Source organism: Scomber japonicus, chromosome 15 (assembly GCF_027409825.1).
Source record: "Scomber japonicus isolate fScoJap1 chromosome 15, fScoJap1.pri, whole genome shotgun sequence".
Taxonomy (NCBI): domain Eukaryota; kingdom Metazoa; phylum Chordata; class Actinopteri; order Scombriformes; family Scombridae; genus Scomber; species Scomber japonicus.
Genome location: NC_070592.1, coordinates 19,538,894 through 19,680,985, shown reverse-complemented (window position 1 = coordinate 19,680,985; position 142,092 = coordinate 19,538,894). Strand labels below are relative to the sequence as shown.

The window sequence follows — 142,092 nt, the reverse complement described above, 5'->3', positions numbered from 1 at the left end:
ACAGATTGATCTTTTTTTTTAACACTTGTTAGCCACATATTTCAGGTGGAAATTAAATGATGCATGTTCAATAACAGCACAATATGGGCTGCTTTAAAATACCTTATGTGTTACATAACTATAGACTTAAAGGCTTCACTTTAAACTCTTTTTAAACAAGTGCTTGTGTCACCAGGAACTTTGAAAATCAGACATTCAAAGTCGTTTTTGTCTCTGACCTTAATTGCTGCTGCAAGCTGAGTTTTTGTCACATTTTAATGCACTTAATCTTTGCTCAGTGTCAGCCCCAGCTCTCGAGGCTCATCCACATAGCCTAATTGCACAACAAGTGCATTACGAATCACTAGAAACAACAGTGTCTGTGTAAAGAAGACCCAAGGCTCTTTGTGGCACACGCAGTAAGTACAGCTAGCTCCGTCCTGGATGAAATAGCCCCATAGATCTTCATAAAGAGGCCACAGCTTCCTGCAACACAGCAGCTGACATCCATCTGAGTCACCCGGGTACCTTGGAAGATGTGTGTGTGTGTGTGTGTGTGTGTGTGTATATTGGTGTGTGTGTGTGTATTGTGGGTGGTGTGGAGAAAAAAAAAGACCAGGAACTAAGAGGCTGTTGGCTGGTAAGAATGTGACATGCCCAGCAGCCATCAGTGTTTGATATGGGTGTTCACCATATTCATCGCACTCACCTCAGCATGGAGAAGAGATGGAAGATGCTAGCGATGGAAGACATAGGGGAGGGGAGGAAAGGCAAAAGGTCACATACAGCAACAGAGAAGGAGGACAGTTTCAGGACAGGAGGGAGTACAGAAGAGGAAACGTCTCATGAGGACAATTTGATAGTAGACAAAATGAGATACAGAAAACTGAACACTTGAACAGAGTGTCACAAATTTTCTAATTTGAACACAAACATTGTTATTCATATAGAAACCAACAAAACACAATATCCTCTTTAATGAAATTACAAAATCGAATCTGAGTTTTAAATAAGTGCCAACCCTAACCCTAACCCTCCAAAGAAATATAATGGCACCTTAATAGATAGGTTCATAATTATGCAAGTCAGCCTGTCTGTGGTGGTTAATTTTCACTTTCACTTAACATGTTCCTGCAACTGACCAGCACCTAATCGAAAGCTATGCACAGGGAGTACTCTGCACTGATACATTTTTTAATACACTTTGCATGGAAGGAACACTGTAGATTTTGTCTCCCATCACTTGCATTAAATAAGATTACAGCAATAAATAAATAAAATGTGTCAGTGTTTGGGCACTTGACTGTTGTTTTAGGACAGACTTTAAAAAATGGGAACGTATCCTTAAAGTTGTCATATACAATAACCATGAAACACATTGTTTACCACCAACAAGCTTGCAAGGGTGTTGTTTCACCAATATGCTTGACACGACTGGTTTCTGCTGAGAGACACAGATTATGATTATTTAATGTGGATTATCATATCTTCTACTGGTAATTTTTTTCACACATCTTATCATGCTCTGCAATAAAAAGTGGCATCAGATGTCCCTGTGGGCTGTAGGATTTAAGTCATAAAATAGGCATTAACAGGGGTACAAACTCAGTTTCATATCAAGACATAAATACTGGAGTTGGTGCACTAAAGCATTGAAAAATAAAGCTTTATTATGGGTTGTAGTTGGGTAAATCATAAATAGTCTCACCTTGGGAGGTAATGGTAAAAACATGGGTGAATATTTATGCAAATGTGCCTTTATTTGACATGTGTATATGTGATGGAGAGGGTCATGAAATATGGAAAGGGCGGACATGCAGTAAATCTCCTTACCCGCATTCAATATTTAGATTACGCTCCTTTGGCAGACATTTTGGCAAAAGCAATTTACAATGATATTCAAGTCAGTGGTGTCATAGTCCTGTATTACAGTACAACATGAAGTGGCCAAGAAGACACCCCACTGCATTTGGCTTTGGATCAGTGTGCACATGTATGCTAGAATTTTAGAAGTTGTGGTACTTGATAAGTGTAAAGACTAAAGATAGAGTTTTATGTATTAGCGGTGCTGTCCATCAGACCTGTCATTGGCTTTATATTGTCTGTTATCAGGCTTTATAGTTACACTATGTCCTGCAATCTTTGACCTTTATTTTTATCCAACAAGACAGTCATCACTGTCAAATCTATAAATAAATCTGGCTGATCATGGATTGCATTTCACAGTGAAATCAGCCACCTAAACTGTCTGTGACCTCTGTTCTGAGGACCCACAGCAGAGATACAGTATGTTGACTGTCTTTAGCCCGTAGTTATGCAACTGGGGAAAGCCACGCTATACACTGTTAATCACCAACATGTTGTTTGTCCAATTTCTTTGACCTATGCCTCCAAGCTGCAGACATGCCATATGACTGGGTTTTATTGAAAAGGTGCTGTGTGCTTGGGCTAAGTACTAAGTGCTCCATGGGTCAAGAGGAGCATTATTGTGTGGTTACTAGCACTCAAAGCCTGGAGGCAAGCAGATACTTCCCCAACCTAACCCTGGGCTTAAATAACAACTTCACATATTATTTATTTAACTGTGAGTTAGATACTTAGATGTGTAAATATGTATTCAAATCATGGACAGAACACACTGTTTTTCTGTATGCTAATCACATTATCGACAGCACACACTCCTCTCAATCAGGAATCCTTTTTCCATTTATAACAATAACAAAATGAACAGGCTGGGATGTAAACTAGATTATAAAGGTAGATGGCTCCCTCTGCTGTTGACAATATGTGACAAAATACAGTTTATTTAGTTATATATACACATTGTACTAAAATATGAGAATGCAATAACACTTAACATGTTCTTAAAAAAGTATAAAATATTTAAGATTACAACATTAAGTGAGAAGTAAATGTAAAACTAATCAGTGCTTAATTCATTCTGTAACACCTTGCACACCTGTGGTTTACTCAAACAGGTGTTTTCACTTATTTTGCCTGATTGGGTCACTTCTCAGGAGCTTTATTCTAGCTGTTAAGGTGGAAGACATTTACATTATTTATAATTCTTAAAAGCTTTTCTCACAGAAACATGTGACAGTAAGAAAAGCAAGGATGTAAATAATAAAATGTACCTACTCCTGTTTCAGGGTACTGACATTGTGCATGCTGCTATCATGTCTTACTGGGACACTTTAATAGAATAGAGAAATCGCTAATTTCATTAATAACACCTGAGTTGTTCTTGCACAGCTCTAACTTCAACTTTAAAAGGCATTTAGTCAGCCAGGTAAGAGAAAACAACTGTGTTTGATATCATGTCCACTCAAGTCCAACAACAAGACGCGTCGCCCTTTTTATTGAAGAACAGAAGCAAATGTTAAGTAACAGCTAACCCTAACCCTACTAATTGTTCTTATTAAACATTTTTTAATAATGATAATTTGTTTGCAGACTTTTTGTCATCTTTTACTACTGAGCTTTCCACAGCCATCTTGTATACATTTTTAATTGATGAAAAAGGATTTTTGAATATACTCAACTAATGGGCAGTGAAGTTGAAGTAATCCCTGGCCCCCTGGTCGCCTGTCCCCCGTGTGCAACCCGTGGCAAACGTGAATTTCTGCATCTGATTACTTTCCCAAAACTAATCTGATTTCTTGTAATCTGATTACTCTCCCAAAAGTAAAGCTGTTATTTTGACTTGCCTAGCTGAATTGTTTTATATTGTTTTGGTTGATTTTGAGAACTATCTGAACCACCATCTGTTTTTGCACCCTGTTATCATCATCACCACATACTTTTAACACCTTCAACGTTGTGAAAAAAACCCAACAGACCGGGGTCACCATGTCAGGAATGAGTTGGTTTATTTGCCTGAAACAGTACTGATAACAGAGCTCCTCTGTCTGCTATGTTTGTGTGCGGTGGTGTCTGTCAGATAGCTTCTTGTAAACGTCAGTTGATTTACTTGAATAAACAATACAAATACTAACTGCCATAAATTGGTTGTTGCCAGTAGATGCCAGTGCATCATGTCCACCTTGCCAAAAGTATTGTAGTCTAATACAACAGTCCTGTAGTAAATTCTCACTTCATGAAGGTAAGAGGCATTAAATCCACTGTATGATCATTTTGGAGGCTGTTTGGGGCTGTGTTGTTCCCCTCACTGACATTGCTCATGGGTTCAAATTGGAAAGGCTGAACAGAGACAGTTTATCTCACTGTAAGGGAAACAGACTGGGACCAAAAACTGCTGAGACCATTTGACATCACTACCCAGAATGCATTGCAACAATGGCGACCTACAAGTGAAATGATTTTTTTCTAATTGTATGAGAAATTAAGACACAGCAAGTGTTGTCATACCACATTTGTAATGATTAGTTGATGACAACTAAAGCGTACAAATCTCAATAGTTGGGGTTCCTCTGGACAGTTTTTAATATTTGCAGTCATGTGATATCTCCAGTGTAGACAGTATTAGGGAGCAGCATCAAGGTTACAAGTGAGTGTGGTGCCTACATCACATGCGTTTTTTAACACCTCTTCTTCAAAATGACTGGTCACATTAAAAATTCCAAGACCAAATTGGTCATGTGTTTTTAGGATTGATGTACAGTGCATTAAGGAAGAATTTAGCCCCTTGAAATTGTATTGTTAGAGAATGGGAGGAAAACATTGAAAACCTTATTGAATACTTAATATAGTCTCTTTACTTATCATACTTTCTATATGCTTGTGTTGTGTAGGATACAGAGCAGGGGGAAATGTGCATCAAGGGACTTGAACTTGGAATACTTGAACTTGGAATTGTTGAAGATGACAGAGCAGTCCAATACAAGATACATATAACAGCCTCTGCTCCTCCTGGAAGTATCCAGTGGCAGGGATTATTCACCTTCAGCCACAGGAGGCCAGTGCAGGTCAGTCAAGTTCTTGCATACCAAACTGGGGAAACTGGGTTTTTATAGACTCAGTTCTGTGCATAGAAATTGTCATGCTGAAACAGGAAGGGGACTTCCCCAAACTTCATTGATTGTAGTATTAAGTAATTGTGGGCTCTTTTATAATAACTAGTCTGTTTTTTATTCTCAAATCAATGACCCTAAACCTGTAAGCAGTTCCTTTTTTATAGCAAATTTGAGTACGTTTTAACTGATCTCTAATGTCTATTGATAAATGAGGAACCATTCAGAAAGTATTTCCTATTTTCTCCATATCCTGTGTGTAAAATATGTTTTTAATTACCTTGTTTTTAATTGTTAAAACTTTTACTTTAAATGAAGGGGAGATGAAGGATGAAGTGACTTGTGGTGTAGGGTGATTGTTGTCAAGATGCCTTTTAAGATTTTGCAATGATTTCCGCCATGACCCAGCACTCAAATCATAAAGATATAGTGATTCTGTTTGCTGAATATTTAAATATTTTAGAAATGTACTCAAAAACATTTACACATGACTTATTGAAATGAATTTACTGAAGTAAAAGAGAACTACAATTTCTTCATACTATACAAATAGGCTACAATACAATAATATATATTCAATTTATAATCCCTTTATATATTCTGCTATTTTATTATTTAACACAACCAATGTTATTTGCAATCCTTAAAACAGGAACAAAAAAGCTGAGTGGTTTTACTACAGGCATAATGCATGCCACTATGTATAATACATATGATAATATGTGCCCAAGATTCACATCTTTAAAATCCACTAGTCCATGTGTGCTTTCTCTCAGGTGCCTTTAGGAGCCACTAGTTGCTCAAAGTGCCACTGCTGTCTGGGCTGATGGGTGCAGGGGCGCATGAAGAGACCACCCACGCTGGAATGGGTGCTGACTTGTTTTGGTTGAACACTGTTGCTGTGTGGGGGGCCTCCGTCCTTTACAGCCTCCAGACATAACTGGGACTGTTGGTGAACAAGCTGGCCGCTCAGCTGAAGGGCAGAAAACAGACATATAGAGTTAGCCAAACACCTTTTTATAACCATACCAACAGTTTAGTGCACTGTCTTGCCTTTATGAACTTCCACTGGAGTCTGCTGGCTGTAGGTCGGGGATTGAGGCATGGAGAAAGGATCACTTGCTCGCCTTTGGTGTCTAAACACAAAGATCCCAATGGACCCCATCGCACTTCACCCTCAGAATTTAGATCACAGTGCTGCAACGACAACAGAGATAATTTTTGTCCCTGTGTGTCACCCGTCTCTTTCTGATTTACACTGCTGAAAAAAAGTGTTGTCATGGTTACCTGGCTCCCCGTCCCGCTGCATGGTGCTATATTCATGGACCCACCCTTCAGTCCGTGCTCTCTGGGGTAGTCTGCACAGCTACTGGTGCCAACATTGTAAAGCTTCAAACAGGCACCAAATGTCACACATCACAGTCTGTCATGTCCACCATAGTGTGTTGTGTGTTTGTTTGTGTTGTGCATGGGTGCACTACCTCTCCTGATAGTCCAGTCCTGTCCTGGGGGATGTAAAGTTGTGGATACACTGTAGTCAGGTACCACTGGAAGTTCCTACAGCCCAGAGTCTTCTTTAGTTGCAGACGCTCTGTGATGTCAGGGCTCTCAGACTGCACAAAAAAACAAAAAAACATTTTTGTGTTTATATTTTCAGTATTCAGGACACTCAGTTGATGTCTTGATGAAATCCCCCCAACACACACATACCTGCCTGATGAAGTGAGCCAGTGTGTCTCTCCTGTAGAAAATCTTCCTGTATGTGTCCATCCATGTGTCTGCAATGCGGATCTTGTTTTTCTGAAGCTGCTCATCTGGGAAGCGGTAAGGTAGGTGGTGGTGGTCTAGGTGGGCCACACGGGAGCAAGGAACCACCTCCATCGAGCCCCCGCATGACCACACCTAGGATAGCATAAAAGATAAAAACATGTTTATAACCCTGATATACTGTAAAAAGAAAAAAAGCTTCAGGAAAGAGATGTTGAAGCAGTATTGTTTCTGTTAAGTAGAACAAGAATTACTGTATTTTAATGTTGGTCCATGAATCATCTTTTCTTATACAAGTTTCAGACGGATTTTTATTTCTCCACACTGCACCATTTTACTATTTAACCTTCCACAGTACCGGCTACAATTCCACAGTATGACTTTTAATTGTCATCATAGGAAACCAAGTGGTCATGTAACATTTCCTTCTCATACTTGTGCAGTGAACAGGCAAAGACATTCCCAGACCACGATCCAACCTGAGATTTCCATTTGTGAAAGGCATCCCAGCTCAACATTCCTAAGGCCCTGACAGAAGGCAACTGAATCATTCAGGCAGAGCATCGCTTTAAAAAGATTATACGACTTAGTATGAAAAGCAAAGGCAATCTGTCATCTGCCTGTCCTGTGTGAGCGTGCAAATGGGAGGATTTAGTCGGAAAGTTTATACTAAATAATATCCCCCTTACCCTGATTGACAGCTCAATTTGTTCGCCCCCCCACAGCAGCATCCCCGGATCGTAGGCTCCCACACTCTGGAAGAAATGTCTGTCGATGGCCAGAACTCCACCTCCTAAAGCTGGGCTCCTGTCACAGTCATAATCAGCATCACTTTACTGGCCAAGAAAAAAACACAGGAATTTGTCTTGGTGTCACTGGAGCAAAAACACAGTACAAACGTCAGAGGATTACAGGCTCACTTTACAGGTTTCCAGTTCATAAATCTCTCTCATTTTTTGCACTTTTCATAGTAAAAGGTCAATTGTGCACCCATTAGCATTAACATACAAATGTATATGTGATGAATGCATCCTCTTGAGGTTCACTCAGTATTACATTAAGTAAAACTCATCTCTTTCAGGTATGTGAGAAGCAGTTGTAAACTCACCGCACAGGTTCAATATCCAAGCCAGGGTCCTTTTCTTGCAGCTGTGATTTTAACTCCCAGTAGAAGTCCAGTCTCCAGTCAAACATTCCCTTGACTGGCCACTGGGTGGCATTGTACTGAAACGTCTGCCAGTCTATCACATCCATGATGGGGGACACCACTCTGGTCCTGCAGAGACACCACATTCATCTGAACTGTGGTTTTAATATTGAAGTGAGTGTGTTTGTTGATATCTGTCAAGTATGGATTCAAAATGAGGGTGATGTTATGAATGGAAAGTGTGTTCCTGTCAGTAAATAAGAGTGACTATTTTTAAAATTCTGTTTTCCTTACCTGGATGTAATAATTGACAGCCTGTGTGCATCAAGGTGACATGGATGAAAATGGATGACATGGATTAAAAGGGAAATGGTTCCTCATCAGTGTGTGTTTATAATGCACATGTTATTGTTTATTGTCACAGAAGCCAAGTTTAGAAACAGGCATTGTCCTGCTGGGGCCTGTTCTGGTCCACATATGTTATTTGAAATACTTTTACCAAGAGGTCATGTGTGATATGATGTTCAGAGTACTGAAGAGATTAATGGGGGGGCGGGCAAGAAATGGGAGAAGGGTCAAACATGTGGCTGAGAGAGCTGAGTGGTTGCAGATTCCAAGCTGGAGAGTACAGCCTAATTACCTAGTCTAATTAGAGCTACGCTGCATGCAGTCTGAGACACAAGACCTGAGCCAAATCATGAGAGCTGAGGTTTGGGCACAGCAGCACATATACCCCCTGCCTTCCTAATGGGTGAGGACAACTGATCACTCCGAACACTACCATCTTCCCACTTTTCTCAAGTGCTTCTGTCAAACAGAACGCAACACAGACAAGCAAGCAGACAGTTTTAGCACATGCTGCAGGGTTGTAGTTTTCCCCAGCCAGCTGTTTATCTACGTCTTAATTATTCTTCAAACCATCACAACACATATTTGTCTATATTGTTGGCATTTAACCAGCAGAGCGATTTACAATGAGTGTGTGTTATCATACAACTGAATAACAAGGCACTGCTGTCCATTACTGTCCTACAGGATTAGAGTGAATACCTGTCCTGGGCCACTCTCTCCAGCAGCGGTTCCAGCCAGCCCTTCTGGCATTCACAGTGGGAGTCCATAAACACCAGCACCTCCCCAGCAGCCCTGGCAGCACCCAGACTACGGCATCCTCCAACACCCAGGCGCTTTGTGCTGCGAATCAAATGTACCCCATCCAGATGTGACACATACTCGCTCAGCACACTCTTCAGGTGACCTGAATTGTAGCGAAGACAAGAAAGAGTGATCAGCAAAGAAATCAGTCAGATGATGAATGGATCAATGTGGAGAGGCGCAGAAACGTGCCGTGTTGGCTCAGGTCGTCCAAAAGCAGGACCTCCCGCAGGTGCTGTTTGGGTGCAGTATCCAGCACGCTATGCACTGTGCGCAGGAGCGTGGACCAAGCCTCGTCATGGAAACAGATAACAACACTGACCGACGGCAGCGACTCACTGTACTGCTCCCCCAGACACCTGTTAGATGGGAAACAATTACACGCAATCAAGGCAACAACTTGGACGCTCTTTGATATCAAAGTGGGCTCATTTCATTGCAAAAACTTTGGTTTGTATTTTGTGAGCTTTGGCAAGATGTTCCATGCACTTACTTAGGATGGCGCGTCTCTGGCAGCCTGCGGTGCAGTGAAATCTTCTCGCTGACCATTTCGTTGAAACCGTACTTCTGCCCTGCAGACAGCTCCTTATCCTTTTCCACACCCTCCAGGTGCAGCCGCACTGCCTTCCCCATTTCACCGTGCGTAGGGGTCGCCGGAGTGATATGTTTATTTGTTACCGGCAGAAGCACCTTGTAAGTCCCCTTCCTCTGCGGAGGGCTCTTGGTGCCCTGCATCGATCGCACGAATAAAAGCTGGTCTTCTTGCAGAGAGTTGAGCGGGCTGAGGTCGACAACGAACTCTAAGGCATCATCCTGGTAGTCAACGACCTCCAAGTCCGGTGGATTGGGGACCCGCTGCAGGGGACGGCGGGGAGGGCCAGGTTTCTGATAACTGTTGTCCCTGTCCCGGTTAAACAGGTCCGAGAGTGCCAGCGTGACCAAGGCGAACCCGAGGAGCAGCAACCAGAGACAGAGCATCCTCCTCCGGAAAACTTTAGCTCTGCCCCACAGCTTCATGCTGGGGAGAGGGAAGAAGAGAGGGGTGCTTAGAAGTTAGCCCAGTGCTATCTTGTTTTCCTCATGTTGCCTTAACATTATTGCACTGAGTGTGTGCAGAGATTACCCAAGAAAGAGGAAAACAAATAAATCGTCCATAATCTCCTGACAAGTAGAGCTGTATCCATGGGGCATCAGACCTGGGATACGAGTGACAGACAGTGCAGGTTGAAGACAAACCCTCAACTTCTAACTGGTGGAGGTGCGCAGACTTCACTCTCATGATCCAGCTCATCCCGTGGTCCTAAAGCCTGCGTAAATCTGAGCCCTCAAATAACAACTTGAAGATGCACCTGATACATCCACCTGCTACATTTACACCTGCTGAGGGAGCTGAATGTCAATGTAATCTTAATATTTTCAGATGGTAGCAGAGATTACAATATTCTTTTTGGCAGCCTGTTCTCCGTGGCGCACATACTGTCAGATTCCTTTGAGTTGAGTTTTTTATGGGTTATTTTTATCTTATTGCTTTGCTAGGATGCATGCATTCACTGATGTTGATGTCTGTGGGACTCACTAGTTAGTTTTACTGTCATATGGTATCATTCTAATATTACTGTAACTTCAAGAATCCCAAAACTTCTGTTCTGTTATGAAACATTTTCTGTTATGGCTCAGTTTACCAAAGAAATATGTTTACTAGCAGCAGCAACAGTAAATTATAAATAAGCCCACACTGCAGTGGAATGAGACTGTTTTTATATTTCCTCCGGTCTGTGCGTGAGAGTCGGTTTGGTGCAGGCGTCTCCCCGGTGCGTCACACATCAAAAGACGCTCTCTCCGGCCAGCTGGCGGTGGGCCTCGCAGTCCCATGACCGTCTGTCGGTGCCGGGAAGAGGGGCGGCTCGCAGCTTCGATCTCCCCGGTTCTCCAGGGACATCTTGGCAGCCGTTGCTGCAGTTTTCATGTGAATGGAGACAAAGACCTCGATCCATCCCAGTTTGAGTGCAGGACGAGTGGAAAGATTTGGTCAGAAAGTTGTTTTCTATTGTATCGAAATGAATTTGGCACAAAGATTGGCACCAAATGAGATTATGGGGAAAAAAACTGTTTATAAGGGAAAGTGTTCATAAGTCATGTATTGAGTATCTCGGTGGAAAAAGTCAAATTTAACCTAATTATTTCCTAACACATTTTCCAAGTGACCTCAGAATACCTTAACAGGAGGTCAGATTGCCCAAGTTTTCTTCACCACATCACTAAATGAAGACCTTTCTGCGTCAACTCACTTCACAAGCTCTGTATTGTGGCTGACTTGAGCTGTGAAAGGCCACTGCATGTAACTTGGCAGTACAACCTGTGGAGATTTGAAGCCAGTTTGGCTGCAGTCAGACACCAGTTCCCTGTCCTGGTGGTGGTGGTGGTGACTGTCTGGCGGCCCTTGCCTCTGTGATTAGCTGTCCTGAGTGAGCTGGTGGGATTAGCAGCCTCCTGCCTTCTTTCCATTATCCACAAATACACTCACCCTCCCCTGTGCTCAGGATGACAGGGCAGAATGGCTTCTGATGATTATGATTACAGTATACAGAGGAGGGAGGGGGACACCTGGAGGGAGAGGATTGAGAAGTTGAAAGAGCAAAGGAGGGCGAGAAAGAGAGCAAGAAGGCCAGGGTGTTACAAAGAAGGTGGACATGAAAGAGAGGCATGAAAGACCTGAAAGAGGGAAAGAGAGAAACGGCAGGCTCCTGACTCCTGTGTTCTTGTGGGAATAATGTTTATAAGGCACGAGATTGAAAAGGAAAGGTCTTCATGTATTTCCAGTGCTGCACAGTGAACACTCCCATATGTTCCATCCTGCAGCCAAAACACACACACACACACTGAACTGAAGTTTCCACTGCCAGCACATTTTCAGAAACACACATAAACACAGAAAGAGCACAGATACACATATGCACACACACACACATAGTGAAAGAGGAGGTCCAGTCCCACACACACACATCCTCAGGAATGTGCCTGCATTCCTCCATCTGACGAGAAGCCAGAGCTGTAAATGAGAAAGCACGACAAGTAGGCCTTTTGCATGCATCCTCCTCCCCTCAAACACACACAAACAAAGTCCCGACCCCCCCCCCCCCCCCCCCCCCCACACACACACACACACATACACACATACACACAACCACACAACCACACACACAAACAGAGGGGGGGGGGGGGAGTAAAAATGAATGACAATTGGCTGCATGATGCATTTCTGGGCTGTTCATTCAAATTTCTGTTTTACAACCACTGAAGTCTTCTGGCCTGAAAAAGAGACAAAAAGAGAGCAACACACACACACACACACACACACACACACAAACACACACGCACATACAACATTGTAGCAGTAAGGTACTGGGCCATCATGTGCCATCTAGACAGTCTGAATTCTACTGGTGGGATGAACACCATTCTTCCAAAAGACATTTGCTCATTTGGTGTTTTGATGATGATGGTGGAGAGAGCCTGTCTAACACATTGTTTCAATATCTCCCATAGGTGTTTAATTAGGTTGACATCTGGTGACTGTGAAGGCCATAGCATATGACTCACATCATCTTCATAATCAAAACATTCAGAGCCCTGTGGATGGGGCCATTGTCGTCCTGGAGGATACCACTCCCATCGGGATAGAAATGTTTCATCACTCAGAACAACTTTGTATTGATTTGTAGTGAGTCTTAACCCTAACCCTAAGTGTGGACTCAAACCATGCCAGAATATCTATCTATCCATCTATCTATCTATCTATCTATCTATCTATCTATCTATCTAAAGAGTGAGAGAGGGAGACAGAGAGAGAGAGAGAGAGAGAGAGAGAGAGAGAGAGAGAGAGAGAGAGAGAGAGAGAGAGCGAGAGAGAGGGGGGGGAGAGAGAGAGAGAGAGAGAGAGAGAGAGAGAGAGAGAGAGAGAGAGAGAGAGAGAGAGAGAGAGACTGACTTTCATTTGTTTTAATGAGCTTCTGCGGAGTGGTGCTGCCCTCTACTGGTAAATGAACCGTATTGCTGTTCATTAAATGTATTTTTTCTAAATTCCAGGATTTTGACACACACATAAATAAAGAATAATATCAATAAAAAATCTTAAGTCAATATCAACCTGGTGAATTTCTTGAGGAATTTCATCACCGGATGTTCAGGTGTTATTAAGGTGGAATGAATGAAAAACATTAATTTTTTTGTTTGTTTCATTCATAAATGTCCAGCAGTCTATGTGGTTAGTGGGCTAAATGTGATCATATGATATCATTAATAATTTTTGTGTTTTATCTGCTCTTGATGGAACACAAACGCCACTGAAATACCAACAATAACACCGATTAGGCTGCATAGTATCATTACAGATGTTTAATAACTGTGATTTCAATGCACAAATAGCCGATTACAGAGTGGTGGTGTGACTTTAAGAAATAATTTAATTGGGTTATCATTATGTAGTCATGCACTGTATAGACACGCCAAATCATCACCCCCTTGGCAAGAAAACTTTATCAATGTCTGGGCTAATGATACTATACTGGATGCACGGTAGTTTATGTTGGTTTAATTCCTGACATCATTTGACCAATCAACCAGGGGATTTGAATCGATACGGCTCTAAATATTAAGCTGTTGCAGTTTCAAAGTTGACAGATTCTTCTCTCGTTGTGTTCTTCTTTGGTTTTAATGCGAAAAAAAATACATACATATATCATAGATACATTTTATCTGAATTCTTCTCCGCATGAAAAATGATCATCCATAATCTAGTTTAGGTGTTCTCATCGTTTTATGTTATAGAGTAAAGAATTTCCATATAGTAAAGAAGAAAGATTGATGAAAGCACATTTAGCTTGACTTTTAAACAGACATTTCAATTCGAGTGAGATGTCGTGTTTGCAGTTTGGGAGTCCTTGTTGTCGCTGTTTCCAAACTCTCCTTGTGACAGGGTAAATGCCCGTTAAAAAAATAATGAAGTTAATCACATGCTGGATGCTGTAGTGCCGTGGTGCTGTATATCAGACGCTGTCCTTCTGCTTTTGCGAGCGCAGCTGTGGCGCAACGTGAGTGCGTCTCATCATGACATAGCTCGAATTCGTCAACCTGAACGATTCTTCTTATTATAATTATTATTACTCTTTGAAAACTGACTGTCATGTGGTTAGCTACGGTTAGGACATTTGATGTTATCAAGCGTCCAGTCTTAAATTTAACGAAAACCCGCACAATCAAAAGATAACTTTATAATAGAGTTTTATAATTATATCAAATGTAATATGATTCGACTTGTTCAGGAAAGGAGATACTGATCAATCTGTGTCAAATTTTATGGGAATTATGACAATAAGTTACAAATGTCTTTAATACAATTCTCTTCATTTGGATAAATAATAAAACCGGAGCAATTTATAGTAAATCAAGTTTCAGAATCATACTAAAACTTGCTTGCTGATAACTAAGATGAGGGCCTGAATTCGCAAATAAATAAAAGAAAGTTGTCGCATATCGCACTGCAGCAACAACTAACAGTTTATAACATATTTTTTCCACGTTTATCACATTTTAAAAAGCGGATGATACCAAAACAGACAGGAGGTGATCATAAAGCCTCGATGCTTGAAGTTGCACATAGTTTATAGACCCTCCTTAGAATAAAAAAAAACCTTTATAATTTCTTGTCAAACAGAGTTGGGGAAGTAAAAACACGAGGGAGGGAGGGTGGGGGGGGCACGCGCATATACCATTTCTCTCGTGAGTTTCCTGCGTCCAGGACACTAATAAGGGATGAGATGCGTCTTGTTAGAACACATCACATGTTTGTGTGCTCAGCGGCCCCAGATTAAATTATCGAACATCAGGACAAGCAGGGGGAAGAACTGGCAGAGCTGGACGAGCAGAGTGTCGGACAACATCTGTCGGTGCGGAGAAAGTTTCGGGTGGTGGACAGGCTGCGTTTTTAAAACTTATTTTAATATTTTTTCCTACTGAGTTGTGGAAATGGGAGCCTTTAAATATCTTTTTCTTTTGGCTTGTGCTTGCTTTTTGTACCAAGCGGATGGACGCAAAAGTAAGTGTTGCTGCTTTAAACTTTAGTAGTCAGTGGGCTAATTTAAGTCAAAGTTATACAGTATTTTGTACAGTAAGTCTAAAGAGGTCTGATGTGGAAATATTAACCGCAAAAGCACCGTGTAAATGTCTTTGCTTCAATTTAAAGATTCAAACTGATATCACAGAGCTGCTGTAAACTTAACTGTTCTGACTGACAGATATCGTGTCATTAAGTATGAAATACACTATATTCGATATTTTTTGCGCAGTTTCTGTAATAACTGTCCAATAGTCAGCTGTCTGCAGTCAGAGTCCCATGAGTTTAATTAAGGCGTGTGCCCTGGCTGACGCTCTCCAGTCAGACTGTGGGTGAATAACAGACATTCAGTTAGAAAAATAGGAAATTATCTTTGCAAAGTAAAGGATTTTACATCCATAAAAGGAGTATACACCTCAACTTTTAAACTTTAACCTATTTCATTTACTAAGTGTAGCTCTGGAGAAAAGAACACCCTCAAAATGTAAAAAACACTTTTCATTTCAAACATCATTACAGTTTTTTAATCATTACAAATAGACTGCACATTATTTTAAAATGTCTATGTTTGCCATGCCATCAGCTGATCGTCTGCACATATGTCTGCCTTCACTGAGATCTGGATTCTTTTTCTTTTAATCAAATTACAGAGATGGAATTTGTTGTTTTCGTCTGCCATCCATACTTGGCAATTAAGATATGTCACTCAGGCTGAAGTCAAGATTAAAGGCATAGAACAAGTTTACTGGTCGACTAAAGACATTTTAACACGATAAGATACATTTATATTTAAGATAATAATCAATTAGTCACACATTTCATCTGTGTGAGTTTATCGTGATAGAACAGATATGCAAATTTTGTGGGGGGTTTTCCGTTTCTTTTGTGTCATGAACAATTTTAATTATATTGTGTGCTGGACCATAGCCCTCCTTATACTTACTTAATTCAATTAAAAGACTAATACTAATATTTAATTTTTTAAAAATTGGTTTACCTTTGAGGTGAACACACATTCAGATCATTATTATCATCATCATTATGATTATGATTATTATTATTATTATTATTATTATTATTATTATAGATTGGATTCGTGCTAGATTTTTAAAATTCTATAATTTTTCACACTGTCATGATCTGGCCATGATAACCTTATTGAACTTTATAATAGATAAGATATGAAATCAGCTGTGGTACCATATTTATAGACAGTGTGACAAAAGGACACATGGAGGAAAATAATCACCTTTTAAAATGTAGCAAGATGGAATTCTTGTCAATTTTTTTGCCAAATCAAATGAAATAAACAATTCACTGGCCTTCAAATGCACACCAATAACTAAGTAAATGTTTTCATATAGCTGTTCTGCTTTCTCTCTCCAGCGTACGCTGACATGTTTCCCCACAAGCACGCAGTAGCAGGAAAGTTTCCATTTCCAATCCCACCACTTCCACCAATCCCTGGCTGGGATCCTGACACCAACCCATGGGATGATTACCTCTACCCACCACTAACCCCAAAGCCAAAGGAACTCATGCACCGAAAAGGTGAGTTGAGTCATACTTTTTCTTCCGACTGCTTACTATTACATGCTGAATTGTTAACCTTGATGTCCACCTCTCCTAGCAGGTAAACCCAAAGTTCGTCTGACCAGCGACAGCCCGGCTCTCAATGGCTCTTCCATCTCCTTCACTGCCAAGCTGGAGCATCCTCCATGCCAGAAGGAAGATGCCAACGGGGACCTGATCTGGGATGAGCACTGTGAAGATGGTACGGAGCTGGAGGCCTCAGGTGCTGCCAGAAAGCCAGACCAGGCCGTGTCCTTTAACACATGACATCACACTCCACCACAAAACACCATGATGCCATCAAACCAATAGACTTAAAATAACACATGCTTTTGCTTTCCTTTCTTCTCCTGTGAGCAGCTAATGGTCAAGTGCGCTCTGGCTATGTGTATAACTGGACTTCCTGGTTGGATGACTACGGCTTTGGAAAGTGTATAGACAAGATAAAATGCAACGTATTCCCTGATGGAAAGCCTTTCCCTCAAAGCAATGACTGGAGACGCAAGAATTATGTCTACGTATGGCACACAATGGGTGAGATGCTTAAGTTTACAACTGCACACATGCACAAAGATCAAATCCATCTCAAACTGACTTCTTTCTTCTTTTGACTTTGACTTTGAATTTGTTCTAGGCCAATACTTTGAGACATGTGATGGCTCCTCTTCCAGCTTGACCCTCAACACCACAACCTTCCCCATGGGGGCAGAGGTCATGGAGGTCATGGTCTACAGGAAACGTGAGCGTAGGAAGTACAGCCCCCTTACCACTGACAACGGCATTTTCTACGTCACAGGTGGAGACAAAAATCATGTTGTCAAATAACTGTTTTTATGTTTCAGCAACTAGACAGCTCTCTGCACAAGTAGAAACCAAATTAATTATTTATCACTCCCTTACACACACTCTCTTTAGATAAGATCCCAGTGGCGGTCAACATCTCCCAGAAGGCTGCGGTCAACCAGTCAGAGAATGTTTTCTTCCGTGGTGATGATGTAGTCTTTCAAGTCAAGCTCCACGACCCCAGCGGCTACCTCAAAACCGCCACTGCCATTGACTACATCTGGGACTTTAGAGATGGCAACCAGCTGGTAACACACCGTGATGTGACCACACACACCTACAGCACGCTGGGGAAAATCAGTGTGAAGCTGGTGGTGGAGGCTGCATTTCCGATTGAATGTCCACCTGCTGTTGCCACCCCAACTCCAAGGAGTACAACACCAAAACCTCCTACAAGTAACAGACTGAAACATTTGACATATTTAGACATGTACATTCAAAGAGAAAAGCATTTTTGTGAGCTACTGTGTGTCCCTCACTCCTTATGGCATAATCTTGTTTTCACCATGTCTATCTCAGTGTCCACTGGGGGGCGCCAAAGTCAGGCATTTTCTAATTCTATAGTAGTGGCTTTAAAGTTACAGGAATGTTTTGACATTTGGGGAAATATGCTCTTGTAGATAGTCAAATGAATGCTCTAACATCTGTATGTTAAATCTGAGGCTACAAGCAGGAGATGGTTAGCTTAGCTTAGTGTAAAGGCTCTGTCCAAATATTTACAGTCCTCTCATCTAGCTCTCAGCAAGAGTGAATAAGCATATTATCCAAAATTTGGAACAATTCCTTGATATTGCACAAAAAAACATTAGATCTGTTCAAACTAGTCCAGGCACCTGTTACATTGGATAGGCCCTTTAATCACAAGTCAGGTTTGAAGACATGGACAACAACAAGGTAGACTAATAATGAAAGATGTTGTCCCTCAAGTCTCGATTCACCGTAATATATTCTAACATTATGTGCTCAAATGTAATATTATAGGTTTAAAAATATTAATTTCTGAAGGTTGAGCATGTTTCTGAAAATAGTTTTAATTGAGATTCATCAAAAATGGCAGATATTTGTATTTTCAAAACTGGACAAAGATACCACTACCACTAATTGGTAAGATGTGACCTTTCTGTCAGCAAGCACCCACCCTGTTAACACGGAGACGAACAATGGATTGATGACCTTACAAAACAGCAAAAAATGCAACATTAAAAAGGGACTTTCCCCAAGTAGAATATGAAGAATTACATAACAATGCACAGGTGTTTGTTGATCCTATCTGTTTTCTCATTTCTCTTCCTCCAGAGGCTCCCACACCTCCACCTGCTACTCATGCTGTTACTATCAAGATGGAGACCACACAGGGTGAGTTGTCACAGCTGTTTGTGTTTGCTGCGTGTATCTGAACACAAGCTCATTGATATTTAATCTAGGAATCTATAAATTGACTTTATGTTACCTGCATGTATCCATGCACACACATGCTTGTTCAGTCAGTTCACATCTTGCCAATTCTTTCATGTCCCAGTGCCATCCAGCACCACTCGTGCCTCCTCCACCCCCATTTCCACGACAACAGGGCTGCCCACCACAGAGTCCCTCCCCCCTATTGTTGCCACTCTTACCCCTGAGTCCAACCCCTCCACCGCCCTGGCCTGGCTCCGCAGCAGGCGTCCGGTCAACAGTAATGGGTGTTTTCGCTACGCCTATGGGACCTTCATGGGTAACATCAGCATAATTGGTAGGTGGGAGGACACACTTTCCTTTTCATGTCATCAGTGAGTTTAATTTTGTTCTATCAATTTTCAAATGTTATGATACATTTCCCAATTAGAACAAAGTTAAACATGACATTTCATATGGCCTTCCGAATTGCTTCATCATTTTATTTAGCAGGGTTATGTCATAAAGGAACAACAAATAAACAATACTGTCTATTACAACTGAACATAATTAAAAGACAATCCTTTGTGTCTGAAGTTGAATTATACAGAGATGTCTGCACGAATCAAATACAAAAATAAATTCAATTTCTTGCATGCAATTTTATGTGAAATATGGCAGGATTAGAATTTAATTTCAATAACGCTGATCCTTCATTTTTTTGGTCCATTTTTCCCTCACACAATCCTGTCTTTGTGGGCTTGCGTCATCATTTTAATGTTATGAAAAGATGATCTCACATCACAAACCAACTGTTTTAATCTGTTCTCCACAGAGCCCAAGCACCCAGTCAGCAGCCAGGCAAACAGCCGCATTGTGGACGTGTCGGCTGCCAGAGTGACCAACACTGACATCAACTTCCTGGTTAAATGTATGGGCAAGTGAGTATATCATTATTTAATCATTTATTTCAGAAATATGTCAAAAAGTGTTTTTATCTCCAAAAACAAAGTTTTAAGATGTCAATGACTTACTTGTAAAGCAGAAAATTTAATTCATCATTCATCTTCAGCATCCCCACTTCAGCCTGCACCATTGTGTCAGACCCCAGCTGTACTAAAGTGCACAACATCATGTGCGATGATGTGCCACCATCATCAGAGTGTGAGGTGCGTCTCAGGCGAACATTTCGGGAACCGGGTATCTACTGTGTCAACATCACTCTGGAGGACGCCAGCAGCTTGGCCCTGGCCAGCACCACCATCACCATCAACAAGTCCCAAGATACACCAGGTCAGTTACATCAGTTACATAAGCCCATACACAGCTGTTTGTTCTCAAATCCTACACATGTTCACAGTAAATACTTTTTTATAATGTGCTCTCATTATAAAAACACTCTTTTTTTAAATATCAGCTTTGTTAAAAGGTGATGAACCCAATCCCTCTTATTGCTATTCTCTGTAGTGTCCAAGACTCATCACACTGCAGAGGTGGTCCTCTCTGCGAGTGCTGTGCTGGTGGCCGTCTTTGCATTCATTGCATACCTGGTCTACAAGTAAGCAGTCTTCACCTTTAGATGTGAAGTTTAGATGTTTTTGTAAGGTTTAAGGTTTAGAGTACATTCTAATACATGTATACATAATGATCCTATATACGTAGCTCAGTACTCTTCAGTTTTATGATCCCATATGGAAGGAGAAGACACTCACAAAAAGGTGCAAGCATTATTAATACCAATGACAAACAGGTTTGCTAGAGGCAATGCTTTCACCCATTCAACGATTATCATCTTTCCCATTACTCATCTGCTTGTTTTATTCTTTTTCAACCCTTCCTTTACACATTTTTCATCGTTTTGACTCCACCTTGCTCATTTTCCTCCCAAATTCTTTTTCCTTCTCTCCTAGGCGCTATAAGGTGTACCGGCCCATACGTAGGTCACTAGTGGAAGATGCCTGTGTCCACGCTGGAGTCGGAGGTCGCATGATGCGCCTGAGGGAGACATTGTTCCCTTCCAGTGAGGAGAGTCATCACCTTCTTACTGAGAGACGCCCCCTGTAGGCTTTCTGTGGCACCTAAAGCCAAACTTAAGTTTCTCTTTTCTACCTTTAATGGCAAAAAATACTGAAGCCTATGCAAGATAAATCATGCAAATTTAAGCAAATGTTGAATCCTTGAAGAATCAAAATAACAGAAATACATTAATCTGTGTATGAAAATATTAGGAAATAATACTAATGCCTTGTGTTGTAATTTACTTGTTTAAGAGTGTTGGCTCCAGCAAATGGATAATGCTACAGCAGTAGATGACGAGTGAGATGATTTACTCAAGAAGTTGTTAAATGTCTGAATGAGGCACTGCTCTTTTTGATCTCCTTGATCTGGCTCCTCTGTGAATGAAGGCGTTGCCAGGAGATTAATTAGGTTCAAGTGACCGTTTTGGGGGCTTTTTTTTCATACAGAATAGTTGTGTCAAGAACTGCTTTACAATATTGTGAATTATCCTGTAACAATAATCCATAATTAATTATATCCTTGAGATTCTTTTCTGTTTTATAAAATATGTGCTTCAACTGATGATACTAGTATCAGTGGTCTCTTCTTTAATTAAAGGAATTCACTGGGAACTTGACATGAGGCCCCTAATAAAGGCTGTGAACTAACCACTCATCTTTTGAAGGCATTCAGTTCTCTTGCCATTTCTCTGTGGATTTTTAGGGTAACCTTGCTTCTGCACACAATCACAATTGACCTGCATATTATTCAATGCTTGAAAGGCTGGTGGAAATCAATGTTTAGCATTCACATCCATTTTAAACCAAGGTTATTATTTAAATAAAAGCAAAATATCAAATATTCACCATGGCAAGATTCGGCTAGTCTTACCCATCAGACTAAATAATGTTACACCCTCACTCACAGTACATATTTAGATTTATCACCTTCGTTTGCCAGCAATCAGCATTGCAAATCATTGACTATACACATAACATAGTGCCACTTAACAGCACTTTTCAGAATATCTTCAAGTTGCTATTTTTACCATATTTTTATCAAGACCCATTGACTTGTACTGTACAGAGAAAGGGATGTTTCTACTCATCCTTTCCCACTCAAAAAAAGTCTCCATCACATGTGCATATGAAATATGACCCTGCAGCCCACAACGTAAGGGACAGCAATTATCACAACTGTCATTTCTACAAAGTGTAGTGAAATGATGCTCAATTAAGAATTTAGGGTGCCCAGTTATATTATTTGCTTTAAAGAGGTTTTTTTTTCAAATAAAATCCTGTTATGAGACTCATAAGTCATATAGATTTGGTTGTCTGTATGAACACACACAACAATTAGCACAAAAAAAAATCCTCAATGCATCTGTGGAAAAGGTGGGTAGGGGGGGGAAGGACAGACAAAACAATTTTATTTATTTTTTTTTAATTCAGAGGCATTTGACAAGTGGAGCTGTGTGAGGGGGGAGGTGAAGGGGCACAAGCATGGTTGCAGAGAGGGGGAGGAGGGAATATCATGCTGAAGTTAGATCACTTTTCCAAAAAAAGTCAGAGACCCAGTCCCTCAAATCTGTCCCATACCAAGAGGATGTTCCACGTTACACAGCCAAGAAATGCTAACAGAAGAAAATAGCTACCAAATCAGCAAGTGTGTAGCATTTGTGAAAGACAAAAGGTAAAAAAAGACAGGACTTGTATCTATTTTGTAGTCTTACAAATCAAACAAAAAAGGCAGGCCCTTTTTTTAAGAAAAAAAAAACTGTATTTTCTCATTTTAAACTATTGAATGCTAAATCAAACACGTGATTTGACCTTTTTCACAAAAACCCAAGCAAGAGTTCAAATACATGTAAGCCACACCACCAAAAATAGAAAGCAGAAAGAAATAACCATCGTTTGAGGATTTCAATTAAGCCAAAAAGAGTATATATAAACACTGGCAAAAGAAAATATTTTGATCACTTTCGATTATTCTCTCAATTCTAAAGAGTAAATGATTTTATTTTAAGTTTTCATTCATATCTGGGGAAGCATGGGGAGGCGTAAGGAGGGGGGGGGGCGCTAAATCCTAACAAATAGAAGAATGCCTCTACTTCAAATACATGTCTAAAGAGGTAGATCAAAACAAACTGCAGAGGAGGGGAAGGGATGGGGAGGGTGGTTTGGCAGGAAGAAAGCAGGGAATTGGGAGGTGTCAGGGATAATTTTAAGTATCACTTGTGCCCCTCAGTTAAAGCGCGGTGTTAGGATGGCGCGCCCATGTAGAAAGAAGTGTTCGTGGGACTGAGGTATCAGTGCGCGCTGGCGCTCAGTGGGGGCAGGGTGGGGTGCCTAGTGCCACAACAACCCCCCACCCCCTCAGCTGAGGTAGACGGCGTTCTACTGTGGAAGCATGGATACACTCAAGCACTTTTACCACAATCAACATATTTACATTCGGCATGATGAGACAAATGAAATAAATTGTATATTTAAGTTTTGGATTTCTTTCCTCTTTTCTTACCCACAGTCAGGGTTCATTCAGTATTTTGTGTGCCTTTCGAGCTTATTTTCCCTGTATGAACAACAAATTGAAACATCAAGTTACATTTGTGAGTTACAGAGAATGTCTTTTAGTTTAAATCATTTTGCTATAGCAAAAAAAAAAAAAAAAAAAGCATCTATCAGTGCGACTCCCCCTACCCTCACCATGCAGTGAACAACGTTAACATTGACTTGATGGCCTGGCTACAAGGGCCACTCCGAACTGACAAAGCTTGCTCTATGAAAATAAACCTAGTCGGGCTTGGACCTTGCTAAGACACTATTGTCAAGGTGGTGGCAGATGGCCTGGGAACAGAACAGACAACAAACAGACGCTCTGCTAACTCTAGAGCAGCTACACAGAGGACCATTACAGTCCACCTTGCACTGCCCCGACCACAGCCCTCCTAGGAAGGCGAAAAAGGAAATTTTTTTGACAAATTAAAGTACCATTACCAATAACAATGTCAATCCCAAAACTAAATGGCATTGCTGCAATTATGTACGGTTGGCATCATTTGCATGTCTTAGTTGTTTTGTACTTTTTTTCAGAAGATGGTGGACCCTCAGGGGAAAAACTGAGGCGATTTTCTCTGGATACTCCTGTCAGCCGCCAGCTGAGGGGGCGCCAACTCTTGCTCCGGGCCACTATGTACAAATAGACTTTATGTACAGGGTCATCTTAAGTCACACATACACATGTACAATGCCACCTAAAGCACCAGAGTTGAAGGAAGGTCAGTTGGCAGCTGACCAAATTTTAAATTTTCTTAAAAAAATAAAAATGTTCAAAGACTATCAGCTTTATAAAGTATACAAAATACCACAAAAGCAAAATAAAAAAGAAAGGAACATTTTTTCATATATATATATAATCATTTTCTTTTCTCTTCTGAGGTACTAGATCCTGAGGTAGTTAAGTAAAATGCATATTAAATTGGTTTTCCTGGGCAGCAGCAGTTCGGCACCATTTCCCTAAGTGTCAGTCGTGGCGCTGCCCTCACCTCTAAATATATATTCATCTATGTATATAGGTCTATCTATAAAATGCATCCGAATTTATAAAATGCCACTATCATTACAAGGGCAGGACGCCCAATATAATCCACCCTTTCAGGGGTCCTGTCCTGAAACAAGAATCTTTCCCCTAAACATGGCCCAACCAACCTGAGCCAACCCTCCCCCCAAATAAACCTCTCTGTTGGTCTGACCAGGACCTTGATAGCAATGCCTTTTCCTTTCCACAGAAAACTCATGAGAAAGCTTCAACCAATTGAACACTGAAAAAAAAAAGAAAAAGAAAAAAAAAAGTGTCAACTAAATCTGAAGTCAACTGAAAACATCTTGTCAGGTTTGAAGTACCACACCAAAGAGGTGATAGGAGGGGGATCCTTATTTCTTCTTTGTGTTTCTAGTGTAAAAAGAGGAAAAAAAAATTTTTTGAACACACCCGTGGGGGGAGGAGGAGAGCGGTCGAGGGGTGCGCACATGTGAGGGCAGGTGATGTCGGGAGCCCTCCAAAGTACATTCTCACACAGACGCAGAGAGGTGAGGTGGGTGGGGGTTTAGAGGCGCAGAGTCTCTTGGCCACACTTGAAAGCTCAAGTAAGACAAGGAGGGGTGGATGTTTGGTTGGGTTCTGATAACCTTTGACCCCTGAGATGAGCATTACAACCCCTTGTCTTCTTCTCCCCCTGGACTCTGCTGCATCTGTCCAACTGTCTAGTCTTCTGGCAGATTCAGTCACCATTCCTCCAGGTCCGCTGGGTCTCTTACTTCCTGCGGGGCAGTGGAGGTTGGGCTCCAGATGTGGGCTTAGGCTGTTGTTGCCTCCTCACCTGGGCCAGGATCTCCTGAATCTTCCTCTGGGCCAGCTGGACAACATGGGGAGAAAAGGGGCATTTTAAAATCAGATCATGACATAAAGTTACAAGTCTTAAGAAGGGATTCAGTGTCATCCCTGTGATTCCAAGTGATTCCTCATCCTCAGCCCATGCTTTTGTCAGCATGTACTGCAGCTGCAAGACTTTCTTGAATTAAATTAAAATGGCCAATATTTAAATAGTTGGATTTTCATAAGATCATTTGGGATATGACTCAATCTGCATAGACTGCACCCAGGTAAACCTTACTTGGTCCTGATTAAAAATGACTTAGAGATTGTACGGCTGTGATTAAAGGCAGACACTCAGAGCTGTGTTTGCCCACAAGTATCTTAATGCAAAAACATTCATTTGACGTATTAATCATGTGCCTTTTGGGAAATAAGATCCCGCTTTTGACTTCCTGAGATACTGCACATGCCGGTTTTCTTCACAACACCCACCTGGCATGCAAAGAAGTGTCCGCTGATCTTTACTATGACCTGATCGTTCTCGTCAGGCGTCTGGTCCCTGGGCACCACCACTTCTGCGCAGGTCAGGTTCTGCAGCTCGTTTACCTGCAGCCGCAATTGAGATAAAGATGAAAAAGAATAAGAAATTGGATGAGATAAAACAGCTTCATTTTGTATTTGTTGGAACACACTTAATGATCGTACCAACATAGCTTTCCAAATTTCAAGCACTGATCAATCAATCTCCTTATTTACCGTTTTTCCACCCTTCCCGATGACCCGTCCAGCAGCAAAGGAGGGAACCTTGATGTGAGCCTCCAGCTTCACCTCCTCTTTGGGTCCAAAGAAATTCTCTTCCTTCAGCTTGCCAAAAATGCGACACTGAGCCTGCAGCCGAACACGTTAGAATACCAATTACTTTTTTTTTTTTTTTCCTAGGGAAAAATGTTTTAAAAGTGCAGCTTAAGAAAAACGTTTTACTTCTGGTTGTAAAGAGCCAACAAGATGCCAACAGTTAAAACAGTTAAGGAAATGAGAACACGCCGACTGCAAAATAAACATGCAGCTAACAGTTGTCGCCATATGGCTCCATTCTTTTATTTCTATCAAACAGTGTTTCGTGTGAAGGTACAACACCTTAAACTGAGCCTCTGGTGGTCCAACAATAATGACCATCCTCTGTTTGGCATCCATCCCTTCCGCTGGGGCAATCTGAAGAAGGGCAGGCAGCCAGCATTAACAAACAGCAACCTGACACTGACACATTATCACTGAGATTCAGAACTTTACTGTCCGTCACTCACCTTGATTGAGGCTCCAGCAAAGTGTGACAGCTGTTTGATGTGCTGACCCTGTTTTCCAATGATGGCTCCCACTGCGAGCGCAGGGATGAACAGGTGAACCGTTTCCGACTCTGGGTGTCCCTGCTGGGTATAAGCACATTAGTACTACTGTGACGAGGAGGCAGATCACAGAAACCGTAACTGAAGACTGCTTGCTCAACTCCAGCCACCAATGCGCAAATGCAGACCATTAAATCTAGCAAAGCTGTTAAATTCTCTAAGCTACATTGGAGCTCATGCCCTCCATTTGAAATCATCAGATGACCAGAAGTGGCATATCTGTAATGCAATGATACAATCGCAGATGTCCAGGGGGAACTGTGTTACGTCACTCGGTCTATGTCTTGCCAACGCCAATACATTTTTAGTTTATTTTACACTGCTCAAATACCAGTGTGAAAAATTGATATCAAAAATATTTTTTCTAAAAAAAAGCCACAATCTCAGTTTGCCACATGCAACAGTTTAGTACTTAAATCTTATTATAAATCTTATATTTATATATTAAAAAGAGACTTTTTTTTACATTATGCAAAAGAGTTGTGCTAGTCATGTTAGAGCACATCACTTGTGTTTGAGTGAGTGATTGACACAAGCTCTGAAAAAGGTGGTTGCATCGTCAAAGAGGAACAACAAGTACCGCTGTTGATTTAGGATTGAGCCCAATATTCCAGTCAATGTGTCAGCTGAGGGCACACCAACAACTTGCTTTGGCAGCCTCAAAATCTGGAGAAAGGATTTTAGTTCTGAGAATGTTTTCCTCTGTTTGGAAAACATTCAACTTCCTAAACAAGTGGAAATGCCTCATATTTGTTAGAAATAACACCGTGAAACGTGGCGCAACTCAACTAAAATACAACTGGTAGCCAAGCTGCTGTTGCCCTCCAGGATTTATGTCTCCACTATCCCCCTGATTAAAAATTGCACACAGATTAGGGCCTGCCTAAAGGTCAGAGAACAAAGGGCAGCTGGAGAACTTCGATGTAGCAAACCCTGCCAACTCTTCCTGCTGCGAGCCGCCACAAGCCGTGCAAAGCACTTTGGGACGGGTGACTTACAGCAAGGGGCTGGCTGCTCGCCGACAGCATAGAAGCCCAAAATGGCCCCTCACCCCCATAAGGACTGCACTAAAGGGAAAAAGAAACATGAAACTGAGTTGCTAAAGACTAAATATCTGATTTTAAAAATAAATAAGTTAGTTTTCACTAGATGACCCAAGAGTTGAAGCCAGTTTAAAATGAAAAACAACCAGTTCTTGGTCTGTAATGGTAACGTAAAGGGGCAAGCTACTGTACAGTATGTGACAAGGAGGCTGATACTTACTCCAAATGATGAGCATCCAGCGTGGGCTCCAGGAGGTGGGACACTGGACATGGAGGGACCCATGCCTGGTGTTCCACTGGGGAACAAACCCAGAGCATTCAGGTTCAAACCTGGAATCAGGTTGGACTGGAGCTAGACAGAATGAGAACATTTCCATCAACACAACATACACAGTATGTTACAGATGTGCATCAACACTTCTTATCCAGAATAACATTTACATAGATGTTTAGAATTATGGACCTTAGTGGGGGGTGTGTACCCATTTCATCTCCACATGTTAAGATTTAAGTATACAATTCCAACTACACAAGACTTATCACTACAGCTCAAAAAGTGAGTAGAACACATCATAAAAGTTGTCATCTCTTTACAGCTTCACATTACACAGTATAATTAACCAACCTTTAAAGAAGAAAATAAACTTTTGCAAAGCAGTAACTGGCTTACAACATGCTCTGAAAAAACCCCACAGTGACCATTTTGGGGAAGTAAACTCCCCAGAAAATTGGTATCAAACTTATGTAACGAATAACAACTTCAGGTAGAACTGAAATATAAGATCACTTTAGCTTGATTCTACCTGTGAGGTTTGTAAGAGGGAAGAAAATCTTTTAGTCATTCCCCAGTATCTGAAATTTTATACATACACATATTGAACATTTTTCCATTTATTAGAATCTGTTTATAAGTGTATTTCTGATAAAACACTCAATGTTGGTGGTGTTTTCAGATCGCTTGTGCATGTAAACCCATTACCTGATTTGCTTCCTTTTTACATAATTTGGTTTGTGTGTTTGTAAACTTACTCACCTTTAGGAAATCTTCTGTCACTTTTGAGTCAGTTAGTCAAAGAAAATGTGTAGTTTTTACCACCACATGCTTAAGAATATTAACCATTAAAACTAAGTGAAGTTAGACTCCACATTTCCTGGTGAACCCATTTCAGCTCTTGGTGTAATGAACACTTACATTCATAGCAGCCATGTCGCTCTCATACGATTCCCTGATCTTCTTCATCACCTCCTCTTCTGCTCTTGCACACGCCTCAATGGCGCCCTTTATTGTGATGGTCCGCTCTGGGTTGTACAGGGTCAGGTCCTGGAGACTGGATAGAACAAGGGGCAAATGAGCAAGAACTCTGACAATTTAAATAGTGATACCACAGCAGCTACTGCAACGTTATGCTAAGGACTTGCAGTGGTGTCAATACAAGTAGATATCAGCCAATTTTGGGTCAAGCAATCTTACGGTGAGATTGTGATCTTGGTCCCCGTGTCCTGCTCGATTTTCTTTAGGTTGCGTCCTTCCTTTCCAATTAATCTTCCCACAAAGTTGTTGTGTGCAAGGATTTTCAGTGGGATCTCCTCAGTACTGCACAATAGAGACAGCATGTTAAGTTAAGCAATCCTTCATATTTACTAAACACTGAGATGTGACTTCTACCTAGATCTGTCTGCATGCTGTAAACTACAAACATCTTGTAGTATAAACTCTTCTATATTCTATGTACAAGCTGTCAAAGCTCATTTCCCTGGGTAATGAATGAAATCGTTCAAGTTTTTTTTTTTTTTTACACAGGTGTGGCTAAAACCATAAACCTTTAACAGTTGAAAACAAAGCATACAACATGCGTACATCACCCTCATGCAGACAGGATGAAAACAGCATTTTTAAGAAAGTGGAAATAATTTAAATCCAATTGACCAAAATTGTATTTAACTCAATGACTATTTCACTATTGTATACACACAAAAAAAAGTAAAACTTTAGAATTAAGACCATATTTTATCATTCAGACTCACAATTTTGTGTCAACGGCTTCCTTCTGCATGATTTCCATGATTGTTCTGCAGGCATTCGAACAGCCTTCAGGTGTAGAGTGAATTGTGATGGGCTTCTCTGCAGCACCTGCATTTTCTTTCCTATGGATGTCAATCCTGGGGTGAAAAAAAAAAAAAAAAAAAAAAAAAAAGAGAGAAGAGGATTATAAAATGAGTACATTTTAATGCTGGAAGTCAACAGTCCAGCAAAGGAAAGCACACAACTCACACGACAACGTTCAGCACAATTCCTGACCTCAGAGTACGTACTTTGAGTGGGTCTGTTTGGTGATGTTGCGGATAGTGGCACCCTCCTTGCCGATGATTGCACCTACAAACTGTGTGGGAACCAGCACGCGTAGCGGGATGTCTGACTGTACTTTAGGCCGGGCACCCAGACCTGGAGAGCCAGAACGAGGGGGTCCACGGGCGTTAAAGCCTCTTCTACCCCCCGGTGAGGGACCCTCTGGTGCAGCCGTCTCATCTGGGATATAGGATACTTTCAAGGCATAGTTCTCCATCATTGACCCATTCAGCTTCTCCATTGCCCTACAGAGCATAAAAAGACGTCAGTCTCTGGGCAGAACTTTTGATTGCCACTGAGTGGGCATGATTTAATAAAAACAAAAGGCTTTTAAGACAGCCTTGGTGGAGTGAAAAGACAGGCTTTCTTGCCAAACAAATTTCTGTTCAGATACTTAGCATAAAAAAGGTTTAAGTTTGATTCCCTTTCGGTCTCTTTGTCAAAGAGAGAATTCAAGAACAGGGGACATGAAAACAAAATCAAGAGGCTTTGAGCCAAATTGTGCCATTATCTCAAGTGACGGATATAAGGGAGAAACAAGGAGCGAAGAGCTCCTAAAAAGACCAACAAACTTAAAGACACAATATTACTTCATGATGGTGTTACAAGAAATTCACTCTAACAATAAGAGTATTCAAATTTACCACATCTGTCTTTTTTGCCCCAAGAATTCATTTTTTTACTGAAACAATTGCGCCTCGAGACTTCCACAACCACTCGTGCCAAGAGCAACACTGTAGTATGATTCATGTACACCAGGGGGCACCAGATGGCTAATTTAACCCCCTCCCTCACCAAAACACATGCACATGCACACACACACACACACACACACATACACACACTCCCCCCTCCTCCCTGTCATCATTGCATGTCAAATTAAAGTAGACTGGTTTCTGGAAGAAGGAAATCAGGTACGCTGCATGAACACTACACACAGAGGAAGTTGACGTAATTTCCTGCACAGGATTCTACGTAAAGTGAAAATCATCAACGGATCCATGTCAGGATATCAAGAAAGATGAGTTGGAGGTTAATGACGTGAACATGGTGTGTGTGCGTGTACTCACAGCCTGGCCTGGTCCTTGGCTGCATATCGAACATTGACTACTGCAGTCTCTGTGTCAGTGTTTACTGTGGGAGAACACACAGCAGAGTCATTCAGACGCATCCAATGACAGGGTCACAATTTACCACCATGGGGTACTTTTATATACTAATTTTAATTATATAACCTTCTAAAATAATGCATTTTCTATTTTAAAAATTAACCACCACAAGTTTGTACAGTTATAAAACAGAATACAAATTTTTAATGCAATAAAAAAAAAGAAAAAAAAGGTGTGTGTTTAGATAAGGTGGTGCAGACTTGTGACACAAAAGCTTAAACAGGAGTCTGTATTTACCTTGTTCACAGCTCTCTACAGCACCATACTGAGCAAGCATACCATCCAAAACCTGAGAAAAAGAATAAAAGAAAAAGCCATGATTACTTAGAGACTTTAGAAGGCTTTGACCAGAAGCTCATCCATGGAAACCAGCTCAGCTCAGTGCCAGGACACAGCCCATTAATTCTGAACCCCAGAGTTCAACGTTGAGTTACGTGGTTAAATTTGCTGCCTTCTTATAAAAGCCTGTGTACCTCAAATTATGACTCGCCTCTTGGTGCTCTTGTACGGTGCACCAGGTGTTAGGCTATTTTTTTAATAAACATTTTACAAATACTTTGTTTTTAGTTATTCATAATGAATAATACACATACAATTTAAAATGATAAAATTAGGATGCTTGTAACATGCATTTATTTAAATAAAACAAAATTGGTTACCATTTAAAAAACAGATCTATAAAGCTATGGTTGACTTTATGCCCCCCTCCACACAAAAAAATATTGTCAGCATACATGAACAAAGGCAACTAGCAAGAAGAAAAGTGAGTTGCTTTATTTCAAAATGCATCCAAATGAATGCCATATCAAGCTGGCCATCAGCCCAAATCTGGAGACCACAGGATTTTAATTCATTAGATGTGATCAATTGCGAGTGAGAGGGGGAGCGAGGTTTCTAAGCTAAGACCTTCGACCATGCTCAGTCAAACCCATGGCCACACCCCCAAGAGCTCAACCCCACTTTTTAGCCAACAAGACTGTGTCCCTGCCCCCCCACTCCACCAACCCACCAACCAAGCAACCTCCCGCCTCCCTGCCATCTCCACTCAGAATCATTGGCTGCTCCAGCACTGATATGAGTTCCCTGAACCCAAGAGTTGCTAGCTGCTGGCTGGCTGCTCCGCCTGTCCATCTGCAGACTCTGGCCAATGGGAATCCAGGCCATTCAGGAAAGGGTGGGGTACATTCCAGCAGGAAGCAGTGGCTGGGGGAGGGGTGCGAGTTCATGCTACATATTCTGTGAATCGGCGCACATGGAAGGGAAGGGGAAATAGTCCAGGCCCACCCACCCACTACAGCTTGTGAACACGCCACTACTCTCCACCACCATTCGCTAGCTGTAAGGCTATACACACCATGACCCATTGTCTTATCTACCTGATAGATATATACACACACACACACACACACACACACACACACAAGGCCTTTGCATCAAAAAAGATCAGCCTATTCTTTTCCTCCATTATTTTAACCCCTCCCCCTCTCTGAGGAGGAGAAACGTCCATGTCACCTTTTGAGAAAGCAAACAGCTCGCTCGCTACATACTAGTAACATGGGTGGATCTGGAGCTGCAGTTTGAGGAACATGCGTAGGCAAAGCGAGCCCACCATTACAAAACACTGAGCCTATCCGTAGCCATTTGATCACACAGAGTGAATAAGGCTGAAACCTAAAATCTATGCATCAACATTACAATCTAACATTTTAGAATACTACTGAACAATTGTGCAATTCATTAAGGAAATTCTCATTATGCTTCCTTACTCTTTATGGAGCAGAAAATTAAATTGAACACTACAAGCACACGCTATCACAGCTTAACCTCTTTGGAGGGGAACAAGGGGAGGAGGAGAGAGAAAAAAAAGTCACGTATAGCTGTGTTACTGGCACGACATTCCAAATGGAAGTTAACAGTGAGATCCTGACTTTCAAATGATTCCTGGGGGAAAAAAAGCTTCAATGCAATTTGAACATTTTTAAGTTTTATGGTAGATCTGTGTCCAGAGAATGTACGTGAACCCAGTAGATTACTATGTCAAAGTATAATGTGTAGCTGATACTGAATACCAGAGTTTTAAAACTAAACGCTTATCACATGCAGAGAAAGAAAGACGTGCAATGTACGGACACACACACACACACACACGCACACTATTGCTCAATGCTTACACTCGTTTCTCACTAATCAGGCAGTGGCCTTGAAATCTGACCATGTTCTAGCTCACCATGTTATGTTATAGTTTGTATTCATACTCATCTTTACATGACATTAACCCTTTATGGAAATGGCATCCACAAAGCAAGTGGACTAAATTTTAAATTTAACACTGACCTTGAGCATGAGTTTTACTGCTTAAAACTCAGTTTAAATAATCTGCTGAAGAAACCTTTAAGAACATTCAAGGAACTACTACTTGTACAGCTGAGGACAGTTTTGCATGATCAATTCAAACATGGTTCTGCTGAATTTGTCAAAGAAAATTCAAGGATGTATGTTTGCCTAAAATACCACAAGCTTACTTCAATCCAAGATCATGTCAAATAATTCAAGCAGTTATCTGTACTGGAATACATGTGTTTAGAAACTTTTGTAGAGGATTAACAGCAGGTCATGATTTTTTTTTTGTCATGTGGGAGCTTGTTCTAAGCTGCTATGTGAATATGGTATGGGTCACAACATAGACATAAAATCAATATTTGTACCATTTAATGTGATTCAACAAAGTAACCTTGAAACCAATACATTAGTAGAGTATACTGCTGTTTTTTCATGTAGTGTCAGCAGTGTACACATTTATAGTTATTTGAGGCTGTGTGTGGCATTTATGAATAGTGTTATTTCTGTACATTCTTTAGTTACAAAATAATAATTGAAATACGTTATATTGCATTCACACATACAAAAAAAAAAAAAAAACTACATCCGTATATTTTGATACAGTTGAATTGACACCTCTCTGACAAACTTCATAAATGTTCAGGGTCCATGTAATGGATTACACAGGTGCAGATTTTATTTCACATATCCTCTTTATGGTCAAGATAACACACGTCAAAAGACACGTCATTTGCAGATGCATGAAACACATAAAACTGCAACACTTTCTAAAAAATAAATAAATTTAAAAAAAAGTCCCATAAGCCACATAAAGACTTGCACACTTGGGTTGGCCAGGTCAACACTGGCTGCATGAACGTTTCACAACCCCTCAGACAATACACTATTTTTTAATTTAATATCCAAGGTTTTTTGGCAAGAAAACACATGGTGAGAAAAGGCTTTCACTTTCAAATAGGCACATGTGATCAGTGTCGAAAGACACCATCACACAATTAAGTCACATTTCCCATTTAAGCACGTCAGATCCAGTGTAGCGAAAGAATAATTTCCAATCAACAGTAAGCTTTCTCAAAATGCTTTAACATCATGCAGTGTAGGTAGCCAACACATGTAGGAATGTAATGCAACTAATATCAATACTTGAAGTTTCTTCCTCTGCATGAGCCGGCCAAACCACCTTAAGATCCTACTCTCATGTAAGGTAATCCTTTTAAAATTCTTCCTTACATAAACCCGACATCCTATTCTAGCCCTCCCAAGTTCTATTGGATATATATCTTACAATCGTAATTATCAAATTTCCAGTGGCATTAGCAATGATTTCTGTTCCAATCACAGCTGCAATCATTGGTTGGTATGTTTAACTGGGTTGAGCTGCAGCTTTGTTCAAACGAATCAAGCGCGTGTTCAATTGAAACCCAAAGGGTGGCAAGGTGACTCCAAAGGCCACTAAATGAGAGCCCAGTTGGGCTGCCCCATGGTGCCCCGCCCTGGAAGCAGTTAGCAGCCTGTTAGCACTCACCTCCCACTGCATGTGAGGCGGGATGTTCCTGATCTGCAGCTTACAGCTCCTGGAGAAAGAACAAGGGAAGAAGAGGGTGGGGGATGGATGAAGGAGGAAGGAGAGAAAAGAAGAAATAGATGAAGGTAGATGGAAGAGATGGGAAGGAGGAGGGGAGAAGACAAGACAGTTAGTAATCAATAACACCTATGGAACAATGATACAAATGATGTAAAAGGCTTCTTTTTTTTTACATTCCCTCTATCATCTAGCTAGACCAAGGTGGAGAAGCTGCAGATATGATTTCTGCACTTATTCCATTTCCAACCCAGCAGGTGCACTGAGTAAAATGTGGGAGGAAGTGATGGAGGAAAAGCAGGTGAAGGGGTGATTTAAAAATCACTACTGGGTGGTTTAAATTGAGTTGAGGGTGCTCAAAATTAAAATTAAGCTAAAAACGCACCACGCCCTTTCTCTCAAACCACCAATTGTGTCAGAGTCACACAGAGCAAGGAAGGAAACAGGGGAGAGAAGCAGGACAGTGGAGCGGCAGGAAAGAGTATTAGAGGAAAGGAAGGCTATGATGAAGGCGGCTATGATACGCTATCCAAATGTCTTGTCTTCAAACTGTTTGAGGCAAGCATATTCCCTGTAGCATTGCATCATGAGGTTTCAACCACTGTGGGGCTCAAGCCCACACTTCTCAACCAAAATAGACACTCATACAGGAGCATCCAGCTGTTGTGTCAGGAAGGGGGGAAAGGGGTGAGGGGGAATCTCCACTCAGCACGTCACACTAAATAGGAAGAATTGAAATTGCATGCTTGTTCATAAAGAGTGTGCATCCAGCAGAGGCAAGTGGAGACTACCAATTAACAATGGCGCTGCTGTGCCCCGACACTACAAACAACCAGGGCAGAAATCCCCAATTCATCCTTTAAGAATGAATGGCCCCAATTTAGTTACATTGGGAGAACAGCAGCAAGAGTATGCGGGTTATGTGTGGAGGTCACGCAGACAATGGAACTTGTGGATGAATGAGTCAGAGTTTCACAAGTGTTTGCCTGCATGTGGACGTTGTATAAAAATGTGAGAAAAGTACATGCCACTCCAAAGTCCACCTCCTGTTGACACACATAGGCCTAAATGAACATAATGTACATATGGCTGGGAGTTGTCGCGCACACACGCAGACGCACACACACTATGTGGAATCACAAACCCTGACCTCAACAAGACTTACACATGCTCTGCACATACCTGCCACACACACGCAGCCTATGTAGCTCATTTAGGTTAGACTGTGTAGACACCATTTTCTGTCTTCTGTGTAAAAACTTAAAAAGCATTACATTACACACATCTCTTGTTCTTTTCCGCAAGCTTCACTGGGCTGTTAAATGACGTCTAAATGTAGCTCATCCACTTCTAGAAACTGTTCCACTGCTGATGCTTGTTTTGTAGAAGATAACGCCTTACAACATGCAGCATTCATAAACTCACTCTTTACGTCATGTACTCAAATTTACCTCAAAAGCTCATTTGACAAAAAAAAAAAAAAACCTGAGTAATTTAAAAAATACACACAGGCACATCTACGCAGTAAAACAGTGCACATGTGCAACAAGGGCCACAGCAGAGAGTCCTTAGCTTAGTCAATACAACCGTCATCAAGAGAACAGTTCAACAACATATTAAAATTTGAGACATTTAGAAACTACTTAATTCTAAATGGGCAAATTGTAAAGAAAATTCCCAAATAACTTCCAAGAGGAATTCCAGCCCTTTCCGGCCCACTGTGCCATTCCTGGCTGATCCGTCCCCCCTCTCCCCACACATTCTGTATGCTCTGCATTGCGGTGGGAACGCCATGCGAAATGTGCGAATGCACCGAGCACTTCCAGTCGGATTAACCTATAGCTCCACACAGAAGAAGTCAGCCAGAGTATGGAGTGGAGGTGGGGGTTGGGGTGGTATACATTCCCTTGTCCCTGCCTTTGATTTGGGAAGGGGGGGTGGGGTTGGGGGTTGGGGGGGGGGGGTGCAAGTGGGGTGTGGTGTGGGGACTAGCCCCTGTTTCAGGCTAGGGTAACAAGGGCCCTCTCTGCCCTGTGGGGGTGGGGCCCTGTTGCCATGGACACGAACAAGTCCACTGACAGGAACATGTAGAGCAGCGTTAAAAGTGGGAGGGGGAGGCAAGAAGGGGAGGGCCAGGAGTGACTGGGGTTGGCTCGTCATGTGATGGCCAAGAAGAGGCTGGGCTCCTTATTTACTTTTAAAATGGACCTACATTCTACACGTTCACCCCCATCCTCGACCACGCTAAGACCTTTGGGCCTGCACCAAAGACACACACACACACACACACGGGTGGGTGTAAACATGTACGCAAGCATACAAATGCATCCATGAAAATAAAATCCACAAGTCAAGCAACATGAGACTGCACCACACCTGTATCCATCTGCGTTTCTCTGCCATCCCAGCAAACTGAGGCACTCAAACGTCAACACTAACAGGGACGGTGTGGGACATATGAGATCTGTGCTCAACGCTCATCCAGCCATTGACTATTCAGTATGCAGAGGTTCTGAATGACTGAACTCCACACAGTCTGGTTTCCGCTAGCCTCTCACAGGCCTTACATGCAGACTGTGCACCCAATAAGCTACATTCAACACTTGTGTTTGGATAGATTGGTTTGGAATTCCCTCAGAGAATTCCGATGAGCTGAATATCAACAGTTAGAAATGACTCAACTTCTGTAAAAGACTATTTACCCCCGCCATCTCATTGACAATACATTTTACATACATATTTAAAGCAAAAGTAAAAATACAATGGCATTTTCATGTGAGACTAGGAGCAGGGAGAGTTAAGGAGCCTTTGCCTGTAGTCTGGGTAAAACAAGGGGCCACATTCATAATTCTCTGGCACCCCAAGTCTCCGTTCCAAATCCCCGTTTTTGCAGGTGGGGCCCCACAGTGACCCCATGACCCAGAATTCTTGTAATAAGAGCCAGGAGCCATTCCTACAACCAACACTGATACGATCTACACTATTGCCTCAATTAACTTTTTTTTTTTTTTTTTTTTTAAATAAATAAAAAACCTGTTTAAAATAAGAAAAAAGCAAAAGAGCTCACATTTTACACTAGTCAGAACAATTGCAAAGAGCTCTGTGTTAAGTTGTACACCTGTGAACAAAGTGTGTTTAACGGCCGTTTCCCTCTCTCTCTCTCACACACGCACGCACGCACGCACACACACACACACACTTGGGGCCACCCCTCTTATAGCCATCTTTTTTTCCCCTTCCTGTACATGTGACTAAGCGGGTACATGCATGTAGGGGTAGGAAAGCTATATTTTAATTTTGCTAAATTTATCCAACACGAGGAGCACATCTGACCCAGGAAGTTAAGTGAGAGTGCATAAAATAATGACACTGTTGCAACTCAACAATTAAGGATGGAATTAAATATCTGAAGTGAAATTTTAAAAAGCTGCTCTTAGTAATTGGTAGAAGAAAAAAAAGAAGGTGTAGCCCAGTTACACTAACAAGCAAAAGACCCAGCTTCTTTTTCTTTTTTTTTTGAAAAGTGAAAATATCATTTCCAATTCATTTAGCAAATATTGCTATGTTAACTATATGACACCTGTAAGATTCTGATTAATGCTTGATTTATTTTTCTGTACAATTTACATTCTTTCAGAGAATAAAAATACAAACACAGGATATTGGCAAGGACGAGTGGGTGTCATCTTTAAATGCCAGATTTAAAAAAAAATGAAAATTAAAAAAAATAAAAGTAAAACCAAATACATTTTCAAAAGTGGGAAGAAGTTAAATCTAAAATGACTACACAATGGCTCATATGTTTAATACCTATGAAATGAAAACAATAGCTGTGGACAAGATGTTTTGACCTATTAATGACTATATTTTCAGGAATCATTACAGAATGCACCAGATGTTTTGCTAATACAGAAGAGATCATTTTACGCAGCCTTTTGGTCACAACCATGACACATTTATAGAAAATGCATATCATAATATCCCATGGTGTTTTTTGGACAATACGGAGCATCACTCTCACCAGCATGTCACTCTACGCAGCACTATTGTCTTCTTGAAGCTCTAACTGAAGCCATCCCACCTTGATCCCTGTCTGCTACAGCACTTCCCCTTCCTGATGAGTTCAAAGGTTAAGCCATGGTGATTGGCCAAGCCCCCAGCTGATATTTGCAGGCTGGAATGCAAAGAGGGGGCCCTAGTATGGAAGTGTGTGTGTGTGTGTGTGTGTGTGTGTGTGTCTCTCTCTCTCTCTCGCTCTCAGTATGAATGTGTGTGTGTATAGCCTATACTCAGAATACTGTTCCCATTGACTACTGCTATGTTCCATGTTGTAAAGGGAGGGCACGTTTTACTTTTTTGAAGTGTGGCTGAAACTCGACTCTGTTGCTACCATAGCCAGCACAGCAGACTGCACTAAAAAGGCAAGAGCAACGTCACCAGTTTTTTCGTGATCAGGGAAAAATTTGGAAGCAGGTCTGAACATTTGACGCAAAATTCCCCTCGTAGCTCACCTGGTTTATTTGCCCAATCTACCATTTACTCCAACCGCCTACCAGCTACTAAGCGTGTATGATGTGCAGTTGGAAAATACAATTCACGTAAAGATGTCAAAAATTCCCTGCTGGCTTCGTATTCACATCTAAGCACTTTATAAATTAACTCAAACTACGTATAATAGTTTTTTAAAAAGCCTACGTGTTCCACCTCGACCTCCCTGTTTCCACTTGGTTTAAAAACAATGATCATACCTCAAAACTTTAGGCCCACAGAAATGCATATTACGTGTAATGACTTAGATGTCATAACAGCATTTACCAATCAGCTGCCATTTAATTTAAAAATCATGAAAACGATTAATTACGACCGAAATGCACCAAGACCAAAAATTACGCACACAATGCCAAAAAGCACCAGTATTTTACGTCCTCAACACAAATTACGTAGACCCCTCCAAAAATATGTATAGTAAGACTTCTATAATCGTGATTTAAAACACGACAGTGGCTACAAGGGTCTAACTCTGAAACTGGGGGGTTTCCGTGACTTGGGCCCCAAACCTCCCATTCCACTCGCGTTTGGGAGTCCATCTCATGCAACAGCAGCACAATGTGCAGAGGAGGGCGGAAGCGCAGGGCAGGCAGGGAGAATGACGGGCAGATCCTTCTCAAATGGACGACTCCACAAGGCCTGTACGCCTCAAATCCAGCCTGCACTCACTCTGCACACATTTCAAGCCAGCACACCCAGGCTTCACTAATCGCCCTGGGGTTAGAGTACAAATAATATCAAGTGCTGTACAAATGCAAAAAATATAATAGTGGATGGGCGAGGGGGACAATGCAAGCTGGTTAAAACCAAAATGACGGTTTTTAGGAGCACTCCACAACCATGGCGAAGAGGAGGGGAGTGTACGCCACCATACACCCCTTTTATTTGACCCCAGATCATTTAGGGAAAAAGGGCAACTCATTTAACCAAAATGTAAATACTTACGCCACTGAATTTAACAACATAAACGCACATTTCCAGTAAATATAACTTAGAGGGGAAAATAGGCTCCTAATAGAAAATGGCTAAAGGAAGAAAAAAAATAGGAGCTCCCACGAGTTGAACCAAGCACTATATAATAAAACTCGACCTACCTTTGACGTTTAGGGACAGAGTGCTCCACTTCGAGAACTTTCCCATGAAGTTCAACTTTACCTAGAAAACAAAATATTTTTTAATTTCATTAATCTTTTGACCTCCTAAAACAGACCTCCCCTTCTAGCTTTTGGAAATGCAATTAGGGCCAGTGTTTACTACTCATTTTATGGAGTGTACTAAAATCTAAACAGGCATATGGACTTATGGCAGCGTCCAGGATATTTTCAGCATAGTGTGATATTAGCAACACAAATTGCTGAAAGTGTCCGAGCCACTAATAACACGAGGACACAGATGAGCCAGACACAGGACCAATTCGTAAAATTATACGAGTTCAGCTAAATTGTTACGTGTCCCCCATGAGCAGGCCTAAGTTTAATTTAAAGACAAAAACATGAGACGAAGTGAATAATACACAAAAGATAATGGTCGTGTGGCTCAGTTAGTTGGCCTACATTTGACCAACACAATTAAACCACCTGGTGTGTCAGCATGGACGAAATGGCTTCACAACGTAGCGAGTTGTGGCCACAGGAGAGGGCCTATACTTTGAAACCTGCATACGAGTATAAGTTCAAATTGAGGCTGGTAAAAGCAGCAACACACTACGACCTCTACCCCTTATCGTGCCCAAGTGGGCTGTGTGTTAGAGGCTACAATAAGGCTCACTTCACGGCGTTCACAGCCTCGCTGCATACGTCCTGTACGGCACACAACCGGCATACTGCCTTGGTATTCTCATCCTCATGATTGTGTTTACTCGACCATTTTATCAAGCTACACTCAGTGAAATTACAAGAACTGAATTTCACACAAACCTCGGGCAGCCTTTTCTCTGAGTCCACAGTGTCAAAAGGCCAAGTAAAGATTGTGTGAGAGAAAGAAATGCTTGGATACACCCCCACCCTACAGGACTACATGCATTTCTCATAGGGGCCCTGAAGTAAGACAATCTTCACACAATTGCAGCAGTTCGTGCGTCTTTTCAAATAACACTTTTTTACCCAAAATGTCTCACCTGAAAGAACATCGATGGCCTTCATTGCAGCCTTTTCGTCCGGGCAATCCACAAACGCATAGCCAGTTTTGACAAGAAATGGACCACTGTGCGGAATCTTCCACTGCTCAAAGATAGTTTCGAAGTCCTCCTCGCTCGCCTCTGCGCTCACGTTGCCAATGTATAGCTTATTCATGTTCTGCGCCGATAAAGGGACAATCTTTACGCTGAGGGAGAGATAGTTATTTGCTCTCACTGATGTGCAGTGTTTGGAGTAGCCTAAATCGCCTTTACTACTACGGAGTGGCTGTGGCGTGCTTCCCGGTCGTTCAAGCCACAGATAGATTTAAACTGGCAGCCTCACAGTGCGTTTGCGCTCCCTCGCCCCTCTGCCTCTATCGCGCAATAAATAAATGCTCAATTATTAATCTCGTGTCTCCAAACGATGGCTGGCTGGGTGAAAAGGAGGAGAAACTACTTTGTGTCTTCCTCCAAACCCCTTGGCAAAGAGACAGAGAATGTCACACAGGGTAAGGCTGGCGCCCGCCTCTAAGTCTAGAGCCTAGAATAAGAAGAAGAAGAAGGGGGAGAAAAAAATCCTCTGCTATTCCGGCTTTTTTTGAATGAGCCACGTGTTCAAACTACAAATCAGCCCACACGTGAGGAATCCCAATTGCTCAATTAAGTGTTTGGGATTGGGGAAAATTGCACGGGAATCTGGGGTGGGGACAGCAGAGGGGAGTGGAGAAAAAAGGAGGGGAAGAGTGGATTGGTGTTGGGAAAAAACCTGGCCAGCTATGTGCGTAAAGGGATTCCGTGAGAACCAAGTGTATCTTTACTAGAATCACATTCGTGTGCCTTTCTTTACAAAGCCTCGATTCTCATTGGTCAGATGAGGAATAGTAAAACGGCAGTGCTCTCACGCACGCCCATAGCAGGGAGACGCTGATATTGCGGGGGCTTGTGCGCACGGCTGTGCTAAGTGCGCTGTACTGATGACACAGTAGGAGGAAAAGGGGGTGGGGCCATTCATAAATGATGTTGCATTATATTGCTAAATTGCATGCTGGACACATTAAATTTTAAGAAAAGTAGAGTAGGGAGGGCCAATATGCTGCTCCTTGGGCCCTCGTGCAATGTGGGAATGACACGTATTACTATCCAAATGACGGCATCCATCTTCTCCAACTAGACTGGAGCCATCCCCTCCCTGATCCACAACTCAAAGTCCAACTGCAGGCCCGACTGGCCCATGGTCACACTAAATGATATTGGGGGGGTGTCTGTGGTGCTGCCACGCTGCTCGTTTGGTGAAACTTTCAGCCCGCTTGATACAGCGAGGAAGCCTTGACCATGTGGAGCGAATGCACATGGCGAATCCTCCCTGCTATATACCACCGGCATGGATCTGCATTTGCTGAAAGAGGGAGGGGTCCCCCTACGCCAAAGTGCCCCAAGCGTTCTCTGTAATGTACAGCCCAACTGAATCACGTGTGGAATACATGTCTAAAATATTACACAACTGTCAAAAAAGATCATTTACAAATCATAGGAAAGGTCGACTGATTACATTGTGACTCTGCAGAGGAAGGTCTAATGGGTAATAGAATATATACTTGTTGATACAATACCAACACAGAACTTGTTCAAGTTTTTGCAACACCAAGGTTCCCCAAAATTAAAATTCACACACAAGGTCAAACGCACACTTCAGTGTATCCAATCTGACAGTACACTTATAAAGACGGAATGTGACACATACAAACAGCATTCCTTAAACAAGTCCTTTAATATCTATCTATCTATGAATTTAACTCTATGAATTAAATTCTGCTTCGGACTGAGGGTCTAGTGTTTATATGTGCTCAATGCACAACACGTGACAGTATAATTTGAGATAGGAGGTTATAAGTGTGGGCAAACGTAAGAGCATTATTACGCCACATTCTTGTAGCCTAATTATTGAATATAAGTTATCCTATATGAGTTATGATTGCTTATGATGCATTGTTATGATGTTAAATTAAAAAGTAAGTTAATTATCTTTACAATAAACTATAAATCGAAACTATACAGTATTAACTTTAACTTCAGTTTCCTATAATTGTATTTTTTTTTATTGCAACCTATAGGCTATACTATCTGCTCATCATGTAGGAAACTGCAAGATTTGGACTATTTCACGCAGAAAAATATGTTGGGGAAAAAAGAAGTTGATGTGGGTGTTGCCTCTACCCTAACCCTGCAGTTGCCAGTAGAAAAAGCTATGGTTTGAGCTGAAATGATAGTATCGTGTCCCTGCAGTGTTTGTTAATGAAAAGGCCTAGGTGTGCATGCTCATGTAAAGCAGGTTACAAAGGGAGTGTTGGTTTAGTGGGCCCTTCAGCCACTGGCTCAGACTGGGGCCATGGCTGCTGCTGCCTCAGTGGGTTTACTCCTCTGCTGCTGAACAAACACACAAAGTGCTCTGATTGGTCGAGAGGGCTGTCCAATCAGAGGGCTTCAGAGCAGCTCCGTACTACTTCTGCTGGCTCTGCCTCAACGCGCTCATTCATTGGCTCCTCGGCTCGACTATTCTATATGAATCAGCGCGCCAATTATGCATTTGTGCCCATGTTTCCTCTGTTAGGCTTTGTCATAAGTCATCAAGATGGAACGAAACACGAGCCTGTGATGAAAATCGCGGCACTTTTCAGGACTGTTATCATCTGTTCAGGAAGTTTAGGTTGTGTTTACATTTTGAGGGAAACTCTTATAAATAACTGAAGCAAATAGAGAATAAAAGAGAGGGTTTAAAAGGCGCTTTAAAGACACTTCGTATATCATTTTAATCACTTTATAATTTGTTTCAAGTTTCAAGTGCCGAAAAGTTTCTTATTAAGTTCAACTCAGTGGTTAGATCCTTCTCCTCCTCCTGTATGGACCTATATGAGGAATTGATTAAACCATAGCGCTTCCCGTTGGCCTAGTTAGGTTCATACAATTTTTTAATAAACCATTTTATTTGGCTTTAATGATTTCCATTGCAAATAAAAGAAAGAAAAGCACACAGAGGAAGTAAGCCTAAGTGTGCTCTGCCTGTTGAATGGTGCCACATAGATGGCAGAAATGTGGACTGGACGTATAGAGACAGCAGTCATGTGAGTTCTCGGCCGGCTCTGTCGGTTTAAATGAACTGATGCATGGCTGCAGCTTGCCTGTGTGTGTGTGAGAGAGTGTGTGTGAGTGTGTGAGTGTGTGGCTGCAGGCTCTGCAGGAGAAGTGAATGTATCGTTGAGGAATGTACAGAAAGTCTCCCCGCCCCCAGTTTCACAGGACTCCTCGCTATGGACAAATTCCATAGGGGCAAACTGACATAAAGTTTCAGACTAGACTGCATCCTATGTGGGAAGATTTGCTGCGGCTAATGTCAGTGTAGGAAAAAGAACTGACAAAATCGATCTGGTTAAAGATAGTCTTGGATATTTCTAGAGAAAGACAAAGGGAGAAGGGAAGTAGATTGTTTAAGTAAAACGCAGCTTATAGCCCAACTTTGAGCTGTTGGCCTCACTAAGAGATATAGGCGTCGCCAAACGCAAGGCTCTTTGACAAAACCCTTAAAGCTACACTGAAATCAAGGGATTCTGTTTTCCGGTGAGCTTGCTTTATTTTTTTATTTACTGCAAGGCGATTCAAATCTATAACAATGTTTTCTTTCCACTTGAGTAGTGTAATGAGTAAATCCACTGACTGACCGCTTCGGACAGAGTCAGGGAACACTGGTGAACGCCATGTTGAGGAGAATGTGGAGCCTCACAGCAACATTAACTGATGGAAACAATGTCCCATTTGGTGCTAATGCAAGTCTTTTTATTTATTTATTTTGGTTGGTCCAGACATATGTTTTGCATTTACATCAAGTGGTTTGATGCAAGCACCAAAACCAAATATTGGAAGCTTTTAGTCCACAGATTCTCCTATGGGATGGCACCCCTCATCTCATTAGAAAATGGCGGTTTGTGTCCCCTCAAAACACATACCAAGGAACATTTATTTTTAACAGTAAATAATGATATAATGCAAAGTGGCAAAACGTTAAAATATGAACTATATTCAAGGTAACCTCTTTTTTATTTTTAAAAGAATAATGCATGTAACGAAAGTGTCGTTTTTTTCTTATTTTCTCGTCACTTCCACTGTTTTTCTACCAAAAACTCAAATGTTGCAAATTATTATGAAAAAGTTGATTAAATCTAGATCAATACCAGCAGAAAAGATTATTTAAAGGTGGCTATATTTTTTAAAGGAATAACTGGCCCTTTGTTTGGTTGGAAATAGCTCAGGAAAGCTATTAATAGCAGCCACACATGCAATCCGTCATGTTTTCTTTCACAACTCTTTCTGTAATTTCTCATTCAATATTAGTTTAATTGCAGGCAGTTTGATTGTATGCACACACTGCATTTCACACGATGTACAGTGTGTAAAAGAATTTGTTGGAAATTCTAATTTCTTTTTACTTTTCTCTATTTCAACAAAAATGCAGTATTTAGTTATAAACATCTGCTGAGTTTTCTATTTTTTGTTACATTATGTTGACTGCACCTTTAATGTTATTTAGCATTTTGCTCAAATTAACATCACATTCATACAGTACAAATGTGTGATGAAAGTGGGTGTTTTCACGTATAGTCACATGAATATTTGCAGCCTTTTTTAGCCACATACAGCAGTTATGTTGCATGTCCATGTTTGAGCATGTTGCTTTGTCTTTAGTGTAGTAGAACTTTCTTCCTGGCTCTAGTTGTTTACTGTTTGTTGACTGCTGTTGTTTTCAGCACCTTGATTGATTTGTGACTGTGATTTGTGTTTAGACATTTACCATTTAAATAGCCCAAAAGCAATCCATTTCTTCCAATATCTTGTTTTCTAAAAGAAGAGAGAAGCAGGATTTGTTGTGCCTCAAGCTTTCACACTTATAATTTTACATTAGATTGTGTTTACTGCTAAATCAAGTGTAGTATTTATTGAATCTGGAATGGACACTCTCAGGTGGAAAAAGTTTCTGCAAATTCTTGTAAACAAATAAAACTGTTATTTTCCTCATATGAATACTGATGTTATGTAAAAGTGCTAGAGATAATAACAACTTGTTGATTTTGGTAAATAATTAAAGCAATTCAAATTATTTCATCTTTGAATTAACATGACTTTTGTACCAGCAAATATTTTAAATGTTATTGTAGAGTAATTCACTTTTCAGCTGTCTGTGGATTGTCATTTGTTTATATGTAACAGTTATAGAAAGTCATACTGAAATTATTATTTTTTGGAACAAATGAGCAAACACTTTAACAACAATTAAAATACATTTCTGACTTAGTAAAGAACTGTTTCTTTATTATTATCATTATTATTATTATTATCATATGAGGAAAAACACCAAACATCACATTTCTATTAGATGCAAATAGATAAATGCAATAACTTCAACAAATGCTATTTTCAGAAATCAATGAAACTGAGTAAGATGAAGAATTTAAGACACATTTGTAAGTAAAATGATTTTAAAAGGCTCTGTAGTACCACTGTATCATCAAGAACTCTAACTGATCAGCATGATTGAATAGTAAACAGTTATTAATGTTTATTATACCCTATGGTAATCTTGTGTTTACCGCTTAGACATGAAAAACTCACATGTTTAGCCTACAGCCCTCACAGCTGCTGCTCTCCTCAAAACACACACAATACAACATGTAGCTGATTAACCTCCAGCCATTGTCCAGTAGATCAGGTGTGTATCCTTACAGTGTTTTTTTTTGTTAACTAATACATCATGTCAAGACTACAGGTTGCATCTCATCTACCTTTGGTGTGTTTGATTCATTAATGTATGTTCTTGTAAAACTATATGATGAAGTTGATGATTAACAGAGATAAATTCATTGTATGCAGAATGAGAATACACACCATGTGTCTAGCCCCGAGGATGAAACATTGATTTTTACTCATCTTTTTCATTAAGTAGTAGATATAGATTGTTTCCTCCAATAGTATGAAATCTTTTACCTATTCTGTCCCCTACTGGTCAACCTATGAGTAAATGGCCCCTGCAGAGACACCTGTGTCGGGGGCAGGAATAAAATGTGTATCATAACCTTACATCTAGCCATAAAATCTAGTGTGTTATCAACATTTTGTTCAATCTACGCACATTTTCTCTATGAATGAAACTGTTAAGAAGTGGTTGTGAGAGACATTGGATCAAGGGGAAAATTGTATAGTTTAATTGTTTTATTAGCCAAACCTCTACAGAAAAGAATGCTAATAATTTAGGTTTTCTCAATGTAAAAAAAAAAGAAGAGTTAAAAATGAGTTCACACACAATAGATATCAGAGTATATGGCTTTGACTGTTGGATAATCATTGAGAAAGACCTCATACTTTGACCCTCCTGTCCTGCCTGCTAGTGGTTACCTTGGAACCTGAAGAATTATCTTTGAGTCGGTGTGAATGAACGCATAACTCTGAGGGGCCCCATGACATGTCAGCAGTGATTATTAACCCCATTTGAATGAAGTGCTTTATTATTGGGGCTAAGGTCTACAGATAAAGAGCCCTCCATTCCTTCAGGTTTGCTTTTGTGATTAGCCACTCAGTCTCAAGATCTTGTTTGCTCTCGGGCTGTATCAATCTAGTATCTTAACCTCCATCTATCAGGGACAAAAACTGATCATATTGTCTAGATGCAATCTGCCAGCTTTTGTTTGAATGCAGGAAAGTGTGTCTGTATGAAGAGCAAACTTGGCTCTGTTCTGTCATCATTTCATAATGTAAAGCACATTTGTTTCAAAAATGGAAATGCTGTAGTGATCTTATTGATGAGGTGATGTATGTCACACACACATAGTACATGTCATTTTAATGTGCTTTTTATTTTTAAACAAAGCACAAGCTCTTTTGTTGCAACTTCATATGTATATTGAGAAATGTAATAGAATGTTCTTTAACTTGTGAACTTTACATTGTATGTATTAACCACCCAATAAAAGCTTTTTTCATGTTTCACTGGTGTGGCTTGAATGAGAGAAAATGAAACTTTTAGAGAATATATTGTGTTTTTTTAAGTGTGACTCCAGATCAACTACTTTCCAATTTGTATTAACATGAGCTTATCATGCACATCATCTTGGCGCTGGTCTGTCTGTGAAATTCTCCTAGCTCGTTTTCCCACCTCACCCACACAACTTTTATAACTCCCACCTAGACAACTAAAGCTCAACTTCAATTTCATGCACATTAAGTCAGAAAACCACATTACAAACTTTGGAGTTTTCATATATATATTTGTATTTCCATACAAAGAAACAACAATAAAAAAAACATAACAGAGCAAATGCCCGTGGGTTGGCTGAAGAGTGCTACTTCACAAATGCAGGTTATACCCCCCAAAAAAACAGGTGCTCTTTGGATCCAGGACACATCATGAGATCAAAGAGGTTTGACTTGTCCTTTGCTTTGATTGTCATTACAACAAAAAAATATTTAAAAAAAAACCCAAAAGGTACACTGCTTTGCAAAACTTATAGCCTTTAAATAAATGGCTTAGTGGCCTGAAGAAGACTGAGTGGAAACATGTAAGAGCTAAGCCCCTTTATTAAACGCTTTTCAGTTTTGCATGTCAGTGTGCCTAAGTTTAATTTTGTTTTTTTAAATTAACTTATTGATAACAAAGCAAAGTACAAGTCTAACTATTCTCTTTTATTGGTCTCACAATAAAAAACCAAAACAATACATGATAAAACTGTGGAGAAACTCAAAGGACAACTTTCTCAATTAAAAAAAAAAAAAAAAGTTATTCAAAATGTGAGCAGAGACCCCAACCACTGATTGATGGTAGCACTTCATATTATAGCCAGATTTACCTTTTACTTACCAGTAGGCTCAGTTATTGCCACAGGACATTGAGATTAAGTTATAATCAACCAATACATATACAAACTTTATTGTTTGAGTTATTTCTTAATACATGTAGTAAAAATGACACCATTATCAGCTAAAACCCAGTTAACCTTCCCCATTATGACAAAAACCCTCATAATAGAGACCAAAGTAACACAGCTCATTCACCGTCATTTGACAGAAAAAAAGGAATCACTGCTACAGAAAATGAAGAAGGAAGGAAGGATGCAAGTTGAATAATGACGCAACAGTAACCAACAGTTGTTGAGTTCTTTGCTCACACCAGACATGGATGCGCGAAAACGCCTAAAAATTAAGACATCTATTGCGTGTAAACAAGAACTACCTCAAACTTAAGAGTTCTGTTGATATACACATGCTAATTCAAAATATCCCCTCTGACACACCTTGATGAATCACACACCATCAATTATTGGAGGGAAGCTCAATGTTGTAAAAAGCAACTTAGTATCGCCCTGCAAAAAGAAAACAGGAAATGTATATTAGTACATATAAATGTCAGCACATTACTGACAGAAATACATAAGCTTTCAGCAATGGTCCAAGTACAGGAGCCGGTTCCAATATGCATACTAACAGCAGTCTGATTTGATGTATAAATAATGGTACAATAGTTAAGAGAGTATTGTATGCTTCACACTTACGTGGGCTGTAGGAGCGAGACCGTGAGCGAGACCTGTATCGACTGTAGTAGGGTGATGGAGAGCGTTTGCGACTGCAAAGAGACAAAGAAAAATTCGAAAAGGTTCTCCCACGCAATAGTGCAACACTGACTTTTTACTCACAAATTATCACTCACCTATACCTATAGTCATACTCGTCATATCTGTCGTAACGGTCATAGCCACGGTCATAATAGGAGTCTCTCCCCCTCCTGCTGCCGCCGCCGCCACCACCACCGCCACCACCACTGCTGCTGCCACCACCGCCGCCGCCGCCGCCGCCGCCACCACCATTGCTGTTGAAATGAGAAAAACAAGGCCATGACTTCCAGGAGTCTTATCTCTAGAGAAACATGGCACCATGTCCAAATAGGTATAAATTGTTACATTTTACCAATATGTTTCAAGAAGAGATGCACAACCAGATATATAACAATCATAAGTGAGCGCTGATCTCAGAACAATATACCTTGCATCCCAGTTCTTTACTCCTGACGACTCAATTGTACAGTTATGTGCATTGAAGTAATGAATATCTAATGCCACATAATAGGTAAAAGGGAACTTGACATCAGCACTGTTCTTACTGAGTTGGTCGGCCCATGTAGATTCCTGGTGTGGGGGTATGGGGACGTTTGGTAATGGAATAATCCACTCTGATGCGCCTCCCGTCCAGCTCCATGCCGTTGGCTCGCTCCATTGCCTGGGGAACACAAGAGGGAGGAGAAGACATAGATGTTATCACTTTATTGCTAGCTTTGGTAAAACTTATTAAATTCACAAAAGACCACCTACAATACATCACACACAGTATCCCCTGGCAAGGGATGCATGGCTGTGAGATTAGGTAATTTGTGGTAAGGCAGACACCTAGTGGTGTACTCAGGTAATCACACCTAAATAAAGACTAAACACTATCAGAGAGGGATAGACCTTTGAACCTGCATGCACTGCAAATATGAAAAAGTTCTAAGTGGGCAGCAATCACTGCAAACACTACGCTTAACACTTAATATCAATACTCTTCGCCCCTGGTTCTCACCAGCAGTCATGCAGCAGCCTAATCTACATTTAGGATGACATATAAATTAAATTAACTACAGTACCAGTCAAAAGTTTAGACACAACTTTCCATTCACTTGAATGAGAAAGTGTTTGAACTTTTAACTGCTACTGTACATAAATACACAAAAAATAAAACAGAAAACAAATTACTCTCCAGGACCAGGCCTGAAGATCACTGGCTATCTGATCAATAAATAAGACCACAAACATTTCCCACACCTCTTTGGAATCCTCAATTCTCTCAAAGTAAACGAAGGCAAAGCCCCGGGAGCGACCTGTGCGCTGGTCGTACACCACATTGACCCCGGCAAGTGGACCATAGCGTGAAAACACCTCCCTCAGGTCACGCTCTGTGGTGTACAGGCTCAAACCAAACACCCCCAAACACGTGCTGGGGTCAGGGTTCGCCTGGAAGGGTCAAAAACAAAAAAGGTCAGAGTTGATATTGTGGCTTACAGCATCCTTTATAGATTTAGTATGCAAAACATGCTTATTCATGCACAGGCAGTTTTTCACACGTTTAATGCACTGGGTACATTTCTAAAACAAGTATAGAAACAACAAGGCACCAGGAAAATATGCTGTATTAATTCATACTTTATTTATCCGTTTTTGCTATGACTTCTGGCTTATAATTAGGGCACTTCATTCATTTCTACAAAATAGGTGACAGATCTACATATAAGTTAACCATGGCTACAAAAACTTTTTCCTCCAAGCATTTCCAACAGTAAATGCTCAGTGGGTAAAACTATGACAGCTTTAATAAGCCCTTAGACAGCTTTCAAAAAGATAACAACGAGAGACAGCTGGTTATTTCAAAAGGATCCGTATAAAAATACTACTTTCACAAGATCAATTCTAGAAATGAATTAACTTCAGTGGTATATTTATGTAATATATCAGTTTTATATATTAACATTTGCCATGTCATGTCATGATTGTCAAAATGATACAGCATATTATAAGTTAAATATAAAAGAACTGCATACACACATGCACTTACTGAAATCATCATTTAATATTAGTGCAATATAATTACAAAAATATAGACTTGACACTAGTGCATGTTTTTGGCATGTACTGATAAGCTCCCTTATACCCACTTGGCACCAGTGTTTCTACCAATGTTTCCAATGTTGATACAGGATTTATACTCAAAGTGTACAGGCTCCAATTTATTGATAAATGTCATGAATTCAAATATGTACTTCTTTATACATGCCAGGTAATAAGTGTTATTTTTTCCCACCATGCAACCTTTTTTTTTTTTTTAAGGAAATACAGGTTTGACCCTGATTGCAAATATGGGTTTGACCTGATTTCAAGGTAGGTCATCTATGCATGCAGCTGGACATGGGTTTGGTGTAAAGTGGTAGGACATATTAATCACTCCTGCCCAATTTTACAAACAATAGTGTACACTGATGAAAAGAAACTTGATAGGTGGCCCATCCAATGTGCATGTCTGAATATAACATGTTCTGTGTCATTTTCACTGGATTTTATATCCCCTTTTACCATTGATGCAGTATAACACCCAAGTATCCCCTTTGTCCCACACACAAACATTACATTGCCCTTGCCCAAAATATGTCAGAAGATCCACATACCCTTACATCAGCATCATTGCATGCTTCTTTTGTGAAGTCATTGCTCTGTTGATATAATGAAAAGAGGGAAGGGTTAAACAAAGGGGTTATTAAATGTCATGTCAGAGTGGTTTCCCACAGCATTTACCACAATCATATCAAAAGTTTCTTCCTCACAAATACAAGTTCACTTACTCTTCATTAAGTGTCAGTTCAATCATATAATCCTTGTAAATATATTTGTAATAATCCAACTCCAATCCATATGCAAAACTTCACTTTGTTTATGAATGTTTTACAAAAGTTAACACATTTAAATTATTTAGTTTGCTATGGCCACTTGGATTTATCTAAATGAAAAGATACAAATGCTGAAACTGTTAGATATTAAATATAACAGTTTTAAAGAGATCAAAATGTCACTATTAACATCATGTAAATGTGTGTGGGCATATACTCAAAGTGGCTGTTGGCTCTCTGTCTATGGCCTATTGTACTTCGCTCTAAATTCAGATCCCTTTACACTCACCCTACTGCCAGTGTGACGGCGGCGGTTGGACATTGGGGAGGTGCTCTGGCTCTTCCTGCGCCGGTATTCAGGACTGTAAGAACGAGAGCGGGACTTCCTTCGGTGGGAATAGGACCGAGAACGTGAGCGGCTACCGCGCCGGTTTGAGTGCCGCCTTGAACGAGACCTGAATAGGATGAGGTGGAAGAGAGGGAAAAAAGAAAACCCTGTAACTTGCCACATATTTAATTCACTTCACCATATCACAAAGGTTATTAAAAAGGTAATTAAAACAGCAACATACCTTGATTTTGACCGAGAGTGGGATCGAGACTCAGAGCGTTTGGAGGCTCGGGATGGGCTCGGGGAGCCGGACCTGCTCTCCGACTTGACCCGAGCTGGACTCCCGCGATCCGATTTAGATGGGGAGCGTGACCCCTATTGCCACAGCAGTATGTTAACAACTTTATCGTTGACAAACAAATGTATTTCTTACACAGAAAAACAGTCATGTACAGAGTAATGACATTTTGTAAATATGTTGCACACATAAACTTGTCTAAAATCTACAGCTTATGTACTGTGGAGGAAAGGGTTAGTAAACTTATTTCAATGACTAACTCTTTGTTTTACAATGTAATATAATATTAACCATATACAACAGTGTACATGTATGGTCTATTTCCATGTCCACCTGGGCCATCAAGGGAAAAAATAAAACATGCATTTTCATGTTACAAAAAGAGAGCATGGTAAAGAAAAGGCATTTGTGACACAAGCAGTATATTTACTTAACCTAGGGACACATTCATTCTTCCAGATTCTTTACACGCTACTCCCTTCTCTCGGGATTTCTATCCTTCTTCATTCTTCTTTTTTCAGTTTTCTCATTTTCTGATTCCAGGTCTGTTTTTCCTCTCTTCACCCAAACTGAAACCAGTTTTCATTTTAAGCCATTACACTGCAAGCGCGTCTATCTGACACCAATCTTCCGTCACATTTTCCTCCCTTTCCACTTCTATGTTCTGCTCTGTAAATGTTTTCATTAGCCTTCTTTTATCTTGACAATTTTCTTCACCATTCTTGGATAAAACTCTTCAAATCCTTCACGATCAATAACCTTAATGAAAAAAGAACATTCAATAAAATTAAGATCATAGGTTTATGAAAAGGAAAATGTCTTTAATAAATAAAGATAATGAACACTGAATGCAGTAGTTACATTGTTGCTATGTTAAGTATGAGCACAAAAATTGAAGTTAATATGGTAACAAGTAAAGAGCTTAGATACATGTAGCTTTTCTTAAGCAGAGCGTGAAAGTAGGGAAGGAAGAGTAGCTTAGGACTAATTACATTTCATATCAGACAAAAAAAACCCTCGTGTTTCCAACGTGCATCAATGACTGCAGTAATAACAGTGCATTCGACGGTAGATAGCTCGTAATATAAGTCATAAGCGAATGTGCCAGCTGCAATAAAAATGAACTGATAACGTAAAACTATGACAATTTGCAGATACCAAGGTCTAACCCTGGAGCTATTTTAAGCTAGCGGTAACTAGCTTGCTAGCAAAGCTGCAACCGTCCATGTGGGGGGGGGGAAATACTTTTGTGCACAAGTATTGTTGGCTTGAGGCAAAACCATATAAATAAAAATGGCCGCCTCTATAAAAGGTTAACCATACCGCCAACAATAAAACGAAACTTACAACGATAAGCAATTTATTTAACGCTTCGTGCTCCTTGTCGGCAGCCACACGGGAGACAAGAGAGAAAAGGAGGAAAGGGAGATATTCGACGTAATTCAGTGTAACTACTTACCCGTCCTTCATAGTTTCCATCCTCAATGTCACTCATGTTTCAGTACAGCTAATAACAACCAAAGTATTATCACAGAAATAGCTTAGCACGGTGGTTTAACGCAATGTTTTAATCTGTCCGGTTGCTAACTAGAAGATGGCGCGTGAAGTGGCTGCTATGTTTATGTACTGCAGAGTCTGACGTCATCTCCTGTCTCGCCCCCTTCATGCAAACAAACGCTTGCCTGAACGTCTCACGGCCTACACTCTACGCCAGAGGAGTGGAGCTAGAAAATAACATGAAACGCATTCACTGAAGTACAAGCACCTCAAAAGTGTACTCAATTTAGTACTTGAGTAAATTGTTACTGTCTACTACTCGCCTATGAAAAGGCGAGATTTGGCTGGTAAGTTGTGTCAAATACTTCCGGGTTTTGTAGTGGGTCAGTAAAACTTAATGAGCTGAAAAACCAACCATAAGCACACACACACACACCTTAAGGTGTCATGGAGGATGCCCTCTCTGGAAACCACGGGCTGCACGATGAGACAAAGGCAAATACAATTGGATTTATTGTTTTATGAGTCACAACTATCTCCATATCCCCAGTGACACTTTCCCATCACATCTAATTTGCAGGTAATACATAGAGGATGTGCTATAAAATGTAATCAAATGGGTGGACACATTTTTCCATAAGGCCATTTTATTAGCAAAGTTGTCTCACAGTGGCTGACTACCTCACCATCGTTTCTACTTTAGCATTATGAAGTGAAGTACATGTAGGGCATCACTCAATAGAAACTCCGTCAAACCACAGTTTAATAGCTCAGTCTAGCAGCCCTAACATACAGTTAAGTTTTTTAACAGGTCTATGTGACAGACATTTTGAAGCAGAGTAGACAGGAAATCATGATGACTAGTTTATGTTTTCTTTAAACTAGGGCTGGGCGATATCAAATCAAATATATTTTTTGACCACAAGATAGATATTGCAATAATATAGAGCTGACTACAGATGCTTTCACAAAATATTTACGCAATGAGATATGATGACCAAGTGGGTAAAAGCAAATAATAGAACAGCTAGGACAATCTAGTAAATTCAGAAAATTGCATCACTTTATTGTAATGCAGCCTTTAAAACCAGGAAAGGACAACACTTACGATATTACGATATCCAAAATCTGAGATGACATCTAGTCTCATATCACGATATCGATATATCATTATATATTGCCCAGCCCTAATTCAAATGACAAATTTTCATCCTCATATTTTATTATGCCAAGCAAATTGTCTTTATTACACAAAATACCCAAATAGTTCTGATGAAAGTATTGCCCACTTTTGTAGCTGAGGAATGGATATTCCAGAGCTTGATGTTCGCCTCCCTAAAATATCCCTAATGTCCAACTTGGATTAGCCCAGTATTTTTAGAAAATCTCTATAGAGTCACAGTGCAACATGAACCCTGAACATGTGTAAGCAGCAGGTCAGTCATTTTAACAGCACCACAGGGCTAAATACCGACCTCGCAGTACATTCAATCCATTCCACATCTGAACTGAAACAACTCACAAAGAAAGAGAAGGGAACCAGAACATTGGATCTCAACAAAGGCAAAGCACACACGCCCATGTATACAATGGCAAATACGCATCATCCCATCATATTCTGCATAAAACGTTAAACTGTCTCGCAGCAACAATCAATACACATTTATCCTTCAAGTGGAGTGCAAATAACATTACTTGAATTAATTATTACAGGTTATACTGTTAAAGTATTCTTAGAAAAATCCCTAAATGTGTTAGCTAAGAGGAGAATCTTATTCGTATAGTATTAAGCAACTGCACTAGCTAAAACCCAGACGCAGCTATTTCTAACTATCATGAATGAACTCTTTAGTCCAGCATGTTGATATGTTGAAGCAGTATTGTAAATTTGTACACACAGGGGAGCGATTTAAGCCTTTTCTACGATAAAGCATATACGATTCTGTTTCTGGTGTTTATACCTTTTTGTACTCACTTTAACAGTCACAAGATTCAACTATGACCTTGTAAAAAATGATCAAATTTAAGTCAAATAAAATCAGCAATGGAAATTTATAAAATTGCGCTTAGTAGTCCAGGTAAAAAAAATAAATATCAGCATAGGATATAGCATAAAGAAGTCCTTCTTCTTCCCACAAAACACTTCTTTTTTTTTTTTAAAGTATATGTTTTGGGCTTTTTTGCCTTTAATGTTCAGGACAGTGTAGAGAGACAGGAAACAGGAGGCAGAGAGAGGGGGAATGACACGCAGGATAAGACCGCTCGGCTCGGGATTCGAACCGGGGTCGCCCGCAAAGAGGACTATAGCCTCAACACATGGGGCGGGTGCTCTACCCGCTGAGCTACGCTCAACCCCCCACAAAACACTTCTGAGACGCATTCCACAATTGAAGTTCCCGGATGTCCATACGTCTCTCTATTGCTTTTCATTAGGCTGATGTTGTTACATCAGTGATAAATGCTTGAAAAGTGTGATGTGCCAAAAAAAAAAAAATTTAATAAATCTAAAAACTATGCTCCTTGATGTGGACGAGGCCTATTAGGGATGTGTGGGTGAAAGCGTGAAGTCCCAGGGTGGCTGCCAGGTGTATCTTGCTTCGGGGCTTTCAGTAGGGCAGCGGGATCAGAAGCAAGGATGCCCCCTGCTGTATGGGAGGTGTTAGTGGAGGAGGCGTTGACCACTAGTTCAATTTTCCCCTCCAGTTTGACCAGCCGTGTCAGAATGTCGTCCAGTAACACCGCAATAGTCCTCTTCAGATCAGCTGTGTGTATGTGAAAAGAGAAGAGAAAGAAAGACAGAAAACCGGAGTAAGTACATTAATATAGTATTTTCATGTTGATGAAATACAGTAATAATCACATGAACTGCCCAGAATTCTTCTAAAATGGTTACCGTAACCAGCCATGGAGGTTCCTTGAGGCCCACCAGGTGCATTCTGGTTCTCCTCTGTCAGGACCTTGACATATCGCCGACTGAGCTCCAGAATCTCCTCACGTAGCTCGGCGCTGCTCTGATGACGAGGCTGCTGCACAGTGTATCGCAGCAGCATGAGTCCCCACACCAGGCCGAATAGCAGCAGCAGCACACTCAGCTTTTGGGACATGTTCCTGCGCAGGAGTGTGCCCAGCATGGTACTGGGGAAGGCAAAGGGGAGGGAAGCTGCAGAGGCCTGGTGGAAGCTGAGATCTTGTCTTGGATGTGATGATGTGATAATTACTCAATTCCTACAGGACAAATTCTCTTTTCTGTTGTCTGTATCCACAGAAGCCAAAAGTCAAAGTCCACTACATAGCATTCTTCAGGCTGGTATAGATTTGCTCAAGTGAACTCTAGCAGGATATGTGTGAAGAAGTGATGAGAAGGCGCTGAAAAAGAGCAGGGGCCTGAAAATGGAACCAGAAGGAGGTTGATGCCCACAGACAGTCAGTCAGGGGTTTTTGGAAAGGTGCTTTGGTTGCAAGATGTTTAACACCAATTCACCAACGCAGATCAGGTGCTCAGGCAGGGTGTCAGCAGACATTGTGGACTGTCTGGGGAAGTAGATAAACAAACAGAAAAAACAAAATGGGCAAGAGGAAAGGAACACATGAACCACGCAAACGTAAGAACATAATTTAGACGTTTAAAATAGCTTAAAAGACATGATTTCAGTTTCCCTGCTGTTAAGTCATGAACTGCATTGCATTGCAGCAGCACCTGCTGAGCATTGTGGTTTTACTTAGAATGACTGTGAGGATTTCTGCATGAATAAACACACAAACTTTTATGAATGTGCTGGATACAGAACAAAATTCACTTCATCATTATTGGCAAGGAGGTGAAGGCTAGATCAAAGTGGTTTCCTAGACTGTTTAGCTCTGGGTCAGGGAGCACAATAGCCCACTCATCAACAAATCTTTTTCAACCCTCTTAGCCCAGAAACTTGATTACCAGTTTAGATTTCATGGGACCCATTTTGCAGCTCAAGATAGGAGACACAGCAACAGACAGAAGCACAGAGTGCATTTGGTTTCTAATCCCACCCTCACAATAGTCACTGGACTGACAAATAGCTTGTGAGTAGACTGAACACACGCAGGTGAAATTAGGCGGTTATTTCTCCGTTTTCACAACTTTGTCACCAGGTTCATTCTCTGCACTCTCTCTTGGTTGTGGGAGTGTCACTTCTATTGGGGTCAGACAGGGGCCACTGACTGAGGGAATAAATTATGAAAAGAAAGGTAACAGAATCCGATTAACAATGCTTCACAGTCTCTGACCACACACACACATAAACACATCCTATGACTTGGGCACTACTATGTATCATCAGATAAATATTGTACATAGTTACATAATGTATCTCTGTGTTTTTCTAGAGAGGAACAAGACAGCAAATTGCAATGAATTCATGCAGTAACAGTTGAAAGCATCCAGGAAGCAAAGCAAGCTCATAGTCGCACCAAGAAGAAAGCTCTGTTGTGCACTTTTTGGGTGGTGCGGCCCCTTTAGCGCCTGTTCTTAAACAGCAGCTGAAAAAATATCTCACAATAAGATTATAGGATGTCACATTGTCGCGTGCCATTTTTAAATAATGAATGATTGAAAGAAAGCCAAACCTGACAAAAACATTTTTTTAAACTAGCCAACAGACACCACTCCTAATAGACTTTATGCACAGTCAGGTACAGAAAATATGTCTGGCTTAAGTTTACCCTATGTGTGATAAGAGCTATGTTTACAGATAAGCTTGAGCCATACCAGTCCTGTGGCAGAAAAGGAAAGCAAGCAGGGTGGGTTTTTATATGTCAGACAATAGATAATTTCCATCTTAATTAGGCACTTGTTGACACAAAGATGACTTTTGCCATTCAATCCAGACTCCACTATCATGGCAGGGTATTTGCCAGGCCTGGTCATTGTTCTTTGAAAAGGCTCAGACAGGGAATGGCCCACTGATTTAGAAGACTGTGTGAATATTGTGTACTACCTGATGAGGTGGTTGACAGTGATACACCATGTAAGGATATCTAATCTAGGGGTTAAATTTTGACCACAGCTGCCATACGTGATCCAGCAGCTGCTAGTCTCACCCACAGACTTACTAGATGAACTAAAAACTGAAATGTCAATAGAGTTAAATATAAGTTAAATATATGAAGACTTAGATGCAGTACATGGTAACATTGAGACTACTACAGCAATCATAAACAGAGTCATGATAATAACCTACATAATTAAACTTGGCATACATGATGACTTGCTGAACATTTGATTATAATTACGCAATGCCAGTTAAACAAATACATGAAGAGTAAACTAATCAAAACAGCGCCGACATTAAAAAAAATGCACGAATTTGGGATAGTTTAGATTTAGTTTCAAGTCTCTTTATTACCTGCCACATGTCGTTTAAACAAATAGCCTATCAGCAGCTGCTCACAGGTCAACAGAGAGAGCTGCACAGAAGCACAGCTCTCCAACTCCACTAACAGTTAGCTCGACATGTTAGCTACGGCAAACCTCAAACTTGTCAGTCAACACATAGTGCGAAATTCTCTCAACAAACGTAGTTTATCCCAACCAAAACTGATAATGTACCCCAACGTGTTCTTTGAGAAGCTATTTTTTGGTAAAACAGCAATTACCAGGTTCCAGGGAGTCACGGACGAAGCGCCTGAGAGCTCCAGCCGCTACCTCTGGCTGACACTGAATGATGCTTGTTGTTTGGCAACCCTGGACTGTCGTAACTGACGCTAAGGGGAAATATCTTAGGCAGCCCGTTGTCTCCGTTTAAAAGTTAGCTACCTAGCCCGGTATTGAGTTGTCTGTCCACTCTGGTATCCATTTGGCTTCTGCTCCTACGTACTCGGAAACGATGTGGTCTGGTCTAATGCAGGCTAAAGTCGGTAGCTGCAATTACAAACATGCGACTGTGCTGCCTGTCATGGTTCCCCTGAACATTCCCTGCGTGCGTCAGTGCTACGGCATTGTGGGAGATGTAGTCATATCGCGTTCTCTATGCAGTTAAAGGCAAAAGAAAGAACAGGCAAATTGTATTGTTTGCAAACCAAACACTAGCTTGATTTTAGTTTAAACACGGTTTAGTGAAATGACAGATTAGGATTAACCCTTTTTTTCCTCTCTCTCTCTCTCTCTCTCTCTGTCTGGCTTTCGTGTGTGTGTGTGTGTGTGTGTGTGAGTGTATGTGTGTATGTGTGTGTTGCAGTGCACTTTGCAGCCGTTAGAGGGACCAACGACAATTTCCATGGCAACACTGGTGGTAAACAGTAGTTGTGTTCTGTGTGAGAGGAGAAATAACAGCCTTAAGTTTGTTTGTTAATTAACAATGGAGACAATAGATCTCGACGAATCAGCCTTAAAAGCAGTGGATGAGTATTGGGAGTACAGAAGGTTTGTCTTCATCTTTCTGCAGACTGTTCCTCTATAGGCTACTGACTTTTCTTATCTCTAAACCAGCATCAGCATGTGACAACTAAAGATAAACTGATGCAACCTAACAGCTAAAATACAATACAAATGCAGGCTGTTTGAATTTCCATCTGTAGCTAACCCTTTTTTGTTATAGGCTGTACAACTTATAGCAGCCTATTTAATGGTGTTCTCTTTAGGATTGTAGGTGATGATGATGGAGGCAAACTGTTTACTCCAGAGCAATATGAGGAGTACAAGAGGAAAGTGCTCCCTCTGCGATTGAAAAACAGGCTTTATGTGAGCTTTGGGGTACCAGGAGGTATCGAATGTAAACTCATTGGCCCTGAGACACAGTGCTTCTGTACACACAGGTAATACATTACACTATAAGACATGATATTAGACATCCTTCACTCCTACACACAATCACACAACTAAATATGTGCTCTTTCAGATATAAGCAACACAAGACAGACTTTGAAGTTGTTCCCTCTGAGCGACCCTTGGCTCTACCGTGCCAGTCCAGGGGATGTCATTGTTCTGCCTACCAGTATGTTACCCAGATCGGGTCAACACCTGTCCGCTGCAGGTGTAAACACTTACCCCACGATCACAGTGAAGCTACTGGACATTTGTGCAAGAAATGTTAGTCTGAAATCCTTGCTTTATTAGTTCACTGTACATATTCATAAAGACACTACACAACCAAGAAGATTTTCACACAGAGAGATTTCTGTGCTTTTTCAGGTACCTGCACTGGGTTCCAGAGCTCCTACATCTGTGGCTGTGGCCAGCCCAGCTCTGCCCACCGGACCCTGGCAAGTAGAGTCAACTTATGCATTGTGTTGAAAAACACTGAATAAGTATAATTTGCCATTAAATCACGATAATGTTTTTTCTATTTTGGCAGGTTGAGACAAAGCTAGAGAGGGAGGCTCAGGGTCGGCCAGTTGGCAGGGATGTCCCCTACGCTGCCATGGGGGGTCTGACAGGGTTCAGCTCATTGTTGGATGGTTACCTCGCTTTGGAAGCCAGTAGCTCAGGTGAGTTAGCAGCATGCACCGTCATTGAAGACTAAATGTGACCACTCAATCTCTGTTTGCACTGAATAGCTACAATGACAAATCTGTCCTAAAATGGGTTTGTGTATGCATGTGTGGTATATGAAAGATGCCCTGCCCTATGCCTGGAATGCTGTGTGTGGATTATTCCATGCATGTGTAGTCACACCAGCAATAACCCAATACCATTCAAGCCATTTTCCACCCAATTTATTTTATTCATCAAGCCAATTTTGGTGATCAGGCCTTTAAAAATGGAGACTAGTGTAGGTGTATGCATGCATTGTAATAAAAGTGAAGAAAGTTCCCTTTAGAGGCATTTGGGGGCAGCAAAGAGCAGCACTGCATCCATGTTTTATACACGGCTGCAGATGAGGGATTTGTTCAGGTAAAAAGTGTATAGTAAAGACCACATATCCTTTAGACTTCACCACCACATTGCTTTCTTACCCGGACAGTAATGCAGTAAAGCTGTGGGTCCTACAAAATGTGTGCATTTTATATTGTTTAAAGATAAATGTATCTAATTTCTTTGGAAACATATTGCATATCGGATGTAAGATGGCATGCTCATACTGAGATCCTCAACAAATGCACATTATAATTTAATAATTAAGGGAAACATTTAGTCATAATTTTTACCTCAGGGATGAAAACCACAGGGATTAACTATATTATAACTATTGAATGTGTGACATTCATTTAATAAATGTAGACATTTATGGTCACAACATTGAGCACACACAGTGCACTAAGTGGAAACACTGTACGGTACAAGATCAGGTTAGCCATCATAACTTTTATTTTAAAGTTATCACTCAGTTAATAGTTTTTTCCTTAATTGAGGGGAAAGTGGTTAATCTTTGAGTTGATTTGCTGTATTATAAACAAATTTTACTTTCACTCGTGCAAAAATAAATAAATTCTATAAAATGTAAAACTTTTGGATGTAGTTTTAATACCATCAGTGCTCCTGATCCTATTATAGTTAGTGCTATGCCGTCACATCTTTCCATAATCTCAGTTTATCTTTTTCAGATCAAGACAGAGAAGATGGCTGCCAGCAGAGAGGCTCATCATCAAAGAGCAACCAAGCGTCTTGTAAAGCATCTAACTCTATTCACTGTAAGATGACCACCAAAAAGTGAAATGCAACATTACATTTCCACTTGTCACTTCTGAGCAAATACATCCTCACATTCTGCTTTTTATTTAGTTTATTGTTTTTATTGTTGTATGTATGTGTATGTGTATATGTGTATATATATATATATATATATATATATGTATGTATGTATATATGTATGTGTGTATGTATGTATGTGTATGTATATAATTGCATTTTAGGGTCGTTTCATTTAGTTTTTAATTTTATTGTTGTATACATTGGTTTTTTGGGGGGTTTTTTTATATCACTTATTTTTTTGAGCTTCTCTAGCAATGAATTTTCCCCACTGTGGGATCAATACATTTATCCTTATCCTTATCCTTAATCTTGTCCAAAGCTTAAGCATTAGACTATTGCACAGTTGAATGGCAGGGGTTTTGTGGAGTTTTTGTTTTGTTTTGTTTTTGAGTGATGTGTCTGTCTTTGTCAATGTCGTGACAGTGTGATATAATCAGTTAGCAAATGAAGTGATTCAATTCAAAAGCTAGTTTGACAGAGACTGATTTTACTTTTATTATTCCAGTATTGCTTTTTTTTATAAGCTTTCTTAGCAATACCTCAAATTTCCCTCTTGTTTCAATAACTGGACAGTTCACACATCTGAGGTTTCTATGATTGATGTTCTCTTATGGAGAGAAAGCCTCCCACTCAACATGTCACCAAAATAACAGCTACGTGCTCAGTGATGAGCACAGCTTTTAATTTACAGATACATGTACTGTCTCCAATTGATTAATCCCATTCCTCACGGCAGATCAGCAGTGATGAGAGCTGATTTAATCCACGCAGTGAATGAAGATTGAAGCAGGTCATGTTTTCTCCTTTGGCAGCCCACTTTCCAACGTCTTTAACTGAGAAATAAAATTAATGGGAATATAAATGAGGATTCACTCCCACTCAAATGTTCTCACTATAAGAATGACAAGTCACAGAGGATCAGCATCGGCACTGATGTCGGCCAGTGCATCTCAAGTTACCTGTATTGTGACGCCGGCTGTCACAATACTGTTTGTGTGTGTGTGTGTGTGTATGTATGTGTATTTGTGTATGTGTGTGAGAGAGAGAGCTGAACAGGTGGTCTTGATGGAAAAGAACTCGGGCTATGCCTGAAGGATGGCATGGATGCACCTGGGTCTCTGCAGCTTAGTGCTGAAGAGGAAGCAAGTGGAAGGGATCTCATCTGAAAGCTGACACTTCATATTCAGCGTGTATCTACGATGACTATCGCATCAGGTTTCCACAAGCTAAAGAATGCCCACACACACTGACGACCTTATACACAATTTAAACAAGTCCCGTTTCCCCTTCGTTACAGAGAAGAGCTTTATTGACTGCGAGAATCAAGTCCTTAAACAAAACATACACAAAAAAACTTGACCTGTTTCCACTGCTTAATCTTAGACATAGGACCTAGAGTAGGTGGAGTGGGACAGAGATGAGAGAGAGAAAACCGAAAACCCAATTAATTTAAGAGGCAAGGGCCTGACACATTAGTCGTGCACAATTACAATTTAGGGTAATTGCCTCTCCATAGCAACCCCGTTTAGGAGGCAACAGGTAATTTATTTAGGCCATTGGTTGAAGGGAATGGCTACTACACTTCCTTTATCCCCATGGAAACCACGCCCAGCTTGACTGACAGATCCAACACTACACATCAGGAGGTGAGCACAAAAGATTAAATTGGCAATTACTGTGCAAGGAAACAGTTAATTACCCCAGTGACAGTTACAGTAAGCACACACTGACTTGAGACGAAGAACACACTCCCCTGATTTCCCCACAGACAGACAGAGAGGTAACAAAAACTTGGGCATGGAGAGACACAACAGACTGGCAGACACTGACAAATCATTCTCTTCGGGAAAACATCCTTCAACTGATTTATTGACAATGTAGTCTGAAAACAAAAATATTGCTTCCCAACTGTTTTACTAAAACAAATTGCAAACTGTAGTTCCCTCCAGCTCTATGGAGTTTTAGTGCCTCTATTAATTAATTGTTTTGTCAGAGCGGCCTGCAACTTCACTGTTTTGGTTCACTCTCATAGTTCTCGTCAGCATTGTTTTCAGCCGCCACAGGCAGCTGTTTTCAGTACAATACCTGCCCAGTGCCAGGCCACAGACAGATTCATTTAGCGGCTGGCAGGTAAATATTGTGGAGCATTTAGCAGCCAAAGAGACAGATATTTTTCTCAGAAGTTGGTGGAGACCAAAAACTGAGCTAAAATAGATTGACTATTGGTCTTACAACCACAAAGTGGACACAAAGAGAACTGCAAATGAACACTAATGTTGCTCTGTATCTGCTGGATGTATGAATAGGCAACTGTTTGCTAACAAATTCACCACATCAACATTATGTGCTGATCAATATTACAACTGTTTGTTTCTGTGGTCCCATGTGGCCAAAAACATCTGTCAGTGCAGGAAAAAGCTGTTAATATCTTAACGATCTAGAAATATTATAGCATTAACATAACGTAATGATGGAGCACACTCTCCAAGGGTGTTGATTAACAGTATAATTTACCATGCCACATTTACATAATCAGATGGAATGTAGGACATGCAGATGAAAACACAAAATTGATTTATCCCATTGCAACACACAATATTTGTTCCAAATATGATTGTTGATCTAAACTGTTTCAAACATCCTCAAAACAGATTTTCCCTGTTGTTTCATACCATTCTCTTTCTTCTAAGCATCTTTCTTTGATGATTAGAAGAGTTATCCCATTTTCTTTTAAAGGACAGATCTTGCTCTAACAAAGCCACAGTTTGTTCTGTTTCTAAGAACAAAAAACCCATCACAATCTCCTGCAAGTGAAGCAAAATCCTACGTATGACTTTGACACATTGGACATGCGCATGTTGCCTCTCTTTTGTGGTAGAAACAGTGGGAAACTGACAGTGCTGCGACTTCATAGAGGCTATGCTTTGAACCCCTCCTGTGTCGTCAGACTCGGGGAGGAGGATGAAGAGCGAGTCGTGAGAAATGGATTTTGGTTTTTCACAAAGCAGTGTGATAAGAAAGAGAACGGGATGTCATATAGCTGAGTTAAATCAGTAATAATGTTTGAGTAACAAAAGTGTGTTTAAACACATGCAGTCACTCACACCTACACACACATACATGTAGTGTATATGCACATAAGCACATATTGACCCACTACATACTGTGTGAATGAGAGAATTATGAATATGTTTTTAATGTTTGTGTGGGCCAGCGTTATCAGTACCACTTAACAATAATGCACTTGTAAATGGTTTATAAGTTGTTATATTGTAAAAGGCATTAGAAATGGATCAAAGGGTTTCCTATTACAGCTACAGTAAGTCATAAAATCTGCTGGTACATTTTTCAGAAGGTGGTCAAACAGTCCAGGAGAGGATCTTATGTCTGATTCATTTAACAGCAGATGGATTCTTCAATAACCTGTAAACACTGGACTATCTCTAACAGTCACCTGGGTCATTTATGAAAGCTGTTTCCCTTTTAAGTAAATGATTATTAATTGGACATGAGTCAGAATCCAGGCAAATTAAAAAAGTTAAATTTGTAAAAAAAAAAAAAAAAAGAAAGAAAGAAGATAGTATCTATCTATTTGTTTTCTGAACCTAAATAAATATTGTCCTTTTGAATACATAAAGTAAGTTTGACATTTTGGGGAATAAGCCTATTTACTTCCTTGCCAAGAGCATGAAGAGAATATCGATACCAAATTTGCCCATTAAATATGATACTACAGCCAGCAGCTAGTTAGCATATCTTTGCATAAAGACTGGGAAAAAGGGGAAAAGAGCACGCTTGGCTCTTTCCAAAAGCAACAAAACCTGCCTACCAGCACATCTAAAGCCCCCTTTGATAAACAAACACGATATAAAGTGCTAATTAGTGAGCTTTAGAGTACTACTTAGGTCCAAAGGTAAGCTGCTGACTGCAGCCTTACATTTAATGGATACGACAGTGGTATCAATCTTCTTATTTAACAAGAAAGCAAATAAACATATTTTCGAAAATGTCAAGCAACTCCTTCATAACACGTTAAAGTATAGGTTCACAATTTTTGAAGTCAGTCTTTAAATGACAATCAGGTGTAAGCACTGAAAAGTGATCCCTTTCTAACATGTGTCCAATGTACATGACGGGAGACAAAATCAACTATTCATCTGATGCTAATATGAGGCAGACTTAGACAAATAAAGTCAGTCTCTTCCAAAGTTAGCTTCCCCCCTTTTGTATTTCCAAGTCTCAGCCTTTTGACCTGGTCTTGTTTCAAAGGGTCTCGATGAAGAATGTCTGAAGCACCACTTACAACCTAAAGCAGATTATTGCTCTTTCTAATAACAGTATTGTAAAATGTACTTTTCAAATGCTGCTTAAGTGACAGGGAAAGTGTGCTCTTTAAGTGAATGTGCCCTTGTGTGTAGCATTACACACCCCTCCACAAGTTCCCTGAATAATAACAAATTAAACCTGGAAATGCCTTTAATTTTCAGAGTAAGTATTTGGACACATTCAGTGGCTGATTGACAGCCATGTGGAAAATTTTGTTCTTTCATGAATAGAGAACACTCTTGAGAATTGATGCTTTCAACTGCTTTCTAACGCATTAGATGGACTGCTTAATTCATACATTTCCCCTCCATTATCAGGCTCCCCATCGGTGAGACCTGCATCTGGCATGGTGTCTAATATGTTGGTAATATATTTAACATGGCTGTGCCAGTGGTTATCACATACACTTAAGACCTATACCGCATGCTAAGTGACTGGAAAAGTGCAGATAAATTCAAATGTTAAACCACAACAATGACGTCATTTGGACATCATGATTATGTGCTTAATTTGTAGATGCTAATGCTGTGAGTCTTGAAAGCTTGTTAAAGGGTTAAGGATTTGAATAAGTGCTTAGTTTTTGGTGTTAGTTTTGCATATTGTAGATTTTTGAAGTCAGCTATCGAACTCAGATCTGGTACATTCAGACATCATATTCACCATAACCTTTAAGGGAAGTTAGAAATGACCAATATAGTAGTTTACAATGCATATAGTCATTGAGAAATATTTACTAGGACTACCCATCAGTTTAAAACATTTGTAAGAGATGATATTCATTAGAAAAACATTAAAAAGGAATACATCTTGCAAGAAAAGATACTAAACTAAAAATCTAAATGATCCTACAGGGAAAAAAATAAATGAATACACATGTAATAGTACTGAATTTTTAAAAATAACTTTATAAACTTCATTAGTGTCTGAATCCATAAATATCCATTAATATGTGATATATATCAGGTTCAGTAAAAACAAACACTGCCACTGATGACTTTTCCTGTGTCACATCCAGACTACGGTGATCTCACATCAGAAGGTCACAACAGTTAAAATAAACAAGTAGTGCCAGTTGGACATGGTTACAACTTTCATCATGTTCCCTAATATCAAAGTTCAGGTCTCTGACCTGCACGTCACACCTGAGCTGAATACAACGTGTCACAGCTTGGTGACTTGACCTTCTGTCCACCTGTCAATCAAAACATCTCATATGATGCTTTTCTTGATGTGACGTTTGCTTTGCTTTCACCCCAGCGGGCGCAGATGTGACTGAAGCACATTTATGCACACCAACACACACACACACACACACACACACACACACACACACACAGATCATAGCCAACAGCAGGAACAATGAGAAAAGAGGTAAATTAAAATACAGAGAGAAGATAGGGTGACTTAAAGCAGTGGGAGCTTAATTAGAACGATAGAGGAACAAATGAGAGAACGACAAAGAACATTAATTTCTTGTTATTTCCTCATTGAATAGTTTTCAGTATTGTACTTACTCTGAACTGGGAGTGGATAAAAGCTTGTGTTCTCAGAGATGTTATATGTCTCAGTAATTGCTTGCAAAGGCTGTCAGTTATGTCAAATACAAAACAAAGACACTTTGAGGACATGCTTCTTTGAAGTGTTGATCAGCTCATAGATGAGGATAGTGGTAGTCCAATTCTGTGAAAACAACTAGATTATTGTTGAGGCATTTGTGCAACATACAATTAAATACAATTCATTTATTTTCTATTTAATATAGATGCAGCACAGCTCAGCACAAAAAACACAATTTGGTAATCTTCAATTGTAAAACCTCCAATTTGAACCTGATATTGGAACTTCCTGACTTAAATCACCTTCAGTTGGAAGCTTCAACCCATGCAGGGGGCTGCCGATGCTCTAAGTAATTAGTAGTGCTGGCTTACCAGAAGTAACAGAATGTCACCGTAGCACAATAGGATAGTCAAAGCAGCAATTTAGATGTCAGAGAAAGAGGTGTAATAGCCAAGAAAGCACCAAAGCTGTACGAGATTTAGCCTTTTTTTTCTATTTGTCTCCCCAGTCCGTTTGCATGCAACTTGCCTGAAAGAGAACATACAGGCAGACTGCTTGTCAGTATTTCCTTTCAGTTTTTTACACACTGTAAATTTGAAAAGTGTGATTCACAGCAGCAGAAAATTACCGGCCTTTTCATCTTAACAAATCTTGGGAGAGAACTTATTGTCCAAAGCAGGAGGCTGATGAAAGGAGGAGAAAACAAATTTGCATTTAAACTGCTTGTTCTGCAGTAGGATTTGCTCTGTGCAGCAGAAATGATTTCTGATAAGGAGAAACCAAGATCAGAGAAACTCTTTTTGTACTACATTTACCTAGAGGTGCATGTAGCGATGTGCAGGGGCAATAATTTATTGTCATATTAATTGTGGCTGTTTTCATTTGTCTAATTAGCAACAATTGAGACTGTGCTGGAGATGGTTGGAATCTATCTTTCTAATGGCATTGATATTATTAGTGCTGATGTTGATCAGAATTAATGACCATATTTCCCCTTGTCATTACAGCCATTTGTCTTCCTTTGAGCTGGAAAAATGGCGCCCTCTTCCTCTTTTGTGCCATACAGACATTCAGCAGAGATCTTCCAAAATCTGACCTGGTTGTCAGAACCATGTTAATTATAGAACATGTTGTAAATATTTAATGAACAGAATACTGGCTGAGACTGATTCCACCGCGAGCGTAGACTGATCCACTGTACTGTATGTGAGCTTAAGTGAGAGTAAAGCTGTAAATAAGTCTTTCGGTAACATTTCCCAAATGCATTCTCATAATTGATTACACTGATTAAATTTTATGACTGTTTGTTGTTTTCTTATTTTTTAACAGTCAAACCAGGATAAGGCTGCCACTATTCTATTTTGTTCTTATTGTAAAAAAAATCCCATAAAAAGACTAAAATGAGAAACTACTTTAGTTTCTTTAGAAACAGCTCCAAAGAATAATAACAAAGGTCATGTTTTCAGTCTCCAGAGAGCAGTTCCTTGCAAGGCAGGTACTAAGCATATGCAGGAGCATGGCTGTGTTTACAGAGTTTCTCATGCTTGTTGTGTTACACATTACAACCTCTTGATTCTGCACTGCATTGTAAATAAGTAACGTTAGTGTGGTATAAATGCAGTAGTTTTTTCCAAGTTTCAGCTACATTATGTCTCCCTCTGTCTGTAACTGTAAAAAGGCTGTTTGAGTCTTGCTGGTAAATATGCTGCTTAAAAAGTGTATCAAGCAGACTGCGCTTAGTCTAGGATTCATCCACAATATTGTCAACATTTGGTGTCACCTCATACCAAAAGCACTTCCCGGGGTTGGGTTGAGACTACAGGCCTGTCTAAACTGAAGTTGCTATCACTTTGGTGGAATCTTTTTGAGTTAATAGTGTGTTATTGTGTAGAATACATTTGGGAAAGGATAGATTATGAGGATGAAGGAATGCACATGGTCTGCTACAATATGTATGTGGTGCTCAACTGCTACTGAGGGGCCAAGAAAACAGTCCCCAACCATTACAAGTCTGTGCTGATTATATTGGGCACAATGGATCAATGGATTCATGCTCTTTATGCATAATTGTGGCCCTATTATCAGAATGGAAATATTTTTGTTTTGTCATTTGTTTTGTTGTTTTGTATTTTAGTGCTTAGCTGTTATGAGTATAACCTCACTTGGTCTTCTAGTTTAGCCAATCCAGTTCAAGGTTCCATGAGTTGTATATTCAGAAAATGCACAATTTGTCAAATGCAGTTCCATGTCACTTTTCTTACTCTTATATTTTGGCAAACACTAACTGACCTCTCAACTCTGTCCATGTACTTCATACATCTGTTTCATTCACATGTCAGACACTTGCACAAGCTGGTTGCTTAAAGAAGGTGTTATACCTATTGAAGGGGCTCACTGAGTGTGCATGTTTCGCCTGAAGAGGACTAGAAGTTCTAATTCCTGCCTGTGAACATCGAGATTCGGTCATGACTTTGTGCTCCGCGCTCTCTCACTTGTGTCTCATTCCTCGTCTCCCTCTCAGCATCCTGTGTTATTCAAAAAAGCCCTTAACACATCCTCTGCGCAACTTAAAAAGCAGCACTGCTGAAGAATGCTGATTTTGAGAGATTATATGGCAGGGAGCTGGTATACAAAAGGATTATGAATGGGAGGTAAATGAAGCACTTAGCCATACAGATTCATTTGAAGTGCTATTTGGGTTTTCTTATTAAGTGGGTATCTTGGAGATTGGGCTCTTCTTTGGCTGACATGTCTCGATATTCAAATTTAGGCCTTTTGTTCATGTTGAGTGTCCCAGTCTTCTTTTCCATCTGATGGAATGAACTGCAAAATGAAATTAGTGGACTGATTCAGTCAAACAGCATGTCAAAAAAAAAAAAGCAAAGCGTTCATGTACATGTGAGTCTGTTTGAAATCTTTTTATTCCAGATCACCCGAGGCGTCATCATAGGAGCTTCTTTTGGTAAGAAGGCCGCCTATAAGATTCATTTGAAGTTCACCCACAATTTTATATTACTGCCATTTTTTTGTGACTTCAGATGGGATTATTGATCTCATTATGCAGAAGAATCACTACTTGATTGGGAGATAATTCATCCCCTTCTTCTTCTATAAAGAAGCCTCATAAACACCAAAACATCACACTCAATTTGTGTGTGCCAGTCTGTTCAACGTGTTTGAATGTGGGGCTTATTGAGAGGGTGTGTGTATGTGTGTGTGTGTGTGTGTGTGTTTGTGTGTGTGTGTGTGTGTGTGTGATGCATGGTTATGTTCACACACCTGCATCTGAGACAGAATATAGTGTTTGTTACTTTCACAACATAGTAATTTAAATCAGTCATTTCTAAAAGGAATATTCTGTGTCTAATGCTCAACAGTGACTTTACAGTGAACTTATATTTTTCATCATGTACAGAAATCATTGCAATGTTAACTTTAAATGTCTTATTTGGTTTTAAATTCCTCTACCATGTAATTGCAGCAGTTTGGATTGGCAACATTCTTTAAAAACAACTCAATCCCTATCGTCTTAATCTCACTGGAAACAAAACATATTAACTCAATCTATTTATAGTTTGTATTGTTATTATACCTCTATTAAATTGATGTAAACACATTTTTTAAACCACACTAATGACAGCATCACCAGTGACGTTCACATGGAGAAAGGCAGTGACTTGCGCTAAACGGAGCGCAGCTCTGACGCGTTTTCTGGCGCACACTGATATAAAACCCGCCGAGCCCCAAGATCCCAGAAGAGCAGAAGAGCTACAGGACAGCGCGCACATCTCCCTCTAACCGTCTGGGAATTGTAAGTACTTTGATAATTCATTTACAAAAGCATGACTTTAAATGATTAAAGTTATGTAAAGTCTCTCAGCATGGCTTTTAACTATTCACTCTGCTGCAATTGCAATACTAGTGATTATTAGAGCTCTGTCACTATATGGTTGCATGTTTTTGTTTTCTCCGATCAAACAGAAAATTATTCTTCAAGAAGCTTGAAGGCTTTTGCAGTGATAATTATGAGCTAAATAAATAGTACTAATTCTTAGACTTCAGTGGGAAAAAAACGCTCATAGAAATAAGTGTCCAAACAAGTGGACTCACAGTTGCTCCTCTACTCTTTTTCAGATGCATCCTAACTTGGTGAGCTGGCTGGGGACACTGGGGTTCCTGCTGTGGGCGCTGCTTTGCCTGGGCACCCTGTCGGAGGGATACCCGGTGAAACCGGAGAACCCAGGGGAGGACGCCCCAGCAGAGGATCTGGCCAAGTACTACTCAGCCCTGAGACACTACATCAACCTCATCACAAGACAGAGGTGGGCGGACTAATTACACCTCTGCAAGAATAGAATAGAATAGAGGCCAATTCAAAGAGCTGGAGTTAATTTGATTTCAGTCAGTGAATACTTTGCAATATTTTTCTGATGACTGAATTTATAATAGTAGATTGACCACTGACTGATAAGTTCCCCACTTTATTCTGTTCTACTCTACTTTATACTAGGTATAAAGGTTTACTTTTTGTCTTATCTCAAATGTGCTTTCTTCTATCGTTCTATTTTTTTATGACATTGTCAATCAACTTGTTCCTAATTACTTCAAATCATTGTTTTCTATTTCAGTTTTAATAGATGGAACTATTTATTGAGTTAATGTTTGCCATGGGTCCTAATTTAAAGCATCACACACTATCAAGGGGTTGTGGCAACTGTGTCAGTCGTTTTGAAAGCTTTGTGAAAAGATTGTTAGTGCAATTTGTATCGAAGAAAAGTATTTATTTTAATTTCAGACCATATGCAAATTAACTGTGACTTTCCTGGAATAATAATCATAACAATACATAACTAATAGGCTAATGTTTTGAGAAGAAATAAGTTAACATGGTTTGATGGTTTTATTTAAAGTAGTTTAATCTTGGGGTCCCCAGGGACCCCAGTTGGTATATAGTTATATGTTAAATAGTTTGGTAGGATGAGGCTTAATTCTCCACATTTATAACAATTGCATGTAAAGAATTATCAGATTTAAAAAATGTATTTTAAGTTCAACTGTGCCTTAGTATATTCTTCCTTTTTTAAGCTATTGTCTCCCTCTATAACTTTAAATACTGCACCAATTACAAATGCTGCTGAGCAAGAATGCACTATTTTAATTGTGATGGATTGTTTATCCTCATTGGCTCCACAGAAAAATAATATATGGTTTCAAAATAAATGTACTTCTGTTTCTGCTATAATCCAACTAGACAACACTAGGAAACTTTCTCTGACAGGTATACAGGCAAAACTGAAAATACAGCATCAAAAGTGGTTTTCAAACAGACAGAAACAGGGAGCATATCGTTAAGTCCACTTGGAGTTTTGCCTGTTGGAGCTGCCAGTCTGACTCTTGCAGGTTTGGCTGCAGCTTTTTCTAAATCACACTCTCTCTCACACACCTCACAGAGCAGGGCACTCCCGCTGCCTGTTCACCACCTGTGAAAATGAAAAAACAAAAACCTGAGGTGAAATCACTGGCATGGTCAGCATGCCATGTCATGTTACCCCCAGATTTCAGCTTTCTTCTGAATGTCAGGGGCTGGGATGCCGCTGCAGGCGTTGAGACACCCATGGGGCGAAGCGCGCTGGCACAGCTTATCATCTGAGGAGCAGAAAAGGAAATATGACCACCTAGGATGCAACTCCTGTCTATACCTGCTGGGTCCATGTCTGACTGTGTTCCGTTTTCTCTGAGCTTATAATTGGACTTATGACATGAGGACATGCAGGGTTCTGTCTTTATTTCTGTTTTCAACCAAGGCCAAGGCTCATTGATCTTTTTCATTTGACAACCAAAAGGTCTTAGTCTCTTCAGATTGATAAATCATCGATCTCTGTTTATCTGTCTGTCTGTCTTTCTGTCTCTCTGTGTGTGTCTCTCTCTCTCTCTCTCTCTCTCTCTCTCTCTCTCTCTCTCTCTCTCTCTCTCTCTCTCTCTTTGTGTGTCCCAGGTATGGGAAGAGGTCCAGTCCTGAGATCCTGGACACACTGGTCTCAGAACTGCTGCTAAAGGAAAGCACAGACACTCTTCCACAGTCAAGGTGTGTGTGTGTGTGTGTGTGTGTGTGTGTGTGTATTATTTTGAGTGCTACATTTGCTGTAACTCTCACATGAAGCTGACTTTGACTTTTTCTCCTCTCTCCCCAGATATGACCCATCATTGTGGTGATGGCTCCACCTCACTGCCATTGGAATCCACTGTCACTTCATAACCTCCTACACCCAAAGACCCCCCTGCCTCTGCCCTTTTTACCTCGATGAGCCACTACATATAGTCAACCCCTCCTCCTTACCCATCAGCTACAGTCAAGACTGCTTCTAGTATGTGCCATAAAATTGTAAATAGTTTATTTGAAGTGGTCATCTGTGAATCGTACAAGTAAAGTGGGGGAGGGGCACGTTGATGGTATTGTTTAATTGTGCTATTAAAGATTCATTGTTTGAACAAAGTGTACTTCCTGGCATCTGTTTGAAAGGCTGAACATTTTAATTGGTTTGAGGTATGTGATTTTGTACACATTGCAGTTAGGGTGTGAATTCACTACACAAATATGTCAAACTAGTGGAGCGGAACAGTATACATATTCCACGCCACCCAACTGTCAGACTAGAGAGAACATTGGTCCTGAATACTCTTATAATGTGAAAATGTTTCTTACAATAGTCTCCAGATACAGTTTGGTTCATGTCTCACTGTGATCAGATCAAGTTTAGACACGCTCTGCCACACCTTGCCTCCCAGCTACAACCAACAACTGTACCTAGCAGTTCTAAAGCTCTGTGAAACTGGATAATGAAGCAAGTGCAAGAAAAGCACATTTAAACTGGGTCTTACAAGCATGACTGGTCCAATGAAAAGCTCTCACAGTCAGAAAACATCAGTCAATTTGAAGCTGCCAATTGGGTAGCTAATGGCGCTCTCTTGTGGCCATAAGAATGAGTACCTACTCTGAGACTAAATGAAGGGAGAAATGGCATTGCCACGGGCATTACTGCAATTATACGAGTGGTTAGCCTACCGCAGCCCGACATCACATCAGCCACACAAAGCACAAATCAGTTCAGTTAAGAGGCACTGCAGACACACAGTCTGCAATGGAAATGAGATACCCCAAAGAGTGGAAAAACATCCAAAAGAGCACCTCATGCAGACATTTCTGGAACAGGTATGGTGAGTGAAACAAGTGGCCATTCAGTCTAGTGGTAACACCTGGTCATTCCTGGTGCTAATTTCCATGTGAAAGGATGGATTGAAGCTCTGAAATAGGCCCTACCCCCAGGCTCTATCTGTCACCTTCTCCCAGCTATAAGCTTCGAACCTCTGTGGAGACCAGATAAAAGTAAATGAGATATGACTGTGCATGTATGAGTCTGGAAGGAAAAAACATAGATGTAGGCTGATGTGGAACAGAACTCATCGTCTTCATCAAATCCAATTCGTGCGCGTTAATCTGGAAAAAGAACCTCTATTTCCTCGATTTAAGTCATTCTGTTACCTGTCACGCACTGTTGGCGCCAACATTAATAAAATATGACTGTTATGTAATTATCTATCTCAACTAGAGTGGTTTGTTTTTACACGATAGTGAATTCATAGTGACGTTTTGTGTTTACATTTTCTCTTGGTATCACTATTAATGTACTATAAATTACTGAGTCAACAATGGCTTTCATGCATACAATATCTTAGTAATTTTATATGAGCTATGCTTTTCTTATGAAATTATAGCGCCTGAGTTATACTTTTCTTTCATATCCACATAATATGCATGTGATATTATGCAATAATGTATTTGTGAATAGACGACGGTGTAAGTTTGTGTGTAAATACTATACGCTACAATGCATTCACTTAATGTAGGGTTGAACCTCAACTGCCATTGGGCTTTGTTGCGTGACGTCATTAGAAGAGGCGGGGCGTATCTGTTTGATTGGCATCTTGTTCTCTGGTAGTCTGCTGCGGGACCAGGACAGACAGCTGAGGGGGGTCTGAATGTCCAACCGGGACGGTCGGTGGACTACCACGAAGTCACACGCACGATTCACAGGTAAGTCACGGCTCGTGATCCTATTCCAGGTTTGAAGATTTTGAATTCATTCATCCCCTGGCATTCAAATGAAAGACAAAGGCACTTTGCCGTGTTTGAGGTGCAGTAGAGTTTGACAGAAGGGGAGCTTTGCCCCCCTCTAGAGCCCGCTCTGCTTTGAGAACAGGCTTTATTTAAGACAGATATCAGTTTGCGCAGGGCGCTTATTGAGGAGTCGGACGCGTCCTTCCTCTTTTCCTGAATATTATGAGGAAGGATACAGCGGATGGGTTGTAGCCGTAAATGTGCGCACGCCACAATGGCTGGGATGGGTAACAAAAAATGGCCGCACGTGTGGCGAGATCGGTGTGAATGTACAATTGTCTGGTCAGCCAAAACGGCGCAACCGTTTTGGCACGGATCTGGCGCACGGTTCAGGCGCACGGATCCAGCGCACGGATGTGGCCGTGCGTCAGAACCGTGGTGTGGACCCATGACTGGGAAGGCATGAGGAAAGAGCTGCAGGTTATAGTGCCGACAGGATGAGAAGGTGGGAACCCGCTAGCGTCCCGAAATGACAGACTGCAATATCTACTATACCAGCAAAGGGTGGTGGGCTTGAGGAAAGACACAGAATGCGCTTTAACATATACAACAAGTCACGTAGAGTGGTGTCTGCGCCAGGGAGATCATTGTTCCTTATTTTGTTTTCTGGGGGGAAAAAAACAACTTTAACTACAAATGTCACCACTGCATTGTTTATAATGAGCTGATGTTGAGCGAAAGGGTATCGGTGGCTTGGCACAGGCTGGCTGACCGGAGGCGCAGCCAGACGGTGCTATTGATTTATTTTTTTTGTCCTCCACTGAGATGTATGAGTGCGCCATCCAGTAATGCACTAACACGATGTCAGAACCAGTTTATGCGAGCACTTAATCGAAACATGAAGCCACCTACATATCACAGCAGACCACAGCTCTCAATGAGTATAGGGACTTCCTTGCTAAATTGAGCTCGGGGTCACTTGGCAAGGCTTATAAGCTGTTTAGTCTCGCGCACGTGATGGGGGAAGCCCTTGGACATACGCAGCATCCTTGGGGATCTTTCCTGGGAAGGGCTATGGGTCACCAGATCACTGAGAGGGGCAGCGTGGATCTTGTTGCATCTAAATCATAGTTTATGGGTCTTCCCGTCTTCCCTTCTGTCTTATAATAGCGGCTAATCAGATTACTTGAATCTAATAGGAGGAACAAACAGGGGAAGGGAAGGAGACCAAGACAGTTTAGTGCATTAGAGTAAATCGGGAGTCTCTAGGCAGGGATATCCAGTAAGACTTTTGAGTCAGGATCCAGGATGACCTTTATTGTTCTGCTGAAGTAGGTGGAATAAAGTCAGACTTCTCCAACCCGCATATGTATATTCCTTCCTGTCAGCAGGGTAGAGGAGAACATGAATTTCAAGTGAAGCACACGTTTCCCATGTTGGAATCTATGAGAGCTGTCAGTGAGTCATTCAGAGAACAAATCCAAGTCTAAGAGGCCTCCACTTTTTCATTATTAAAACACAGATATGGGAGGGATAATACAGTAAAGGGAAGGGTAGAGATAGGGAAGTACACACACACACACACACACACACACACACACACACACACACACACACACACATTCACACATAACTGGAGTGACTCAAACATCCCGGCTACAAACAACACACTCTGTTATCTACACACCTACAATCAACCCTTCCTGTCCTGCACCTCCCTTCTGTTAACATGCAACTGACCCCATAACAGTTATCACGAGCTAATTGCAACTCTGTCAGGAAAACACACAATCACATACAGAGAAGAACAGTATTTAGACATTTGAATTGCTCCCAGAGAAGTGAAGGCCACCCATGTTTGACTGTTTTTTGCTGCAGCCCAGAGTGCTGATTCACCAGATTTTATCCATCACTAAGGTCTTAAAGGGGCATACCACTGCAGATAAAGAATAAAAGTACCATGAACCATTGGGGCAGGTTGGTTTTGTGTAGAATACACATTGTTTGGTCTATCAGCTACTGAATCTGTGATGCAAAGCTCTTAAAAGAAAGCATGTTTAACCTGCTGAAAACTGAGATCACATGAGGTCATCATGACAGCATAACAGATCAATGCCTTCTTCATTTTGACTGGAGCAACTCCAGATAGCAGGATACCACAGGTTATAGCTCTTTGGTTTGACTCAGGATATACATGTAATTCTTGCATGGATTCACAAGTATAACAAGATAAACCAAGAAAGGGGAATTTGTTGAACACAGCTCTTTCTCTATCTTTTTTCCCCTCCCATCAGAGTTATATCACCCAGCATCACACACCATCAATTTTCAGATTTTTAAACTTTGCAGTCATGTTAAGTGTGTTGCATCACTTCTCCCTGGCCCCTCTTTTCCTTAACACTAATGATCAGTAGCAGGAGGCTGGGAAGGGAAAGACAGAGAAGCAGGCAAGGCCATGTGGTGGTTAGATTATGTCATGAGGTGCTCATTATTAAAATCTCTGCGGGTTCAGTGCCGGAGGCTTTTGACGAACTGCGAACGGCCATGTAATTATATCATCCCCTGCTTCATGGCAAAGCACAGACTTCCCGCCAGCTGTAACATCACAGAGGAGAGGAATGAGATCTTTTTCGGTGATGCGGAATAATGTGCACTGATGCAGGAGTTGATGCCTTTGTGTTAAACGGTAGCAATTTAGGTTGTGGTGTCAGGTGAAGAGCAAAGAGGTAAGCATGAATCAGCAGTAAAAGTGGATGAAACTGCATTGTCATCATTTATGGTGATGAGAACTCCCCTAGGATTTGGAGAAACTGAACTGATTTCATCAACTTTTTCAAGGCAGCAGAGCCAGCAGCTTCAATAAGAGTGATAACTTAAAAAAAAAGCAGTTATGATTAATATTATGCTGATATTGATCTTTTAAGATGGACATCTTTGGGATAGCAGTGTAATCTTCTTATTGGACGGCTGTATTAACACATGCAGTGACCTACATAGGGTTTGTTTGGGAGCAGAGGGCGATGGAGATGGTTAAGTGGGGAGGGGGTTAGTCATATAAATAACCAGTCATTGCACTTGCATGTCCACAAATGCACACTTCTTCCTTGAATGCCTTGTCCATTAGCATTCACTACCAAACTGAAGACATACAGCGGGGGTGCTGCCTTACCGATTGCTCTTTGCTACCACTGCAGTCAGCCAACGCAGCGACATCTGGACTCCCAGGCAGAATGGAGCTCACTGGCTTCCTTTGTGATTCTCAAGTCAGTGAGAGGAACTGAGAGTGACGGCTGCTCTCAGAGCCCCCTTGCCCTCGGCTCTGCGGTGCACAGGAGGGCAGAGAATAAAGGTGGAGAGACTATCTAGACATGAATGGTTTCCCCTGGATGGATGCCTTATGGACTCTGTGTATTTGTGTTTCATGACCCCAAGGGATGTAGCCTTGTGCTCTGACTCAAGACTATTAAGTCACAAAATGAGCTACCGACTCAGGGGCAGAGTGAGATTCCTTGCTATTGTGACAAGTAGTGCAGGAATTAAAACCACACTGCCCACTGATGTTTGTCTATGCTTTTAATAACTTGCATATGCACAAATACAAGCACATGTTTAAGTGTCTGAGACAGCAATGATGTTTTGTACAAAAACAAACCCTCTGATCCCCCATAATCCCTCTTCCATGAGCTGTCCATCATCCTACTGCTTGGCAACCGGAGGGCTCTCTGAGGACTTCTGTTGGCTCATCCTTTCCTATGGAGCAGCCAATGGCAGCCTGGTTTGGAAGTGACCATTTCCTGTGATCCCCCCCCCCCCGTCTGTCCCAGCAGAAGGAAAGAAGAAATGGACATTGAGGTGGTACCAGGACATCAGGGGAGTCTGGCACATGCTCCGTGTTATAATTGAATTGCATGTTGTAACCCAGTTCCTAGTCCTTCAGATGACCTGAAAATAAGAGTATACACAAACTCTCCACATCTATCCTATGTGACACAAATTCCCAGGATGCATTCATGGAAACCTGTTTTACTCTAAGCAGACGACGAACAGTTACCTGACAGTTTCTAGAAAGTGATCACAAAGGTTTTCACACGATCAGCAGCAGCCCATTCTTTTATCTCTCAAGACTTTTCTCATCACCTCCCTCTCCTCTTCTCATCCTGCCAAAGCTTGAAAGGCTTTTCACATAACTCTATTTTATCTGTAAGGATTCTTCTCTTTTTCTCCTCGCTTTCACGACTCCTAATCTATCCCTCTTTCTCTTTCTCTAAATCTCTTCTCCGGCTTCTCTGAAATTCTCCCACTCCCTCTGCCTCTTTTTATAGATTCCTCTCAAATCAGGTTGCGACCCTTCCCATCTTTCTTTTTTTTTCTTTTTTCTGCTCAGCTTTTCAACTCCTCTGCTTGTTCCTTCCTCCCTTTCGGACCTTTGATTGGCCCGACCCGGTTCCTGTTCCTGCTCTTTGGTGCGGATGATTTGGCAAAGAATTGCCCTGGTGGCTTTTCCTCCATTAACATTCCTCCAAGGGATATCTTTCACTTCCAATGAGCGTGCCGAGTCTGATTGTAATCTGTGTTGCGTAATGAATTGACCTCTCACTCTCCCTCTTCCTCTCTCTTTCTTTCACACAATTAGCTGTAGCATGATGGAAAGAAATAATAGCAAACCGGTGATGAGTAGACTACTTTGGTCATCTTGTAATCACCTTTACAAAGTGAGATTGGGAAGAACCCGAACTGGAGAGGAGCATAAGGTCAAAGGTCAAGTGGAGTGTGTGTGATCTCCTGAGCGGGAGAGAGAAATATTTGTTATTTTGGGACACTTGAGATGAACAGAGCACAGAATGAGCAGGTAGAAGCTCTGGCTTTGATGAGACAATCTTTCCAACCGCCAAATTCTCCTCTCACTGTTTGGGATGAGAGAGGCTGGCAATTTGAGAGAAAGAGAAAGAGGCCGAATGAAGTGAAGCATGTAGGAATGTAATCTATTGTTTTGTGGGTGAGTGCAGCCATCAATTATTTGTAATCACACCATTTCATTGTTTTTCTGGGTTTTTTTTGCTGGCTTGCAGTTTTCTAATGGTCTGTTTCACAATGGCCATTCAGAACAGCATGAATGGATTTAGCACTTTGCAATTCTATTAGACAGATAGGGTTTTTAACATTGGGTTGTTGCCAGGGGTGATGATGGGACCCTCTGTTTATATTCAGAACAGATGAGGAAATGGCCTTTAGAAAATGTAGTTTAATTATAATTTTGATTGCTTGAGATGAACTGTTTATTCTTTGGAAACTCAACCCAAGGTCCACTGTTAACCCAAGGTTACTGTACTTGCTTGTTCTGGAGCTGTCAACCGCCTTTCACAGTCTTCATCTGAGATTTGCTCAGTTGTCATGGAACTGTAAGTGTTCAAACTTAACAGGATTCACAGCACCTCCAGGACTCCTTATTCATGTTGAGTTGAGAAAGTCATCATCTTTTAATGATGAGCATGCAATGCAGTTGAAAGCACCAGAACAAGCGAGTAAGTGGCCCTTGAGTTGAGATGGTTTTCACAACTAATTCTGGTAACTGGCAATTCATTCTGCATTTTATGGACATACATCTTCAGCAAGAATCCATCCATTTAAACTTTTTTTCTTACGTTTCTGTCGCCTCGAGTTCTGCAGAGTATCACAGTAAAAACATTGTTACCAAACAGTGTAATAATAACAAGAGGAGAGAGTCATGCTTTCTAAATGACCTCAACCACTATGCACTTGATCTGCAAATGTGCACTGATATAGCCAATAATACAACCTTCCAATATCGTCTACATGATATACACAGAAAGTGTGTGTAAGCATGTGCATACAAGTTTATAAGTGAAAGTGAGCACAAAAGTCTTTCTGAGAATTAATGTGTGTTGTCATTACTTTCAGAAAATAGTGGCTATTTACTACGTTTGGGGCACATTAACAGCTGATGATGCAGGCATACTTGAATAGGCAAAGAAAATGAATCATTTGGATGACTCTGTGCTTCGCTCTGAACAAACAACGGCCTCGGCCTGCAGACGAGACTTCTATCTTGTGCGAGGCAGGGATGACATAGAGTAGATGGATCAAACAGATAGTCCGCAGGCAAGAATGTGTGTGTGTGTGTGTGTGCGCGTGTGTGTGTATAAAGATGAAAACCGGTATGCCGGAAAGCAAGTAGAACTGAATATTCAAGCCCCATAAGGATGAGCCTCATGAACTTTAAAACACCCCTCTCTCTGTCTTTCTCTTTTTCTCTCTCCCTCTCTCTCTCCCTCTCTCTCTCTCTCTCTCTCTCTCTCTCTCTCTCTCTCTCTCTCTCTCTCCAGGTCGTCACAGTTGACTGATGAGCAGCCAGTAGGACTCGGGTTAGTCTACACCGACTGGCAAAGGTAAACACAACTTCCTCCCCGCCTCTTCCTTGGTACTGACACACTGGAGACATTTAGAGGAAAATGTTTCTTGCATGCTGACACGATTTCACCAGTTCAGTGTGAGAACTGCCAGCCTTTGAAGCAAGGATGTTCTCTTGCTGCTGCTACTAAAAAAAAAAATCTCACTTTTAAAGAAGTTAGGGAGCTGGTTTTTGCTCGATATGCACATACTGTATGTCCATGTGGATTACAAGGTTAATAATACATTCTCGGCACTTAAAGGGCCATGCTAATATTAATCTAAAACTACACATTTTGAACTTTCAAGGTCTTTCTATAACAAAGATTCACTTACTGCCTATAAATACTACCTGATCTGTGGCATTATTGGCCCTTGGGTATTATAATATTCTTGTCAGTGCAAATATTACTCTGATTATGTCTAATATTTATCAGATTTCATACTCATATGCCTTTAAAAATATAGCACAATCTTACTTTGCTTCTCATACATTTGGAGCTTGGTGATCAAATGTTTTTTCCTTCCTAAATCTGTTGCCTCTGTGACATCACATGATGCTTTGTTATTGCTTCTGTTTTCCTCTCACATAGCTGCTCTGCCTCAGTCAAGCTCTGTGTGAAATCTCATTTTCTTACTTTCCTAAGAGAAACAATTAAGTTGATATTTTAGAGACTCATGATCAACAAAGTCTTTTTCTGTAAACCATTTATGTTACTTTCAGTTTACAGAAAAGTAGTATAACACCGTACCGATGACCAAAAAGGCTTCACTTTTGGGTCTGAGGCAGCGTAAGACCACTGCCAAGCCTGGCGATGTATGGTACTGCACGGCGTTAGCCATGTAGAGATGTTTGAACACTGCATATATAGAGAGAGAGAGAGGAAGCGAGAGGTTCTATAATCCCATGCTTCGTGGCCAGATTAAAATCCCACGTCCTGAGTTGGGGGAGGGGTTGACTGGTCATGTTGAGGATGGGGTGGAGAGAGAGGGGGCGGGGTTGGGCGGGGTGGATTAAGGCCTACAGATCTGTTCCTTGCACAGCTGTGTCAGGATGGGAGGGCCTTAATGGATGTTAAAGAGGAGGAGCCTGTTTACGACTCTGATGCCTTTTTCTGCTTTAACTCTGACAACTTTGGTATTGAATGTGCAAGAGGTGCTTAAGCAGTAATGTTATGTAATATTGTAGCTACAAAATTACGGCCATTGATAGAGAGGCTGCTTGTTTTGTAGCAACGCTAATGGCATGGCTCTAGTAAGACGGTCAAAACTGAAAGATCCCAACAATTATTAAATGGACTTTCATGGTAGAGAAGAAGATGAATCCCTCTGACTCTAGTGATCCTTTGACTTGTCCTCCACCATCATGCATTATAAAGTTTTTCTGGAATGTTTCAACAACTATCAGAGTCCATGGTACCTAGTGGATGATTCCTTATGACGTTTCATCAAGTGCTACCAGCAGGTCAAACATTTCTCTTATCCAGTGATATCTGAATATCTACTGGAGGGATTGACACAACATTTGGTACAGACATTAATGTTTCCTTTAGGATTAGTTGTTATAACTTTTGTGATATCTATTTTATTTGTCCAATATAGAGCTTCAAAGAATAGGCAATTCATCAATTAGAAAGTTAATTGTTAATTTAATCATTATAGTTATTTCTTTAAAGCAAAAATGCTGTTAAAGACTGGTTTCAGCTTTTACAGTGTCATCATTCAATGTTTTTTTGATCAATATTGTAAATCGATTACCTTTCAGGAATACTTTCTGCTGTTTTGTAGACCAATTGATTATTTGGAAGAACAACATGCAGTTCAATCAATAATGAAAATAGTTGTTAGCCCTCGTTCAATCCTTTTGTTTATGTCCTAATACGTTTCAAAATGAACATACCAATCAGTCTCAACTGTACTTTGTGTTTAGTGCTTTTCAGCAGCTGTTAGCATGCTAATGCACTAAAGTAAGATGGTAAACATGGTAAACATTACATCTGCTGAACATCAGAAATTTAGCATTGTCGTTGTAAGCATGTTAGCATGCTGATGTTGAGCATTTAGCACAAAACAATATTATTCCACTACAGCCTTGCGAAGCTGTCAGCATGGCAGTTTTTTATTTGAAAGAATGCTTTGTTGTATTGTGTTCCTACATTTAACCTTTAATTTGTAATTATACATTTTCATTATATGAATTTAAAATGAGGCTTTGGGGTGGTGAAGAATATTTCTAAAAGAAGAGTTCCTGCAAAGTCACAGTCATGCACCCAGTAGCTTGCCCAAATGTGTTAATGCTCAAGGGTGCAGCAGTTTAAAATGCAGCCCCAAAAATGTGCATAATCCTGTCAGCAACTCTACTGACTTAACAAGAAGTAAGGTGGTATGGGAACATTAATTTAAAGAGGGAGAGACACCAAGGGAAAAATGAGAGCGAGAAAAAAGCTCCCATTAGGCTGAGACATGCTGCTTTAAGGAGGTGGACGGCTGCTGAGGGAATACGGCCGAACACAATCTGCACACGCTGGGAGTTTCTGCACAGTGCTGCAGCAGGGTGTCAAACCCTAAGCTGTGTGAATGAGAGAAAGAAGCAGGAGAAGAATGGGAACGTAAGGTCAGGCCCCCTTCAGTAACACTTATGTAAGATTACTTACATAATGACACTTCCAACTGGTGTGTGTGTGTGTGTGTGTGTGTGTGTGTGTATGTGTGTGTGTGTGTGTGTGTCCGTGTCTAGACAAGGGGGGCAACTCGACTTTGGGTGGGGTCGGGAAACCAAGAGGAGGGGTACTCAAGCAAACCCTCAACAGCAGGAGAGGATTGTGGGATTATGTGTGTGTGTGTGTGTGTGTGTGTGTTATCAACGGAAGGGGGGGTTAGGAAGGGAGGGTATTAAAGCCAGAGTGGAGGGAGGGGACTGACAAGCATTGAACGCATGTCCACATCTGTGTGTGCAATCCAGCTTTCTACCTCTTTCTGTCTTTCATGCCTGTCCTTCAGAGCTTGTCTTATCTTCTCATCGTTCTCTCCCCTTCTTCTTAAATTTCTCCCCCCATCTTCCCTACTCCTCACCGCTCCTCTTTCCCTCCTCGTCTCTTAATATCCCCTGATCTTAATCCCACTCTATTGTGGCTCTCTTTGTGTCTCTTTGCTTCTCTCATTGTCTGCTCTCAATCCCCCCCCCCTCCTCTCTCTCTCTCTCTCTCTCTCTCTCTCTCTCTTTCTCTGTCTTTCTCTTCTGTACTGTCCCTCAGTGTTTCTGGAAGTTTAGAGGGTCAGCAGTGCCAGACAAGAGGATTGGAGGACAGAAGACGTAGTTGCAGAACTACTGGTGGTTGACTTGTGGTTAGCCTTAGCGTGCTTGTGGCAGCAGTGAGGAAGAAGGAGGGCTTGGCGATGGTCACGGAGGATGCCTTTCCCAATGGGGTACGGGAGGAGGAGGAGCAGGAGGTGATGCCCCCGGGAGAGCCTGGCGTGGAAGGTGCCCCGGCCGTTCGGTCCACCCAGGGAGCAGATACGTCTGGAGGTGAGGAAAGTAAGAGAAGGTGGAGGTGGAGTGTCCCATATAGTAGACTATTTAGATGAGCAGAGACATACTATAGACTTTGATTTTTGTTTAAAAAGCACAGTTCAGAGCGTGAGCAACTCATATAAAGTGATGCTGATGCCAGATTTTTTAATTATCTTGAGACGAAGATGATATAACAATTCCTCAGAGAAGCTGCAGGGCAGTTTGGTTCTCATTCTGCACTTCACAGGAAATGTTACTTTTCTGCAAGTCGAGATGCTCCTCTGATCTCCATCCTGCAAGCTAAACAATAATAATACCCCGTTTAATGCAGGTTGCCAGGTCCTCTCTTGTGGGATTTGTCTTGCATTCCTTGAGAAACTGAGCTAGGAATGATTAAGCAGGGAGTCTCTGCATTGGCATTCATCGTACACCGTGCTGGTAGGTGTTCATATAAAGGCAGTGGTTTAGGTGGTGAGAGAGACTGCAGACAAACCACACAGAGGGAGGAATTAAGAGCAGGTAAAGCAGGGTGATTCATTATGTAGATGAATGATCCAGCTGGAAAAAGAACACACTCTGCTGTACACTGTCCATCTGTAAGCTTTTTACAACTTCTTCAGGCAAAGGCTTAACAAGAGGCTGGTAGGTTGTTGCTTCTCTATGCCATATTTCGTAGGATTATAGAGACTTTATGTGGGAAGCTTTAGACCATCTCCAATCTCTGGCAGGGTAGAGAAGAATCTCGCGCCTGCTTATCGGCATGAGTAATGTACACAAAAGTACACGTGGCAGAGAGGCGGAGGGCGGGATGAGATGAGCAAAAATTCCTGTGGTTGGAGGATACAGTGACACAGTGAGCTGACCAAGTGGGTAAAGGTCAAAACCGGAGCGCACAAAAAAACTCACATGATCCAGCCCCGTGTGTTTATGTGTTTGAGGTTTTGAAGTCAGATGTGTTCAAGTACGTGAGTGAGGTTAGTTTTTTGCATACGGAAAGTTTGTTGTTTCACAGACTGGGATCAAATTTTTGCATGTGTCTCTCATCCATGCTCTTTCTTTCTTTCAAACAAACAGGACTATTTTTTTAACATCTTTATTCAGTGAAACATCTGAAACACATTATAATTCTCCAGATTTCAGAAGGTTTTATCCTGAAAAATTGTAAGTGTGAGTGACTGAGTGATTGCTGTGTAATCAAGGTGGTGGTTAAATGCTTGTTCATGTGTTTGCACATGTTAGTGTGTGTGTGGATGCTTCTACGACAATCACAGCTTTGACAGACTTTGTGTTTATCCTGGCTTGTGAAAGACTGTGTGGGGTACTCGCAGGAACTAAATATCCTGTTCATGCATACTATCTATTGTATATCTGAGTTTAGAGATTATGTCTCTGTGTTGTCATGCAGTAAATACATGGCTTTATGGTTGTGCAGTTGTAACCTCCCTCCCATATTTGTCCTTCTCTAAGAGAGCATCATAAATATTTAAGGTTTGTTTTTTGCATGGAGTGTGCTGCTTACATAGTCTGCCTGTGCTCACCATGGTTATCAAGCCTCAGTGAGGTCTTCGCTTCACTGTGAGGCAAAATAGTTTTTTTACCCATCTTGATCTTTTTGCATGCAGCTGGGGGCCTTTTTTGAATGTATGATGAGTAAATATACAGTATCACTGTCAAGCCATTTCTAGTACTGAAAACTGGAAAACAGCATTTTAATTTCAAGAGGTCTTTTCTAAATTACATAAATGCATTGACTTCTGATGACAGATCCTACTTAGTACTTAAATATATATACATATTAAATCTTCAAATGTAAATATAATAAATATGTATTACACTTCAGATATGAAGTATTTTATACCTGGAGGCCATGTATGCCCATATCATGTACGTTTACATCACATGTAAAATGTCCAAAAAACGTGTGAGATGTTTCAAAAGTACATATAATACCATAAGATGCAAACAGCAGCAGTATGTAATCATATGTATCTTTCATGGCAGCAATTTATCTGCATTAAATCACCTGAAGGACTGACAACACTACCACCTGCTCTTGTTAAAATTTCTCCTTTATGTGTCACTTTTTTTCTCCAAAAGTGACACATACAGAGAAGATTAAGATTTACAATATGAATTGACTTCATGACATGAAACATGAGCCAAGGTTTAAGACTAATAATAGGCCCTAACATAAAAATACAGTCAAACAAAGAAGTCATACGGCGAACCTACTCTATACAAGTGCTGACTGGACATATTTACCAGCCTCATACAGTAAGTGTGTAATGACACAGAGTCACACACGCACGTTCCCAGGGCTCTAAGTATCTTAAATGGGCTTACATGGGCTTTGAGACCCTGCCATTAGGGCGTTAGTTGGCTGATGTCAACAGTCCACACCTCTGCCTCTCTTTTGTTTGTGTGCACACAGCATACAAGACTCAATGGAGGTATTTATAAAGAAATGTTCTTACAGCTGAGACCATTTGAATCCTGGAAACCTGGAGTTTTGGTGCTCGTTCTCAATGGACTAAACCTACCGTACCTCCAGATGGAGCTTTAATGTGAGGCTTTTGAGCACTCTGCTGTGTGACTTGTGTAAAGAATTCTGCATGAAGAGGGTGAATAGACTTCAATCATGGCTGATCAAGGTCTCAGGAGGAACTCTCAGCATAATTGTGTAATAGCATACATATATATCGCAGCAAATATTTTTTAATTCAAAGCCTTACAACATAAGGTCAGTCCTAACATTCATAAGCCAGTGTCTGCTTTTCTTCTTATCAGCTGCTGCATTATCTTTAAAACTGTTGTGTGTGTATGTTTATGCTTTGTATGACTTTTACGCCTGGCTAACTCACCTTATCTCTCTTTTCCTCTGTTTCTGTTTATGTCGTCGGACCCGTCCATGCAGCCATGCAGCAGGTGTTGGATAACCTGGGTGAGCCGCCCACCTCCACTGGAGCCAAAGACATCGACCTGCTCTTCCTGCGCGGCATCATGGAAAGTCCCATTGTACGCTCTCAGGCTAAGGTAGCACACACACATAGCTCGGGGTGAGCAGCAGTGAGCAGACTAACCACAAGCCAGCTCTGCACCCCCACCTGCTCCCAGTGGTGCTTTGCTTACTGTGACTGAGGCGCTAAGTACAGTAAGACTTGGACTAACACAGAGTGCTCAGTGCATCTGAACCACAAATGCATATATACTGTCAGTGACAGATTCACAGTGTTGTGCCTGTTCTCTACTGATATTGCATGTACTGCAATGCCTCTGCACACAGAGTTTGTTCAAACTTCCTCACTGCTGTAAGAAGTCTAGTGTGCAGTGAGTTCAGTTAGAGGACAGCTGTAGTTTCTGTGAGACAGGCTGCTGTCATTTTCCACTGTTCGAATTTTCCCTGCAGGGCTGGAACTTGTAGAGATGACAGATGACTGAACATAAATAAATACTCCTCTGACTTTTAATACAGTAACGCGAGGCAGATGGTGGCTTCTTCACAGAGCAAAATAAACCCACAATAAATCTGCATCCGATACAGCAACTCAACTCCCATCCAGCTTTTACACATCCAAATAAATAGTAACACAACACTAAGTCGTGACAACACAAAACATCATTACCATCTCTCCACGTGCCTCCCTGAGCTTTTCTCTTTCTCTCCCAGGCTCATGAACAGCTGGAAGAGGTAAAGCTGGAGGCGGTGCAGGACAACAACGTGGAGCTGGTAACGGAGATCCTGGGTGACATCAGCGGCCTCAAGGTTAAAGATGACAGCGCAGCCGAATTGTCCAAGATCCTACAAGAGCCCCACTTCCAAGTGAGCAAACACACACAAGCTCACGCAGTTGTGTTTCCATCACTTCAGGAGACGTAACATCGCCTTACATTTATTTCCTGGAGACTCCTGGATAACACACATGCATATCAGACCATGGTCAATTTTGATGACATAACATAGACTTATATTCACTTCCTGGAGACTTACCCTAAATTTAACTGACCCACAAATCAGATTTTTACCAATTGAGGACACAGCTTTTGTCCTCAATTGTACAAGTTCACAAACTAAGTCTGAAATTTGTCCCCAAAAGTAGCCGATGACAGACCACACACACACACACACACACACACACACACACACACACACACACACACACACACACACACACACACACACACACACACACACACACACACACACACACACCTTATTCACTCCATGTTTAAATGGTGATAAGGCAGAACAGACATGATTTGTGGGAGTAATTGTGCTGCTGTTGGATTGAATATTAACTCGGCTCGCTGACACTACTGTGAACCATTTTTTATCACATCGCAATTTCCTTGCTTTTAACACCACAGATTTACATTGCAAATAACACCTACTTTTTCTTCCCCCCCGTGGGCAATAATCCAACAGTAGGTCAAAAATCATGTGTTTAATACTTCCCTCTGAGCTAAATGTAATATGTCATTATACCAGGGACTAGTTTTGTGTTGTTTTTAAGGTTTATAGTACAGGTTACATTAAATGTGTTAAACTGTAGTTACAGTAGCACAGATCTAATGTTTTAGATCCTGTCCACATGCAACAGTAGAACACTAACCTCTATCCCTGAACCTACCAGGGGCTTTATACAGGCTAGACCAATAGGAGTTAAGACTTCTGAGCCCAGAGAAGCCACTGCACCAATCACAGTCATGAGTGCTATAAGCTGGAGGATAAGACCCTGTTGACCTACTGAGAGAAAAAGAGAAACAGGGAGTGAGGGCAGGGACAGAAGAGAGAGGGAATGAAGGGAAACGGATATTATGTCATGTATTGACTTTAAAGACTTGCCTTATCTTCACCAGTAAATTGTTTGTATCTGACTGGTAATATATATTTAAAGGTTACACCAGTTGTAACATAAAAACAACAGATTTGGATGAAAGTTGGAGGATGGATATTCAGTGAACCAAGAACTAATTGATTGGATTTGGTGGTAATCCATATTTGGGATTTCAGCCATTACCTGATTAGTTGGGGGGGTTTTTTTAGCCACAACTTTTAATGTGCTGGAGAGAAAACACATCAGGGACTTTCAAATCTGTTGTCAAACAGAATTGTGTGCACAGTTTTTAGTAAATCAATTGTTAGAGTTGTTAAACAGTTATCAGTGTTGGTTCAAGCTTCTGCTCTATGGACGGCCCTCGAGATCTGTTTGTATCTGTAATTGTATTTATCCAACTTTCCCATCTGTCAACATATTCTACCTCTAGTCTCCTCTCATGTTTTTTCATTGAAATATCAAGCCGGAGTCTGGTTGGCATCATTTATAGTGAGCCTACGTAGTTGCTAAAAAACTTCCATTGTATCCATGAGTGACAGTTACAGAATAGAAGTAAATGCTGCATTCAGACAGAGTGTCAAAAGACACAAGAAAAGCAAAAAAACAGTCTGGGTCAACTTTTGTTGCAACATAACATTATGCAATGCTGTGTTATCTAGTGAGCTGTGTTGGCCAGTCAAATACATGGAAGTGCACATTCCAGGTAGATTACTTTGTAATGTGAACAAAGTATTTTCACTGTCTGCCACGTAACCATCAAATAATTGCCACCAATATAGCTTCACACTCCCCAACAAGGTAGAACCCTAATTAGTTTTTAGTCTGAACATCCACTATAATAATAATAACAGACATTGAAAAGAGTGATAAAGTCTGTGAACTGACTCACTTTATCTTTTTTCATTTTCACCCAGTCACTTTTGGAGGCACACGACATAGTGGCCTCTAAGTGCTACGAAGTCCCGCCCCCGACCGAGACGGCCAATGATGCAGCAGTGAACAGTGCTCTGATGCAGGCTGATGCTGTTCGCATGATTGGCATCCGAAAGAAGGCCGGAGAGCCTCTGGTGAGCAGAGACAGAAACAATTCAAGTGTGTCTGCATACAGCATGTGGATGACCATTATTCATATCATATATTATTAAAGGTGTGGGTGTCATAACAGTGGGTGGGTGGGTAAAGATGATGGTGTGTGTATGTGTATGATGTGTAGGTTTGCTCAATTCTACAAGCAGATATCAGGAGGATAAACCTCATCTTGCCATCTCCTCTTCCTCTCAGGGCGTGACATTTCGTGTGGAGAAGGACGACCTGGTCATTGCAAGGATCCTTCACGGCGGCATGATTGACAGGCAGGGACTGCTTCACGTGGGTGACATCATTAAGGAAGTGAATGGCAAGGACGTCGGCAACAACCCCACCGAGCTGCAGGAGATGCTCAAGGACTGCAGCGGAGGGATCACTCTCAAAATACTCCCCAGCTACCGAGATGCTCCTGCACCTCCGCAGGTACACTCGCACACACAAATGCCAGATGAGATTATAATGTAAACAAACACTCTCGATTATGTAATGATGGGCAGATGTTGGACAGGGCTGGTGAACTGTCCTACAGCCCTTCCCACAATCCCTGCGCAGGAATGTGAACCCTGGGAGCCCTATTAATAACACTCCACATGCTATCTGGGTCACACTAGCTGTTTCTGTCTCTTGCACACACTCCAAACACACACATGCTTCATATAATCTCATGCTGCCACACACAGAGAGTACAGTTATTTATGGGTTTTTTTAAGATATTTATCCTCATACGTGCAACACCTATTTTTCATCCCATGATGGCTCCTGATTAGTCCTTATATTGATATTGTGCATCCTAAACAATTGGACATAAACTTGGACAGGCTTATAAGGTTTAATTTATAAGCACCAGCAGTAAAAGTGACTGAAACATAATGCAAAATCACATCCTGCTCTGTGGCTCAGGGCGTTTTGCACAGTGTTTTTTACTGGCTTGTTTTATTGCTTCCTCTGGCTGCTCGTTTAATCTAATACATCGGCCAGAGCACTTACCCTCGCTGGCAAAAGCATCCACTGTTGGCGCAGCGTTAACAGCTGTGTAGGGTGCATTGTGGGGACCTGGGACGTAATGGGTGTGAATGAGCCACACATTTACTGTGCCAGTGTGTGAGATGGCACACTGAGCTCGAGCCTAGCCAGATTTTCTTTTGATTTCAAGTGCGCCAAATTTTCCTTTGACCACAGAATCCCAAATAAATATGAATCCGTTCCTGAGAAGACTCAAAACTGTGCATCTGTTCTCCTCAGGTGTATGTGCGGCCGTACTTTGACTACGACCCTGCCAATGACAACCTGATCCCTTGTCGAGAGGCGGGCATGGCCTTCAAAAAAGGTGACATCCTTCAGATTGTTAACAGAGAGGATCCCAACTGGTGGCAGGTGAGCTTTCTTCCATTTTGTCCCCCTTTATATGTCTGTCATAGAAGATCACAGGGACATAATCATTTGATCTCTGAACTGTGACAGGCATGCCATGTGGTGGCTGGGGCCACAGGACTGATACCCAGTCAGTTCTTGGAGGAGAAGAGGAAAGCTTTTGTCCCCCGAGACTTTGATGGATCAGGTAGGTCACTATATGCATTTGTTGGTGGTATTTTATACAAGCACTGTAAAAGATGCTTAGCTTAGAGCTTAAACTCTCAAGTTTCCTGTTCCTCTATTTAGTAATGTTGATGTCAAACAGTCTGTAATTTGACCTTTGTCACTTCTCTATTGCTTGAAAACTAATTTACTCTCAGAAAATGGTCCACTCCTGCCCTCCTCTGGCCAAATGCTGCAACAGCAAAGATATGAGATGGCCTAACTATTCCTCTTCTTTTGTAGGGATCCTTTGTGGAACCATAGCTGGAAAAAAGAAAAAGAAGATGATGTATCTAACAGCCAAGAATGCAGGTGAGATTCTTCACACTGCTGAATCTTAGCTGACATATTCATTATCATCATCTATGATTGAGTCACAATTGTACATCTGTTTGAACAGAGTTCGACAGACATGAGCTGCAGATCTATGAGGAAGTGGCGAAGGTGCCTGCATTCCAGAGAAAGACACTGGTTCTGATTGGTGCCCAGGGTGTGGGCAGACGTAGCCTGAAGAACCGACTGATGGTCCTCCAACCTACCCGCTTCGGCACCACTATACCATGTACGTCACACTCAGTTTAATCTGTATTTCAAAAGTGACAACCCAACCCAAAATAGGAGGAATAGTTCAGCAAATTACTCATCACACATTGAACTGACCTCTTCTGTCCAGACACTTCACGGCGGCCCCGTGACGAAGAGCTGGATGGCAACTCTTACCACTTTACCACGAGGACAGAGATGGAGGTGGACGTGAAGGCTGGCCGCTTCCTGGAGCACGGCGAGTATGACGGCAACCTCTACGGCACAAAGATCGAATCCATCCATGAGGTTGTGGCCACAGGTCGCACCTGCATCCTCGATGTCAACCCACAGGTATAACAGATGTCTAGGGAGAGTTAACATTGTAGATACGAATGGCTAGAATAAGAAATGATATGGGTCCTTTAAGAAAGAACATTTTGAAGCATTTCCTGTTTTTATGCAAGAGAAGACAAAGTATGGGACATTGAAGCAAGGACAAAATGATTTATGACTGCTCTGTCACCTCCTGTGTCTCCCTGCAGGCTCTGAAGGTATTGAAAACAGCAGAGTTCATGCCTTATGTGGTGTTTATCGCAGCACCAGATTTTGATACACTCAAGGCCATGCACAAAGCTGTGGTGGACGCAGGCATCACCACTAAACAGCTCACGGTAGGTTAACACCAATCTTTTGTTCAAACACACACTTATGTGCATACATTACACTCAATTTTAAGGATATTTCAATACAATTAGCCTTTTCATTCTCCATATTTTTGATTGCTCCCTTTCCTCAAGTACTGCACCACCCCATTTTAAAAATATCCTAGTCCAGCCTTTTTTTCTTCTAAAGAGGGCTTGATCCCAATGATTAAGACTAATGTCTAAGCGTCCCATTTTAGCAAAATTGGCAGATCAACTTAAAGATTTTATGAGTGAGAATACTGTTTGAAGGTTTTCAATTTTGTTGAAGAGGTTGCCACAGCACAAACTGTGCTTTTCAAGGTGCTCAATTATATACTTTTGGCATCAGTAGCTGTTCTTTTAGTGACCACACCTTTCTGCTAACCCATCTTGAGGAGGTGGGTAGGTGTCAGTGTCACAGCTCTGGAGTGGTTTAAATCCTACCTCAAAGATAGGACTTATTATGTTGGTTGTGGTGAGTACAGGTGCTCTAGACCAAATTCATTTTAGCTACAACCTCAATAATTTCAATGAGGTTCTGTTCCTTTTAATCTACCTTGAGAGCATCAAAAATAGAATGGCCTTTATTTATTTTGGCTTTTTTATTTTTTTATTTTTTATAATTAACTCTTTCAAAACGGAGGTCCCTTTAATTGGTGTTGATGTTGCTAACCCTAAAATCACAAATTGTGTGCACCCTAAAACTGAAGCAGAAATGGAATCCAGCCATCATTAACTGTATTATAAAGGTTCCACAACTCACTTGTCCTTTGTGTGTTGACAGGATGTGGACCTGAGGAAGACGGTGGATGAGAGCGCCCGCATCCAGAGGGCTTACAGCCACTACTTCGACCTCACCATCGTCAATGACAACCTAGATAAGGCCTTCGAGACGTTACAGGCCGCCGTGGACAAACTGTGCAGTGAATCCCAGTGGGTCCCGGTGAACTGGGTGTACTGAGGACCAGCAGCAGTGCTCCACTGACCACTCTGAGCGGGTCACACTGACCCATCAGCATGTGTGTGTGTGTGTGTTTTTGACCACGAAGGCCAAAGAAGAAGAGAAGAAGGAAGGGATGCTTCTGCAAAATAACAAAATGTTCTGAAAAAAAAACTTCTCTTAGGCCTGCACGCCATGCAACTTTTTTTCTACTCAAACTCAAAGGGAAAGAGTGCTTATTTATTTTATAACTTTTTATGAAAGATCTTTCTATTCAATGTGAGAATTAAACAAAAAAATCTGGTCATGGGCCATATTTTTGCATTAATTTATTGTTGTAGTCACATTTTTTTAGTTGTGTCCCAAGTGTTTTTGTCAGTTTTTCCTTCATGGACACCTAGGATTTTGATCCCCACCCGAGCTCCAAAATGAAGATAAGGAGCAGTGATGGATTCATCAAGATTCCTGAGCAGTCCCTGTCCAAGAAACTTGTCAAATCTCACACATCATTGCCATGTCTGTGCAAACTGTGTAGTTGTATTTTATTTTCACCTCCGTACAATTAATCCTTTAGTGTTGTTATGTAGCTCTAAACTCTCCTATAAGTGTCACAGGATCAGCTGGGCAGAAATAAAGAGTTAAAAGGCCTGCTTGTGCACAACTCCTCCAGTATGTAAAAGAAAAAAAGAGCGTTATAATGTACTTTTTCCAAGATCAAATACTGTCTGTGTCTTTTAATTTTGTCTAGCTTTGTTTTCTTATGCTAGTTTTTCACTGGTGTTGTGATTTTTAGTGTAGTGTTTTGTCACACATGATCTTTTGCTTTGTTTTCAATGATCCTGCCTGGCTGTCTGGAGTATGACCGTTATTGCCCTCATCTTTATCGTCTATATGCCAATTTGTTAATGTTTTATATATGTGAACGTGGCACAAACCCACTCCCTCCTTATGGTCCTTGTCTCCAGTGTTGCAGTATGCCAAAGCCCCAATCATACTCCAAATAAAGTTTCAAATCTACAATTGTTACATCTGATCAACATTTCAACTACATGCTATAATATGCATTTCTAATTTGACACAATATGACTGTGTGGCAGATACATTTAGCAAAGTTAAGGGTCAAAACTTTCACACACACACACACACACACACACACACACAAAAACACGTCTTTTAGACTAGTGTATGTCTTAAAATACTTGTAAATCTGTCTTAAAACAAGTCAAAATATTTCAAAAGGTCACTTGTTCCCATTTCAAATGATTTAGCTCTAAAGCCCGTGTTGAATCTGGAGTCATTGTCTTGGATTGTTAAAGGCTTCAGAAACATGGACGAGCTTAGCGACATTTGTGCCACTTTTGAAAAAGCAGCCCTACTGCCTGTTGAATTGTTTTCACATCAACCCGTGTCTACAGATTTGTTTCTACATTTTTATCTGCAAAGTTATAATAAAGTTTATTACATCTCACAAACTAGTTTCTCTTTAAATCATGTGTATATTACTTTAATAATGAATGCCTCACTGGATTAACTGGGAATAGAGGGGTTTACAATGCTGACAATGTCATTGAAACTTCTGCATTCAAGTACTGCTGGAGACCTTTGCTGCATGTCATCTTTCTCTACCTTATGCATTACAATCTTCTGCTATACACTCAAAATCAATATAAAAAAATTCCCTCTAGTAGTAGTTTATACTGAGCTAAAGTTGAGTGTTGAACCTGTCAAGTATCAAAAGTTGGCATCCTTTGGTCAGGTCTTGTTCATATTGTTTGATTTTGTATTGTCAAGTATTTTGAAAATGTGTAAAGGACACAGCCTAGAAAATAGATTTTATCCAGAGTAACTGGGACATTGTTCCTGGAAAGAGATGTTGCTGTTGAGTTTTTCAAATGCCATTTTACCTTTAAGATTCACACATGAAATGTCATTCACCTCCATTGTATTGGCAGTTGCAGAAGTCTCAGAGGTTGAGATTGCTGGAAACAGAGTCACAACACGACTGGGAAACTTTTTAAACATTTTTATTAATTAACGCAACTTACAGTCAAGCCAAAAGAGTGAACTATATTAAGTGATACGTATTCACATTATGTCCTAACAGGGTTTACAGCATATCTTGTGTTCTGTAAGCATAATTGTTAACAAAAAAAAAAAAATAAGGAAATGTAAAATAGAAATCAAAGCTTACAACTTTACAACAACAAGAACAAGGAGCTTAGCAGTGGATGTGAACAAATTAAAATCAGCAACATAAAGACCCTCACCAGAACAGGAATGACAGCAAATTCAGTTTTGGCATGTCGTGGTTTAAATAAGGGAGAAGAGAAAAAAAAGAGAAAGAGGAAAATAAAATAATAAAACAACAACTCATAACTGAGCTCATCATGACACAAATAAAGGGAGGTTTGAATTCACGAGGCTGTGCAGGGCTGCCTTTGCCAAGAGACTTTGGTCACTTTGCTTCTCCATCATGGCTAACAACGGAAAAAAAAAAAAAAAAAAAAATCACGAAGTATAAAATGAAAATGGTCAATGAGGGAAAAAACATCAAGAAAAATGGAGTGTCCTGGAATCAGCTCTATGACTGAACAGGGGAATATATTTGATATTTTTCAAGAATCTACAGATGATTGTCTGTTTTCCTTAAACGAGCATGAAAATCAAAAAAGTTTTGCAGTCGACTACATCTCCAGGACAGCCCCTACATTCATAGGAGGTAGATAACATGGCAATGACACGACACAAACTCTTAAAAAAAAAAAAAAAAAAACAGGGTTGGAACGGGAATCAAGCTCTCTGTCAAGTCTGTGAAATTGTAGTGCATAATTTGTTCAACTTTTTAAGGCCAAATAGGAACCTCTCGTGTAGATCTAAGGCTATTTTAAGACAAAGGTGCAGGAGGAGTTGGAGCAGGGACACAGTAAACAGATATAGCCCTTTCGCGGCAATACCTGAGTCAACAGTCATATATATATTATACCACAGAGCCTCGCAGGATGCTTGGTGCAACTCTTCGTCAACTAAACCTGATATTTTTTTTTTGGCTACACAGACACAGAGAATATGCAAAAACAAAAAGACAGAATACAAATGGTGTGGCCACAGCTGAGAATATTCAGATGAGACTGTGTATAAATTGCATAAATGACACGTTATGATTTGGCCACAAGGTGCAACAGCTCCTTTGTTACAACAGAACTATCAGATTAACTGGTTGTGGCATTTGCACAGCCTGCAATGACATTCAAACCTCCCAAAGGGGAAAATTAGATTTTTTATTGGACAATATGAAGTACACTAAAGAAAAAACAAGTCAATGCAGCATATATCAGGCTTATGAGGTACTTCATGAATATATATATAGATATATATCTCAACCTTTTTAGAAAAGCTCTTCAAAGTCATATCATTCCTTATAATTCCTATTGATAGCATAAAATACCTCGTCAGTTATTTTTTACTTTCTGCCCAACTTCAAGTGGGCGATTTTTTTTTTTTTTGAGACTGCTTGGAAAGTGCAAAACACAAATACTGATCGTTCTATGCAGCATCTACACGCAAAGGTTGCATGATGATTAAAAATGGAAATTACTTTTATGTGGCGCGGCAGATTTTGTCAAACCTTTATGCGGAAAAAAAGGACTTAAAAAGATGGAGAAGAGAAAGATCCGACAAAAAGGCACACATAAAACGACTACAAACACGCTGGATGTTTTCTGTTGAGACAAAATGACAACAATCTGAAGTTAATTGCCACACGACCTCATATGTACCTTTTGTTGAAGTTTACAATGATTTGATACATCGTAAAGTATGTTCAAATGTGTGTATTCCCTTTGTAAATTGTCACATGCACACTACTGCTTATACCCTCAACACAAATGGCGTCCGGTTAATGGTAGGAAAGTGGAAAATGAACTGAGTAAGAGACAGGGACATCCTCTCCCTGATTGTATTGCAGTACTGGGTTGACATGGCAGAGAAATGTCGGTGTTTGATCACGAAGAGTGGCTCTATCCAGTATGAAACCTTGATATTTTAACAATCCGGGTAAACAAAAACAGAAAAAGCTGGTTACAGGTATCGAGACAAAGATTATCTGTCCATCTACCCATTTGCAAAGTATCGTCCTGCTAAATTAAGTCTGCTGTTAATTGAGAGTTGCCTTGACCAGCGTAAAAACGAACAAATCATTACCTACGATTCACAGCCCACACGCTGACATTATTGCTGTGCATACATCTATCCATCGAGGCTTTTAACACCACTACAAACATGGCTCAATATCACCAATGTTTTGCTGGAATATTCAATACACTGTCATACTGGATTAGAAATTACGATGGCACATTTTTCAACATGTGATCCAGTCATGATTACAGTTTATTTCTCGCGCTGGGTTGTTTTTGTCTTTTCAAAAATGAAGGACTAGAACGAAACAATTAGACTTGACCTCCCGATTACAAAAATTTGGTCCCTTAAAGTGTAACCAACTAAAGCAACCAACCAAGTCATCCATGATTACTTGGTTTTCCATTTAAGGTTAAAAAAAAAGAAAAAAAGACCTGTGCTCTCACACAATATTGGCTTGTATTGGTTTGGTCACTACAATTTTTGATTTTGTTACCATTATTATAAATTAGGGCTAATATTAGCTAGCACCGGACACTGCTCTGAGGTAGTTTTTTTCCAAGTTGGTAAATAAAAAGCCAAGTCATTCTGAGGACTAGAAATACTTTGAAAAATACAAAAATACCCACACAAGTCTTGCACGATTGGATGCATGTAGATCAGCTGCATGGCATCGGTTTGGTTTGGTGAAGCTCCGTAACAGTTTGGTCAGATTTAGAACAGCCACAGGCCCCAACCTTCAATGTCCACCAGATGCAGCAGAGTTACATTCTGTCTCCGTCCCGGCTTCCAGAGATGACCAGTTGCAATTTTAGCCCGTGCTGATGTTCAGCTGTTACAATTAATATTTTCCATCTCAGTTTCACATGTTAGCATGCTAACATCTGCTAATTAGCACAAAAAAGCTAAGAATAACTGAAGCTGATGGGAATGTCGTTAGTTTCTAGGATAGACATTTGGTCATAAATCCTGAGGCAGGGGTCACTAGGGTTCATCCTCTGGTGAACATAAATGCCTGTACAAAATGTTATGCCTATCCATCCATTAGATGTTTCGGTACCAAACTAACAGATTTACCTCCCATCAGATCGTCAGTGTCATGATCTTTAGACCTACACTGCTAGCATGGCTTAAAATATGGGCAGAACAACTCCAATCAATATTGGAAATGTGAATAGTGAAGAACAGACTGCTTGAAGACTATACTTCCTGAAAAAGCCTCCAGGAGACACTGAAACCATGAACAAAAACATGACGGAGATGGCACTCCTACAAAATGGGACATAGCTGCATCAAGTGGACATGAGAGGTAAATAGTTCCTCCCCTCAGGTCTGCCCAGTACCCCTTTTTTAATTTGTACCCAATTCATTCAGATTTGTAGCTGCAAACAACAATATAGGTAAGCTTAAACTGCAAAAACCAAACCGGCATCACATGGCTTCAGGTAACTGGGTGGACAACGGCATGATAAAGACTTTGTCTAGGAATAGGAACAGGAAAATGATGCCGATTGCCATGCAAAAAACAGAGATTTTTCAGTTTAAAGTGGCACGGTACAAATGAGTTATGAAACTCTACTCAGGGAGGATTTTTGGATTTATACAGGACAACTCTGCGAGGACTGGACAGGAATATCAGACTGAGGACTTAAGCGGAAGCCAAACATTAAAAAAAAAAAAAAAATCTAACAGCAAACAAGATCACACCAAAGCAACCAGCATATATACACACACAGCTCTTATGTTACAGCATCTCACACAAGCATGACGCCAGAACAAAAAAAATGACTACTCTTTGCACCAGTGTGAAACGTTTGTCTACTAAAACTGTCGCTGACATCCAGAGAAAGACATCTGTAACAACTGAAGACTTGTATTTCGTGTTAATCAGTGAAAAGATCATTAATATCAGCTGTGATGTGGGCGACATCTAATTTATGAGCTTAATAAAAGAAAACGTAATACTTTGTCATTAATTAATCCTATAAATAAAGAGAGAAACACCCAAAAAAAGGAAAAGGCTGTACACAAGTAGCAAACATGGGTATAAATGTACTGGATGGATAGCCTATACACTATAACAAACCATGCAGGCTCTAAGTACATTCATTGTTATTTGGAGCTAGGAAAATAGGTTCTACTCTACAAGAGGTTTCTTTATGTCAGAAATAAGTTTCTCTACAAGAGACGGATGAGAGGCAAAGAGGAAAAACATTACTGTACAGAGAGTTTGGAATAAATTGATATAGGTTTTTACTTTATTTGAAATCTTTTTTTCTTTTAATTCCAAGACCATTCAAAAGCCAGCGAAGTCTGCTGAAATAAATGAAGAGGCTGATCGTTATACTTGGAGCAATTTTATCTCAGCCTCTTCCAACGGTAAATTTAAAAACATACCTACAAAAAAGAAGAAAACCCGCTATCATGAAAATAAAAATGAACAGATCAATTAACTTAGCTTATGATATGCCATTTAGTTTACAAACCGGCTGTTTCTAGAACTTGCTTTGTCCTAGTTTTGGCCGCTCCAAAAGACATAGAAAAAACAGCCAAACTGAGGTGAGTATGTGCATTTAATTTAAGAGTCGGAGAAAAGTATCTTATAATTTCATGATGGTTCCCGCCACATGTTTTGAATGCCTGACTAAGCACCTTGGGCACCAATAAACTAGTAAATTAGTGCCAAATTTATCCAGGCTGGTGTACTTATTATTTTCAGTATTTGTTTTATACACATTCTTGATTTAGCGCATTATCATCAGGCAGATTTATGTAAAAAAGTAAACACCTCTTCTGTATATTGATATGTATAGTCTGTGGTTATTTTAGCATGATTTTTCTATGCACATTGCAGTCTTGAACAGGGACTATGACCATGTAAAACCTTCCTACACACTTCGTCCTCACACAGCACTTTGGCATCACATCTGCGACAAGCGGCGTCAATCACATAAACCTCATCATCGTCAGCGAATCAGTTCATTTTAACAGCTGTCAGTTTGTTTTGCATAAAGCACCTTTCTCCCTCGCCACTAAAAACAAAAGGCAATCCACCCGGCACAACTACAAGTTTCACTCGTTCATTGTTTAAAAAGGCATCAGGATATTTCTGGAAAAAAAAAAAAAAAAAAACTTGGATTCTGGTTGGCTTGGTGGAGTCCCTCCTGATCAGCAGGCGTGGCTATACTGAGCACACGCTGAGGCTCTCGGGCCTACTGGCTACACGTGTTAAGTTGTATTCTTGAAAAGCCACCAAAGCCAACTGCTCCTTTCTAAATAAAAACAAAAAAGAGGCTGCCATTTCTGTCACCTGATAAATACTCTTAATGCTGCAACAGCTACAAAGTCCATTCTTGTTTAGTGCAAAAACAACATTGTAAAATGTTTTGAGTTTTGTTTCCAGGAAAAGCAATGCCATTCTGATCTGGTATTCTAAGGTGCTGGTACAGGTAACGTAAAACACAAAGAAGCAGTAACAACAAGTACAAACCCGTCTGCTAAAAAGAGACTTTGATGTTTTTAAATTTTAGCAGGTTATTATTAAGGAGATGTATTACATCATGTGGAAACTGAGTGTCAAAAAACGGGAACATTTTGCCCACAGAAATATTAGCTTCCCACTAACCATCTCCTCACTAAAATACCACATACCAAGGCATCCCTTTGAGAAACAATCCCAACACTGAACATTCAAATAAATGATGAATATGGATGTTTGTGGCATTACGAATGCCTGCAGTCACACAGACACAAAGACGTTCAACCTTCCAAACACAGAACCAGCAACAAGCCTCATCGATCAGTCATCATCAACTCATTGAGTCATTTGCTCTCATCCAGCCACACTTGAAGTAGAATGACAGATATACATGCACAATTACACATGGGAACAATATGTTTCATGATGAAGTTAAAGTGATTAGAGGCTTTGCTGTTTTACAAACATCTATTTCAATATCAGTTTGCTATTTTTCAGGCTGATGGGGTTGTTCTCTTTGTATCGTTTTAAGCTTGCAAGCAACTTTCATTAACAGTCAACCTAACGGCAACGCTAGGGTACAAATTCATCCAGGTTAAAGGATATGCAATGATCATACCTGATGTGGGCTTTTCATTTGTTGTTATACTTCGAGGGTTGGAAAAAATAAAATGGTTGTTTCATTGGTGCATAGAATAAAAAGGAAAGAAAGAAGGGAAAGCTGCGTGTGAATAAAAACACACTTCAAGAATTTGGTCGTACAGCTCAACACGCAAAACCCCTACAAAAAAAAAAACCAAACACACATTCACTCTTGACATCAGTTTGAGTAAAACTATGAAAAAAAAAAATCACACAACTACATATAAACTGAGAAAGCGTGTTCACCATCATCATGCATACAAAGCGTCTAAAATTTCTGCCGTCAATGCAAGACTCCAAACAATGCCAATTAGACAGATAGCAGGGGTAATTATACAGAAATGGCCAGCAGTGTGATGTTACCATAACACTTAAACAGGTAACAAGAGGTAGAACACACGGCCATTTCCATACAATTACACCAGTGTCACACAATATGGCTGAGCCTCCTGTTTCGATCGAGGCACACACATCTATAGAAATCATCGTTCTGCTATCAAAAGTGCATCCAAATTTACATGTTGTGAGACCAGCACCGATAAGAACAATATTGACATCATAACAGTAAATATCAAGTACGTGATTTTCAAAATGCCCCACAAACACAGTCAGTCGGATTTATAGTTGCTTTACAGGTAATGAGTAAAAAGGGTAACACAGACAGGTCGTCATAGGGAGAGAAAGATCCTCAAAATGATGAAGCATCTTTTTTTTTTTTTTCTTTTTCTTAAGCATACAAGTAAAAAGCCTTGTGGACCAGTCCAGTGAGGATTTAAGGTGGTTTACAGTGAAAACTTCTAGCACCTAGAATCAAGATGTCCTTTTGTGCTTCCATGTCTTTTGAATATTAATCATGTAAAAGTTTGTAATCTTGTTTGGCTAAGAAAGATTTGTGTGTTACAAAGGATACGCCTAATTTTCAGGCTATAAAATCTACAATGTTACAAATGACCACATATATACTTCATCCCTTAGAAAGGTATGAAGATGCTGAAAAGCACTAAGAAACGCTATTAAATGCGACATGCTAAAAAACAACATAAACCAAAAAGAAAAAGCCCTGATTATCTACCTCTATAAATGACCCAAATTCATGTGAGATACCCCCACTACTAAATCTCTTGGTTAAAAATGATGCATAGTTAGAAAATATAGACTACTTGCCTCCAATCAAGACTAAGTGAACATTCGCCAGCTTAACTTAGTAAAATTTAGGTGGGATGTTAGGAAACGTCTACAATTATTAGTAAGACCATACCAGTCTTAAAAGGCAAGAGAATATTTGCATTTAAAATCTGTATACAAATAGACAGTGTTAATTTAGACTACATATGGGCCAGTTGTTTAAAAAAAAACATCTCTATATTTTCAGCAGCCTCTGCTGAAAGCTTATTCAAAATATACCTTATTCCCAACATTACTATATAGTATAAAGACTCACAAAAAGTCAATTGCATAAAACTCAAGCTTTGTGCGACACCTGCTCTCAATTCCTGGAGCAAACACTATAATTATAAGGTTTTTGTTTGTTTTTTGTTTTTTAAGGGAATTTCGATTAGTTTAACTCTAAAATGTTGCACCTTTCACTCCACTGTACCGAATGCCTGGATATCAAAACGCCACACAAATATCCCGCTCTGACAAAGACACTGCAGAAACACTATTCTGCTGCTATATACATTAAAAATAGAAGTTGGGTTAATACGTATAAAGGAAGAAAAAAACAATTGTCACAAATGCCTAAATGTCTAAAACATGAGTCAGCTACATGCATATTCATTACAAAAATGATTGAAATTAAAATAGACTATAAAAACAGAAGGGAACTAAAAAATAATTCATTGTGTTCCCCTGTGTTGATTTCTACATAATGTGTCTTACATCAACGCGGCTCAGAGTACATCAGAAAGGTATCCTTGTTGGGAACCAGTCCCAATATGCTATTTATCGTCATGGGGATTCGGTTAATGGTGCAACTCTATCAGTTCAGACTATAATGTGAAACAGGGAAGAATAAAATTGCTGTTCATTCAATCTCTATCTGAATAATAAAAGCCATCTAGAATAAACTAAGTGTCGTTTCAAGGGTTGATAACAAATCTGACGCAAAGAATTCTTTAGTAAGTTGTCCCAGATTTGGCATAAAATAGTTGTCAGTGTCAATCAAGGACAAATACTGAAAACCCAGCATATGTGGGTCATATAACTCATAGTTTTACATAGAAATGACAACAGAAAGGTGGTCTCAAATGGCACTTTTTTCATCACATAGTGCCCTATGTGAAAATCACTCACAATCTTAAACGTATTAAGTACTTATGTCCTGATTGAAGTACCCATTCTGGTCAGTGCACTTTGCTTTGATTGGCTGATAAATAATATATTTGTCAGAGGAGCAAATTATTAGGCAAATAAACAGTGAACGTGCCCCCACCATCTTTTGATGGCGCTTTTCGCCTTTAAAGCACCGAGACAGAATAAAAACAGGAGAAGGAGGGTGAATGGCTTTTTCTAAATTATAAAGCACCCCACTGTATAATGATACTGCCCACTAGTGTAGAAATGCTAGGTTTTGTGTATTGGTGTACACACGTTTCCGTTTCCTTTCACACTTTGCGCCACATTTCCCTACAACAAATACAAATACACACTAACGGACAACATGAAGATAAAACCTCTTCTAGCTCAAAACCAAAGAAAGAGGAATTCTTTTTGCATCTTACAGTCTAATAGCTGGCTTGGTTTAGGTCGGTCAGGGGCTTTCACATGTGGGCTGAAGTACAATTGTAGATATACTGGGTAACTGACAGGTGTGTTAGGTAGGGAGATCATGATGTGAAACCACTTTGATGCTATCAACAGCTGACACTAAGACAGCGAGGGGTAGTGTGTTCCATCAATGGGGTCTCACCCACGCTAACCTGGGGTTGTGTGCTATCAGGCAAAGTACATGGTGCGCAGGGTGTCCTGGTGGATCTGAACGGCCTTAGCCAAGGCCTGGTGGTCGCGCCCGTTGCTCTGGCCTGACGTATGACTGCCTTCAGCACTGAAACAGCAATTTAAAAAAATGACAGTAGTGTAAAACACTGATTCATCATAATATTTGTAGACGGGGCTATTCAAAAAGCAGGCAAGTGTCTGTTAAACAAGCAAATACTCTGAGTTCTTACCTGTCATGCTCTTTGTCCACCAAGTGATAGCGAGCACGGAAAGCCACCAAATGGGCGTAGTAGGCTGGTGCTGGGATGGAAACTGACCGGGTGCAGCGCACATAGGTGTGGCAGAGCTGGTACGTGAGGACCTGCAGTTCATCTGAAGAGAAGTGGTTGTCGTCCCAGAGCACGTGGTAGTGAGACGGCCTGCTGGTACCCTGCAAAAAATGAAAAGTGGTGATGGTTTTGCTTCTGTGATCAAAAGGGGAAACATTAAAGCTAAAAAAAAAACTTCTTAATGTCGTGATGATCATAATTCAGTTCTTACCTGTATGCCAGCATGACTGCAAAGGTAGAAGTCAAATTCTGATGGGTGAGTGATTTTGGTGTCCACTGTGGTGCCTGCAGGAATGTTGCCACTCTTCCCAACCTGCAGAAATGCCAACATCAGACAGACATTATTTTAAAATGTTTGAGCTTCAAGGTCTAGATAGATCTAGATGGGTGAATACTTTATTGATCCTTCACAGGAAATTGCTTGGTTACAGCAGCTACATCCTCAGTCAAGACAGTCACACATAACATAAAAAAAGACATCTCCAACTATCCACAGGAAAAACTAAAAATAACTACTAAAATCAGGCTTACAGTTTTAAATGGTAGAGTCATAACTAGGGTCAATTAAGTTAAAAATTTCTTCAGTTAAATACCAAAAAAGTTATGTCACTGTGGTCTCACTCCAGGGCCCTCTCTCTCATTTTAACAAAATTACTTTTCAGTGACACAATACTGACCCTCTCGTTCCTGTCCATACAGAACAGTCTTGTGTGGTGTCTCTTCTGTACAACCACGAAGGTGATGCCAGGCTGGTAGTCCTTCTCTAGTTTGATGCAGGCTTCACGGATCGCCAGCAGTTCATGCTGAAGAACCTGCAAGTACAACAACACAGGAATTAACAAAAAGCACTGCTAAGTTGATTGTTTTCTTTTGGACCTGTCTAAACAAATGTGCCTATATATTTTTGTATATTTATTAAACTGCTCCTTATCATGCCTGATATATCACCTGGTTGAATTGGCCCTCAGAGATACCGTCTCGGTAGTAGATGATTCTGGTGGGCTTGAAGCGGGTGGACTTGTAGAACTGGATGAGTAGCTCCCTCACCATGGTGGCCAGGTCCTGGATGATGTCCTGGCGGTGCTGCTGCACCCGGACTGTGGCACAGTATCGGCTGGGATGGGCGTCCATACTACCAACGACCTGAAGAGCAAAAACCAATATCATTTAGTACGAACCAGAGGAAGAATGACATTTATGTATCACTCAATGTTATAAATGTGAGTAGAAACAAAGTGTAAAGTAAACTTTTTTTTTTACAATGGTAGTGTAAAGGTGGTTTATTGTATTATATATTATGTATTTATAGTCTTTTAGGCTGCTACAGGAGAATATGATAGCTGCTTAGGAATAACTATGATTTTTAGTGTGGGCAGGAAAGCTAAAAACAATGAGCTGAGCAACACAAAAAGTTCTGTAGGGCCGAGTAATAATTCTCCATTATTTTTGACCATTGAAAGATCCTTTAACATTTCACATACTTCTGTATGAAGGGAAGTGATTTATGATGCATTGTACTGTGTGGTGTGATCTTTCTTACAGCAGCAATAGAAGGCTTCTTTCCATCTCCTGCAGGCGGATGAGTCACATCTGCGCCGAGGAAGATCACAGGCTGCTGGAACACCAACGGCCTGGAACAACAACACAGAGAGCAGGTGAAATGTAGCACAAAAACATTCTTACACATCTGAAAAAAAGTTAACACAATGTGATGAACTCAGATTTCAGTAAGGGGTGTAGTAATATCTCTACTGACCTGCCCTGTGGGAGTAAGATGTTGTTGACACCGCCTAGCTTGACGTTGATCTTCAGACAGAGGTTGGAGAGGGTCTGAGGTGTCGTCTTTTGAACATTCTTCACCTGCACACACTGTGTGGCCATGCCAAGGACTGTGTCTCCAACACGTTTCACTTCAGCTACAACACAGATACATCAATTAATTATACATGGTCTCTCAATACTGGTTTTTGTATTTGTATTTGAATATGTAATTTCTGGAGGCATGGTTAGGCATACATTTCTTGCAACCTGAAAGTGTAATACAAACCAACACATGTTTTATAATGGATTGCGTTGCTACGTACAGAAGGGATTACTGATGTTTAAATGACAGAGTGAGTTGAGAAGAGAATGTAGCTTTATTTGCTCCCTATTTAATTGTAGTTTATTCCTACAGCACAAACAGAAGCAGTAAGACTTGCTCAGCAGACAATGAAGCAGCAGGCATGTTCAGATATACCAGATCAAGAGCTTTAAATAAAAGTGAACACTCTAATCACACAAACCCTCACAGATAAGATTAACTTAAGAAGTTTTTGTTTTAAGAAAAGCCAACTAGAAGTCCAATCCTAATTCCATGATGTCATGACATTATTTAGTGAGATGATATTTATATTTGGCTTTAAGAGAATAAGTTGGTTTCATGGGGAGAAAGTCCATCTTATCTCCAGTAATAAATGAATACATATGATAAATTGTGAGTCCACCCCAAAAACAAATAATAATGATTAGCAGCCCTGGGAAACTTCACCATGTGCAATCAGCTCTGCTCAGAGTTTAAAAAAAGTAGGGTATTAGCAACATTTTGAGTATCAGTGACCGCAAACAGGATTTCACTTCACAAAAATGTACTGTTTGGGTTTTTAATATTAATGTCTCTGTATTAAGAAAATACAAGTTCCTCACTGAATGACAAACAAAATGAGTGCATCGCTCACCGTAAACAGGTGTCTTCCCCGGTAGGATGACTACAACCAGCTGGAGGCCCTGGTATGTATACTTGAGGTGCCTAAACATAGGCTCCACGCTGTCCGCGCCCTGGGCGTACTTACAGAAGCAAGGTTGACCCTGGATGGGCATCCCTGCATCTCGGGAGATCTTCCTAAGCTGATCTGTGAATGCTCTGAGACAGACAAGGAACTTATTTATTCACGATTCAATTTGATGCATCATTTCAGATTATACATGAGACGTGACTTTAAATTGATATTTGAGCTCAGGGTAAATAGAGGAATAACAAGTTAACAGCCAAACCTAAAAACTAAATTGAGAACATGTCATGTAGAAAAATGCTTCAAATATGCACTTGGTAAATACTTAAATGTCCAATATTGTTGCTGAGCTGTATTGTGTACCTTTCATGACATAATTCTTGTAACTGGAGAAAATATTAATATTGATTATATTTATTCGGAGCTGCAATTATATCTAAAATGAAAACCATGGGACTCAGACCTTTACGTATTGAAATGAAGGATATAAAGCTTGAAACATACCCTCTAAAGTACAAAAATGCAACTGGAAAAACCTTGCTATGGCATTGCAAATGCATGTCACAGCTGCACATACTCAACATGTGCTTGTAGAGCTAAAATACCTCAGTCCTCAGGGGGGCAATATCGCAAGAGACTTGATAAACTGGGCTGTCATGACAGTTGTGAAAGAAAGAAACACAAATCAAATAAGACAGCTTCTGCTGTTGCTGCGCCCCTTGTTGCAACATTTGAAACTTCAGCTCACACTTACATCAAGTTCGGGAATTTCTGGTGACACATTTTCAAATTCCATCATGCATAAAATAGCTAAATGTGTCGTTGCACTTTCATAAAGGTATGTTTCAGGCCCATTTCAACTCGAGCCATTCAATTATGGTCTGACTGCCATCAATCCAACAAGTCTCAAGTTGGAACAACGGCACACATTCATGATAACATGAAACACATATGCTGGAGAACATACTCCCTATGTATCTCACTTACTTGAGCAGGAGTTCAGTGCACTGTCTCTGTGGTGCAAAGCAAGCAATGGCCCACACTTTGATCTCAATGCCAGTGTGGAACTGCTTGTTCCTCATGTCCCATACTCCCTGGATTGGTGTGGCTATTGCTTTGTTCTGCAAATTACAATGAAAGCAGCCTTATTAGCACTTAAAAGTTGTAGCAACATTTCTTTATAAGCAATGGCTCTAAAAAAGATTGTGCTGCAACAACATGGAAGTACATTATTTCCACTTCACCAACCAAACTGGCAATCAACATACCCTGCCTCCATACAGGATGGAGGGTGCTTGAAGGACACGGCCGTTCACTTCTGTCATCTCGTCCCTCACCATCACTCCAAATTCACGAACATAAGGGTCAGTGTTGAAGTTGGCACTTCTCATCTGAAATAATGTAATAGTTATATATTTGTGAATATATATAATATGACAGAGTTAAGATTTATGTTTTAAAGGCTGTTAGAAAAATACACAAGGCAAATATAGCAATTGTAGATATTTATGAAATGCATATTTATGAAGCCTATTAAAACCAATGATTAAAAAGGAAAATCAGGAAATATGATCTTTATTCCCAACTATAATTTACTTCAAAGAGAAAATGCTTAGATGATTGCTGTGGCGTGTAAGGTGTTTATGTCTAGATACTGTATGTGTAAATTATTAATGACTGAACGCTATAATTGGCTAAAAGTACAGATAAACATCCCAAACTCCTCCCCAGCAGCCAATCAACAAACTGAACTGGGCCTGTCCTTGGTGTCAGATGGAAAAAAAACTTGGCAGCTTGGTCACAACCTTTGTCTTATCTCACCCAAACAGTCCACTGAAACCCGTTTCTGACAATGTGGCAAGAAGCAGGCCGGGCAGTCACTAAGGACTATGTATTTCTTAAACCATATCAACTACTATTGTAATTGTGTCTACAACCATGACAATTATATAATTATATTGGACTGTTGAGTTTGTCATAGTGAAACAACTGTCAACAAGTAAGAATGTTAGCAATATTAGATGTTGGCCAGCTCTGTTGTGGGGAGTTATGTGTCAGCAGCACGCTACAACCATCAATAACATACAAGCTATTTTAGCTGGTTTTATATTGACCTGACAGCAAACCAGCTGTCTTCACTTGGTTTGCTGTTGGCTGTGGACCAACAGGCAAACATTATTGATGAATCCTCCAATGTTGTAGTCTGCACATTGTAAACACCTTATAGTGTTCACAAATATATTCAAACTATTTTGAGACATGGAGCGAACTGCTGCGTCATATTCAGTAAATATTTATTTCACAAACTCACCAGTTTACTGATCTCATCCTGACGGTCTGGTGCTGATCGGGCTGTGGCACGGATCATAGTGGAGGTCTGATTGTCTGTCAGTTTTTTGATGCAACGCTGTCCTGCCACTATGTTACACACCTGGACACACACAGACACACAGACAAAACAGCTTTTAGTGAATATGGTATTTTAAAGCAAACACTGTACACACAAGAGGTCGGTGACTGCTTACCTCTAGAGGTAGGTAGGTGTGCTTCTGCTCCTGTCCCACCTGTAGACATGGCAGGTGGGGGTATCTCAGGATGAGCTTGTACTTGTCTTTGAAGTACTGTGCTACTGTGCATTCAATAGTTTGACCATTCTCCTGCTGCAGGGGGAACCTGAAGAAAGCACATACCAGAAACTTTAAAAAATTACAAGGGTGGGAAAATAGAGGAGCTCCTTTTTATGCAATCTTAGAAGATGCACAAAGACCTAACAAGAATTATCTCTTGTATGCCAATCAGTGACACATTTTTGAACCCACTAAAAGCAAAAACCCATTTCAACGGTAAATTAAACAGCCGGTATGCCTGTTTAATATCTTGACTCTGCATGCTTGTCACAGTAGTGGAAATTTCACACCAGTTTGTCACAATGTTTAGTTACACTAAGCATCATAAAGACAAGTCATGCTTTTTAAATAATAAGTAGTCTATATTTGGTGGAGTGTCATGCTGTCATCTCCAGAATGGATTAAGTTACATTCATTTTTTACTTAATGCATAGGTTTTCTTGTTGCTGCTGCACATATTTTATTTAAACAATACACCCAAGAGACAGAAGAGCATTCTTACGTTTGATGACTGGCTGGTCTTCTGGTCACATTGCACACTCTGTACTTCCTCTTCATCTGCCCACAATGAGTGATCTCCACCTTCAGGCCTACATGAAGGAATCACAACAAAGTATAATAATTAACAAAGTTTTCTAATCAACTTCAACCCCCCTTCTTTTGACAACGTTAAAGAGACTGATCAGTTAAGAACTGAATCAAACCCAAAAGATTAAAAATGAATTGTATCCATAACCCAGAAAGTGAAATACAATTTATCTGTCCCCTAGCAGGTGAGCTCCCGCCCTTTAATTACCTTTGATTTCCTTCGTAAACTTCACTCTTTGAGAGTCTGTTAAGGGCTTCTGTTGTTCTTCAATGCTTTTGAAATCCAAGACCTCACACATGAACTCAATTACAGGCTGGGCTTTGTAGAACGCAGTGGCCGAAACTGCAAAACAAGAGGGTTGGAATTAGATACATGCGTACAACTTGACTTCCAGTTTGCAAACAATCAAAACGAATGATTACCGTCGATATTGAGCATCATTTTCCAAAGGGAGGGCCTGACAGACTGGTGGAAGCCAAACCACACTTCTCTGCCTCCACCAAGGGGGTTTGAACACCCCTCTGAGGGAGTGAAGAAAGAGCGGCCCACTGGGGTATACCTGTAACAACCAATGATAAAGTCTGAGTAGGGCTACAACAGTGATTATACAGTCTAGGATGTATTCCAGAATGGTTCCTGTCCTCAAGTGCATTAATATGCAATAAGAATATTATTGTGGACCAAAAAAATGTGTTTACCACAACAAATGATCTATTACATGAAACTTTCAAGTTGACAGTCACACATACTAAAATGAATGGAAATTATTCTCAGGTAATTATTAAATGCCCGGCTTCATCGGGGTGATCTGTGAGACTGAATCCTGTTTATTTGTATTCAACTGGATAATCATATTAATGTCAAATAATATCTGCCTTTGCCATGTATTAATGACAAGAGCTTCTGCAATGAACAATAACCCAAAAAGACAATCCATCATCCATTAATGAAGCAATGTTCAATAATGCAAGACCTACCTCATAGAGGGCAAATGTCTCATGACCACATCCAAGGCTTGAATGGTCTCAAAGGGGACACTGGGTAGTCGTCCTGAGAGTGCCTCGTGCAGAGCTTGCAGGCTAACGCAGGACACCCACTTGATGGAAACTTTGAAGCTGCGGTCTTTGCCTTCACCTGGAATGGTCACCTCAAGCTCCACCTGTGTTGTTGATGGGCATGGGGGGGGAAAAAGAGTAAGAGAGGGGAAGTGCTGTGTTGTTTTTCTGTGGCTTCAGTACACATATATTAATGTGATTTCACTGTTGCAGGTTGTTCTGGATAAAAACGTACCTTGTCTCTGCCGATGGGCAGGGGCATGGCAGTATACAGATTCTTCCTCCCGTCATACACTGGTTTTCGATCACCAAAGATCTGCGTTTTAAAGTGCTGGACCATGTGCTCCACAATTTCTCTGAGAAGCAAAATGAAACAGAAAAATTAGCACTATGTAATTTGCCTGTTATGACATCATTACAGAAGATGAGCCACTGGTCTACCAGAGCTTGAAAATTAGCTGTACACTCATACATACCGATTGACCCTCCTGGGACATTTCTCAGGTTTGATGTCGATGTCATAGTGGTAGACCTCCAGTTTGGGGATTTCCATCTCAAAGAAGTTGGCCTGGAGCTTGATTGTCCTGCCCATGGTGCCAAAATCTGGCCGTGATGGTGGCTTGAACACGTATTCTGGCACCGGGGAAGATGGGGCGTCTGATTCAGGGGGGTCAAATGGGTGAAAGTGACATAGCACGTGGTTAATATCATATTATTCAGGCACCAGACATTTCCCCAAGATCTTGAAGGCCCAAACTGACAAGTATGAGCAGGTATGTTTAAACATACAGTACAACTCAGCAGATTCACATTCATATGAAATATAAGCATTGTGTGTTTCTCAGCTGGTTATAGTTAACAAACACGATTGACATGTTTCACAGCATCAGGATCCATTAAAACTACTTCTAAGCTGTTATAGTTGAAAACAGTGAGTAACACCCAACAACTATCCTGTGTTTCAAGTTTTGGTTGTGATGGATGTGTTTAAATTTGGATCGTACAATTTGCCTTAAAAGTAGTTACAAAACAAAACAGGAGTGAAATATTTCCTAATTTATATATTCAACGGCAAAACTGGAGATGTAAAAAGGCTGTTTTTCAATCTCTGCCTTCTTGTTAATAGTTTAAATAATGATCTTAAACCTGTCTTGTTTGACATGTCACAACCTGTCCAGCCATGTTAATTAGTCAGCTTTGTTAAGAGTTGATGCCAGATAAACTCTGAGAAATGATTTACATAACCTACAGCCTGGGGGAAACCACAACCTCCAAACATTCTTGTTTTTGTAAGACAATTTTATCTGAAATTTGATTGGAAGACTTGACCGACACAGTCCAAATAATTCTGCAAGCACCTAACATCTGACCACCTTTAACAGGCATCATTTCAAACCAACTGTGCTCTTGTTCACTGATGTCGATATGAACCCTCACCATGTCAGTTGGACAAATATGCAACTTTCAAGTCAGTTCAAAAATGAAAATATGACTGCTTCAGCTGGCAGACTCAACCCATTTTTGTATACATACTCCAAGTCAATATCATACAGCAAGTACCAAATTTAACATGTATTACTAGCACTAACAAGCTCAGTAAAATTGATGCTCTTATCTGAATTAAAAAGTAAACACTGATCAAGTATTCTGACCATTACAGGCTTCAAATCAGAACAATCCTACTGCTTTTACACCTGTAAAGGACTTTCTGTGATACTTTGTATTATCCTGTGTAAGATGACAAAAGGTTGCTTCATTGGTTGACATGTTGAACCACGAAGCTCCACATCTGCAACTTCAGATATTACAGTGAGACTGTCAGCGTACATACTCCATTCCCTTTAAGCGCCTTATCTTTGTGCTCCAGCTCTGTTCATTTAAGCAGAATAACACCCATAAAAGCTAGTAGTATACAGTAGAGATTACTGAATGGCCTATCGTGTGTAAAGGTGCACTGCCATTCAGAGCTCAAAATGAGATGTATTTTGAAGAAATTGACTGTCTAGAAGGATATCATGTTCTTTGTATATTCTCAACAGTAGCGCCAAATTGCCTGTGTCCTATTTCCTGGACATTTCATTATTGAGTCAGAAGGTCAAATTGTGCTTCAAATGAGTACATACTGTGACGCTTGAAGGATACATAATGTTGCTGCTTACAGTGAACATGGCTTTACAGTGAAATAAGGGGCAAAAACTTACCAGAGCTTACTGACCCTGAGGGACGGGGTCCCTCAAGCATCTCGGTGGCTACAAAAGGACAAAAATTACACATTATGAATACTCCAAAAAAAATATAATAATGTATAGTATTGAAAACCTGCATTTGTGTACTTTACATTAGGGCATAAATGTAGATAGAAGAATTGTCTTTATGTTGCAGGTTGCAAAGGAAGCAAAGCACAGGGAACTAATCATTAATTGTACATTTGTAATGCAAACCCTTTCTTGCCTCATATTAGGCACACCTATGCCTCCACACAATCAAGCGTGACTTTTTCAAAATTCTTATCAATGTGCATACAGAAGGGATCGGGCAAGCTGGCAATCTTAACTCTACTGAAGACACCCAGTCTCCTGCTACACGTCACATTTTACACAGAGAAAATAGATTATCCTACATTTACAGACAAATGTAACAAGTGACTGGATTTTAGTGTTTAATTTTTATTAATGGTTTGTTACTCTATCTTAAAAAGACAATGACTATAATGAAAAATACCGCAAAAGTTACAAATTTCTAGATGATAGCAAACTGTACTTAACTTCAAACTTTGTCTTGCATACTTGTTTATTCTGTGTATGTTCACAATCAGAATGTCAATGTTACATAATGGAGCAATTTAATAGCTTCAAGACATTTATATATTATGGCCAAAATCGATGTAAAATGACTAAAACTACAAGTTGGATGCTACCACCTAACCACCGCAAAGATTGGTGATGAGATTAGATAGCATGGTCGGCCGCTAAATAGTACTATAACCATTGCGCGTAGTGTTAACGATTTTAAAATCATATCCTAACCATTCGCACTTGTAGTGGTTGTTTGTTAAGAAATACATTAGTCAATCGACGCCAGCACACATAAATTAACCCGAGACGGTCCCTAACAACAAGTTCGGGGAACGAGGTAGCGCTGAAGCTAACTTGGCTAGCAGCAGTTTGTTGTTGTTGCACGCTAGCTAAAGCTTGACTCTACTATTAATGACTCCGACTTAAAACGGGGACGCCGTGTACTGCAATAACCAGCTCGATTAAATAAGCAACCGAGTATTTCATTCACCATTGGCTTTCTATAATTTAGCACCAAAATGTTGCAACTAGTGTGTGAATGTGTGTTAGCTGCATCACTTAGCCGATGCTAACGCTTAGCCACTTACCTCCAGCAGAGGAATACATTTTGTCGACTTTTTAACGTGTACAGATACTCCTCTTTACGGTCGCCAAATTCCGCCCAAACTCATGCGTGGTCGAAAGGTATTTATATATACAAGAGCGAGGGAAGCCCAGTTCGGAAATAAAGATATTTAGTTTTGCCAAGGTGGTAAATATTTGGAGTCTCTCATCCTCGACACGACCCCATCCCCCCAACACACAAAACGGGAGCCGAGAGAGAAAAGATAGCACAGTGAAGACCCTAGCAGAGCAAGAGAGAGTTCCCTCCCATCTACTTCCGCCTACGTCCACATCCGGTTTCGGCAGCTTCAATGTTTTGAGCTTCACGAAATTAAATCTTAAATTAGGCCCGATTTACTATATTATTTCAGTGTTTAAAATGTTGAAAAGTTCCTAAAACACAAAAGTCTGTAACATAAATACATAAAATAAAATAATTGAATAATGCAGAGGTATTAAGTGTTTACTGTTTAGATCATTCGATTGTCCAGACATATTGATATTTTGTTTAGTGTTCAAATTTTAGACTGTTTAGACTGTTTAACGCTTGACATTTTGTCTTCCACAAAATCAGGCAATTTCGTCCAAGGCTGTGTGGTTCTTTCTCCAAAACAGACACAATCATTAAAAAAGCAAAACAAAACAAAAACCAGACGCTCAAAACCACGTGTTACTAATGTGCCAAAAGATTAAGTATTTTTCCTATTTGTAAAACCTAGACTAAAGTATAACTTCACACCATGCATCACAGTCCAGTCATCATTTTAAAACAGGTAGTAAAGCTGCTAGTAATGCTCTTCTTATATTTCACCCTAAATAGGCTATTAGCCTATATTTTTCACGTTATAACTGTTTATTTGCGTATGTTCTCGTAATATTACAATGCTCTCCAGTAGGCCTAATATTATGACTTTATTCTCGAAATCTCCTTTTTTGTGGCCCTAATGCTCCGTTTTACCAATAACTTCATTACACTGTATTGGATAATTTCCCCTCTGTATAATTTCGGTCTTCAAGTGTAATTTGGACGTAAACAGGAAGGGAACTATCTTGGTGCGTCAACTCTTCAGTGACGTCAGAAACACGCTGCGCGCTCACCGCTGTTGAAATGAAAAAACACATCAAATGTCGCGTTTTTGATACGAAACAATGCTTTTAGAATGCGGGTGACAACATCGGTTTGGTTTCAGAAACCATGAACCACAAACTGTATAATAATACCAACTTGTCAACAAGCAAGACCCCACAGGAAGAAAGTCATGGCCTCGTATGGGGAAGTATTTCCGGGGTAAACTGATATGTAAGCATTAGATAAGATAATATGAAGAGAAGGGAAGAGAAATTCAAAAAACAAGTTAAAAAATAGATATAAACTGATTTGTACATATGCAATGTTTATGTGTATATTTACAACTGCAGTACATGTGGTGACATTAAAACAATCTGACAACACCAGGGGCCTGTTTCAGGAAGCAGGTTTAACTAACTCTGAGTTAAAACCTTAACTCTAGGTTGACCAACTCTGAGCTGTCAAACTCAGAGTTTTCAGTGTCAGAAGTGTTAAAGAACATGAGCTGATGTGGCAGAAAATTACTGACAGTCAACAGTGAGTATTAATGGAAAAAAAGAAACATTTTGTCTCGAGTGGTTGACTTATTCAACATTTATATTTTGTGTATGTGTGTGCGCGGCACATTTAATATTCATGCAGACCCCAACAGGTACAAAACGTAGGCCTACTTGGCAGCAACTGAAAATGAAATATAAAAATATAGCTCAAACAAGTAAGGTATTCATTACAAGCTGCTGTGGTGTTGTTTAGCCTGCCCTACCTCATTAAACAGCATTTAAATGCTACATTCAACATGTGATATATTTCAGTAGTTGATGAAATCAGCAAAAAAGAAAGTCAATTTTTCAGCCATCCCAACACTACCAGGATTTAATATTGTCTATTTGAAAGCAACACCTATGCCTTTATACATACAACACTACAAAAGTGTAAACGTTTCAGTTCAATAGTCAAATTTAGTTTGGGCACTTTCACCTTAAAGTTGAAGTATGTAACACCAAGTGTTTAGAAATGGTACTGTGGCCCACGTTCAAAACACTGGAGAGAGCTGTTACTCCTCGCTCCCTCCCTGCCAGAGTCTACTTCACGTGGGTTGCCAGTTGTTGGACGTGATCCTGCACGCGCGCGAGACGAGTGCAACATACACAATGCGAAGTGACCCACAATCAGACATCCCAACCTGTTTCAAAGGCATCTCCTATACATACCCTTTTTTTGTTTCTTAAATTGTCATGATGTATTTGAGAGTCATAACAAGGTTTTTTTGGTTTTGTAACATCAGACATTATCTGCAGTGTTCCTAGCTGCAGCTCAGTGGCAACTGGCAACCTGGCTACTGAAACACTACTGACTTTGTGATTGGTAGATAGGTGGTGAGTGGCACATCAGGCCAAAACACAGAATGACAACATAAACATTACTTGTGGGCTGCAACTGAGCTTTTTAAATGTGAATATTATGGCTGGACTACTATTGTCAGTGATATCAGTGTTTGAAATGAACATGATTCCTTAATGTCTGGTTACATTTTAGGGCCATTTTATGATTATTTGGAATATATTTGTTACATACAGCTACTTTAATTTAACAGTAGCTGGTATAGAGGCCGACAGGAAACAGGGAAAGAGAGAGAGAGCTGCAGCAAAAGTTCCTCACTGGTATCAAACCAGCAACACTATCACTATGAAGCATGCGCAGTAACCACTTGGCTATCAATCCCCTTCAAATATTGCATTTGTGACAGCCCGACAGATGGTTGTCTTGGAAACATGAACTTGAACAGAGAACTTGTGCTGAACTGAGAGCATGTCCATGTGGTGTCGTACAGACGATACAAGGGCTGAGAATATTGTTCAGATAAATTATTGATTGTACAGAAAAATGGAAACACTCAAACAGAACATCATCAGAGAATGATAAAACATCCCAGAGGGGTCCGATCACCCTCTGACAGAGATTTCTGCATAGTATTTGTGTTTCAATATTAACTGTCTCTTTAAGAAAAGGACACACCATGTCTGACAGCTCCTTCAGTCTGCAGGCTTCAACTAAAAAGGAAGAGAAACTCAGGGTTAGTTGAAGAAAACCTGCCAGCCAGCAGGTTAGGTTCACGGAGTATGTTGCCAGGGTAACTGACTCAGAGTTAAACTGAACTGGCTTTGTGAAACCGAAAAAAACAGAGTTTCCTTAAACTCTGAGTCAACTTACTTTCACTAAACCTGCTTTCTGAAACAGGCCCCAGGAAAATTATTAAGTGGGAAAGGGAACTCCTCAAGGAAGTATTGTAAGTATGTTCTTTTCAGTTATGATGTAAATAGGTCCATTGGAGTTGCATTATTTGCAGATGATGGGATTATAGGAACATGGAAGAAATACGAGTTTATAGTTAAGAAGCAAGAGATAAGGTAGATATATGGGCACTGGGTTTTAGATTTTCACTTGCTGTATTATCCAGAATAAGTGCTGTATAAATAATGTTTCTTATGATTATTATTAGTATTGTTGTTGTTGTTGTTATTGTAGCTTAGAATGAAAACACAGGAAAAATAGTTGGAAAATGTAAAGAACACTGAATATTATTCACTGTTTGAGGGGAAGCAAATAGATCTGCTTTGAAAACTATCTACATTGGTTTAATCAGGTCAGTTCTTGATTGTGACTGTATAATCTATGAATAAGCAATTCAAGACTTTTAAAAAAAAATTTGGACACAATTCACTATCAAGTTTTGAGTCCCGTGCTGTGGCCTCATAAAAGACCACTCCACTACTAACTTTACAAGTGGAAATGGATATGAAAAAACCTTGGGAAATAAGAAAATCACAGCTTGCATACTGGGCAAAGTTAAAGGGACATAATGACAATCATCCGGCTCAGAGTTAATTAAAACAATATGGAGAAAAGGAAAAAGGGCAGACAAAGAGTTTTGGTTGGACAATAGAGAACAAGGTCAACGAGATATAAATAGCTGATAAAATGTTAAGGCCCTACTCGGATCATAATGATCATAAGTAAGGGCCGATTTGAATGTGTTAAAGATGGAAGAAGGAGAAAATACAGGCAAAACTTAAGTCATTAGATATGAAGAAAATTATTCGGAGTATATTAAAGTATAGCCTATATACAGTACAGATGCATCTAAAACATTGGAAAATATAGTGGAGTTACCATTTATTATTCTGTACTACTTAAATGAAAATGAGAAATGTGTGGTTGTGAAATATAATGAGGCTGAGATTTAAAAAAAAATTTAATCAGAAATGAAAAAGGCGGGAAAATGGCAGGAACGTGGCATAGAGAAAACAAAGCCATTACTACTACAAGATTCAAAGAGAAGTAGGAGAAATGAGAGGAAGCAGTAGAACTAGTAAGGACATGATATAAAGGATGATATTTGAACCTCATGAATGGACATGATGCTGGTGGTTGTGAGCATGTTGGACTGCAGGAACAGAGACAGGCACTTAAGGTCACACTTTGAATGAATCACGACACCTGGCTCTCAAGCCAGCAGTTCCGTCTTCTTCCGCTTATCCGGGGTCGGGTCACCGGGGCAGCAGCCTAAGCAGGGAAGCCCAGACTTCCCTCTCCCCAGCCACTTCGTCCAGCTCTTCCCGGGGGATCCCGAGGCGTTCCCAGGCCAGCCGAGAGACATAGTCTCTCCAGCGTGTCCTGGGTCTTCCCCGGGGTCTCCTACCGGTGGGAAGTGCCCTGAACACCTCACCAGGGAGGCGTCAGGGAGGCATCTTAACTAGATGTCCGAGCCACCTCATCTGGCTCCTCTCGACACGGAGGAGCAGCGGGTCTACTCCTAGCTCCTCCCGGATGATCGAGCGTCTCACCCTATCTGGAGAGCCCAGCCACCCTACAGAGGAAGCTCATTTTGGCCACTTGCACCCACGATCTTGTACTTTCAGTCACTAGGTCACTACCCAAAGCTCGTGACCAGGTTGCAGAGGGGTTCAGATGATGTAGGATACATCACAAAAACCACAGGAACAAGTGCGCCCCAGAACTGATTTGACCTCAATTAACTATGTCCATCAGCTGTCAGCTCAATCCTCTCGTCTAAATATGTCATGGAACTTGAAATATAGTCACTTATCAACACTTTTTGGGCTCCAAAAATCCAAAATGGCGACGGTCAAAATGCCAAACTACAAGCTTCAAAACATGAGCCCATAAAGCAGTGGTTGACACCATGATGTGGCTACATCCATTATTTTATTATTAATATTATAAGAGCTGTTATAATAAATCCATGTGCAAGAGAGGGGAATTTAATGTAGGAGTATTATAGACTATAAATAGGGTGGTTCAGACAGGCCCGTCGCAACCTATACAGTCTATGGTCGCAACAGGACAGGCAAACCAAGCAATTATCAACTTCATTTCACCGAATATTTCCATAGGCTGGAACAGCTGTCAATCAAAGCCTAGTTGTCGTCGGTCACATGTCCTCATTGGCTTTGGAGGCATGTACTGCCTGAGCACTGATTGGCTTGTGAGTGGTGTCGTCAGAAGCAGAAGAGGCTCACGGTAAACATCTAGTCACGTGTACTCTGAGATGGACGCGCAGGTCAGGAAATGACATAAACGGACCGTGTATGGTTTGTTATTTGTGTTATTACGTTACGTGTTGGACTGAATACATGGACATATTGAGGAAAGTATTCCAGTTTTATGGAAACGGATTTCATATTTCACAAGAATGGATATTTGGCGAGCTGTACAGAAAGTCCTGAGTCATAAGATGAACGTTGTGGATAAAGGGAAGACTTTGAAGGTATGTAGCATTATAGCTGTTCTTACTTTAGCTGAGTGGCTAGCCGAGCTAATTGCTAATACTATTACGGCTGTGAGCAACCATACAATGTGTGAGTGGTCTTGAATGAATCAGGACAATCTAAGTTTTCTAACAATGCACGGCATGAATATATATGTTTAAGGGTTGCTGTTTAAAACATTCAGAAGAACGTGTCGCTACCTACTAACATCCGTCCCGTCCCGTAAGAGGAACAGCGTGCATTAAGAGGATAAACTGCTCTTCATTCATAGGAACATACACTCTGCCTTTTCACTCTAGAATACGGTGTGTAATGTGTGTCTATGTGTGTGTAGTGTGTGTGTTTAATCCAAGACATGATGTAGTCATGCATTGGAGTGGAGGGATGTTAGCATTGATGTGGCAGCCAGATACAGAATTACGAGTTCGTTTTTACATTGATCTGAGTCAACTGACTCACTTGCGTTGCTGCTGCCTCTACCGCTACTCGTTTTTTGTTTTCAAACGACGCATCGACGCACAGTTTTTGCGTCGACGTATTTTTTGCGTCAGCGTAATCGATTACGTCGACGCGTCGCCCCAGCCCTACTTTGAAGCTGATAAAGACATAATATGAGGTCCACCATGAGCCAAGAGAGGCTCACAGGACTGACCTTTATGTCAATTGAGCGTGATGTTCGCAGGTCTTTGGACATGGAGGACATTGTGGTTGCCTTTGCTGAAGCCAAGGCTCGCAAACAGCAGATGTAGATATTTTGCATATTTTTAACGGTTAATCTTATATGTGTGTGTGTACTTTTATCTATGTTGGATTTTATATTTAATACCGAATTTGCAGTTTGTTTATATGTTGATTGCAAATGTTCAAATAAAATAAGTAAACATACTATGTGTGCAGTAGCCTATATGCAACATTTGTAAGCAGTATTTGCACTGTTAAGAAATATTTTATTGATATAATGTGTGGTTGAACTTCAACAGTGTGTCTATGCTGTGGTTCCTGTAGGCTTTGGGCGGGCGGGGCGTAGGTTTTTTTTGCTGTGGTCCAGGGGGTGTCGGCGTCGGTGGGCGGTGGTGGTGGTGGGGGGGGCCTCCAAGTTCATTTTGCTTGGGGCCCCCAAATTCCTTGAAACGGCCCTGGGTTCAGAACAGTTACTATAATTTATAGTAACTGTTCTGAACCACCCTCCAGTCCAGAAGATGGCGGTAATGGGCATTAACGGTGTTTGCTAACCTCCAATACACATCAAAAGACGTAGAGAAAACACCTGTGTTGCTATCATACGGTCTATGGTTGCTATACGTTCAATGATTGGTATCAAAAAAGCATGACATATCAGCCTGTTATCTGTGGTATGTTTGAATTATACAGGTAATTAGGTTATATTATTTTAAGTTACATTTGGTGAAGAGATAAATGGTACAGGGCACAATTACATAAGCAATGTTAAATTGAAGAAATAATAAATACATTTTAAAAAAGCAATAATTAAGTAGAAAAAGTAAGTGACTTGATAATACAGTAGAAAAATAAAAGTTATTTAATTTAGTTTGTGGGATTGATGCAGGAAGAGGAGGATAATTTCTCATGTACAGGATATCTGTACAATTGTAATATTATATAATAACATAATTCCCTGACCATAGTGGTGAGACATTCAGATGAATTTGAAATGTTGATATGGTGGACATAAATATCCTCATTTTTACTTCACCATAACAGATCTACGATACAGATGTTTTTAATTCACAGTGGTCGTCCTGATACACACATGTGCCTCTGTCAAAGTTTTTATTTTTTAATAATGACTGAGAATCATTTTTTGTAGTTATGCCTTGCTGTCATTCACACACACACACACACAGAGTAGTTTCAACTGTGCAGCTCCAAAGTGCCTTTGCTCTGTAATGTCTGAAACAGTGACAATAACCTACAACCTCTCTGTTACAGATTCTAACCACCTTGGCCATTGCCACCCCGGATTATTGTCTTTGTATAAAGTTCAGGAAACTCAGCCATGAAAGCAGCAGGTATGCTCAGTACAGTATTTACAATGTATCTTATGTATATGTTTATTTGTATAGGGGCAAGTATATAGCATGAACTAATGCCATATATGGCAGCATTTTATAGAATAAGCCTATACTTATGGCCCTTTTAAAATACTTTTTTTTTAAAACAAGAAAATACATACAAAACAGCACAAGACACAAACAATAATACAATAACAGTATCATGAAATAACGACATGCTGGAATCCAATACTAGATGTTGGACACAATTTATCCATTATGATCATTTATGATACTAGTAATGTATGGTAATAGATACAACTGGTATAACAAATTATACTAGATGTTATACTATTCATTGCTTCCACTGTTGGTAATTTCAGTCTTCACACCTGTTGCCCTGAAGCCTACTATACTCTTTCAGTTTTTCTTTGTCACACAAATATTGAATTGTTCGTTTGCATCTGGGTGACGTTGCAGTTACTGATTTTGGCCACTGGTCGGCGCTGTTCACCATTGAATGTGTCGACTGGGCGGCTGAGCGTTGATTCTTGCTTGGCAGGTTATAAAATTAGATGAGATGAATCTTTAATGATCCCTTTAAGGAAACTGGTCAATTTTAGCATTATAATACATGCTAATAATAGACAAACAGACGTGGGTTTGATTTTTTTTAATGTGGGAGGGTAAGTGTTGTAATATATATATATATATATATATATATATATATATATATATATATATATATATGAAATATGTTGGACAATAAACAGTCTATTAGATATAAAAGAAAATTCCAACAATGGGTTGTATCGAATATTTCATCAGGTTTAGCATATGTTTGTTAGAATAGAAAATGAATATGTAGCCATAAATTCTATTTGTTTCCCTCTCTATTTTATTATAATTCACTGTTACATGATACTGTTGAAATATTTTATTTCATGTCATAATTTGGGGGTTATTTGGCCTAATTAACTTCGTAGAATAACGTTGAGTCCATGTTAATAAAATGCTTAAATGAAGAGTAATAAGACAGTCGTATAATAATCGGTCAGTATCAACAGCAGGAGGCCTTTTTGGTAATGAGGTTTTGTTCCTCCAATTCAGAAAAAAACGTCGATTTGCGACACGGCCAACACTTTAATTTCCCCCATTGATTGATAGTATAAAAACACAACAATGCAGCCACATAGCCCGGGTGGTTTCCCCCCTATAAGAAAGCTGGCTGAGTGAATTGGGTGTAGCTGTGTCTGTGTGCGCCTTGGCCAATGGAACCAGATCCTCCCTGCAGTGCGTAAGAGCGCGATTTAGGATTTAACCAAGTCTTTGCTGCGGGGCTGGCTGCAGTCTTCACCAGAGCCCGACGGCCTGAGAGCCTTTCGACAATGCAAGTGTAGTTTTCACGCCACTTTGGAGTCAGACTGCCTCGTTTTTTTTTTGCTAATTAAATCAAACAAACCCTTACGTTGCGTCTCGAAGTATGACTGGAGTATTCGACCGGAGGATCTCGAGTGTTAAACCTGCAGACTTCCAGAGCTCCTTTCAACTCTCCACCATGCATCACCCGTCTCAGGAATCTCCTACTTTACCCGAGTCCACCGCCACGGATTCTGGCTACTACAGTCCCGCCGGTGGAGTCACTCACGGTTACTGCTCGCCCAGCTCGACTTCGTACGGAAAGCCTCTCAATGCCTACCAGTACCAGTACCCGGGTGTAAATGGATCCGCTGGAAATTACTCGACAAAATCCTACACTGATTACAGCTCTTACACGACCCCCGCCTACCACCAGTATGCTGGGACTTACAGCAGAGTGCAAGCCCAGCCGAGTCCACAAGGTACGGACCCGCAGTTTTTTTTTTAATTTATAACAAAAAGCAGATTATTAGTGACTCATCATACTGCTGTATTTAGAAAAAACCCAACAACAATCGTATAATTATCGTTTCTCAGTTTTCTGCATTTTTCCTGCTGTTATTCGTGCGTAAAAATCCAGAAATGTAAAATTTGAATAAAGGAATAGATAAAGCAAAAAAATGCATATTTGTGCTATTGTTAATTTATATTTGGAAACACGTGATCTAAGATCATTTCGAAATATTATGAGAATACATTTGCCTTGTTTTTTGCCAATCCATAGTTCATTTTGTTCATGAAATAGCATTTTCATTGAAGGGATATTCACACACAAAAAAACTATAGTGCTATAGTGCAAACATCCTGCAGTTTGTAATGGACACATGTGCTTATTGTTATTTTAGCAGAAAAAGAGATAACCGAGACTGAAGTGAGGATGGTGAATGGCAAGCCTAAGAAAGTGAGGAAACCCCGGACAATATACTCCAGCTTCCAGCTGGCCGCTCTGCAGAGACGGTTTCAGAACACACAGTACCTGGCGCTGCCGGAGAGAGCAGAGCTGGCTGCCTCGCTGGGACTCACGCAAACACAGGTGAGATTTTGGATCAAATTTATATTTATACTTCCTCCATGTTGAAACAGTGTAAAATGTATCGTTTTAAATGTTTTCGAAGCCTCTTAATTCAAAAATAAATTAGACTTTGGTGACTTACATTTCAGTGCGTCTTTACGCACTGCGTGTCTTTAAAGTCTATTGTTGATGTGAACGTTATTGCGTGAGAGTATATTAATAGTATTATTTTTCACACTTTTCCAGGTGAAAATTTGGTTCCAGAACAGGAGATCAAAAATGAAGAAGATCATGAAAAACGGCGAGCTTCCACCGGAGCACAGCCCCAGCTCCAGCGACCCCATGGCGTGCAACTCACCACAGTCCCCGGCCGTTTGGGACACACAGGGGCCCTCCAGGCCGCACAGCCTACAGCCACAAAGCATCAACACCACGGCCTCTAACTTTTTGGAAAGCTCGGGGTCATGGTACACCTCAGCCGGCAGCTCCATGACTTCCCACCTCCAGACCCCTAACTCGATACAGCACTCACTGGCTCTTGGAGCGGGGACGTTATATTGAAAAACCTGTTGTTCATTAAAAAAAAAAAAAAAAAAAAAAACTCCTTCTATGGGACTCGTGTTCAAATATCAGAGGAATATGCAATGTATTTGATGACAGTCATAGAAGAAACGTGTAAAATGTGTAAATGTGTGCATGTAATTTATTGCATTTTTGGAAGACTATTAAACGTTTAAATGGACAATGGAACTTTGAAACCTCCGGCCTGCCTGCAGTCTCTTCTTCTTATAATCTGCATATTTACACTGCAAAATCACGACATGGACCCGCAGACATAAGCTAGAGATAATGTTTGTGAGCCTCAGGTGACATTTTCATACAAGGTTGTAAATCACAGCTGCTCAGTAATGGAATGAATTATCTAGAAAATGTCGTAAATCGAATCTGGCCAGCTTTCATTTGCCACGGTCTATATTTATCCCGTGATTTATATTTGATTATTTATTTCTTTTTGCTAAAGATTTTCTTTTTTATACAAATATTCTGCAGACAAAGTGAATAATTGTCTTGAAGATATGGAAGATTGAAATATTTGCCTTTTGGTGATAAAATTCGCTTGAAGATCATGCTCAGTTTAGTCGATTATATGGAGAGAAAGGATCAAGAATTGCAATGCCAATTTTTCACTTCATTAAACGTGCATTAAAAACAAATTTGTCATTGTAAATACATTTCTGAGAAACCATGGCTACTGTGTACTACAGTAAGCCATAACCTGATATAATAATTACAAGTCCAACTTATTTCAATACCGGTGTTGCAGAAACAGTTGATCTGTTATAATTTAATATTACAGTTGTGATTTCTGCAGAATATCATTGTAATGATATTTATGAATGTGGAAGTCAGAAGTGGCACCTTGACAGTACTTTATATCTTAATATTGTTATAATAATAAGTATTTTATTGCCAATTTCTTATTTATTCTTCTAAAATCGTGGGATAGTTTTGCTTTAAATTATAGTTGTTGTTGTTATTATTATTATTATTGTTATTATTATTATTATTATTATTATTATTACATTATTACATTCACGAGTACCTGTCATCAGCAGAATGATCACCTTTTTTTTTCTTTTTTCTTTTTTTTTTTAAACATTCACATTGTATTTTAGTGGAGAACCTGATTGTGCCTTTCAGCTGGTTCCAGCTCGTCTGTAAGAGAAAATGCCTGCTTCTCGCTGCAGACAGTCTGCAGTCGCTCTCGCTTTGTGTCCCCTACAATTAGCCGCTTTGAATGGCAGAGAGGAGGCGAGGGGGGCGGCACGGAGATCTGAGACAATCCGCATTCCTGTGGGGGTAGACCGGCTCCAGAAGCTCTGCCACTCCCGGCCGCAGCCCACCTTCCGGGGGTAAAATAAAAAAGAAAGAAAAAAAGAAATCCTCCACAATTTCACCATGTTATTAAGCCAAGCAGCAATACCAGTGCTGCCACTGCGAAACCGCTAAACAAACCGTGCCACTGTGAGAAACGCTGGGGATTTGAAAATTGATCTAATTGAATTTGCCCGGCCATATGCACAAAGATCATATAAGTGAGATTTTACAAACGAGCATGATGCACAAAAAACCTCCCTCCCCCTCTTTCTCTCTCTCTCTCTCTCCCTCCCTCCCTCCCTCTCTCTCCATCACCCCCCTCTCTCTCTCTCCTCTTTCTCTTTCTCTCTCTCTCTCTCTCACACACACACACACACACACACACACACACACACACACACACACACACACACACACTAAACAATGCTGCATCTGACCCGCACACTGACCCATGCATTTCCACCTGACACAGAATCCTCTTCCTCTTGCTGATTGCAGCCTGAATGCATTTTACTCGCACGTGTACACACCGGAGCCAAATGTTATAGAAAATGCTCTCCTTAATCCAAATCGCCACATCGCTTCTTGTTGTGGTCGTCAGCCTTATTTGTACTGTAGGCAAAACGGTAGTCCTGTAATTACCACGCGAAACAGGTCACTCGAGAAATTTAGGCTTTTTTTTTTTTGCATTGCATGTGCACGCGCTTAAGAACACTCAAGCGCGCTCGCAGCCTCGTGTACACACACAGGGCCTCTATCTTTCTCATGCACACACACACATCACTACTGTATGTCTCACACTATCCATCCCTCACTCACACACACACACACACACACACACACACACACACACACACACACACACACACACACACACACACTAGTGGTGCCATTATATCGAGAGCCCCCGTTTATTTCCAACCGAATATTTTCCACTCAGCTAGTTTCCCCCCCGTTTTGCAAATCGAGTCTAAATAATGACAGTTAGCTTTACTGGACAGCTTCAACTGTAACACTCCACAATAATTATTCTCCAGGATTAGGGCCTCCATTATCATAATCTGGACATTGACAATTACCTATAATTTGCAAAGATGCGCTTGGTTCTTGATTGCAGAGGGGTTTTTTTTTTTCAAGCTCGCCATCACTAAACAGTGACAGTAATAACAGCTAATTTTGCAGGCAATATATAAGAGCTTACCGGGGTGTGCAAACACTTTCCCACCTGGATTTGCTTATTCAACCACCAGCAGTAAAAACCGTGCAGCGCTTTTTTTGGGTCAGTTTATGTTGAGAAGCAGAGAAAGGTAAGGGCGCATCTTATATTTTTCCGTCCTGCACCATCCATATTTTCACTCTTCGCTGTAAATTGCTGCTCAGTAAGCTTTGATCTTAATCGTTTAACCATAGAGAGAGAAAATGACAGGCGTTTCCTAAAATCTTTTTTTTTTTTTTTGAATATATATATATGTTAGAAATAATGTTGCGGGTGTCTTTGTGGGGCTTGCTGCGTCGCAGTTGAAGGATAGAGTTAATGTGGTGGTGATGTGTGAAACCTTTTCAGGTGCTATAGGAGCTTTTATCTGAGGAGCCTGCTGTAGTGCATCAGCAAGAAGTGACACATCCCTTCCTGCACCCCCACCCCACCCCCATATCCGTCTCTGTCACTCTGTTGCTATCTATCTATCTATCTATCTATCTATCTATCTGTCTATCTATCTATCTATCTATCTATCTATCTATCTATCTATCTATCTATCTATCTATCTATCTATCTATCTATATATCTATCTATCTATCTAATCTTCAGTCTCAAACTCATTTGATTTATCTCATCCGAAACCATTTCCATTCGCACAACAGGATGAAAGGTGTCACTTCTTAGAGCTGAATATGCACAACTGTGTATTTATGAGCGTTGTTGATGTTTACTCGGCTGCTGCTTAGGGCTCCCTGCTTGCAGATCAGATAGAGATCAGATGCTCATGGCCCAGGAGCAGATAGGCCCCAGCCTTGGGCCCCAGGTAGGCTGAATGCGCGCCAGTGGGACATCCGCGACTTGACAGCTGCATGAAGCTTTTCAGCGTTGTAATTTCAGATAATATCCCGAGCGCTCACTCTCCTCGGCAATTTGTATATGAATAACCGAATAATTTTCCCTTTTGTTCCATCTGTGCTACCTCAAATCCAAATAAAGATGCCTTTTAGTATTAAAAGTGGTAGAAAATTACAGGTAATTATCTTTGACGGTAAAAACGCTGTAATCAGCGGGCTACATCAAAAATTACCCTAATTATGCCTGCATTTATGAGAAAGGGGAAAAAAAGCCTCACTTGGATAAAAACCCACAAATTGTCCCAAATATCTCCTTCATATTGAACGCCACTGCAGCTGGCTGCTTTGTTCAACATCGATCCCGTGGAGCTTGGCATTTAACGGCCTGAATTAGGACGGAGAGAAGGGAGAAAACATTTTGTCAATACTTCTAATAATTGAGGGTGAAATGACAAGATAAGCTGGACCTGGAGCAAATGTCTTTCGGGGTGAATGTAGACAGCAGCGTGGCAGGGTAAGTTAATTTCCTCTGGTGTTCAGTGTATTTGATAAATCTATATACTGCAGCCTTCTGCAACCACTGAGCGCTTTGGGTTTATTTAAAATGTTTACTCTGATGAAATGGGTTTTTCACATAGCACTGTGACATTAACTTATGTTCATATTGTCAGTTAGGAGTTTGTACACATCAGGGTGGCGGGAAACAGGCCTGTTTTAATGTGATATGGGCCCAATATGAAGCGTAAAGAGGCCTATAGTTTAAAATGAATGCATATTTTTTTTGTTGGAAATCATGCAACAAGCAGGCATCTGTTTTGAGTCACGGTTTACTCAATCTGACAAAACATAAAAAGTGTATGTACAACTAAAATCGCAGATTATATTTACAGACAGACAATTTGCTTGGTTTTGCATGTTGGAGAAACAACCAAAAAAAAAAAAAAGAAAAAAAAAAAAAGCAGTCAGGAGTCCATGGCTAGAGGTTTCTGGGCGCCACAGCGCCAGGGAGAGTGTACGCAGTCTTTGCCCAAAGTGGCTAAAAATGTCACTGATAATATTTGGTATATTGACGTTCAGATGTTGACATGAATGAAAGCATAACAAATATGCGAGCCCGCTGAACAGCCATGTACGCTAAAAAAAGATGGTTAGTTCCCTTGTTTTTGTGTCATCACACCGAGGCTTGGCTGCGTTTTTTATCCGTCAGCAGAGGAGCAACGGAGGGGTTTTCTCTCCTTTCCAGCATCCCAGTCTCTGCGCTGACACAAATTGTAGGCTACGTTTTTTTTTTTGGGGTGGGGGGGGGGGAAACTGCACGGCGGTGATCCGGAGGCCTCCACACAAGCTCACTGACCTCCTCGCCTCATCAGTCTATCTCTGCATTGAATCTTGATGTGGGGATGAATACCAGTGAGAGTAGCCCGGCATGTAGCTGTTGGCCGGCATGTTTACTCCTTTGGAAGAGACCGAGACGTCCCATATTGGGGGAATGGTCGGGGAGCGAGGGGAGAGGGACATGGAGCCCGGTATAGGATCGGTCTCGTGCGGGTTGCCGCCTTGCTTGAGCAGCTTCTTGAACTTTGACCTCTTATTCTGGAACCAAATCTTTACCTGCAAGAGGAGAGGAGAGGTGGTGCATGCAGTTAGAAAGGATATATGGAGTCTGTGTGGAGTTGTGGTTAATTTCAACAAAACTGTATCAATAATTCAAAAATAAGGACAAAACCACAAAATAATCTACCAATCTGGGATGATTATAAAAATCCAATATTTATAATAATTTAAACAATTATAGATGTGATCATTGAATGTAAAAAAAAAAATGCAAGCAGTGATACAGCTCATCTCGTCATACCTGGGTTTGTGTCAGTCCTAGAGAGGCAGCCAGCTCGGCGCGTTCCGGTAAAGCGAGGTACTGTGTTTGTTGGAAACGGTGGTTCAGTGCTTGAAGCTGCAAACTGGAATAAATTGTCCGAGGTTTGCGAATCTTCTTGCCTTTCCCATTAAAACGAATTTCCCCATTTTCAATCACTGTCGTTTTCTGCTGCTCTGCAACAAAAACAAGCAATGTTATTATTCAAAAACCACAACCGGGCTTGTTTTATTTCTCTTTGTCTACAGGGAGATAGAAACATGTCAAACAGCTGAAATATTCTGTGAGGGGTGAGCAATAAAAAAAATCTGAGGCGCCGAAATGAAACCGTCTGAAAAATGTGGAGAAAAAAAAATCAGTCTGATAAACGTTGACATCTCACATTGCCTTTACGCGCCCGTGGCAGCCACAATCCTCATACGCTGTCATATTTAGGATATTGCTGGTAATGACATGTCAATTAAATGCTAATTACAACATTCAAGGCGTGCGGGCTGCCTAATTTCCACGAGTAGTTGGTGAGGATTGCACGGTCGTGATGATCACACCCCGGGCATTAAAACAGGTTTTGTGGGAAGCGAGGGGAGTGCTAAACGGGACAACAAAACGGCTGAGAAGGTAATAGGCTGGATGTTGAATTATCCGGTGCCATTTACGCACGATTTTTCTTCGATGCAATCGTCCACCTACGCTTGATAGATCACTCGTCTGAATTTTGGAGTGGCCGTGCGGTGACTTGGGCATGACACCAACACTGGCACGGAGAAAGGTTTGATTCCCACTGTGGGCCACCCATACTAAAAGAAGGGTACTAATGGTACTGTCAGGCGCCGGGGATGGACATGACGCGGTGTATTTTCCACTTGGCTGGTGAAAAAGGGGATCTCTTACCTGTGCCGTCTAACCTTGTCTGTCCTCCCGTGTTGCTGTGATAGGATGGCAGGTACGGGCTGTGGTGCGAATGGCTCACGTAAGGGTAGGGTAACGACCTGTTGTAGGTGTTGGTCCCGGAGTACGCGGTGTTGTCGTGCTGGTGGTGAGCGTGTGAGCCGGAGTGGAGACAGTGCAGCGGGTAGTGGCCGCTGGCCATCGACGGGGAGCTCTGCTGTGAGTGCGACTGCTGCCCAAACTCCATGAAAGCAGACTTGGACGAGTCCTGAGCCTCCAGACCGTCAGCCATCGTAGTCATGGTCATCATCGAATTTTCTGCCTTGAGAGCACTCACCCCCCTCTCTCTCTCAAGACCAAATCGTTTTTTCTCTCTCTCGCTGTGCTGTTGTCTCTCTCCCCTCTCCACCGCGAACAGATATTGTCCTATTAATACCCGAATTTTCAAGTGGCGTCTTTATTTCCCCCCTGGTCCTGTGATATTCTCACTCAAAGTGGCGGAAGGTAGGCATAAGTTAAGGGAGAGATTTTAAGGTGGATTCTGTTAAAATTGAGCCCTTGCTTCCAGACTTGATGCAGACACTACAAGTAAAATGGTTTGTCTCCAAAGGGCAGCGCCTCCCGATTGGTCATCCAACCCAACGTCATCAGTGCTCTGCGCTTCACTGAGACTTGAGCTGGAGTTAACCCACCTTACCAGCTCCTGCTACAACTATGGGGGAAATAATATATGGTGGGAAAGACGCCTAATTCCTACAGACAAGCTTCACACGTACAACCAGCTCTTTTGGAATTGCCGAGTCGATTTCGTTTTCCTTTTTTCTCCTTTTTTTTTTTTTAACCCAAACCCCCAAATTACGCACGACGCACATCATATAGCGCGCACTTTGATTAAACCTGATGAACCAGCAGGATATATATTCCTTTTTCTTCTCAGCTTTTAACTCCTCCTTGCCTTAGGAATTAATAACTTATAATAAAGCACCAGACGTGCATCTTATTAAGTCGAAATTGATTTTAAACAAAAAATAATTATAATTTTTTTTTTAAGTCCTTCACTGCAAAAATATCCACCGTTACACTTTACACTACTCTTCTGTCTTCATTTATGGGGATTAAATAATTTTCTGTGCACATTTTCAAATGAGTGTTGAATAATCCCAATCATATTAAATGCATTTTTAAAACATTTTCTACATTTAGTGACATTATACCTATTGATGGCAGAGGGGGAGGGGGAGGGGGGGGCTGTTTTATGTCAAGGAAACTCCTGAAACAGGTGGAATTTCTTTGGAAATAAATCCAAATTTGTCTACAAATCTGCTATTTTTTATTTACATAATGTAACTTTTACATTTATTTTTATAATTATTATCACATTAAAAAACCCTTTTCGCAATCTAGTATTTCCTTTGATGTCGCCTAATGAGCAGCCCCTCTTTAAGCCCCCCTCTGCTCTGAAAGTAACATATATTATAACTGTTCGTTTATCCTGCGGCGAGTGACCATATGATTAAGGATCTTCAGACAATTGAAAATACATTACATGTGACACATCAAATAACAATATGCCTGAGGTACAATAGGTTATTTTGCAGATAGAAGGGTGGATACCGAGATAAACTGACAGTGTCTTTTATCCCTGCTGTAATATGAGGCCTGATAGGGTCCTCAATGTAAATTATACAGTTTGCCTCTCAGGGGCTGCGATGTTCAATTCAACAATACGAATAAAATGATATTTTCCCGCTTATATTAATGCAATAGGTATTCAGATAATGTTTTGCACCACTTTGAGCACATTTTTGCCGCAGTGTAGTGCGATCCCTCCCCAAAAAAGGCCATGAAAAATAATTATGGTTGCAATCAAGTTACTACGAAAACCTATCTGATTAGTGGCCACACTTTACTCAAATTGCAGCTATAAAATTAAGAACAATTCGCCTGTAATGATTATGGACTGGATTTATTTTGGGAGGGTGGAATAAAAGTGGATATAGCATAAATTATCCCCTAATTATACGCCAGTGTCGCCTCAATTATCCTCTTATCAAAAATGGTTGTCTAAATGCAGCGTTTAGTTTCAATTTTCTCCTTTTCTGTAACAAGAACTTGGTACCTTGCTATTATCGTCAGCTACGGTTGTTATTTACTTTGTGGGATTTAAAAGTGCACAACCCAGCCGGATAATCATTTTACTGCAGCGGACCAGGAGAGAAGCACAGAGGCAGGGATGTGAGCCGCAGGACACCCAGACGGATTTCTTTGATTCTTCAAGACTCTCTTTGATCATTTTACTTTAAAAAAAAAATGAACTCAAATGATATGGCACAGAGTCATCAGGAGGGCTGCAGGTAAGAAACTTCCTTTGAATGGTCTCTTTTGTGTCACTGAAACTAATGGACGATATTTATTGGCACTGTTAATTCAGTATTTTAGGCACACAGTGGCCTCGCAGACCTTGCAGGAGTCAGCACACCTCAGGTCACCCTTCAGTGATCTTACATAGTGGCCAATTCCCTTGCCCGTGTTCCACTTGGACACGCAGAAGAGAAACCAGATCCTATACCTTTTCTAATCGCTTTTGAGTGGTACTACAAAGACATACATGCTCTGCAGTGATGTTAGTTGCTTCCCTGCGGGCTAAAAAAAAAAAAATCCGGGCTCGATTAGACAAGACGTCTTCATTCCTCAGGTTTTTAGCAGCATCATCTGTGTGCCACCGCAGGATTATTAAATTGCGGGATAACAGTGCGCGGGTAATGTCAAAGTCTTGGTGTCCCGCAGGCGTGTTTGGAGGCTTTATAGGCACATTGAGATTAAGTGAAGTGGTGAAAGGATGGATTTGCTTGAATTGAGAGAACATGACATACTCGACCTTAGTGCTTTTTGAAATGTTTTAGTATGGAGTCTGTAGCATACATGCTGACAACCGTGTCTAATTGCTAAGCACGTAAAATACTAACAGCCTATATAATATGTTATGAATGGAAGTCATTTGTCTCCATTAATATTTAACTATATTGACAGTTTACAGAAGCAAAAAACGTTGTTTCTGTGGGAAATATTTCAATTTTTTGACATTAAGATATTGCGCCTTTCGCACCTGCTGTATCGTTGCCTCTTCTTGTAGTCCTAATCGTGGATTAAGAGTTCATAGCCTCATCCTGGAGATAAATTATTTTATATTTCCGTTAGTCAAAATGTCAGTCACAAAATGAACGGCGTTCAGCTGCAAATCTAGAAATCACTTTGTCCCTAAGTAGATGATTGACCTTCAGCACAATCAATGGCCGTGGTGGTTTAACATAAGTGGTCTTTATTTCCAGCTGTCTTATAAACGCTGATGAATGACTCTCTAAAATCACTCCAATATCCAACCCGGGGCGGATGTATCAGGCCTGGGATTTCCCTGACATCCACAGCCTGCGTTGGGATGCATGAAAACTGGGAACATTTTACATTACAGTTGTTGGTGTAACGTATTTTAGGGTTGATACACGTATTCTTAAAATGGGACAGGGGACTTTCTCCTATACGCACAGGGATGCATGGATGAGGTCACCCACTCACATCTATGTAATGTAGGTTTATGCACAAATTCTCAGTGCAGCACACATCATATAAAATGCAGCTGCAGTTCTCTCTCTCTTCTCTCTCGTCCTCTCTCTGGATGTGTGTCACTGGCTGTTTTTACCACCGCGCGTCTTTTCTTGTCCCTCTGGTCACATGTGTTAATCATATCTGAGCGTTAACACGGAGCTCCAGCAAGACACAGGTCATAATTGTAGCGAGAGGCTGGGTGTTTGTGGTCGCTCGGTCTCTCTAACAGCTATTGACTGGCTCGCATGGAAAGCCACCTCCTTGGCTGCGCAAGGGACCATGGGCGGTTTTTGGGGACACTGAGGCTTGTCACTGCAGAGAGAGAGACAGGGAGGCACTTAAACAACATGTCTCTCTTCTCCGCAGCGCAAAAGCCACTGCCGCTTCACAGACAGCCAGGCGTCGACGGCTCCCCATCTCTGCCGCGTGAAGGGCGGGAAGTGGCGAGTGGAAGCGCTGATGCATACCACACACAGCTGTCAGTATAACATGGTTCATTGTAACTACATTCAGAGGGAGCAGCCCCCCTCTCACCCCACCCCACGTTCGCATCAGCCCAAAAATGATCACCGATCAGCCTTTAATGCTCTAGTAGAATTCATCCGTGCCCAAATGGTGGGGCGCCGCTTTTACGCACACAAATTGCGCACAGCGTACTAATGCAAACCCACTTATGCAACGCTTTGATGTGTTTTGTAAAAGCGTGCAACTACACCAAGAAAAATTAGTGTGGTTTTGTCATAAAGAAAACCATGCGCTCCCAGGCGGACGACTGTTTACAGTAGGTTTTGCATCATAAATTAGGATTGCATTATCTCTTTGAGTAAATAGCAAAATTGGCATATGCATGGCCCCAGGTGCAGGCAAGGGCCTTCAGATGGACCCAATGTAGCGTATTGCTAGTGGAGCTAAATGACCACAAATAAGCAAAGGCCTGCACCACTGAGTCTCCACAGCCTCTCACAGCCTAATGGATTTAATTTGGCACGGCTGAAGCTGCGCAGGTCCCACTCAGGGCCCGTGTCCTAATTAAGACTGTTTGTTTCTCTTGTCGCCTTCTTTCACTGCTTGTGTAAAGTCCACCAGAGTGTTTGGATCACTCACTTTCCTGCGTTATAGTCATATACCTAGCTTTTGTTCTCCGTCTTCCAGTGCAGAAATTGTGAAAAGAAAAGGCCAATAAGCGTGAAATGTAGTCAATGCGTGTAGTGCAAGTAAGAAATCAACTGATGAGCAAAAATGTGTATAAAACGTGCAGTGATCTTACCTTTCTGACCATATTATCACACATCAATGACAAAAAAAAAATAGCTAAGAAGGAAGAAATGAGGGATTTAACGTGCATTTGTTGTCCTCTAAAACCAGATTATCAATGACAGAATATTGGTTATGGTCAGGACATGGCTACAGTCTATATGACCTGGTGAACACAGCTATGATACAGAATACCCAGTCAATAACCAAAGGAGCTATATCCAAAAAAGTTTATCTGAATTTTATGTTGGTGACAAATAAGACTATGAGTGCCGAGGCGTGTACTGGCCCCCTTTTTTCCTCTCTCGACTTAATACGCGACATTATTAGGTCTGACAGCACAGTGGTCGGTCTTGAAGGAGAGGATTTGGTCGGTAGATGACAGACAGGAAGGCCAGCAATCATGGGCTCTTTTTTTATCAGAATGTACTGTTCGATGCCGTTTATCCCTGATGATAGAAAATTGCTCTGTTGCCAGGACGCTGCCGCCGAAATAGAGGGCAGGAGCAACATTTCCATTTTCCAGTTTGAAAGCCATTGAAATGAATTAGTAAAAATGAGAAAAAAGGGGGGGAGGGGGGGTGAGA

The 142,092-nt window shown here is 40.6% G+C and overlaps 11 protein-coding genes across 19 annotated transcripts; 5 read left to right on the top strand and 6 right to left on the bottom strand.

Annotated features, from left to right (window-relative positions):
* Window positions 1-5,661: 5,661 nt before the first annotated feature.
* Window positions 5,662-10,032, bottom strand: LOC128374447 (polypeptide N-acetylgalactosaminyltransferase 15-like). The gene is made up of 10 exons (XM_053334714.1): window positions 9,509-10,032; window positions 9,208-9,374; window positions 8,914-9,118; window positions 7,825-7,992; window positions 7,406-7,523; window positions 6,660-6,851; window positions 6,431-6,562; window positions 6,237-6,338; window positions 6,003-6,146; window positions 5,662-5,922 (listed from the first exon to the last, which is right to left on the bottom strand). The coding sequence occupies exons 1-10, from the start codon at window positions 10,030-10,032 to the stop codon at window positions 5,722-5,724; spliced, it is 1,953 nt and encodes a 650-aa protein (XP_053190689.1). The 3' UTR covers window positions 5,662-5,721.
* Window positions 10,033-14,870: 4,838 nt separating this feature from the next.
* Window positions 14,871-21,587, top strand: gpnmb (glycoprotein (transmembrane) nmb). 4 transcript variants are annotated; one of them, XM_053334713.1, is made up of 12 exons: window positions 14,871-15,109; window positions 16,514-16,678; window positions 16,761-16,901; window positions 17,060-17,233; window positions 17,334-17,495; window positions 17,615-17,938; window positions 18,839-18,898; window positions 19,062-19,274; window positions 19,752-19,857; window positions 19,989-20,209; window positions 20,384-20,474; window positions 20,827-21,587. In XM_053334713.1, the coding sequence occupies exons 1-12, from the start codon at window positions 15,040-15,042 to the stop codon at window positions 20,978-20,980; spliced, it is 1,881 nt and encodes a 626-aa protein (XP_053190688.1). In that variant the 5' UTR covers window positions 14,871-15,039; the 3' UTR covers window positions 20,981-21,587. The 4 variants fall into 4 exon arrangements, with proteins under 4 accessions (XP_053190688.1, XP_053190686.1, XP_053190687.1 ...); XM_053334711.1 differs by having other exon boundaries at window positions 16,761-16,922; XM_053334712.1 differs by having other exon boundaries at window positions 16,758-16,901.
* Window positions 21,588-22,389: 802 nt separating this feature from the next.
* Window positions 22,390-42,460, bottom strand: igf2bp3 (insulin-like growth factor 2 mRNA binding protein 3). Of its 2 annotated transcripts, XM_053334716.1 has the most exons (16): window positions 41,837-42,460; window positions 40,815-40,875; window positions 35,116-35,164; window positions 31,488-31,539; window positions 31,152-31,215; window positions 30,048-30,326; window positions 29,760-29,894; window positions 29,206-29,328; window positions 28,927-29,062; window positions 27,955-28,086; window positions 27,671-27,758; window positions 26,593-26,702; window positions 26,426-26,500; window positions 26,045-26,176; window positions 25,781-25,894; window positions 22,390-25,328 (listed from the first exon to the last, which is right to left on the bottom strand). In XM_053334716.1, exons 1-16 carry the CDS (start codon window positions 42,009-42,011, stop codon window positions 25,227-25,229), a joined length of 1,827 nt encoding a protein of 608 aa, XP_053190691.1. In that variant the 5' UTR covers window positions 42,012-42,460; the 3' UTR covers window positions 22,390-25,226. The 2 variants fall into 2 exon arrangements, with proteins under 2 accessions (XP_053190691.1, XP_053190690.1); XM_053334715.1 differs by lacking the exon at window positions 27,671-27,758 and having other exon boundaries at window positions 26,593-26,715.
* A 7,326-nt stretch (window positions 42,461-49,786) lies between these two features.
* tra2a (transformer 2 alpha homolog) lies at window positions 49,787-55,583 on the bottom strand. Of its 2 annotated transcripts, none has more exons than XM_053334722.1 (9): window positions 55,428-55,583; window positions 53,912-54,045; window positions 53,629-53,794; window positions 53,121-53,165; window positions 51,727-51,915; window positions 51,030-51,145; window positions 50,580-50,738; window positions 50,425-50,495; window positions 49,787-50,235 (listed from the first exon to the last, which is right to left on the bottom strand). In XM_053334722.1, the coding sequence occupies exons 1-9, from the start codon at window positions 55,461-55,463 to the stop codon at window positions 50,225-50,227; spliced, it is 927 nt and encodes a 308-aa protein (XP_053190697.1). In that variant the 5' UTR covers window positions 55,464-55,583; the 3' UTR covers window positions 49,787-50,224. The 2 variants fall into 2 exon arrangements, with proteins under 2 accessions (XP_053190697.1, XP_053190698.1); XM_053334723.1 differs by having other exon boundaries at window positions 53,127-53,165.
* A 450-nt stretch (window positions 55,584-56,033) lies between these two features.
* Window positions 56,034-61,373, bottom strand: ccdc126 (coiled-coil domain containing 126). Its single transcript, XM_053334724.1, has 4 exons — window positions 61,094-61,373; window positions 58,359-58,996; window positions 57,812-58,227; window positions 56,034-57,587 (listed from the first exon to the last, which is right to left on the bottom strand). The coding sequence occupies exons 2-3, from the start codon at window positions 58,594-58,596 to the stop codon at window positions 57,977-57,979; spliced, it is 489 nt and encodes a 162-aa protein (XP_053190699.1). The 5' UTR covers window positions 58,597-58,996; window positions 61,094-61,373; the 3' UTR covers window positions 56,034-57,587; window positions 57,812-57,976.
* Window positions 61,374-61,794: 421 nt separating this feature from the next.
* Window positions 61,795-64,089, top strand: fam221a (family with sequence similarity 221 member A). Its single transcript, XM_053334116.1, has 6 exons — window positions 61,795-61,859; window positions 62,078-62,251; window positions 62,335-62,525; window positions 62,628-62,698; window positions 62,791-62,923; window positions 63,980-64,089. Exons 1-6 carry the CDS (start codon window positions 61,795-61,797, stop codon window positions 64,087-64,089), a joined length of 744 nt encoding a protein of 247 aa, XP_053190091.1.
* A 10,055-nt stretch (window positions 64,090-74,144) lies between these two features.
* On the top strand, window positions 74,145-76,223 carry npy (neuropeptide Y). The gene is made up of 3 exons (XM_053334725.1): window positions 74,145-74,332; window positions 76,006-76,095; window positions 76,202-76,223. Exons 1-3 carry the CDS (start codon window positions 74,145-74,147, stop codon window positions 76,221-76,223), a joined length of 300 nt encoding a protein of 99 aa, XP_053190700.1.
* A 1,791-nt stretch (window positions 76,224-78,014) lies between these two features.
* Window positions 78,015-99,123, top strand: pals2b (protein associated with LIN7 2, MAGUK p55 family member b). 4 transcript variants are annotated; one of them, XM_053334717.1, is made up of 14 exons: window positions 78,015-78,102; window positions 84,471-84,533; window positions 87,789-88,060; window positions 90,960-91,060; window positions 91,713-91,865; window positions 93,795-93,947; window positions 94,162-94,389; window positions 95,209-95,340; window positions 95,428-95,524; window positions 95,785-95,853; window positions 95,942-96,103; window positions 96,215-96,417; window positions 96,609-96,737; window positions 97,534-99,123. In XM_053334717.1, exons 3-14 carry the CDS (start codon window positions 87,931-87,933, stop codon window positions 97,708-97,710), a joined length of 1,734 nt encoding a protein of 577 aa, XP_053190692.1. In that variant the 5' UTR covers window positions 78,015-78,102; window positions 84,471-84,533; window positions 87,789-87,930; the 3' UTR covers window positions 97,711-99,123. The 4 variants fall into 4 exon arrangements, with proteins under 4 accessions (XP_053190692.1, XP_053190694.1, XP_053190695.1 ...); XM_053334719.1 differs by lacking the exon at window positions 87,789-88,060; XM_053334720.1 differs by lacking the exons at window positions 78,015-78,102; window positions 84,471-84,533; window positions 87,789-88,060 and adding an exon at window positions 88,877-89,019.
* A 6,845-nt stretch (window positions 99,124-105,968) lies between these two features.
* On the bottom strand, window positions 105,969-119,837 carry ago2 (argonaute RISC catalytic component 2). Its single transcript, XM_053333918.1, has 20 exons — window positions 119,637-119,837; window positions 118,458-118,503; window positions 116,731-116,928; window positions 116,490-116,610; window positions 116,177-116,358; window positions 115,622-115,758; window positions 115,407-115,541; window positions 115,113-115,200; window positions 114,509-114,656; window positions 114,295-114,414; window positions 113,252-113,374; window positions 112,971-113,104; window positions 111,930-112,114; window positions 110,969-111,128; window positions 110,753-110,843; window positions 110,161-110,355; window positions 109,890-110,024; window positions 109,424-109,525; window positions 109,114-109,313; window positions 105,969-108,989 (listed from the first exon to the last, which is right to left on the bottom strand). The coding sequence occupies exons 1-20, from the start codon at window positions 119,653-119,655 to the stop codon at window positions 108,881-108,883; spliced, it is 2,628 nt and encodes an 875-aa protein (XP_053189893.1). The 5' UTR covers window positions 119,656-119,837; the 3' UTR covers window positions 105,969-108,880.
* A 9,169-nt stretch (window positions 119,838-129,006) lies between these two features.
* On the top strand, window positions 129,007-130,515 carry dlx5a (distal-less homeobox 5a). Its single transcript, XM_053334511.1, has 3 exons — window positions 129,007-129,364; window positions 129,791-129,975; window positions 130,201-130,515. The coding sequence occupies exons 1-3, from the start codon at window positions 129,007-129,009 to the stop codon at window positions 130,513-130,515; spliced, it is 858 nt and encodes a 285-aa protein (XP_053190486.1).
* Window positions 130,516-135,258: 4,743 nt separating this feature from the next.
* dlx6a (distal-less homeobox 6a) lies at window positions 135,259-136,958 on the bottom strand. Its single transcript, XM_053334506.1, has 3 exons — window positions 136,652-136,958; window positions 135,743-135,936; window positions 135,259-135,498 (listed from the first exon to the last, which is right to left on the bottom strand). The coding sequence occupies exons 1-3, from the start codon at window positions 136,956-136,958 to the stop codon at window positions 135,259-135,261; spliced, it is 741 nt and encodes a 246-aa protein (XP_053190481.1).
* Between the last annotated feature and the right edge of the window lie 5,134 nt (window positions 136,959-142,092).

Excerpts from the sequence above, each read along its gene's own strand:
- LOC128374447 (XM_053334714.1), bottom strand. The coding sequence starts at position 10,032 with ATGAAGCTGTGGGGCAGAGCTAAAGTTTTCCGGAGGAGGATGCTCTGT. Across the intron at positions 7,993-8,913 it reads GAGAGAGTGGCCCAGGACAG|GACCAGAGTGGTGTCCCCCA; the intron begins GTATTCACTCTA and ends GTGTCTCTGCAG. Across the intron at positions 6,147-6,236 it reads GCAGCGGGACGGGGAGCCAG|CACTGTGATCTAAATTCTGA; the intron begins GTAACCATGACA and ends TTGTCGTTGCAG.
- gpnmb (XM_053334710.1), top strand. The coding sequence starts at position 15,040 with ATGGGAGCCTTTAAATATCTTTTTCTTTTGGCTTGTGCTTGCTTTTTG. Across the intron at positions 18,899-19,061 it reads CAAGATGGAGACCACACAGG|TGCCATCCAGCACCACTCGT; the intron begins GTGAGTTGTCAC and ends TTCATGTCCCAG. Across the intron at positions 19,275-19,751 it reads GGGTAACATCAGCATAATTG|AGCCCAAGCACCCAGTCAGC; the intron begins GTAGGTGGGAGG and ends TGTTCTCCACAG.
- igf2bp3 (XM_053334716.1), bottom strand. The coding sequence starts at position 42,011 with ATGAATAAGCTATACATTGGCAACGTGAGCGCAGAGGCGAGCGAGGAG. Across the intron at positions 40,876-41,836 it reads GGCCATCGATGTTCTTTCAG|GTAAAGTTGAACTTCATGGG; the intron begins GTGAGACATTTT and ends TTTGTTTTCTAG. Across the intron at positions 25,895-26,044 it reads TCGGGAAGGGTGGAAAAACG|GTAAACGAGCTGCAGAACCT; the intron begins GTAAATAAGGAG and ends TTGCGGCTGCAG.
- tra2a (XM_053334722.1), bottom strand. The coding sequence starts at position 55,463 with ATGAGTGACATTGAGGATGGAAACTATGAAGGACGG. Across the intron at positions 53,795-53,911 it reads CACTCTCGGTCAAAATCAAG|GTCTCGTTCAAGGCGGCACT; the intron begins GTATGTTGCTGT and ends CATCCTATTCAG. Across the intron at positions 53,166-53,628 it reads GCCGTCACACTGGCAGTAGG|AGCAATGACTTCACAAAAGA; the intron begins GTGAGTGTAAAG and ends TTATATCAACAG.
- ccdc126 (XM_053334724.1), bottom strand. The coding sequence starts at position 58,596 with ATGCTGGGCACACTCCTGCGCAGGAACATGTCCCAAAAGCTGAGTGTG. Across the intron at positions 58,228-58,358 it reads AACCTCCATGGCTGGTTACG|CTGATCTGAAGAGGACTATT; the intron begins GTAACCATTTTA and ends ACATACACACAG.
- fam221a (XM_053334116.1), top strand. The coding sequence starts at position 61,795 with ATGGAGACAATAGATCTCGACGAATCAGCCTTAAAAGCAGTGGATGAG. Across the intron at positions 61,860-62,077 it reads GAGTATTGGGAGTACAGAAG|GATTGTAGGTGATGATGATG; the intron begins GTTTGTCTTCAT and ends TGTTCTCTTTAG. Across the intron at positions 62,252-62,334 it reads CAGTGCTTCTGTACACACAG|ATATAAGCAACACAAGACAG; the intron begins GTAATACATTAC and ends GTGCTCTTTCAG.
- npy (XM_053334725.1), top strand. The coding sequence starts at position 74,145 with ATGCATCCTAACTTGGTGAGCTGGCTGGGGACACTGGGGTTCCTGCTG. Across the intron at positions 74,333-76,005 it reads AACCTCATCACAAGACAGAG|GTATGGGAAGAGGTCCAGTC; the intron begins GTGGGCGGACTA and ends TGTGTGTCCCAG. Across the intron at positions 76,096-76,201 it reads GACACTCTTCCACAGTCAAG|ATATGACCCATCATTGTGGT; the intron begins GTGTGTGTGTGT and ends CTCTCTCCCCAG.
- pals2b (XM_053334717.1), top strand. The coding sequence starts at position 87,931 with ATGGTCACGGAGGATGCCTTTCCCAATGGGGTACGGGAGGAGGAGGAG. Across the intron at positions 88,061-90,959 it reads GGGAGCAGATACGTCTGGAG|CCATGCAGCAGGTGTTGGAT; the intron begins GTGAGGAAAGTA and ends CCGTCCATGCAG. Across the intron at positions 91,866-93,794 it reads TACAAGAGCCCCACTTCCAA|TCACTTTTGGAGGCACACGA; the intron begins GTGAGCAAACAC and ends ATTTTCACCCAG.
- ago2 (XM_053333918.1), bottom strand. Across the intron at positions 116,359-116,489 it reads TGCCCATCGGCAGAGACAAG|GTGGAGCTTGAGGTGACCAT; the intron begins GTACGTTTTTAT and ends TCAACAACACAG. Across the intron at positions 114,657-115,112 it reads AGACCAGCCAGTCATCAAAC|GTTCCCCCTGCAGCAGGAGA; the intron begins GTAAGAATGCTC and ends TGCTTTCTTCAG.
- dlx5a (XM_053334511.1), top strand. The coding sequence starts at position 129,007 with ATGACTGGAGTATTCGACCGGAGGATCTCGAGTGTTAAACCTGCAGAC. Across the intron at positions 129,365-129,790 it reads AGCCCAGCCGAGTCCACAAG|AAAAAGAGATAACCGAGACT; the intron begins GTACGGACCCGC and ends TTATTTTAGCAG. Across the intron at positions 129,976-130,200 it reads TGGGACTCACGCAAACACAG|GTGAAAATTTGGTTCCAGAA; the intron begins GTGAGATTTTGG and ends ACACTTTTCCAG.
- dlx6a (XM_053334506.1), bottom strand. The coding sequence starts at position 136,958 with ATGATGACCATGACTACGATGGCTGACGGTCTGGAGGCTCAGGACTCG. Across the intron at positions 135,937-136,651 it reads GACAAGGTTAGACGGCACAG|AGCAGCAGAAAACGACAGTG; the intron begins GTAAGAGATCCC and ends TTTTTGTTGCAG. Across the intron at positions 135,499-135,742 it reads TAGGACTGACACAAACCCAG|GTAAAGATTTGGTTCCAGAA; the intron begins GTATGACGAGAT and ends CTCCTCTTGCAG.